Source organism: Coffea eugenioides, chromosome 4 (assembly GCF_003713205.1).
Source record: "Coffea eugenioides isolate CCC68of chromosome 4, Ceug_1.0, whole genome shotgun sequence".
In the NCBI taxonomy this organism is placed as follows: Eukaryota; Viridiplantae; Streptophyta; class Magnoliopsida; order Gentianales; family Rubiaceae; genus Coffea; species Coffea eugenioides.
This window is the reverse complement of record NC_040038.1, coordinates 5,974,276-6,116,889: the sequence shown is the minus strand read 5'-3', so window position 1 is coordinate 6,116,889 and position 142,614 is coordinate 5,974,276. Positions and strand designations below refer to the sequence as shown.

The 142,614-nt window shown below is 38.5% G+C and overlaps 14 protein-coding genes and 1 pseudogene across 15 annotated transcripts; 11 read left to right on the top strand and 4 right to left on the bottom strand.

The window, feature by feature from the left end:
* Nucleotides 1–1,066: 1,066 nt before the first annotated feature.
* On the bottom strand, nt 1,067–10,204 carry LOC113768683 (histone deacetylase 15). Its single transcript, XM_027313136.1, has 18 exons — nt 10,004–10,204; nt 8,076–8,362; nt 7,775–7,951; nt 7,512–7,626; nt 7,183–7,259; nt 6,872–6,947; nt 6,672–6,736; nt 5,787–5,842; nt 5,494–5,617; nt 5,250–5,375; nt 5,058–5,108; nt 4,749–4,817; nt 4,540–4,648; nt 3,837–3,916; nt 2,737–2,819; nt 2,603–2,648; nt 1,978–2,149; nt 1,067–1,307 (listed from the first exon to the last, which is right to left on the bottom strand). Exons 2-18 carry the CDS (start codon nt 8,358–8,360, stop codon nt 1,195–1,197), a joined length of 1,824 nt encoding a protein of 607 aa, XP_027168937.1. The 5' UTR covers nt 8,361–8,362; nt 10,004–10,204; the 3' UTR covers nt 1,067–1,194.
* An 8,300-nt stretch (nt 10,205–18,504) lies between these two features.
* Nucleotides 18,505–20,144, bottom strand: LOC113768873. Its single transcript, XM_027313381.1, has 5 exons — nt 20,085–20,144; nt 19,835–19,997; nt 19,505–19,598; nt 18,895–19,094; nt 18,505–18,611 (listed from the first exon to the last, which is right to left on the bottom strand). The coding sequence occupies exons 1-5, from the start codon at nt 20,142–20,144 to the stop codon at nt 18,505–18,507; spliced, it is 624 nt and encodes a 207-aa protein (XP_027169182.1).
* Nucleotides 20,145–35,066: 14,922 nt separating this feature from the next.
* LOC113767675 lies at nt 35,067–42,459 on the bottom strand. The gene is made up of 9 exons (XM_027311847.1): nt 42,081–42,459; nt 40,446–40,619; nt 39,223–39,619; nt 38,652–38,929; nt 37,508–37,576; nt 37,367–37,423; nt 36,731–36,783; nt 36,544–36,619; nt 35,067–36,358 (listed from the first exon to the last, which is right to left on the bottom strand). The coding sequence occupies exons 1-9, from the start codon at nt 42,125–42,127 to the stop codon at nt 35,410–35,412; spliced, it is 2,100 nt and encodes a 699-aa protein (XP_027167648.1). The 5' UTR covers nt 42,128–42,459; the 3' UTR covers nt 35,067–35,409.
* A 1,507-nt stretch (nt 42,460–43,966) lies between these two features.
* On the bottom strand, nt 43,967–48,726 carry LOC113768840 (carbon catabolite repressor protein 4 homolog 3-like). The gene is made up of 13 exons (XM_027313347.1): nt 48,380–48,726; nt 48,106–48,269; nt 47,937–48,002; nt 47,773–47,825; nt 47,584–47,665; nt 46,314–46,400; nt 46,004–46,096; nt 45,885–45,917; nt 45,682–45,794; nt 44,816–44,927; nt 44,647–44,732; nt 44,484–44,568; nt 43,967–44,301 (listed from the first exon to the last, which is right to left on the bottom strand). Exons 1-13 carry the CDS (start codon nt 48,573–48,575, stop codon nt 44,206–44,208), a joined length of 1,266 nt encoding a protein of 421 aa, XP_027169148.1. The 5' UTR covers nt 48,576–48,726; the 3' UTR covers nt 43,967–44,205.
* Nucleotides 48,727–54,246: 5,520 nt separating this feature from the next.
* On the top strand, nt 54,247–57,248 carry LOC113768568 (ATP-dependent Clp protease adapter protein CLPS1, chloroplastic). Its single transcript, XM_027312978.1, has 3 exons — nt 54,247–54,453; nt 55,373–55,520; nt 56,661–57,248. Exons 1-3 carry the CDS (start codon nt 54,390–54,392, stop codon nt 56,920–56,922), a joined length of 474 nt encoding a protein of 157 aa, XP_027168779.1. The 5' UTR covers nt 54,247–54,389; the 3' UTR covers nt 56,923–57,248.
* Nucleotides 57,249–57,873: 625 nt separating this feature from the next.
* Nucleotides 57,874–62,931, top strand: LOC113768872 (actin-related protein 4). The gene is made up of 13 exons (XM_027313380.1): nt 57,874–57,886; nt 58,030–58,121; nt 59,009–59,155; nt 59,244–59,317; nt 59,902–59,982; nt 60,378–60,396; nt 60,910–60,972; nt 61,071–61,133; nt 61,725–61,787; nt 62,092–62,156; nt 62,316–62,443; nt 62,616–62,684; nt 62,775–62,931. Exons 1-11 carry the CDS (start codon nt 57,874–57,876, stop codon nt 62,395–62,397), a joined length of 762 nt encoding a protein of 253 aa, XP_027169181.1. The 3' UTR covers nt 62,398–62,443; nt 62,616–62,684; nt 62,775–62,931.
* Nucleotides 62,932–68,854: 5,923 nt separating this feature from the next.
* LOC113768110 lies at nt 68,855–70,738 on the top strand (annotated as a pseudogene).
* Nucleotides 70,739–77,472: 6,734 nt separating this feature from the next.
* LOC113768460 (protein ASPARTIC PROTEASE IN GUARD CELL 1-like) lies at nt 77,473–82,615 on the top strand. Its single transcript, XM_027312822.1, has 2 exons — nt 77,473–79,027; nt 82,344–82,615. The coding sequence occupies exons 1-2, from the start codon at nt 77,584–77,586 to the stop codon at nt 82,355–82,357; spliced, it is 1,458 nt and encodes a 485-aa protein (XP_027168623.1). The 5' UTR covers nt 77,473–77,583; the 3' UTR covers nt 82,358–82,615.
* Nucleotides 82,616–83,308: 693 nt separating this feature from the next.
* LOC113768871 (protein ASPARTIC PROTEASE IN GUARD CELL 1-like) lies at nt 83,309–84,720 on the top strand. The gene is made up of 2 exons (XM_027313379.1): nt 83,309–83,548; nt 83,878–84,720. The coding sequence occupies exons 1-2, from the start codon at nt 83,309–83,311 to the stop codon at nt 84,718–84,720; spliced, it is 1,083 nt and encodes a 360-aa protein (XP_027169180.1).
* Nucleotides 84,721–87,591: 2,871 nt separating this feature from the next.
* Nucleotides 87,592–89,208, top strand: LOC113769545 (protein ASPARTIC PROTEASE IN GUARD CELL 1-like). Its single transcript, XM_027314022.1, has one exon. The coding sequence runs from the start codon at nt 87,671–87,673 to the stop codon at nt 89,096–89,098; it is 1,428 nt and encodes a 475-aa protein (XP_027169823.1). The 5' UTR covers nt 87,592–87,670; the 3' UTR covers nt 89,099–89,208.
* Nucleotides 89,209–105,354: 16,146 nt separating this feature from the next.
* LOC113768001 (F-box/FBD/LRR-repeat protein At1g13570-like) lies at nt 105,355–108,257 on the top strand. Its single transcript, XM_027312211.1, has 2 exons — nt 105,355–105,364; nt 107,443–108,257. The coding sequence occupies exons 1-2, from the start codon at nt 105,355–105,357 to the stop codon at nt 108,255–108,257; spliced, it is 825 nt and encodes a 274-aa protein (XP_027168012.1).
* Nucleotides 108,258–113,563: 5,306 nt separating this feature from the next.
* Nucleotides 113,564–115,171, top strand: LOC113767358 (protein ASPARTIC PROTEASE IN GUARD CELL 1-like). Its single transcript, XM_027311418.1, has one exon. The coding sequence runs from the start codon at nt 114,243–114,245 to the stop codon at nt 115,035–115,037; it is 795 nt and encodes a 264-aa protein (XP_027167219.1). The 5' UTR covers nt 113,564–114,242; the 3' UTR covers nt 115,038–115,171.
* Nucleotides 115,172–117,630: 2,459 nt separating this feature from the next.
* On the top strand, nt 117,631–121,833 carry LOC113767998. The gene has a single exon (XM_027312206.1). The coding sequence runs from the start codon at nt 117,631–117,633 to the stop codon at nt 121,831–121,833; it is 4,203 nt and encodes a 1,400-aa protein (XP_027168007.1).
* A 6,386-nt stretch (nt 121,834–128,219) lies between these two features.
* On the top strand, nt 128,220–129,834 carry LOC113767356 (protein ASPARTIC PROTEASE IN GUARD CELL 1-like). The gene has a single exon (XM_027311415.1). The coding sequence runs from the start codon at nt 128,295–128,297 to the stop codon at nt 129,720–129,722; it is 1,428 nt and encodes a 475-aa protein (XP_027167216.1). The 5' UTR covers nt 128,220–128,294; the 3' UTR covers nt 129,723–129,834.
* A 2,268-nt stretch (nt 129,835–132,102) lies between these two features.
* LOC113767357 lies at nt 132,103–134,972 on the top strand. Of its 2 annotated transcripts, none has more exons than XM_027311417.1 (5): nt 132,103–132,191; nt 132,338–132,388; nt 132,793–134,031; nt 134,271–134,447; nt 134,588–134,972. In XM_027311417.1, the coding sequence occupies exons 3-5, from the start codon at nt 133,147–133,149 to the stop codon at nt 134,786–134,788; spliced, it is 1,263 nt and encodes a 420-aa protein (XP_027167218.1). In that variant the 5' UTR covers nt 132,103–132,191; nt 132,338–132,388; nt 132,793–133,146; the 3' UTR covers nt 134,789–134,972. The 2 variants fall into 2 exon arrangements, with proteins under 2 accessions (XP_027167218.1, XP_027167217.1); XM_027311416.1 differs by having other exon boundaries at nt 134,576–134,972.
* The last annotated feature ends 7,642 nt before the right edge of the window (nt 134,973–142,614 follow it).

The window sequence follows — 142,614 nt, the reverse complement described above, 5'->3', positions numbered from 1 at the left end:
AGACTTCGACCTCGGCTGCACGCTGATGATGTCAAGCCACCTGACATCATCAGGGACCAGTGCTTTATCTGAAAAGCACTGATACTCTTAATGGCTACTACGTAGGACTCCCCGTCACCCTGCCCAAGCGGCTACAGTGTCAGAGTCAGACCTCCTGACAAGGAGCAGAGCCGTAATGGCAGAACATGGGTCCCACTAGCATGAGCCCTCTGTCCTGCCATCCACTCCCGCTCTATAAATGCCCCTCATGTACACCTAACAAGTAAGCATACTGTTCATTCACATATACAATTGCTTTTCTCTCGTTCTCATACTAACTTGATCGTCGGAGTGATCCCAGGGGAGAAGCCCCGCCATCCACTTCGGAGAAGTAAAGTCACCTCACCTCATTCGAGAGAGGACTGATTCAGGTCGGTCTAGTTACCCACCAAAAATCACCTCCTCAGTCACCGACACACTCCCCTTCCTCTCAAACAGCTTTTAAATTTTCTCTTCGAAATACTATAGAAGTTTGTTAGTTGACCCGAGGATCCAGGTGTAGCAAAATCCTAAGACGTGAAATAAAACTTCCCAAACCCAAGAAAATGCACATCGACACCATGCTGGCCTATGCCCATTTGCATCTTCCAACAAGAAGCCAGAAATCTTCTACCCAAAAATCTAATGCAGCTTTTTCTTACACCTAATTCATAAATTAGAGGGGAAAAAAGCCTCAAAATACTAATGTCCCACAGAAGAAAGATAAAGAAAATGAGTGGCATAATGAGCGATACCAGTTCTGCAATTCACGAAGATCTTTGACAACTGAGCTTTCATTCTCGATAGCTAGTAACCATAAAGCTAGCAATAAATTTCATTCACTCGCTTTACATTGTTACAACACTGACTTCTTTTGCTATCAAAATATTTGAGATGAATTATTTGAACATAAGCAGTACGAATTTGCCTGCATTAGTAGAAAGAAATAGAAGTGTGCTGATCTTATAATCTACCAAATGGCATTGTCATAAAGGTTGATATATGAGACGGATTAGAGCAAGCACGTATGTAGGAGGGAGCGAGAGAGAGAGCGGTAAAATTCAACATAATTTGCATTACTAGGAATCCATTTCCACAAAACTGCACAACCCTAATTTAGGTACTGAAGAAGTTACAAAGACAGGTCAGACTACGAAACACATGTACACTTGGCACCTATTTCACTTTAAATTGAAGCTGCTTGGACAGCACACGATAGAATAACCTCTTTCGCCCCCATCTCCACCAAACAGGCACCACTGCCTTTCGTCTCCTTTTTACCTGCTTCCCTGTGAAAAATGCCAAGGACAAGCCATTGAAATGACGGACCAAACATCCACACAAAACACGAGATTGAATACCAGCAAGTCACCGTCTTAGATACACAAATCTGATTCACAACTAGACCTTGTTTCAAAATATATCCCTGCACCAATCTCTGTCATTTAATTATTTCACTGGAGAAAAGAACAGGTATTTTTGCATTAGCAGCATCTCTCTCCCTTTCTCAGTTTTTACTGTTGATCATCTACTAAACGTCTTTTCTTTTGGGTACAAATAGTTTAGCAGAATTAGACGTGTCATCTCTCTATTACTGCTTTTATGCACGTGCACCTTGGATCATTTGGTAGAAGTGTCTTTGTAGCAGGACCAATGGTACCACTATAATATGTAGAAGAGAACCAGGGGGACAACAGATACATTGATATTGATCAAAAAGAAATTGATCAAAAAGAAGACTTCACCCTGTGAAGAGGACACATTGCAAGCCACTGAGATCCTAATTCCCTATTCCATGCCCGAATGCTCTAATTATCCACCTTCTCTTATATTGGTTTTAAATTACTTAACATTAGAACCAATGTATCCCAAAAGAAAAGTGCAAGAATACAACCACACATGAAAACAGATCTAAAACCGGAAGGCTGTTCCAAGATCTCAGGCAACAAACACACTAACCTGTGTCCTGAAAAGCATAAATTCCCCATCGTAACTGCAATTTCGAAAAGGTTGACTCTAGTGCAGGCCAATATTTTGTCTGAATTTTTAAAACTTCAAAAATGGTTCGCAACCCAGACTTGGAAGGAACAATATCATCCAAGTTGCACGCTGGACTTTCACCAAGCAAGACCTGCAACGTTTGAAGAAACTAAAGACACTCAAAACAGGAAGCAAGTAACGTATTAGAAAATTTAAGAAAAATATCTGGGAAGAATATTTCCGCAGCTGAAGCTGAAAGCTCAATGGTCCAACCATCTTGTTCACCACTATCAGACAAATGAGCTCGCATATAAAATTAAACAAATACAAGCATGAACTACATCTTTTTCTTAGTGTCATTAATAACCTAGATGATAATGATAAATTATTTGCCTGAAAACTGTACATTCAATGCTATTCCAGCATGATGTACCTAGGTGTTAATTTCTCCAACCTGACATGTATCTACAAAGACAACTCCAAACACCCAGTTAAGGTGTAGATGGATTATACCAAAAGTAGAATGTGGGATCATATCCAGCGGCAAAGTTAAAAGCATAACGATTAACTTAGTTGAACCAGTACCAACAATAAGATAATTTACCTTAATAACTGCAGTAGCAGAGCATGATATTGAACGAAGATTATAGCTGTAAAAGTTACAAGTGTTCAAGATCAATCATGACATTCAAATACGTGAAAAAAAAGACACGAACCCATGAACGTATAAAAACCAACCCGCCCTCAAGGATAACAAGTAACTTTCCACCAGAAAGAGCAGTCAGCATTTCTGTCATCTGTGCAAAGCCAGCAGGAGTCACCTAAGAAGATGAAACAATACAATCCAGTGAAATGATGAATCTTAGCCTACAGAAGCAATATCCTATCCTTTCTTGGATTCCTCGACTATAATTGCAGCATGTATTATAGTAGCATATGCAAAACCAAAAAGGCAATCAAGCAGCCAAGCTTTTGCAACACCACTCTCAATTAGAGTATTTGGCATAAAAATATTAAACATAAATAAATTATGAATTCTTTCCTTTTCCAGAAATGGTAAAATAAAACTTATGTGGAAGGAGGATTTAGTGAAGTATCATAACACAGCAGGAATCTCCATTGAGCTTAGTATAAAGAAAGTGAGAGACAGAAGAACCTTCATCTTTTTGTCTCAATGAAAAAACTTTGCAGCAACATCATATGCCAAATTTCAGCAACTTTTAGCAGGTCAACTAGTACAAGATGTTGAACAACAAACAAAATAAATCCTGATTAAGATGAATGATTCTGAAGCCACCTATTTTTAGGAGAAATGAAACACAGGGGAAGATGGGAAAATGATTAACAAGTTTGAGCTGTCCCAAAAATAGGGGAGGCAATGTAGAGTAGTTTCAGCAAAAGAGTGAAGGTCTCCTATACAACTTGCCTTATTCAACAAAATTTGTCTACAGAGAAAAGCAACCAGTTCAACTAAACTTCAATATCTAAAATATGATACAAAGATCAAAGCTATCAGCTTGAAGCTAATGCACAGAAAGATGATCTCAATTGAAACACTATCACTGTGAGACACTTTTTTTCTTATTTTAAACACCGCCAGTTTCTTATATTCTCAGAGTTTGACTGGCCAGCTTAAATGCATGCTAATTTAGCATATTGGAGTATCCCTGCTATTTTGATGATTCTGAACAGATAAGATTCGGTAGAGAATGGACTAATAGCAAATTTTAATGTGGCCCACCAATCAGCAAATATCTATTGTTGCAGTAGCCAAAAAAAGTAATTGATTATGAAGGGTAAAACAAAACAGATAATTTTGCCAAGAGAATATTTCTTACATCACAACATCCAAGGGGATCACCCCTTGCAGCATCAAATCCTGCAGAAATGATAGTAAAATCTGGGGCAAACTCAGACGCTGCAATAAAGTGTATTTCACGGAATATTAGACGATTTAAGGAAGTTAATAATGGCAAAAAAAATGAATAAAATGTACAACAAGATAAATGTGTGCAAACTGATAAGAAGAGGAAAAGGCACAATTACATCCCAATTGCATAATGTGGCAACAATGAGCCAAACCAAAGAGAAGCCAAGGAAAGAAGTGGAGGCAAAAACAAGTTCAGAAAAACTTTGATTCACAATTCAACATAATCCTAATTGGTATTAGACATCCAAAAACATGGTACAATATATTAACTTCTCTGGACATTTTACTTTTGTACGAGTGTGGTTAATGAAAATAACATATAAACAGATGCTAACTAAAGTGAAATGGTTCCTTGAACCCTTATCAAATCTAAAGAGAAGCTTACTCGAACAAATATCCACCTAATTTATGCTGTAATGGTAAGAACATAGAGACAACTGTCTCAGAAAAGCTGCTAGGCAGTATAATTTCAAGTTTTAATCATCTTGATCAAGAATACCTAGTCCACTAACCAATTGATAAAAAATGCAAACAAAAACTTCTTAAGAGTTACATTAATATGCCATATACGGTCTATTTTAAGGTGAGAGACAAAGAATCAGGTTATCAACCTATAGGAATCACAATATGTTGAAATGCATAAATATAGTCTTTATCGCCAACTCCCCGGCGACTCCAAGGAATATTGACACAATATCCTTCTGCACCCATGGTACCAACCTACAAAAGAGGGTATTTATTTCATACAATTACTGGCAATTCAACAATTACTGCAAATGGAGAATGAGAGACAAAACCAAACACACAGGGAATCAAATACCTCATCAGCAGCTCCAGTGCCAGGATAGAACTTTCCACCCTCGTGTCTATGCAGGGACACATACAAAACCTACATAGAGAGTAAAAGCCTTAGGACCTCAAACACCCATCAAATAAGAAACGAGTAAGCTTCCTTTTAGGCCTCGAACCCATGAAAACCAATTATCAAAACCCAATAAAATAAGGCAACAAGTACAAAATGGAGTAAGATGCCAGATGGAGTCCATAAATGATAATTTTGAAACTTTATCTGGCCTCAACATGAAGCATAAAAAAGTGTAGAATCTCATGTAATCCAAGGAGGACTGACCGATTTGCTCTGATCAAATATCTCTTGAGTGCCATTTCCGTGATGTACATCCTGTGTGATACAAAAGAGAATGAGGGTTCAGTAAATCATAGCAATTGTATTTCCAATTTATGACAGAACTGCAGTAATGACCATTCAAGGCTTATTAATAGTTCAACAGTGCAGTATGAATTCAAATACAACTGCCCTTACCCAGTCAACAATTAAGACCTTCTTAGCTCCTGCAGCTTGGGCTGCTGATGCAGCAATTGCTGCATTATTGTGAAGGCAGAACCCCATTGCCTGTTTCACACCAGCATGATGACCAGGAGGCCGAACCTGCGATCATGAGAGAGATTGAGAGAGACACAGAGAGAGAGAGTGTGTGCTCATAATATTTTCCTGTCAGATTTGTTAAGTTCATAAAACATTCCCAATAAATGCTAGATGTCCTTACCAGAGCAAAACCATTTTTTGCACGCCCTGAGAATATAGTAGAAGCCAGATCAGCACATAAACCTGCTGCTAGTCTGGCAGCACGAGCTGAATGTTCGTTTGCATATGTATCAGGAGTGAAGTAACTGCAAGGTCCAACCCAGTAAAAAGAAAGTAAAAATGCAACACCTTCATAAACCCACTTAGGCTTAATATAGACGTGAACCAGCCCATGGTTGAATGCATACAAGAAAGAAGAGAGAAGTAGATCTGGGAAAGAAGAGAAGAACTTAAAAAAAAAAAAAATCAACAAACCTGGCAAGCATACGGCTTGTGAGCTCCACAGCCTCAATGTTCTCTGGAGAGTGGATCTAAAACCTCCAAAAGGGACAAAATTAGCAACTATAATACCGTTAAAGAAAATTTTAAAACAATTAAATGAAAAAAGTTATTATTTCCCTCGCTTTTAATGTTCAAGATTATGCAACTACAGACACAGGCAACTGCTGTTATCAGAATGCCAGTTCATAGGTAACCTTCCACAAAGATTTTAACCAAAGTTCATGGATTGGCCATGACCATCAAATTCCAAATACTTGGCTTGATTCTTCCATGGGCCAAAAAAGAAAAAAAGGGGGGTAAATTCCACATACACCCCCTGTAGTTAACCGATTTTTAAGATACACTCTTGTGGTTTAAAAATGTCCACTTACACCCCATGTCCTTTGGATTTAAGTCGAAAACAAAATGAAATGGACTCTACTAGTTAAAACTTAACCATACACAATCCTATATTGCAAATGATTACTTGTTTCTAGTAATATCAAACCTCAGTAAGATTTTTCTTTTGAAAATGCACCAAGTGAACATTTCCAATAGTGATAATTTAAAGTTTTTTTTAGATTGCAAACGTTGATTTGGAGGTATTTGTTGCAGAAAAATATTATTAAGTCCTCACATAATCAGAATCAAGTAACCGGTTGCACTATTGGAGTGCGTATGTGAAATTTCCATTAGTGAACTCCATTTCTATAAGTTTTCACCTAAATTCAAAGCACAAGGGTTGTAATTGGACATTTTTGAACCACAAGGGGTGTATCTTATAAACCTTAACCACAGGGGATGTATGAGGAATTTGCCCCAAAGAAAAACCCATGTAATAGCAAAAATGACACAGGGAGTTTTGTCTAAATGTATTACCATTAGAAGTTCCTCTCGTGTAATCTCTCTAGCTAAAATTGGATGACATCTTCCAGGAAATATACCTAAAATAATGGAACTTTATTGAGAGAACTAACATGAATTGTAAAATTCAGTACTCCAAATCAGTGAAGATTTGAGCAAATTCCACATTTTCAACAATAAAACATTCAATAATTTGTATTACAAAATTTATGAACCTGCAGTAGCAAGGCTGGCAGCAATAGCCCGAAGACGATCTGGTCTTTCTGGATGCGGATGAGGCTTCATTTCAACCTTTCAAATAAAGAAAGAAAGAAACAAACATATATGTCAGACACCGCAAAAAGAGCATACAGTTGGGAGAGAAACTTTACGTCACATCCACTGACATGATCCTTAGACTGGAGAATAAACAAGTTCTTGAAGATTACAAGGTAAGAGGAAAAGGAATGAAAAGGCATAAAGTTATTTTTCAAATTAAAAAAAAAGGCATAAAAATCAAAATGATTGCAAGGTAAATGAACTGTACTTCTGCATGCAGCAGCATCCTCTCATCAAATCCTACTACAGTGGAGTTGTTTGGAGCAACATTCTGTGAACATGATCCTATATTGACAAGAAATTTGTGAAATTAATGTAACTCTTATGCTAAAACAAGACAATCATCAAATCCTATTAACAAAGTAGGAATGCTATTGCAAGTATTAGTATATGTAGTGAGATAACAAAAACAAGGTCACAAAACCCATATTTGACTCACAAGAACACAAATTATCAAGACAAGGTAATAGAAAATCCTAAACTACTCAGGAGGTTAAGGATAGAAATAAACATCAAGCAGAAGATCCAGAGAATAACCTTTGGAACTTTCAATTAATTCTGATCCGTTTGGATCAAGACTTTGCTCAGGCAAAAACGGAGAGGCATGAAACCCATGCCTAAGAATTCCAGATTCTCTATGTTCTCCACATACCTGCACAGAAAATGCCACGTTGAATCAAAAGCAGAAGCTACTTTGAACCCCAACTTGAGAAAACATTAACACATATACATTTCTCAAAGAAATAGAAATGGGAATAAGGATGAAAACATGTTTAACAATGTTAGCAGCTGAAGCATACATCACAGTGTACGACATCATCAAAGTTAACCATTGTACAGTTGACACAAAACCATTTTAAAACTTCGATGTTCTTCTCCAACGGATCCCAGTCACTATCATCATCATCATCGTCAAAATTATACTCTTTATTATAAATGTCTTCCAAAGTCATATCATTCTGCCTTTTTCCAGTTTTCTGCAGTAGATCACATAAAGAAAAAATTATCAGAAAAACCAGATGAGTTGATTAAGCAAGCAATGAGAACATAAATCGACTTTGAAGAGAACTTGTGAAGGTAGAGTCCCACTGTTTCACATACAGCTATTACATCTAGATGGGAGTTGGAATTGGAAGTAGCTGCTGAATCTCTTGTAGTGACTTCCAAGATGTCCACAGATTCTTCATCTGTATGGGTACGATTAGCACCAAATCCCAAAGAACTAACCTCTCCTAAACTTCCATTCAGGGGTTGACATAAAGTCTTTTCGCTTTGTCTGTGAAGGTTGTTCTCAGCTTCTCCATTTGTTAGATGATGATTAATTTGCAGAGTATCCGAGACCATCTTGTGTTCAGAGTTTATATGGCACTTATCCACCAATAACATTTCTTCACGAGAAGATAGCCATCAGTTAGAGAGATCCAAAAGGCTAAATAAAAAGGCACATAACTAAAAACAATACAAATAAAATGAAGATTGATAAGGGGAAGAGGAAACATCCATATGATCCAATTGAAGCAACCAACTATTGCATACACAAAACAAAAACAAGTGTCTTCTTTTTTTTTCTCCTACGAAACACCCAGATAATACAGAACAAGCCATGTTGAGTAGAGTCCAGAACAAGGTTCCCTCAGTGCTGGGGCTTAGAAAGGTCTAAATTCACATAGCCATAATGTCGACAAAAGAATCTCCTGTCTACATTCCCATGAATCCAAAATCCCCATTAAACACCTTTCTGCTGAACTAAACGACATTGATAACAAGTTCCACAAAGAAAATTAGTCAACATAAAAAAGCTCTTGAAACTGTACAAGTTGAACCAAATAGAAAGAAATTAACCCCAATTGCATACATTTCAACACTGTAAAAGTTGAAGTTTTCTGGGGAACAATCAACCAAATTTAACCAAAAAAACTGACATCAAAGAGAAAAAACCACCAGTATGTGTACATCATCAAATGTGAAGGATATCAAGATAGAAGTTCTACACTAATTAAATACTAAAATTCAACCCAACTGAATTAAAGCCAATACTTCACAATTTGCTGGCATCAACTCAACGAATCCTTTAGCTGTATGTAATACTTTTGCAACCACACACCCATAAACAGGCTGTTTAGAGTAAAATCACACAGACTAAAAGCAATAATAAAAGACAAGAAGAAGTACACCAACAGAAACAAGGGAAACCAGGACGAAAAAGGATGTCTTTGCAGTTAATAGTATAGTAAAATTTTAGAATATGAAGTTCATTTTCCCAATAATTTCAAAATGCTGTTCTTAGATGACTATTTCTACGCCTGCAAATCTTCAATTTGAAACTGTGGTACCATCCTGTTGATGACAACAGCAATTACAATGTGAATTATCAACCAGTATGGGGTGACCATTGCAATGTGATTGACCTCCATCTGGTCCTGGTCTACAAAGAACCAGGATAAACTTAGAGGAAAAAGTTGGTCTTTCAATTTTACAGCATATGCTATTGGACAAAGAACAAGTCACAAGTTATCATATTCAAAAACTAGACAATAAAGCCTACATGTCCAAAAATCTACTTCATCAAATCCATGAATATACATTGTCCAGAAAAGATCTGTTCTTGACCTTGATTGGGAAGATAAAATCACTGCATCGGAAAGATATTCTATGCTCAACCAAAAGGAGTACTATTTCAAAACTAAGCTTGTGTACATTTCTCCTCCTTGCAACGTGAACTTTTAATCCTTATACCAATTTTACTCCATTGTTTCTACAGATTTACTAGCAATTTTTAAGGCATAAAAATCGAACCTTTAAAAATTAAAAGCTAGATACTTTGACAATCTCAATCCCACTCCTAAAGTAACACCAATAACCAAAGAAAAAAACCGAAATAGACCACAATAACAATCCAAATATCCAATTTAATACCTAAAAATAACGTCCCGACTGTGTGATAAAAAATGTAGATACATATACAAATATGTACGAATAGTAAAAGAAATAAGTAAAAAAATTAAATTTTAAAGGCAAAGAAAAGTTACCTCAGATAGCGAACTGCATGGTTTTGATGGAAGGCAGAGAGCTGAATGAGCTTCTTTAAGTTCTCCTGTCAATGTTAAAATCGCGTCGGCCGGAAGGAGAAGAGCCACGGCGGTGGATGGTGGTCGGGGGGCCGAGCGACGGCCTTGGATTGCAGCGATAGAGGTCGGGTGTGAAAGGTTTTAGGGCTCCTGGGCTCGGGCTACGGGAAAGCCTCATAAAAATGGTAAAAAAAGAAAATTAACTAACTAAATTAACTTTCGAAAAAAAAATTAAGGGGGCGTTTGGTAAGAGGGTATCGGAATGGGGTTATGGAATAAACCCCATAACTCATGTTTGGTTTACTGGTATTGGAATTGAAATATTGGAATGATATCTAAAAATATGTCATTTCTCCATTCCTGACTAAGTTCGTGGGTTTTGTCCAAAACCCAAATCTTATTCCCGGTCCCTCTTCTTCCTCTCTTTTTCATTATTTCCGTCGCCTTTCTCTCCCCAATTCTCTGCCCTAATTACCCCTTAAAAACACGACAAGCTGGAGCTTTTGCCGTGGGAAGAAGAAAAAAAACGAATGAAAACCACATCTGTGCTACTAGAGAGGTACGCAAGTTTTCTTCTGTTTGTTTTCTTGTTCCAAGTTCTCTATTCTCCAAGTCCATAAACAAGAATAATTTGTGCAATAGTGGATCTTCTTCTGCTGATTCTCAATCTTCCATTTCCCTTGTAGATTGCTCCTTAAAAGGTTTGTATCTCTAGTTTCTTTAGATTTTTTGCTCTTGGGAGCAGTACGTACTATGCTTTCTGTACGGTCCGGCAAATCTGCACACTTTTCTTATTTTGTTTTCTCTTCTGATATTAGCAGTTAGCAGATCTTCATGATTCTTGAGCTTTAGTGCTTCTTTTTTGTGGGTTCTGGCTCTTTTTTGTTTTGTCTTCCGCTATTGACTTTGTGGGGTCAAAATGAAAATCATAGTTTATTCCATCATCTTCTTGAATGCTGATCTCAAATGCAACCCAAAAAATGCAAAAGAATCCAAAACCAATAAGCATCAGATTTGTATCAATAGGATGAAGTACGGATCTGCATCATATCACCAAAGGTTCCCCACTCGCAAATCGAATTGGAATTTAGGCGTTACTCAAACCATTGATTTTGTGAGTTGAGTTATCACTTGAAACCCACCTACTTCATATTGGTGCAAGATTAGAAGTGCAGACCGTGGAATATTATAAATTTGTTAAATAGCCTGAAACCCGCTTGCGGGTTTCCCCCTTATGTAAAATGACTAAAAGCTGCGTTTCTGTTCTATTTATATCAAACACATACTCTCAAACCCTCACCTGAAGGGTGAGGATGAGAGGGGAGGTTTGCTGGGCATCCTAGGGCCCTCCGATGGGCATGTGCAACTCAACGCAGCTTGCATGTAAAATTTTTTTTTTTTTAAGTAATTTGTTAAATAGCCTGCCTGAAACCCGCTTGCGGGTTTCCCCCTTATTTTCGTCTATTCACTCAGCTCCGTCTGTTTTGACGATTTTCGTCCACTTTTCAGGTTAATTCAAACCACGGGGTATCGACTGGTATGATATGAAACCACAGGGGGTTTTTATGTATGATTGCTTAACCACAGGGGGATTTTTTGTTGTTTACCCTTAAAAATACAAAAACCTGCATAACTCTCCCCAACATATGACAAGATTATTAATAAGATTTATGTAATTTTTCTTTTGAAACTCTAAGACAAGGTTTATTGTCAATTTTACAGGTAAGGTTAAAATTGGAAATTTATTAGATTCCATTCCGAAAGAACCAACGAACCAAACATCAAGTATAGTAATGATACCCATTTCAGATACTTGAACCAAACAGATGTATTGGAATGAAAGGTCTCATTCCAAACCCAGGATATCCGATTCCAAATCCGAATCCGATTCCAAGCTGCGAACCAAACGCCCCCTAACTCTTTTGGAGAATGGACTCGCATACTCAAATTACTATGTACATTTTTTTTTACCAATAAATTACTATGTACTTTATCTTACTTAAAATTTCTCACACAAAAGTAAAATTTAAGCTCCAATTGCACCTAATAAAAATTCGTCTAAAACAAATGAAATTGATTTTGAAATGAAGTTCAAATCTTTATCACATGATTAGAATGTTGGGCTTTATGGCAAGCCTCTAAAAAAAGAACAAAAAAATGAAAAATAAATAGAATTTGGGTGCCAATTCTACCACTATCGGCGCCCCTTAGTCTCCCAATTTTCCTATACTTTGTAATTTTACCCACAGGTTGTAGGACTTTCGAGATTTATCCCCTTGTCTTTGCTTTAGGCAATTTCAATTAGGTCCTCAGGATTAGATTAGGTGACTATTAGTTAATAAATTAATACTTCAATTTGTCAAATTAAGTTATAATTTATTTCATTTTCCATTTTTAGAATTGATGTAACTCATATGGAGCATGAGTGCATTTAATTATTCCTTCTTAGAATTGGTGTAACTCATATGGAGTATAGGTGCATTTAATTATCGTAAATTTTTCTTATTTTTCTTTCTTTTCTTGTATTTTTACCTTAATTACTTTTTATTATTATGGAGTGTGACCGATAGGTGAAGAGTGTGTTATTCCTTAGCTTTTCCAAACGAAAGTTTTGGAACTAATCATTTTGTTTTATTTTATTTTCATACGTGATGCTTGTTTTTTATGCATTTAGATTTTACTTAAATGCACGTCATGTATCTAGAAATAAGTTAACTCATTTTTGTCATTAAAATTAGAAGATCAAAATTAAACTCGCAATTAGTTTTATCGGGTGTAAGAAATGCTTGAGGGTAAAATCTTGATCTTTCCTTCCTCACAAATGTAGATTCCAATCTCATTTATTTGATTTCGAAGAATTTGGCGTTGTGATTCTAATTTGTATTTCAAAAATAAAAAATTACTCTTTTTAAGTAACTTGATACACCTAACTGAATACCGAGTGGCAATTCTAAATTTTTTAAAAACCTTTTTTTTAAGATTCTAGTGGATCTAAATTCATCGCCTTTGTCAAGTCCTATTGTAGGCTCTTTGACTTTTCTTTTTAAGGCTGTTTGTCAAGTCCCACAAAGTTCTAATTGATAGTTTTTCAACCCCAACCCCTACCCCCATCCGTGACCCCGACCCCCGCGACCCAAACCCTAGCCTCAGCCCTACCTCCACCCCCAGGCATGACCAATGAACCACTTCCAAAATCACTATCTAGTGACCTTGGCCGTGTAGCTTCAACAACGGTCGTCTCGGGAGTAATCTCCACATTTTTTTGCAGTGCAAAGAAAATTGGAACGGCAACTTGATAAGGCAGATGCCCCTGTCACGGCAGGTAAAACCTTCGAACTTGCTGATTTGACTGCAAAATAAACGGACCTGGAGTTTGAACTTGTAAGGTTGGAGGAGAAGGTCGAGTATTGCAACCGCCGATTTGAAGACATCTAGGGCTTGCTTTTTGTAGCCGCCGTCTTCGCTATAGGTGCGTTCATGAACAGCAGCCGACGGCGACCAGATTAGGTACATTCTAAATTGCTTTCACTTGAAACAGTGTTAAGTTTTGAAATGTTAGAAGGACTTGGGTCTTTCTTGGTAGGTAAGTGAGGATTGTAATAGATGAACTGAATGCATCGTGTGGTTGGTTAAGGCTGCAGGTGGGGTGGTTTGGTGGCAAGGAGACCACTGAGGGAGTTTGTGGCGAGGTGGTTATGGAGTCTACTTTTTTTGATGCCTCTGTTCTCCGGTTTGTTTGTTTTTTGATGCCATATTCTCTGGTTTTGTAGGCTTGGAGGCGATCACCTGGGGTGTAGTGTACCATATATTTCAGGTGTAGTTGTGCATATTGCTTTGTTCAATTGTTGTAGATGGCAATGAGTAGTCCTCTTCCTCTGGTCCCCTCTTTCTGATTGGAATATAAGATCTAAATTGTGGGTTTTATTCATTATCCCTTGGCTTTTTCATTTTTCTTGAAGGAACTGATGTTTGATGTCTGCTCATTCTTACTGTAGTGCTAAGTGTCAAAGCTGTTTTGAGGTAGTTGTTTGGTTTGAAAAATCATCTTCTGACCTTTTTTTTTTGTTGATTATCCGTCATTCCTTGAAGTCTCTTTCTGTGTGAAGCTTAAATTTCACATAAATTTTAGTTTTCGTGGAATGACAACTGATTTTGCAAAAGACCATTGGTTTTTGCTTTTCTTATGTTGTTCACCTGGAACCAAAAAAAAAATATGCAAAAAAAATTTAGACAATAACAATATATTATTACCAACCACTAGTTCTTATCTATTTTGGTGTCTATTCTCAAATATCTCTTTAAATAGTTTATTTGCACCCATTTTTGTTTTCAATTTTTAATAGGTATTAACAAATAGAAATTGTTAAATGACGAGTAATGATTTCATTATCAAACTAGATGGAAATGAAGACAATGATAGTGATAAAAATTAAAAAAATTAAGGATAAGAAGTGGAATAGGGATTAAATAAATATTATACTATTATGGTTGTTATGAAAAAAAGGTGTTCCTGATATATTTTTAACTGCATTTTGTTTTTTTATTTGCAATTATTAGTGATGTTATTCTTATAGAAAGAATTTGATTGATTTTGAACTTTGTGCTGATGAAGTATAGTGGATATTGATATTAGTAGTGATGGATTAGACTATTTTGTATTTAAAAGGTGGCAGGCATGGATTGAAATTTAGAAATATTGATGAATATTGCTTTGTATTAAACAAAATTTGAGATTGTAGGTAAACTTTTAGGTATTTGATGCGGTGTTTGTAATTGATACAGTGGTTTGCACCGAAAAGTTTTAGACAAAAAAGGGACATTAGAACAAATGTAAGTATTTATTTAGTGGTGATTTGGATGTTAATAAGTAAGCAATGGTGATGACAAATAAAAATGAATAAAATGGAGACAATGAACCATTTTTTTCATGCTTAATTTTGTTGTGAATTATAACTCAAGGGCATTATAGGATTTTTGAGAAAAGTCTAGCCTCTTGGGTCTGGAATATTACTTATACAATGAAAATAGGAGAGGTAGGTGTAATTTTTAGAACTTGAGAGGAGTTTTCTACAATTGTCAAAAACCTCAGGAGAGGTATGTGAAATTATCCCTTTGATAATTAAATTTGGTTTATCTTGATAAGATATGCAATGTCTAATATACTTTTTTGTTGTAACAATAACAGTTATATAACTATTATACTCTAACCTAATTAGGAGGAGGAGGAGCATGGGAAACCGTGGAGAAAACCACTTGAAAGTGACAGTCACAATTAAGTGACAAGTGTATGGTTGGAGGCAAGAGTTGAACCTACCAAGACTTTAGACCAATAGCCTAACAAGCTGCTAGCCCAGTGTCTAGTATACTTGTGTTTGTAAAATTGCAACAATTACGGCCCATAAAATGAAACTAGGATGGCTAGCACGATTGAATTGCATTGAATTAAAGGCTAGAGAAGTAAAGCCGCCAAGATTTTTTTATGTTTAAGTTTTAAATCAGCTGTTCATATTGTTCAAATAGGCTATTAGAAGCAAAATGAAATTAATAGCTTGCAGCTAAAGACTGATGAGCGAGTAAATTTTTTGAGTCATTTCATTTTGGTTCTCTCCAATAACACGAAAAGTGCTTGTGTTTTATTCTGAAAGCCATTCACTGCTCATTTAAGATTCCTTCACTGCTCATTTAAGATTCCTTTACATTGAGAATTTCATTGATCAGCAACGACGGTGCATTCAAAGGAATGTACTCGTTCCAATTACATCAGCAGCTAGCATTAGTGTTGTTACACAATATGTTACCAACAAAATCACCAGCAAGCAAGGAACTCATCCACCGAAATCCCAATTTTGCCTAGTTAAAGGTATCCTTCTCCAGTTTGCAACTACGTCCTTCCAACAGGCAAGAACAGCAGAAACAGGAATGTGCTGAAGTATTACTTTGGCTCTGTATGAATTAAGTGTTTTTTAGCGTATTTTAATATTCTAGTTCATTCTTTCCCTTTTTATCTTAGAAACCATTCCAAAATTAATTTGTTCCATAAACAAGTAAGGTTTAATAGAACAAACTCGATTTAAGAGAGGGGGGGGGGGGGAAGCGAATCAGGCATTCATCTTCTGCAGATGAAACAAGAATTGATGGCATAATGAGATTAACTATTACTTCACTAATAATGAGCATCAGGTACTGAAAGGATCGTGAGTCGAAAAGAATAGTGAACACTAAAAATAAATAAATAAATAAATCAATTCTTGTTGGATTGTCAGATGAATAAATATCAAGAAAGATTCAAAATAGCACCAGAAATGGAGGAGCGGAGTTGCAAGCAGCCACTCCAACTAATCCTGCCAGAAGAGAAGCAACACAATACATCTTCCCATTATGATAAGCCTACTTCTTTGCTCTTTGAGATACTCTCCTACAACTTTACATCGACATCTTTTCTTACAAGAACTTCCATTGACTGAAGCACTGTTCATCTTCATATACTTTTCACCCGCAAAGTTCTTCCTCTAGGCACTATATATAAATATAATAGAGCAATGCTGCACTTTATAATTGAAATTCTAAAGAAGAAAAGATGGAGGGCGTCAACCCACAATTGAACATCAAGGAAGATCACAATCCTCCTCTTATAGAGGATAAATTCACTTTGGGCCCAACATCCACTCGTTTACTGGACGCACATTTTTTTTTTCAAGTTCTTCCCCCTTCTTCATTGATTGAAAGTCGCAAAGCTGATCCTGTATAGACTAATAATACATAGATTCAATCTGCCTGACCAAATTTACATACACATGTACTGAACATTTTATGAAACAACTTGGTAAATAAAGCGGCAAGAGTTACTCTGAAACAATTGAACAAGTGACTTGCCCTCAAAAGCCCACCTACAATTTTCCTTTTGAATTTTATTTTTTGCAATTTTTTACTCTGGGAAAGGTACTTACAACGGTATGCTGATGCATAAATTGAGCTTGGCACCTCAAATGCTTAATTACTGATCCAATCACTTACCAGTTACGAAGCTTAAACATTCTGCAGGGCAGTGCTAAATTTTCATTTTTTACCAGCTACATGATGGAAGTACAGGTCCCATGCTGAGTTTGCACTTCCCTACATGCAATTATCCGGGAATACCAAAAGCGCACAGCCCCAAAGGATCGAAAAGCACGTGATTATTGCAAGACAATACATGGTTCCTGTCTTTAATATGGCAGACAATCTTCCTTCATTATGTGCTTATACAACACCCCGTTGATTTCACCTACGAACCTAACCATTTCCTCCTCTTATCAAACTTCAAGCCATGGTTGATGAGTGAACAATTTTTAATGGATGAAAGGCAAATTAAAATGCTCAGTTCCAAGGAGACAAAACACAATACACGCGGAGCTGTTGCGTCTTTTCTTTTTCCCTCTTGCCAGAAAAAGGAATTGTGTCAGTTTACCTTGGCTGCTAACTAAAAGTTGAGCTGAGCACCAAATTTCACAAAACTAGAATTCCTCTCAGCATGCACTGTTTCAGCATGGGGCTTGTACGTGCAACCATAAAATTTGTGCCCTCATACAACAGGTTCATGATCAGGAGGACAAGATTCAAGCATGTAAAAGTCAGCTCCTCCACATTCACTTTTTGCAGCTGCAGCATGTAGAGGGGGACAACAGAAGTGAAATTATAAGGTTTGTAAAACCTTGTGGAATAAGCAATTACAACTAAGGAGAGCTTTGAAATATTCCAGATCGTAGCCAAGGATTTTAGAACTGATAAAAAAAACGTGCAAGCAATTACAACTAAAAAGAGCTTTGAAATATTTCAGATCGTAGCCAAGGATTTTAGAACTGATGAAAAAACGTGCAATTTCGAACTTATGTGTAAACTGATCAAAGTTTAGCATTCAGATTGTGCATGTACTGTATTTTTCTTTAAGTTAGCAAACGGAAAAGATAGTGAGTAGACAATTTAACATAAGCAAAAATACCACAGCTTAATTCAAGTTAGAATAAGCACCATAGCTGTTAATAAAGCAAAGTGCATATCCAACCAAAAAGAATGAAAACTCTACAGCATTTCCACCTTGTACAGATTAAGAAGATGGCCTATATTTGTGCTCAAAATCTAAATAAAGTTTAACCCTCAACTTTCCAAATGACAGTTAAGATTATTTTACCCCGAAATACTTTAAGAACTAAACACATTTTCTTCCCTCTTCCTAGTATATACTGAAAATCTACTGATAGATGGTCAAACAGATATATACATCTCATGGTTTTGATAAACAACTTTCAATTCAGGAAAATTCAGCTGATAAGGAGTTGAGCCATCATGGTACATGATAAGGATTTTACCTTTTTACTGATGAAGTAGAGGAAAGACATAGGGCAGAGGTGAAGAAATGGAGCCAAACCAATAATGTCAATGAAAGATCAACTGTCTCCACATATCATGAAGAAAATTACCATAGATCAAGACCCAAAAGAAATTGCTGATAGCAGAGTTGCTTTTAACTCCTCAATATCCTTGAGCATTTTGTCATTCTCAAAGTTTCTAGCCTGAATCTCAACTTGTAAAGCTGCATCTCACCACAAATTGCAACACAAGAATAAGTGTGAGGTGACGAACAAGCCTAAACAGCACCAATGATAGTTACAGAATTTATAGAAGATTCACCAGCTTCATTGTGGAAGCAGAATTTGGCAATTAACAAGTTTAAAGAAGGCCATATCACACAAGGGTTTGTAAACCTTACTTCCAGCTTATTGTGTTTAAGAAAAACTATCAACAGATTAAAAAAAGAAAGAAAAAGGAATAAAAATGTGTAGCACAAAGAGAAAGAAAGAAAAAACTAGCATTACCAGATATAGAACCCTGAAGATCTTCAACTATATCTTCCATGAATGCCATCATTGAGTTTTTCAGAGCGTTATTCTTCTTATTCAAATCATCAATTTCATTTTCTAGCACTTGTTTCTCCTCCAGCAATACCAAAGCTCTATCATTTTCTCGCTTGCTGATTTCTTCCTGAAAATCTAGGCATACAACCATGAATTGTTCCCTGTACACAAACAGAAAAAGTCTTGACAGGGCAGTCCGCAACTTGGTGTTAGAAAGATAGACCATTAGAACTGCAGCAAGCAAACAAAATTGCACTTTGACAGACAACGGAATTCTACATAGGATTCAAATAGCCATTTCACACAACTTGACAACCCATAGAAATCGAAACAGCGAATCAGATACCTGCTATCAGAAAAATGATTTCCTACAGAAAAAGGAATAAGGGGGCAAAAGTAAAAAGAAGTTTGGACTTGTTTTTGGCAACATAGCTATACAAAATCAGGATATGCGACTATTTTGAAAGTTCCAGATTAGTTAAAAAAAACACAGTAAAGCAAACAAAGAACCTAATTTCTGATGTACGCCAACTTCTACTTGTTTTCCTGGCAGACACTTTCAGAGTATTACCGCTTGCTGTTCATTCTTCTCTTTATCTCGTTTTTCTTCATTCTGAGACAGCATATCTCATTTTCCAATACTTTCACTGAGCTTGTCGAATCATCTGGGAAACACAACACGGATGAAACAGTGCATCATTCTCCTAAAAACTATAGGTGTCAAAAAAAGAATTTTTTTCCCAATTATCTATAATATTGGAGTTAATTCGGGCAATATAAGTCTACTATTTGATCAGAAAAGTAAGCAAAATACTTAAATTTAATGTTTCCATATGCCGAAAAACAATTAATATAAGCTACTCTACCCTACTGATTTTTTTTTTGGTTAAGTAATTTGCACCTGTGACAATCTTCAGGCTGTGGATTTCGAGCTGTAACATGTACGCCGTTCTCATCAATTCGAGCTCTCGAGCAATTAAAGCGGTCTCGATTTCTCCGCACTTGACGATCTCCGATTCGATGTCTCTGGTGATCTGAATATTCTTCTCGATTTCTTCGTTCACCTAAAATTTGAAGACCAAATTAGAACAAATAATAATAAATACTAAATAACTTGTGGACATATATACATGCATGTATAAATGGCGTACATGATCAAGCATATCCTTGAGAGAGGAGATCTGACAGAGAATTGCACCTGAATCCTCCATTGCTCTCTTCCCGCGCTTTTTTTTGGTGTTTTCACTTCTCAAATGTGCCTAACACACAATTATTCGATTCGATTGGATTCGGGCGGGTCACATATAGAAATCATTTTCTGTTTGAATATTCGAATTAGTACATATTTTCTCTCACAGTTCTTGTCTATTAGCCATTGTCGGTTGTGTGTACCAACCCATTTAACTAAATTTAGTCATACTCATCCATGAATAGATGGGTACGGGTATTTTAAATTTTTATATATAGGTATAAATGGATTATCTAATAATACCCATTTATTTGTTGGTTTTGTCTTATCATTTTATTTTCTCTTAGTTTGTTAACTTGCTCATTTTTCAGTATTACCAATTTATGATAAGTTTTAGCTTTTTTTCTTATCTTTTCAAAATGAAATTTTAAATTTATATATAAAAAAAATGTTAGGGGTTCAAAATTTTTGGATTAAGTTTTTATATTAACTTTTATAGTATTTCGTTCAAATTTTTATATTCTTATTATTCAATTATTAAATAATATGTAATTTTGCGACATAGAGTATGGATGGGAAAAAAATTGGTAATTAGGCTTATTGAGCATTATAAGTAAATATTTAAAACTAATAATATGTGCAAAGAACGGTATAAATTGATAATTTAGTTTGCAAAAATGAATTTAAATGAGTTTACAAAAAAGTTAAAATAAATGGGTTATAAATGGATAATTGGGTTACCCAATTCATTTTTTGACTTATCCATTTATACCCATCTAATTAAATAGGTATAAATGGGTTGAATCACTTATACCCATTACCCATTTTATCGAACCCAAACCCGCCCAAGTCACCCATTTTGACACCTCTAATTGTGTGGCTTGATAGGTTAGGACTTAGGAGTTTGCTCAATTGCTCTACATAAGTTGAACTCCTAATTTGAGGAACCGTTTGGATCGAAGGGAAAGATACTACAGTGATTAAAAAAAAAATAGACTATTTGCTTAATTTATTGTTAAAATATTCCACATGTCTTTTGTATCAATGTCTTTACTGTGTCCAGTGATGCCAAAAAAAAAAAAAAAAAGAATGAACTTGTAAATGTTATGGTTTAGATAAAATAGACTAATTGATTATTTAATTGTCAAAATACGTGCATGTTGTGATCTAAAGAAAAAAGTAAACTCAAACACGTTTGATTGTCAATTTACACTTTGAATTGCAGTAAATGGAAAAGCATGGATTGTAAATTATTTGAGATATTTTTACTGTAGCACTTTTTGTGATGTGATGTATGTGAGATAAAAAGGTAATTGGAAAGATAAAAAGCTGTATTGGAAATTGTAATGGTGATGTAAGCAAATATATTTAGGGAAATAACCCACTATCCAAACAAACTCATTGTTATTTTGGTAGCATAAAGTTTTGGGGGTTAAATAAATTTATAAAATGTTAATCTTTTTTTCCCAAATAATTTTTTTTTTTTTTTTTTGTAAAATATACTAGTGAAAGCTTATGGTGAATACATATAATGCAGCAATGACAAGGATACAGGGCAAAAGATCTAGAAAGAAGATGTTAGAAAACAAAGATGAAAAACGGATATCTTATGTGCATCGACCTTCCATTTCGAAGGAAGGATTTATGCACTAGTATATTTAATACTACAAAGTTGCTTTTTACATATGACTGATTACCATAGTGTTGTGTTTCTTTGAAACTAAATTATTGATTAAAGGATTAAAATAGTCAAAGATTCATTAGGTGAACTACCCTTTTGTGATCTTTGAAACTATTGAAACTTTTTTTTTTTTTCGAATAATCATGTACACAAACTTAATACTACATACTTTTTTTAAATTTTGTTTTTTTCTAAATGGGGAGGGAAAAGATGAGAGCCCAATACTTTTAAATTCTAAATGCTCAATTTTAGCCACTAGATCGACCAAGTCCTCCTAGACAAACTTAACATACCTTAATATATACTAATGTATATGAAAAACTTTTACTGTAGATTTTTTTGGATTATTTTTAGAGGTATTTTTTAAACATATTTTTGAGTATTTTTAGAATATTATAATTTTTATATTTTTATATAAATATACATTTATGCATTTATAATACATTTATAGATATTTATAAATAAATATATTTATATATTCATATAAAAATATATAAATGTATTATATTATGTATAATACATAATATAAATATATTTATAAATGTATAAGTGTATATTATTATAAATGTATAAATTATAAATGAATATTATAAATATATTATAAATTATAAGTGTATATTATTATAAATGTATGAATTAGTATATTATAAATATATAGTAATATTATGTAGAAATGTATTTATATAATTAATATAAATGTATATATGTATTGATATTATGTATAAATGTAAAATTAATATTATGTATATTAATATAAATGTATTATATTATATATAATACATAATATAAATGTATATTTAAATGTATAAGTGTATATTATTAAAAATGTATAAATTATAAATGAATATTATATAAAGGTATAAATTATTAAATTATAAATATATATTAATATTATGTAGAAATGTATTAATATAATTAATATAAATATATACATGTATTAATATTATGTATAAATGTAAAATTAATATTATGTATATTAATATAAATATATAAATGTATTATATTATATATTATACATAATATAAATGTATATTATAAATATACATAAATATTTATATATTATGTATAAATGTACATTTATATAAAAGTATAATATATTATATATTATATTATATATAATTTATATAACATATAATATTTATGTAAATATATTATAAATATATAAAAATATATTATAAATAAAATAAAATATTTATAATATGTATGTATAAATATATAATATTAGAAATGTATAATATATATAATATACATTATTATTAATATAATTTATGTATAATATACATAATTGAAATATACATATTAATATATATTATAAAACAAAATTGAATAAATATATTTATAAATTTATATATAAATAAATGTATTTATATAAATATATAATATTTATTTCAATTGATATAATATATATAATATTATACATAATTGAAATAAATATATTTATATTAATATAATATATATAATATACATAATTGAAATATACATATTAAAATACATAATTGAAATATACATATTAAAATATATTAAAATATAATTGAAATATACATATTAAAATATATTAAAATATAATTGAAATATACATATTAAAATACATAATTAAAATATACAAATTGAAATATACTTATTAAAATATACAAATTAAATATACATAATTGAAATATATTTGGAGTTGTTTTTGATATATTGTTTGGATATGGTGTTTTTGAAGTTGTTTTTGAAATACACATTACTGTAGCATTTGGAATGTGAAAAACAGTTTTTCAAAAACAGGTGCAAAAACACCCAATCCAAACGCAGCCATAGTTTTTGAAAAACAACCCAAAAAACAACTAATCCAAACGGACTTGTTTTTCAGATTCAAAATGCTACAGTGGTGTTTTTGAAAAACAAACCCAAAAACAGCTAATCCAAACGGAGCCGACAGCAGTTAGTGGACTGCTCAGTGAAGTTGGAAAACAACTTCACGAGTATTTCAGTTGCAGAAATTTTTGCTTTTCACTGATCGATGTAAAACAACTTGTATGGGAAATGATTTTCCAAAGCTATAACGTAACAAAACACCAAAAATCATGAAAATATTTTTGTTGTGTCTAAGTTATATTCATTTTTATTAATCATGTTTGGCTTCTTTTCGAAGAAATTAGGTTGTGTTTGGATTGCATTTTTCATGAAAAAATTACTATAGCGATTTGATGTATGTGAGGAAAAAAGGTAATAGGGAAATGTAATCACGGAAAACGACGTAATTTTCCGACGAAAAACCGCAATTCAATCAAGCCGTCATCTTTTCAATGAAGACAGAGATATTAATCAATGGAGACAGGAGGATCTTCATGAATTTAAAGAATGGCCTCAACAATACATCAGCAAAGGGTTGGTAAATGGAGATAAAATCTGCGAGTGGCAAAATAAATTAAGTTGGGCTATGCATTACAGCCCCAGTGTACGAGGACTTCAGCTCCTCACTTCTGACTAACTCAACAGAAATATACTCCCTGCATGCACATTAATAACAGAAATAAGCTATAGCAATGTATCCAGAAATATGAGAAATATTAATTAATCAAGAACAGGAAAAACAAAAATTCATGCCATATAACAATCAAGGGACCTCATTTTGGTTAGAGAACATGAATGTGGATGGAACCTTGGCTTCTTCCCTGGTGAATGGAGAACAGGGATGATTTCAGAAACCTCCCCTGATCCAGGCTTACAAATAGCATCAAGATCTACACCAGACGAGGGTAAAATTGCGAGTGAGGGTTGCTTTTAGAACATGAACCAAGTTTCAGATAAAAAGAAATCACAATCCACAACTGCCCAGCTACAGAGCAATCATTTCCAGGAAGAAGGCAAAGATGTCTTTCTACAATGAGAAGCATAATACGAGGCTTTCGCCAAACGGGAACAGGACTCCCAACATCTGCAAAGTTTTAACAAATGCAAATAAGGAGTTAGAAGCATACATGAGGGGTAATTTGAAAGATTAAGAATCTTGATAGTGTATTGTCATATTGTGTTGTAAATACTGTCGGATTTTCATCATATGCCATCCAGCTTCGAACTTTGCTTCTGAAGACTTGTCCAGACACATTGAATTTGATTTCTCATCTGGGACAGCTTTTCTCCTGCCCAGTTTTGAACTTGTCGCTGGCTCCTGTAAATGAAACTTGGGAGATAAATGAGCAGATAGAAAATGGAGGCTACCTTGACAACAAACCACAATTTACTTGCTTCAATTCCTTGTCAAAACCTGGGCTCGTCAGATGCAATGTTTACAGTTCACCAACTTCTTCAGTCAAACAGAATGAACGGAATAACAGAAGTTTTTAATGCTTCAACAACATAAATGCAGCATTAAATAGATATTGATTGGACCTCATTTGAAGCGTTTCACTTGTTTGAGCAGGCACCCTCATCTTTTTCTGGCTTTTCAATTTCCTTCAAGTGCAACATCTCTGAAACCAAAGAGAACCAACTGGCCTTTGCGGTGGGAAGAGGTACCCCAGTAGGCCTGCTACCTCTCTGCTTCCTAAAAATGCAACTTCCCATCCAACGACTCCCCTCTCCAGCCTTGCCCCCAACCCCCACACAAGAAAAAAAAAAAAAACACTCCCTTTATTCTTCTTTTCTGCACAATTTGAGCTTGGAATTTGTTGCTATCTACTAAACCCCAGAAAATTTTGTTACTGATGAGGAAACCTCTCCGTAGAAGGACTACCATGAATGCATCTATGCCATTTTGATCACTTGTTGCGAAGTTTGTTGTAGTACAATGCCATATTATATCAAAGACAGAGTAATACTTTAAGGTTATTATGGTCCGCTTTCAAAGAATGAAATATTTTCTCGTCAAAGTAATGAGATTTAACAATAAAGGGGAAAGCTGGAATAAAACATGTTTTAGACCAAATTCACGTTTGATTTCTATGCCACAGTAGTACGTAGCACTGATGATCGATTATACCTATGCCATTATATGAGCATTTTTTTTAAAATTATTTTCAAAGAAGCTAAATTCTAACACTCTGCAATAGACTGGTACTGATCTAACCTGGCTATGTTAAATTCATCACGATGAACATAACTTACTAGTGTATAAATCTAAGTATAACTTGTATATGTAGTGTACTTGGGAAAAGAAGAATTATTGGACGGATTCAACAGTTATAAAGATATTATCAATAGCTGTCTAGAAAAAAAGGATAAATGAGTAGAACTGGCAAGAGTCTATTTTTTCAGTATAAACCAATCGCTCTGCCTTCATCTTTCTTTTCCACACAACCCTTTAAAACATTTCTTCATCAGTTCCCAAATATTGAAGCCCCCTCGTATTTGCATTGCTGTTGGGGATATATGAGCTTCACTATAGTGCTGCTGCTGCTGGGGAAATGACGAGACCAGCTTGAATTGGAGGCTGCATTCGTCAAAATCCCTTTTTTCTGTATTAAAATTAAGCAAAGTTTTAACTCGAAAAAGAAACAAAATCATCCCGCTCGAGCCAGTAGAAAAAGTTGAAGTTGCCAGGGTGCACATTTGAACATGAACATGCAGCTTCAGTCTTCCCCTAAAAGGTAAAGGGGGTATGAAACATATGAATAATGATCTTCAGATTAATGATCCTCTGTGAATTCAAGAGACACTTGACCATTTAATCAACAAATGACACTGCTATTTGAAACGTGATTGAAGACTAATTAATTCATTTTTATCAGCAAACTAAGATCCCAAGTAAGTCATTGCTATGAGCTTCGTAATGAGAACTTGTTCATGAAATGAGCAATAAATATCCTCTCTAGAAGCCGATATTAAGCCCTATGTAATAAAATTTCAGATGGACTACAGGCCAACTTTCGTCTATAACAAGCAGTATAAAGAGAATACGCAAGTAACATAACCTTTAAATTCCACCAGTAAAGCAACATAGAAACAGAAACATCGAATCAAGAAGTACTTGTTTCTTCGGCAAAAGGAGCAACTGTGTTCAAAAATACCATCAAGATATGAACTTGAAGTACATATAACTGTGGCCACCCAGGCTTACAAATGGCATCAAGGTTTACACCAGACAAGGGTAAAATTGCGAGTGAGGGTTGCTTTCAAAACATCAACCAAGTTTCAGATAAAAAGAAATCACAATCTACAACTGACCAGCTACAGAGAAATCATTTCTAGAAAGAAGGCAAAAATGTCTTTCTACAATGAGAAGCATAATACGAGGCTTTCACCAAACGGGAACAGGACTCCAACATCTGCAAAGTTTTAACAAATGCAAATTAGAAGTTAAAAGTATACATGAAGAAATACAAGGATTCTTAAAGCAAAATGATTCCTCAACAAATTAACCGAATATATTTGAACTGAAAAATATTGTTATCCTATCACTTTCCAATGAGGCCGTGAGCAGAGAAGTTCTATCAGGTCATTGATACAGTGTTAAGTGTAATTCTACATGCACTGACTTGTGTTGCACAAAACTTCCTTCCACCTGTGCTGTAAGCAATAGGAGCGTGAATACTCAGACCTCCCAAGTTTAAGTCAACACATAGATAGCGACTTGATAAAAAAGTCATTAGCTGTATAATCTTAAGTTGAGGTACAAATTTAGCATGAAGAACACTATCCAATGAACTCCATAGCTTGTCAATATCATAGACAGATGAGCTAAAGGTAGTTTCTAAGCCTTCAAGAGAAATGCATCAAAAGGCTATAAAGGTCACCTCTAAAATGATGTGCCCAAGGTAACATATCAAGCAGCAATAAGAACAGAAATTAAAAGGATGCACCATCCATCAATTGTGTGAAACTTCAAATTGTTTACGAGAACATCAACCGATGACAATGAGATAACAATTCAAAAGCAGAAACTTCGTTCCCAACACATGGTCAGCCGAATTATAAAATCACTATTATATAATTGAACCATTTGAATTCCCCAACCTTACTTTCAAGATCCCATGTAATTACAGATGTCTTACTATCAATTTTACACTAATAAAAGCACCTATAGCCGTGCTACTGCAAATGTAAAGAATTCACTTCTTTATTTGCCAAAGAACACGAGTGTCAAAAAGAACGTTCTGATCTTTATATGCTAAGCACAATTCACGAATCCCGACATGCTTTATTACTGGTACTTGAATAGCCCTCAGAAAAATTCTTGACCCCAATCAAGAACGGGCCAAAACAAGGATAAGATCAGAACCGAGAAAACATACACCAAAAGCTTTGTCATTCAGAAAAACTTCCATGAAATAACGCAGATAACAAAAGTGAGAAACTACACATATCAAACATGTCTTCCAAACTAGCTAATTTAGAGCTGGTGAAAATACTCTTCCACAGGACAACATCAAAACCATCTTTTTGTGTTCCAAAAGGAAAAGGATAAAACAAAGACAAAAGAAAACTAAAAGATCTTTTTTTAATTACATCCAGCAGAACAATGCTATAGGGATTCTTGAAATTCATTGGATTGCTCTGCAATTTTCTTCCTATTCATCTCTTCCTCATACTTCTTCAGTCTTTCATTCCACATCTCCTGATTAACCCAAAAGAGAGAGAGTAAACAAAGAACAGAATTGACATTGTTCAACATGACTTAAAAAACTTCAAATAACATAAACAATTAAAAAAAAAAAAGAAGGTTTGGGAGGTTCAACAAAACCTTGTACTTGAGTTCAGCAAGGTGCATAACATAGAAGCCAAAAATGCCACCAATAATGGTGCCTGTGATGATTCTAAAATAGCCCCATCTCGCTGATCTCATGACTCCTCTTTTTTCTCTGTTTTTCTCGTATATTCTCACTGCTGGCTTTCTCGTTGCTGATTGTTGAAATGTGAAAACCCGAAGGCCGGGCCTCTTGGCAGTGGTAGGAGTGGTAAATTTGGGCCGGTTTCGGTTGTTAACTTACAAGATGATATAAAGAAGGATAGGAAATTTTGCGCTGTATTTAGGCCCAAAGTACACGAGCCAAAAATAAAATAAAAATTTTACAGTTGGGGCATTATTTGAAAAAAAAAAAACTCTACTGTAGATTTATTTATGAAAAAACTTGGATAATGTGGTATGTTTTTTCAGGGTCTCTTTAAACTTCAAAGTTTTAAACATCACCTATCGACCAGATCTGGTAGTGGCCCGCAACTAGGTTGCTACTAGTAAATCTATAGTAACGAATAGAGGGTGCGAAGAAGGGGAAAGGGAGGGGAGGGAAAAGGAGATGAGGGGAGAGAGAGGAGGAGGAAAGTTAGAAGAAAAAGAAAAGAACGAACAAGGAAGAGGGAAGGAAGAGAGAGAAGGAGGGAAAAAAGGAAGGGTGGCAGGTGGTGGTGAGTAGAAATCTGAAGATTTGGGTTGATTAATCATTAGTTTTGATGATAACGCAACAAAATGATGATTTGAACTAATATTTTTATATAAAAAATGATTAAGGACAAGTATCTTGCAAGATGAAAAAAAGGAGAAAAATAAATAAAAAATTAAAAAGCAATATTGCCTGTCGGACGCAAGGATCAGATGCTCAACACAGTATTAGACGTCCGACAATCAACGCATATACATCGGATATTTCGATTGAGCACTTATCCCTCATATCGGACATCCGATACAAAAACGATTGAAACTTGAACCTTCTATTTACTATCGGATGTAGAGCAATTGGATCGAACGTTCGACACGTAGAATTGAGCGCCCAACAACTCCAATGGCTAGTTTTTCAACAACTAGTTTCTTGATCGTTGAAGAGACTTTTGGGATAAAATTTCCCCGCATATAAATACCTCAAGCATGAGAAGAAAATAGATTTTTACCTACACAAAATATAAACTTTCTAGAGTGATTTTTGGATAGAAAAATATTTTGATTATTGTATATGTTTGTAGAAAGTTGGATTTGTTATATTTCTTAAGAAGAGAACTAAAACTTTGTGAAAGTAAGTCTCACTTGTATAGTAGCTCTTGGTTAGGTGGTAATAATTATAATATAGTGAGAGTTAACTAGGAAAGTTATAGAACTCTTTAGGGTAAAATACAAGAAACCTCTTTGTGATTTCGCGAAAAGACACCTTACCCCCTATTGTTTAGAAACCTCCACATAAACACTCTAAACTTCATAATTAAAATGGAAATTACCTTCTGAACCGGCTGACTTACCGGTAGCAGGTTGAATACCCAAAATACCCTCATTTATAATACAAAAGGAGAGAGAATCCCCACAATCTTGTCTAGTAAGCACTGCCCAATTTGCTTATAACATCTAGAGGAGCGAGGCTACAGGAAAGAGTCCCTTTGAACTTGCCACTAGAAGGCAGCCCTTAACCTCAAATGCCATTGCCAGTGGATATACGGGGGGATGATACAAATTTGCGAAAGGAATGCAAGAGGAGATTGAATTGGCAAAAGCTACCTTGAACAAAGCCGCAAACAAAGAAGTTCCCGGTCAAAGGAGTGTCATCGTAAGGGTTGATAGTGATCCAAACCCAAAAGAAGTTGTCACCAAAGTAAGCACGGTGGCATTTATAAGCAGGTCGAATAGGTGGGGATTCTGTGGAGTCGATCCCTATCAACCGAATGAGGTAATAGGTGGGGATTTTGTGGAGTCGATCCAATGCCGTCTTTTGGCCAAACACTACTTGCCCCGCTTGACTTGCGCTATTTTCCAAACCCCCCTGGTGCTATAGTTACAGCCTACAAACCACACCCTGGTCCGCACTTCGTTTCCCAGGTGTTCTATCAAAGCAGACTCTTGAATTCCAGGTCTTGCATTTCTTGCCATTAGTTTTCCCCGTAACTATACAGCAAGTTCAGGACCGATCTCCTGCTCCTAATCGAATCGTACCATAAAAATCATGTCTTTCGTCTTCACACTGGCTAGCCAATTCTTCCAGCTGCCCGGGATTTTTTCAACAAAAACCATGATCCATCTACGTGCTAGTCTTTGAAAAACCTACTCGCTGCCTCATTCGCAAGACGGCTCGTAGTGCCTGGTATTGATTCCAAGGGGAGAAAGAGGTTGTGATAGGAAGCTTTTTCTTCTAGGAGGGCGAGTCAAGAAATTCTTGAAGAAATGTTACAGACCAAGGGCGTAGCGTGTGTACGTGAAGTGAAAAAAATTACATGAATGCTATACGTAGAAGAGCAGCCTACTGCTTTATCATCTTCTAGTAACGACCAGTTGCCTATGGATTCTTTTTCATCCTCAATCGCAGCAGAGCCATCTCTGCGCTTGAATGGTTCTCCCTAGCCCGATTTAGAGAAATAACTTTTCCTTTGCTTGCGAAAAAACTTTAAGTGGCTGGATGGTTGGTTGACAGGTGTCTAGCTAACAAAGAACTCGACAAAAACTAGTACAGTAGTGCCCTAGGCTATTTCAAAGGAACATCGCATACCGATCGTCACTAGGTCGCACACCCAGTTACAGGTCAATTTCCACTTTAGTTATGAAGTTTAGGGTGTTTATATGGAGGTTTCTAAACGATAGGAGAGTAAGGTGTCTTTTCACGAAACCACAAGGGGGTTCCTTGTATTTTACCCTTTTTATTTTAGAATATTTTCTCATTTGCATGATATTTTCTATTATATTATCCCCTACCCTCTATATGTGTTAATCATATCATTTAGAATTGCATCTCATTTAAGAAATCGCAAAATAAGTTAGTTCATTTGCTTGTCTAGATTAGAAGAATTACTCTTTAAATATGGGAAATGGGTAATTATAACTTTTTAGTTTAAATATCCGGTTAATCCCTGTATAAGAAAATTATGTCACGAGTTTTTGTCTCCCATACCCATCATATTGCATCCCTTCTTCCTTGGTCACTTATATCTATATATACTTTAATTTTCTTTTCTTTTGAATTTCATTTTTGCATACTCGTGACCCTTTCATGAGATTATTTTGGCCTTCGCAATTAATACGGTTGATATCAATTAAATCTTGAATGGATATTTTATCCCTTTTGACATTTTCTTTAAATCTAGGTTTGCATCCATATAGCAAATATTGATAAATTTAAGGGTTAGATTAAAGAAATTTTAATTAAACCACACAACTAACTTAGACTAGGTTGAAAAGGTGGTTTAGATATGAGTCGATCGAACCTTTGCCTTTTCTTTTTTCAATCGTGACTCCCAAACTCATTTTCTCTTATTTTTCAAGATTTAGAGTTGTCTAAAAGGGTTTTATTTTATTTATTTACTTTTTATTTTAATTTTGTTAGAAAAATATTTTTTTTTGGTGACTTGGTACACCCAAACTCAATACCAAGTGGCGACTCCTATTTTTCTTAAAAATCCTTTTAGACTAAATTTTGGACCCAAACTGTCGCATTCTTTAAAGTTCCACTCTAGGTCATTTTTTACTTATTTTTAAATAAAAATCACATCTTTTGTAAATACTTATTTTCATCATGAAAAAATTGGGCGCGACAATCTCCACATTTTTCTTTGCAATGCAAAAGAAACTGAAACGATAGCTTGATAAGGCGGAGGCCCCTGTTGCAGTAGGTAAAACCTCTGAACTCGCTGATTTGATCGCAAAACAGATGGACCTGAAGTTTGAACTTGTAAGGTTGGAGGAGAAGGTCGAGTATTGCAACCGCCGATTTATGGAGGTAAAAAGGCGATTTTCTACCGTCAAATCCCAATCTGCCCCCAACTCATCCCCAGACGAATGCCCATGTCAACCCAATTCCACCCCCATCTCTGCCGCTAACCCAACTCCAAACCAACCCCAATCCTATCCCCATCCCAATCCCCAACCGCGACCTTAATTCATTATTGTATAGGTTTGCAGAAAGTTGGATTCATTATATTTCTTAAGAAGAGAACTAAAACTTTGTGAAAGTGAGTCTCAATTGTATAGTAGTTCTTGGTTAGTTGGTAATAATTATAATATAGTGAGAGTTAACTAGGAAAGTTATAGAACTCTTTAATTCAACTAAAGAGTGTTTAGGGTGAACAAAAAATGATCATTCTTGTGTACAAGGTGGTTAACAACACCATCAATTGAAGAGGATATTAGATTGGAGTTGACTTCAAGTTTGGAAGAAATATGAAAGTTTTGATTTGAATTTCTATCTCTTTCTTTTATTTTTGTTACTTAATTGTGCAATTTTTATTATTCTACATTTGTTTTATAATTGTGAATTTGTGCAATTAGTTGGAGTGCTCTTATTGAGTGAAAACTTGTTTTAATTTTTGTGATAAACCTTATTCACCCTTTCTTTTACATTGCACTTGAACCTTACAAAATCTTTAACAAATTTTTAAAAATACTCCAACAAATTTAAAAATTTAAAACATATCAAATTACATCTATAGTATCAAGTTTTTGATAAATAATACTATAGTAGACTATTTAAACAACATTTTCAAAAAAACCTAATCCATTCAGGCCCGAAATTTTCAACATAAATAAAATCCAGTACTTCCATACATACTCAGACAATACCTTATAAAAAATGAGGACCTAGTAATGTTTAATTATTATCAAGTTAGCTTGCCAACTTCTAGGTTGACCCAACCCGATTCATTTACATTTGTGTCGTTAGTAGATCGACTGAATAATGATTCATTTTTGTTCAAATTATATTAAACCTATCAATTTCAAATCGTATTTGAGTCGGATTATCATGTCATACCAAAACTTTTCACCTTTAAAGATGGAAAGATAAGAAATGCACTTTCCAACTTAACGTGTTGAAGAAAGACAATTAACAATGAGGCAAATCGACTATCACAACCACTTGTTATCTTTTATAATTTCTAGAGATTTTGATTTCTCTTCTTAAAACAAATTATGAGTTAAACAAATATTGCTGTGTGTTGAGGACATAGAAAAGATTTTGGGTAGGGGAGGGTTTTTTAGCTCGAAATCAAAACAACATAACAGAACTTTCTAAATCTCAACTTGGCAATTTCTGATATACACGACAACATGACTCAAATACAACCCAAAATTAATAGATTTTAACACAATCTAAATTTTAATAGGTCATTATTAGATCAACCTATTGGTGACATAAATGTTAGTAAGATAGGTTGGGTCAACCCACGGGTTGATCTAGTAGCCCGATAAAGTGCTTACTTTATAATAATAATTAAACACTATAGAGGCCATTTTGAATATTTAGTAAAAACTAACAACAATCAAATTCGGTTTGAAGATTTCAATTAGATGTTTTAAAAACTGACAGGTTTTATATCTTATATATGGAACTATGTGACTATATTTCTAAAAGATTAATTGGATTGCATTTTTCTAGAGAGTTTTTGGAGAAAAAGTACTTTAGTACTTTTTTAGGATGTGATATATGTGAGATAAAAGATGATTAAAAATGTGTAGAAGAAATATTCACAAAAAATGATGAATTTTTCAAAAAAAAAAAAAGGTTATTCAAATGGGGCTGAATTTGTAACTTAAATTATGTCTATAAAGTTTCATTATTTATTTTTTTTTAATGTTTTGAAAATTTTAAAGTTTGTGTTGACTATATATTTCAAAAAAATTATCATATATTTTAACAAGTGCAATGTTGAATCGATTGTATGATCAAATGAGTTAAAATAAGTGATTAAAATACTAGACTATTTCTAGCATAGATTACTAGGTTGATTTGACAAAATAATACATCATATGCAAACTATTTTAATCATATAAAACATTTGATGAATTACACGGGTTAAGTTGGATCAACCTGTTAATAGCACAAGTTATGACATAACATGAAAATCTAATGAATGAGATTTTCTAACATCGAATACAATAATTGCATGACCTGACCATTACTACTAAGGGTCCTATCGAACTGAGTCAAGTTCGAATAGCATCATGCTCGAACTCGAAGTCGAACTCAAATGAGTACATGACATTAAACTCGAACTCGGCATAATGGAAATTAAACTCAAGGTCGACTCATTTGAATTCAAGTAAATTGCAAGCCCTTGTCGAACTTGAGCTATTTGAGCTCGAGTTTTATTGAGTATTGTTTCATATAAATTTATTAAAATATGAATCCATAATAGTCATTTCATAATTAAAATATATAATATATAAATAATAAATATTAATGTTCAAACTCAACTCATTATACTCCGTGTGAGTATCTCGAACTCGATCTTAAATTTAGTTCGAGTGTTTGGCCAAGCTACTTGCAAATTAATGTGAGCAATTTGGCTCACCAAAACCCCTTATTGCTACCCCTACTTTTACGATTCTTCCAACTCAAGCGGATGGTTTAAGAGAACAACTATGTCAAGCACTGACCAAATCAATAAAAACCTACTGCTCCAATCACTAAATATGTGACAATTACAAAATTCAAAATTAACACGGAAAATATCTTCCCTATGGCATTACAATCGTTTAATTTCTTCCATCTAAGTACGTTGCATTAACTTTTAATACTCGTTCAATACAACAAACAGTTCCACTCCCCCACCAACAAAATAGACATGAGAGAGATTTCAACTGGTATGCACGGCGTCCTACTATCATTAATTCCAGTCTTCCGAGGATCTTCTCTAGGCAAAACAAAACTCATGATACAACATACAAGATGCCCTGACGCTCAGACACCAAAATGTCAGCATCAGGCTGGTACTGCAATTTTTAATTAACTTGCAATTCCTTCATTCCATCTTTCTTCTTCGGTTTCAAAGATTTTTGCCCATTTAACTGCTTGGAAGAAGGTCCAACTAACAACAGTCGAGACATTACATAGGCTAAGAGCTCTTCACGGTGAGAAAATGTGAAATCCAAATGGGCATACTCAAACTCACTGTATGATACCTCCACTTCTGAATCTTTCATCAACCTATAATGCATTTTTATCATTGAAGGCCGAATTACTCTGTCCTTCCGGCCAGCAACTAGGTCAACGGGAACATCGATTAAGCTGTAATACTCCCCCAAATCCAATGGTTCAGGGGAACCATATACCTCCATGTTGGCAGCAGCACTCCCATAATCAAACATTTTAAATTTCTTTGCCCGCTTCATCTGTGCCAAATGAAGTGCCACTCGGAATGAGACACCTGGCATGTCATTCATATTGTAGTGTGGTAAGCCCAGTACTCCCACCCAATTTGAACTGTCCCCGCCCACCACATAACTTATGAGTGTTTGAACCAATCCACCAACTGCAGGTAAATTATGAAAATCCCTAGCCAACTTGTTCAGAAGCATGCGGAAAAACCAAGTAGGTATGTAAAAGGCTGGAACTAGGGGGGCCAGTATCGGGGCCAACACGAGGAATAGGTATTCCATCAATGTGAACACCACGGTGGAATCATGATGGAAGCCAGCTGGTGATAATAGGATCAACCTTGAAAGTCTGTGGGGCTTCTCTTTAATCCTTTGTGTTATTATGTACGTCAATATGGCAGCTCCTCCCAGGCTGTGACAAATTGCACATAGTTTGTAAGGCTGAATGTTATTTGTCCCTCCCTCCTGATCCGATTGGATACACTTCAGTTCAGAAACTTTAATCTCATTAATTTTCTCTATGATCGCAGGTATATCTTCTGTACCATGCTCATTGATGGAGAAAGTCCAGTACCTGCAAATGTTTAGTAATTCAAATAATGAAAGGGCAGTCTCTGATTCAAGTACCATATATCTGCTTGAAATTTTGCACGAAGTGGAAAAGATTCAACACTAGCTCTTTCTTTGTTAATTTAATTGTAATTTTAATGCACATCAGGGGTCCCAGATGAATGAATATAATCTAAATGAGCCACTTACTGTCGTGAAGAGATACTTCTGTTTTCATGCCCTCTGGAAACCAATCCACGAAGGTTCCCTAGGAAAACATCATATCCTGACAAGTGATGATATCAATATTATTGCCACAATAAATGAGCTAAATTAATCAATATTGACGGGAGATTTGGAAGATACAAGTCCATAAGTAAAAGTAAACAGGGCAAACCTTGATCAAAGGCTGCAAAAGCTGGAGAACCAACAACACCATTGGACACCCAACTGCAAAGGGAAATAGTGGTTTAAAGACCAAGTCGAACAAAAGAACTACAAACTGCTCAACCAGAGAGAGAGAGAGAGAGCATGTGCCACTTGGAGTGGGAGGATTCACCAAGCATCTTTCATCCATATCTCTTAAAAACATGACTTAGGCACTTCCTTAAAATCCTATGTCAACAACTTCCCTACTTCATACAACCTCGTCTAACTAACAAGAGTTTGGCAAATTAGTCATTGCTTCACAAACTCATTCAAAATACATCTTTTGCAATTTTGAGCAGAAGGTCTAATTTTGACAAAGCAAGACAAGAAAAACTTTTTTCCAATTGAAACCGCAAGGAAGATATTATACAACTTTGTTTACATGAAAGTACAGGGAAGCATTTATAATTAGATTTGAGACATTTCTATCATACACTCCTCAATTAATAACACATACAATCATGGATAAAACTCAAACTACCAAAACTCATCTAGATGTTTGTACGTGAACAAAACTGATTGCTAAATTAAACTAGTACAGAGAGATTTTTCATCAGCACGAAAACTCTTCAACAACATGAACCTGACTATATATAAGACTCACCCCATTGAAGAATCAAATATGCCATGCTGCAGATAAACAACCTTGCGAGCATCTCGTCTGCACCAAATGATTGCAAACATGAGTCCATAAACCAGAATCTAAGAAAAAAAAATCTAGTGCTGAAGAGAGAAAAATCAGAACCTTGGAATTCTTTCCAGAAGAAGAACATATCCATCAGCAGTGACCACATGAATAGCCTCATAAGGATAGCTGTCACAGAAAAGAAGCAAATGACAATCAGAAGAAGAATGGAAAGCAAACACGACATGAGAGTTGGCTTCTAGAGAGCTCAATTCTAGTAAATTAACGCATCACTCTTAAGGCATTCCTGACCCCTCTCAGGTCTCAGTTCACTTAAAGAGTATTATAGGCTTCTTGGGTGGCACGTCATACTTTTAAAAACAAAGATAATGAAGAGGATTTAATCTTCACTATGACAATAAGTAATATGTTCTCAATAAAAGCAAAAGACAAAAAAAGATAAAATAACTTTTTGGTTCCTGAAACTCTAAACTAATGACAGAGCTACTAAGTATTGGATATACCAATAAGCATATAAGAAATCAGATCACTTGCACATTCTCATAAAGAGCAATCCAAAAACTTAGTGCCGTTATAGCCTCATAACAAGATGCACCATGCTTATCTACTATTAACAATCTCAGCTTTACTTCCTTGCCATAAAGCCATAACCAAGACAGATGTCCAAGAAAGAAACTCACAACATATGAAAGCAGTACAAGAAGCACCAATAAAGATAAGGAGGAACAAGTGCAATCGATTATGTGATGATAATAACAACAGAGTTTGATGTTTGAGTGCACAAATTTTGCAACACTTTAGATCATGGCTTCAGTTACTAATAATTTTTAATCTTATAAGAGAGAAAAAATTCTTAAGTTTAATTTTTGGCACCAGGAGCGGGCTCATAAATCATTCAACATGAAGTAATGCATGCACACAATCAAAGCACAATCTTCATAAAAAAGTTCAAGCTTTTTACAGGATAATAGAGAGGAGAAGTTTACAGAGCTTTATCTACAAATACAAGCAGAAGAGAGTTTCTTTTATTGGTTATAACAACAGAAGCAATGATTTTCTTTAATGCAACTTTTTTTTTTCAATACAACTTTTAAACTCTGCATTTCCCTAAGAAGAGAAACAAACAGACACATATGGCTATAAGGTATACATGATCACGAGGATAGTACATTGAGCAGTTAATTTTCATACAAATGCAGATTAAAAAAAAGCACCAGAATGGAGTAATCTGTATTATTCTTACCCAAGCTCAGTGATTACATCTTGACATGTCCGAGCATCTGTATTAAGGGAATGATCAAAAGTTGTCTTCCTTTCTGTCGGAGTAGGATCATTGTCTGCGAGAGTTGCAGTTTGAACTGAGCCACCTTGAGAAACACAATCTCCAGAACCAGTATTTTGAAAATAAAACCATCCGATAACTCCTCTAAGAGTGTCAAATGGTGCAAGAAGACAACGTGCTGCCTTGTGGAAAATATCGAATATAGCCTCTATGGAGATTTCAAATGCAAGATGGAGATCCTATAAGAACATGTTGGCATATCAATAGCTATGTCCATAAAGGTTAATCAAGAAGGAGAAGAATAACATGCTCAAACTATCTCATGGCAGATTTAAGCTGTTTTTCTTTGTAGTCATTCTTACAAATTTTGATGAGAAGCATTAGGAAAATGTTTTTATGAGTTGATATTGAAGAACTATAGATCTCCCTGACCAAGGTAAATAAACATAGTCCTGTAATTGCTGACAACACTAATTTCCCATTTTCACAAAGTAAAGAATAGGGAGAAATAGCAAAGCTAGTAGGATTGAACCTCAACAACTCCACGCCTTCGATCAGTTGCACGTTGAATAAAATGGTCCTTGAGTGTCTGGAGTCTCCTAGGAGAATGCAAATGAGAGGGTCGATGATTTCTTGGGGTACTTGGTGCACTATTGCTCCCATGAGAAGACAGACTAAAGAGCCAAAATGGTCCCCCAAAAAAAAATTTCAAAGGGAGCAGAAAATACATGAATAGGCACCTGATCCAAGTCATCTGATGCCTATCATGCTTTCTGAAACTGCTTGCTCTAGAGGTACGAGAACTTTGAGATAGTGGAGATCCTGGAATGTCTTCATAATATTCTTCATCTGACGAATTATCTAAGCTTGAAGTTGTATCAGAATCCATAGAAAGATTGTGGATGAACTGATTAAAAGATGACGCACCCCTGAATCATCAAGAAGATAAAAAAAAAATCAAAAAAATTAGAGCAGTTCAGGAATACAGAGTTCCCAATGCTTAAATGATTTTCTAAAAAACATGACAACTAAGCATTTTAATCATCAAATCTTTATCCTCCAATACTTGCTACATCCAAACTGCAAGAGCAGTTCAGGAATAAAAAATTAGAAACGTGTAAATGCAGCAGAAAGACAAGCAGCAAGATTTTTTTATTTTTATTTTGGGCAAGCTAAGTGGCAGGACATTTAGAACTTACAAAAGTGACAATTAGATTCAAAAGTACTCATTGAAAGAATAACCATGGATAAAGTTTAGCAATACCACTATACTACCCAAACGAGAATTTCTTAGTACGCAAGAAGCAGATATGACAAAAACAATAGCACTGTAAGTAAATTATTGCCTGATTTCCACTATAATAGTACGGTTCCAAAGCTTATACATTCCAGCACTATCACTAACATGTAAAGTATAAGAAGTACTAAATATTTGTCCAACTTTTTCTTTTTCAGTGCCTCAAGGTCCTCCTTCCAGTCATGCTATTGCCAGTTCATAGAAGTTTTCAAGTTCAGAATGAAGATGGGCCCTATGAAAAATAATAGAAATGAAGAGAAAAAATATCTTTCAACCTAAAAGCAAAAGAATCCTCTGAACAAAAAAAAGAAAAAAAATTCCATCTTAATTTGTTAACAGGTCTATGTAGGAGCATGATATAAAGTACACAGCTAACTTTTGCAAGGCATATCACATATGAAATAACAAAGCGAAAAAACAAGAGACTTAAGAAACTAGTCTGACGGATCAGAACTTACTCTTCCATCCAACGTGGGAGCTTAGGCGCACGAAAAGTTGGCCTGAGTTCCCAACCATGAATACCTTCCAGAATAGAAGCCTGCCCAGGTAGAATAGCCAGCAGAAGTGCTGACACTTCATTTATCAGCCTCACTATATTGTTCACTGACTCATAAGTAAAGGTCTTCACTGACCTGACCAAATAAAAATACCAACAGAAAAAATGTAAATGCGCTGTTGTTTACACAAGATCATAATGCTCAATTAAGTAACCAAAGGATCTTTATAAGCCACATATAAAGATCATGGCAGACATGTGTTATAGAGCTGCCCAAAACAAAGTCATCCTTGCGAAACACAAGTAAAAGAGGTTATTGGGGAAAAAATTATCAAATGAAACTAGTTTCACTAGAAAAGGTCCTGCACTAGCTGGATCCCTAGCAACTAGTAGAGGCAGATGGAAGAGCATCTGATGCTGGATTAAAAAGTACAGGGAACTTTCAGGTTTCAGCTTTTCATACATACTTAAGGGCTTTATGTTAATGTTTCCCTGCTCAAGACGATGTACACTATACCTATTCGAGGTCAGCAAAAGCACTAGATCATTTTTCAAAGTTCAAAGCTCGCCCCCTCTAACTAAATTTTCTTGTTCCTTCTATGACGATGATATACAAAAGAGAAGTCAGAAGCGTTTTCACGCGTCAACCTGAAACCAGAAAAAAAAAACCCATATGAGCCCACTTCTTCTGCTCTTCCTTTTTACATGTCATCTGAGTCACATGGTAACTAGTAACTACAATCTAAATCATACATACTGTTTGTTACCTTTAACTGACCTTTTTTCTCCAACTTTACTTTCAACTATCTAACCTAGCCCTCACCTGAGCCAAGGCATCATGCACTTTGCTGCATAAGAAACTCAACCTTTCTCCTTGCTTATACCACCATAAGCCAGCAACAGAATTCTCATATCTCTTTGCCACTGGATACATCAGTTCATAGTTCCCAATAACTCTGTCACTACATCGCATACTCATGGTAATCCTACAAAACCTTCGCCGCCAATTTTTGATAGCATTAAATTCATCACATAAAATCCCTAAACCCTCACCCCTCGCCCAAATTCTAAATACATCCAACAGGGATACAACATATCCAATCTTACATAATCAATGTGTAAAGACCTTTCCTTTCTTCCTACTTACACAAAATCGAGCTCAAGAGACTTGCTTCTAATTTTTTTCCGGAACAATCCACACACCAAAAATATATATATACTTACCATTTTCCAAGTAATCCACAATCAAATAAGCTAAAAGCATACAGAAACAGTACAAATCATTTTTTCCACTTCACTAATCACATCTTCAGGCAGGAAAAATACTGAAAAACACAAAAATCAATACTTAAAATATCAAAATTAATGCAGGTAAAATAATCACGGCACCATTAACGACAGATATCAACCAATAGTCAAAATCAAGCCGAAATACGGTGGCTAATAAACTCTTCCAGTAATAACTCAATCAAGAAAACAAAAAAAACATTAGCTCAAAAATAAAAAAAAAAAGAGTAAACGAAACAGAAATATAACTAAGTATACATGTCTACCTATTAGAAGTAAAGAGCGAAAGAAAGAAATGGGCAGCACTCACTCTTTGGTAACAGCGAGGACGTTGTCAACCAATCGTTGAATCGGCATCGTCTCTTAAATCTTCACCTAACTATTATCAATTAATTCCCAATCTTGAATTAGGTTTAATTAACCTCGACAAGATTCAAAAAACTCGCATCGAAATCCAAGGGGAAATAAATCACAACAACCGCATCCAATTTTTTTTTCTCAAAAAAGGAATAAGCAATTCCTATATTTCTTCGTGAATATTTTTGAAACGTGGTGCAGAAGCAATTCCTGTCGGGAGTCGGACGAAATACACACATGCGCGGCAACCGCTGCCGTTTCTTGTCAGTGTCATAAAGTCATAATTAGCAGTTCTTTTTTTTAAAAATATTTTGGAAGTCCACGTGGGGATTAGTTATGGGTGAAGGTGTTGCGCTGTGGATGATGGTGTGGTGGTGAGGTGGCGATGATTCACAAGTATTCGATTATATCTGTCTGCCCGGCTTGTTCTTCACCCCTTTGGAAAAACGTATCGGCCTTTAAATTGGAATCTTCCGTCGGTGGCTGTTGGATTTCTTTTTGGATCTTTTAGCCACTGCTCATTTGGGTGCGTCAAATCATCTGTCCCAAATGTTCCGTCCGTCCCCACCGTAACAGTTAAATAAAGACGAAACGGAATGGGACAGACACGAAAATGGAGAGAGACGATTTTTCAAGCGTAATTTGGGATATTAAGATTATGTTTGAATTGTAATTTTTTGAAATTTTTATAGAAAATTTATTGTAACGATTTGATTTAATATATGTAAAATAAAAAAATAATTAAAAAATATACTCACATAAAATATAGAAATATTTTTGATAAAAAATTTTTTTTTAAACAAGATCGTAACACGTGAAAAGTTGAGGGCTTTTTTTTTGGCCGGACTAGGAAATAAAAATTAAATATGGAATTAAAAATAGTTTGTAGAAGAAATGATAGCAGCCGTTAAAAAAATCGAGCCTGGAACACCTTAAATGATTTCGCCAGGGGTAGCATGTAATCATGATAATAATGATAATCATGTAAGATTTAAATTTAAAATTTGATTTTTACGCATCTATCTATATTATATTATATATAAAGTTTGAGAGAGGGATTTGAGATTAACATTAGTATTAACATTTATCATCATTTTATGAATTTTCATTTTTACCCTTATAAAAATTATTTTTATTTTAACTACCTATAACTATTTTTTATTTTAACTATTTAAGTATATATTTTTAACAAAACTATTCCTAAACATTTATAACTAACGATATAAAATTATTTTATGAAAAATATTTAAAAGATTAAAATTTGCCTCAGTAGTGTATTATAAATTAAACGCTGATAATATACATACACATTTAATGTAGATTTTACTCTAACTTTAATATATCTTTTTTAGAAATAATTCTTCAAATCTTTTTCCTTGACCTGATTGTGGATTGAAGAGTTTGCAGTCAAATTCAAGCGGCCCAAATCCGGCAGAATCTTCTACATACGTGGCACTTAGGCTACATTCTGCCGAGGATAAAAAAACACGAAGTTGTCTACTTTTATGGTCGGTATTTTCCCTCGTGGTGGTTCCTCGCAGTCGGTGACAAAATGACATTGACCAAATAGGATAGAGACTAGAGATTTTTTTTTAATTTCTTTTTCTTCTTTCTAATAATAATAAAAAAAAAAGAACAAGAAGAAGAGAGAGCACGGACCAAGGACGAAGCAATTGTTGAATTAAGAGTTACTTCAAAACACGGCGCATGCGCCGTCGTTGGTCAGAAAAAAGTGCAGACTTTTCTTTTTCTTCCATCTAGAAGGAGCATCCACACATTTTTACTTTAGTACTTGGTTGAATTGCTACTACATGAACGGATGAACAGCACCCCACCGAATAAAGGGACATATTTGGGTTCTTCTTTGCATATATATAATGTTCTCTTTGCATGTTTAGGACTGCCCAGTTTACCTGAATGTCTCCTAAAATTGATATACTCAAAGATGAAAATTCCGGAACTGAGGATGTAGCAGCTGGCTGCAAACTAAAATTGATACACTCAAAGATGAAAATTCCTGAACTGAGGATGTAGCAGCTGGCTGCAAATGATACGTTGGCTGGCTGTGGCTGGACAACTTATGATATCAGAAAATTGCTGGTCTCATTTTCATCTTTCGAACCTTGAATGAAAGCGAATTCAGAAACCAAGGGCAGGTGATCACTACCAAATTTCTGCAGAATACATAAAAATTATCGTCAAGTACCAAATTTCTGCCATGTCTTGGTAAACAATGCCCAATTCTACCATATTTTTATTGGACAAGAAGTAAAACCCATTGACTCGGGTTGATTTCTGAAGATTAGACGTACTTCATTCTCAAGGTTCTTATATAGAGCTGAAGAGTTCTCTTTACCTGGCATGGAAGCCCACCTATCTTCTTGAGGACATTGATTGGTAAAGTATCCATGACTTTGGTGGGTACAATACCATCAGAGAACCTACATAAACCAATAGAAAGATGTTCGACAAATTATTGCTAAACAGAATCACAGGTAAAAGTAAAGACCTTTACATACCACAAATAGTCAACTGTTCCAAGAAATTTTGAGTGGTATGATGTGGCCAAAGGTTCACCATTGGAGCTTCGTGTTTCTGCAGAACCCTATAAAGTAGCAGACTCGTGCATAGGTGGAGTGATCCAAAGCAAAGGTGGAAAAACTCTCTTCATGCAATAGAAACTCGTACCTTCACCATGGCATAGGAGCTCCTGAGCTTCAACGGATTTCTAACAACACGGCTATCAGTGCCTCCAGTTGCACTTTTGATCTCTTCATTTGTCCAGCTACTGTGCAAGAATCTGAGATGATTGGCATTTAAGGATAAACACAGATATCTGGAAAGTTAGAGAGCTGTAACGTGACATTCTTCCTTTCTCTTCATATAGGTTCCAAATGTATCACCAAACAAAACAAGATGTAAGCATTTATCAAACTACAACCACAAAAGAAGCCTTAGACCTCCGTGAACATAAAGAAACAAGAGTTACTGAGACATGGAGAACTGCTGTCGCCTAAACAGTCCAAATTCGGGTATCTTATCTATGATTATGTTGACACAGGAAAGTGACAGCATGAATATGCTTCCACAAATTCATCTTCCTCCCCTCTTTCCTTCCTTCATAGGTAACTTATACAAAGGCATCAAATAGCCATTTTCAAGAGATGAAAAAGAGATATTTCAGTAGTCCTATTCTGTCCTAGACATGATGAATCCTTTCCTTTTGTTCAAGCTTTTTTCTAGGATTCCAGTACATATTTGATAAAATTTCTCCCTCTGCTCTCCAGCTAACTAGTGTTGCTTTGCATAATTGTCAGCTTGATCAGTTATGACAAATAAATAAAAAAGAAAAATATATAAAAGATTATCTTAGACTATTATCAAGAGGTGCAAAAGAAAGGCTGTTTCTTTAAGTGTCAGATCATAATGACTCTGCAACTCCATAATATGCCAAGGCAGGTTCAAGTAGCTTGTTGAAACTTAAGTAATGGAATAGAAATCATGAAATTTTATGTACCATTACGTGAGATAACCGAAAAAAAAAATTGAATTACCTGTCCATCCATACAAAGAGAGAACCCTGTTCTCGTCTAATACCAAGAGCTTGAGTTGGACGGCAATTTTTCTGACCAGACAAGTCTCCTCTGTCATGTAGCATGATGTTCAACTGCAGCAGGAAATAAACACTACTTATAAAGCAACTATCCAGTACATAAGTTCTGTATTGAAACGCAGAAATTGGACTCCACAATTTTACCTCAGATGACGAGAAGAATGTGTAGATTGCACTCTGTCAAGAAGTACAAGTCAAAATCATCAGTTAGTGGCTCCAAAGAGATGATACAAAACATGCATGATGGATTTTGTGCTCCAAACCTGGGGAGTGCTATTATAATCACCAGCGAGCACAACTGGTGTGTTTCCCCACTTCTTGGAGAGGATGGATGCCCTTGATAAAAGAAAACGAATCTGAAGAACAGGATAATACAGGAAAAAAGCACATCTAGGCATCAAAACAACTTTACAAGAAGCCATAGGTATAAAAGAAATAGCGAATTATTGCTCACAACAATTAAGTGATGTTTGATTACTTTTTAACTGTTTTCTAACTCAAGAGATGCACATAAAAGGATCAAGGATAATGGAGTAATTATGAACTCTCAGTATGCTATAAGGCTAAACTCACTTGACCAAGTTTTACATCCCCTCGCCTTGGATTGTAGAGCACATGAATGTTCCCAACAAGTATTCTCCTTGATTTAGCTTTGCGCATCTACCTGTATTAGAAGAAGTAAGACCAGGAAATTGACAGGCTAGTTGAGAATGAAAAATAATTGCAACTAGACAATTGCATATGCTGTATAACTTTTCAGGAACCTTGTCAACTTGCATAATAGTAACAGCAATCAAGTTCTACAGCACTCCTTCATCCAATGCCTTACATAGTAGGACTTCAATAAACAAGCTAAAATCTACAAAACACCCATTTCTTCCATGCAAACTAGAAACACAAGTGGAATCTTAAATAACTGAAGTGGGGCAAATCAAAGGGAAATAACTCTTTCTACTGTAATCATCATTTGAAAGACCAAACGTTGGGTTTCCAACTTCATGATAAAAGAGATTTTTTGCCGTTGTATAAAAAGAGTCTACCTTTTTTCCTACTCTAATTACCAACAGCAGGCTGCACTAGTGAAATATCTAGCAAAACTTAGAAGAAAAAACAAAAAGAAGAAACTGATCTGGTTGTGCTGTTACAAGCACAAAATTCATCATCTAGCATCTGTAGGAAAGAAAAGTTCATTTAGTTGAGCTTTAGCCTTTGCTTGACACGAGTTTTGATATGAACAGTCTCGTTCTATTCATTAACTTAACGTATTCCTCTTGATAAGCAATTTTGAATTCTTTCTACTTATTGAAAAAGAGATAAAAACTTCAAAATGCACCCTAAGATTACCATAACATATAGTTTTGCTCAGTACGGAACCCCAGTATTAGCAAAAACATTGAATCAAATCACAGACAGGAGGAGACCATTGGGACAACATGGGTGACAAACACAAGTCAATGTACATATTTGATTATGTACAAGAAACCAAATCAAAATTACTCTTCTAGAATCAGGAATCAGAAGTTGCAGTACCAAGGGCCTAATATACCAGCCTTTTTGGAGATCTTCCTACATTTGCCCCTACCGTTTAGGACATTATCAACTGTGTGCTTGTGTTGGCAAGATTTATCCTTTAGACTACATAAATATAGAATTCGTTAGAAACAAGGATATTTATCATCTCCAGCTCACAATGTTCATCTCATCCACATGACAACTGAGTTTTTAAATCAGCTATTGAAAACTGAACCAACTAACGCAGAACTACAAGTCACTACATAGGAACGCATATATGCTCTAGATAAAAGCTGTAAAACCATCAAATATCTCGATGTTAGTGCGTTACCTCAAATACAGAGACTTGAGCAACATTATCTCGGAGCCCATACTGCTTAAACTCAATGCTCTCTCCCTCTATCAATTGGAACCTAAAAAAGCATCGAACAAACCAAACTAGAGCATCACTATCAATTATACAAATTTGCGAATCATCTTAGCATACGTAACAAACAAGACAAATAGCATAAATATTTACTTATCCGCTTTCCAAAACATTGCGCAACCATCAGCATAATCTCCAGTCCGCCTCTATGCAAAAAGAAAAAAAGGACATAAAAAATCATCCAACCAATATCAAATTCCCAATGAAAATATTCAATAAAAGAAGAAGAATTCAGGAAAGAAAAAAGGAGCTTTCACCTTATAAGAACCAAGGTACCCAGCTTTCTCCATGATGTTTAAGACATCAAAATATTTGTCCACCTCCTAAATTTTTACACCAATTGCAACAAATAAGTTTCAGTTTGAGCTTTAGTTATCCCTTGTTTGTTCCAAATATAAAAACAAAAAGGAAAGCGCAAAACTTTACTTGTAAACAAATGATATCAGGGTTCAAACCAATGAGCTCTTCGCATATAACCCTTTTGCGATAGTCCCATTTCAGGTAAATTGACGGAACATTTCTGTACAAATCCCAATGCTTGAAGGCATTTCTATCACCCAATATATTATACGACACAACGGTAAATCTCTCTGCAGCAAAAATTTAAAAACTTCATTCAGTTCCAAGAAAATATCAACCATCAAGAATTGATTTTCTAGTTAACTTCACAACCCCATATGAAACAAAAAGGAAAATGAACCTTCAGATAGAAGATGAGTTCTATTATTGTCTGCTGTAACCCACTGGCGGTCAGTATCAGGGATCAGCAGGGATGACTTTCGGCGGACGGGGTTGTACCATCTCCGGCTGTAGGATGATGACTTGGAGTTTGCTGGGCCCTTGACGCAAGTCAGTAAGAAGGAGGAAGATGGCGCCGCTCTAAGGCAGCAGCCCATTGATTGAAAGTAGTAGGGGTAGAAGCCCAGGTGCAGGAGGTAACTTTGGACTTTGGAGAGCGAGCAGTAGAGATAGGTACTATATTGTACAGTAACGTAGTAGGATTGAGTTCGTGTGGAGGTGGTGAATCTGAGCGCCAAAGTTAGTTGAAGGCGTTGCTTGGAGCTGGGGATTAGGGGCCAAAGTGCAACACCCTTGTAGACTTAGTCTAATCCTAAGCCATGCATGTACGCATTTGAGCAATCCGTTACACAAATATCAACAAAAACCTTAGCATGGCCCTGTCCCGAAAGTAAACCTTTGTGTGGCCTTCCTAAACCGAACCAAATGTCTCACTTGATTGGTACTGGAATTTTTTTTAAAAAAAAATGATAGAAGCTTTTATTAATATATCAAAACTTTATAGTAGAGTTCAATTATCTTTACATAAGTGTACCTCAACACTAAAATAGTAAAAAAAATCATTTTCTCATCTATTAATATGCCCTACTGCATATTCTCTAATGCTTTTATATAGATCCATACTATCGATATTTCTCACACAAAAGGAGTACAATTGAAACAAACTAGCAAAGTTATTTGTATCTTCCATCAATGTAGACATTCTAATGTCTTTCACCGTCCTTGCTCTAATCATGAAGATGAGCTGTTTGTTTCCAGAACTAACTCTAATTTTCCGCCATTGCTGCTCTTTTGCCTTGATTAATGCTAGTCTTACTGCTTCAGCTTCATCTTGCAGTTTCTTGACTGGTACTAGCAGTGGTAGTACCATTTTAAGATTTTCTTGTGCCTTTTGTGCCCGTCATTAGTAGTGTCATAACTCATAAGCAGCAGTGTTCTATGTTTGGTTGAACCTTCCATTACTTTGTTAACAATGATCGATATATTATAATCTAGGGATAATTTCAGAAACCTCCGTTGAGGTTTTTAACAATTTCATTTAGCTCCTTCGAGGTTTTTAAAATTACATGTACCTCCCTTGTCATTTAAAATGATAATACTACCCTTAAATATTTTAATGAACCTTTGTTTGGTATGCTTATATTTAGAATGACTTTTAAAATTATTTTTTTCATTCTTTTTCCTTCTTATTCCTTTTTATTTTAATTTTTTGCCAATAAAATTGTAGAACTACTACTATTATCTTTTAGTTTCTATTATAACAAAATGTCGAACTAGTGATTTTTTTTTATGAGTTAACTTTATACGTAATCCAATGTTTTTTTGCTAATTTTTGTTTTCTATTTTCTGATATTAAAATTAACAATAAATCAAACAGAAATGACCCAAAATCACTACTAAATTATGATAATCCCACTACTCAAAAAATTCAACTCTAAATCCATTATTTTGACATTTTCTTTTCTATCGTATAAATCCAAATCTATAATAAAATACCATCAAAAGTATCCTATCATATAGATAAAATTATTATTATAGTTGTTTATCAAGTAGTAGGTATGGATATGAAAATTTTGACACATTTTCCTTATAATTATACTAGATAATCTTATAATTGTATAGGAAAATAAATTAAAACTCACTACACAAGGGCATTTTTGGATATTCATTTAAAAATTTGACCAAATCAATATTTTTTTAAAATTTTGTTACTAAAACTATCAAATCAAGGGAGATAGGTGTAATTTTTCAAATTTCAGGGAAGTTCAATGAAATTGTCAGAAACCTCAGGGAAGGTTTATGAAATTATCCCTATAATCTATCTTAGTATAAATGACGCAACGTTTGTACATGATCTCAATATTGGTAAAGTTTCTCTCTTTTTCTGTTCTTGTAATACTAATTTATTCCTCTTTCCTCTCTATTTCTCCATCTTGTTCTTTCTTAATTTGATAATTCCTTATTCAATTCCATTACAACGGAATTGAGAGATTGGCACTAACTGCAAGATAGAGTTGAAACAATCTTTTATATAATTGAAAAAATATATATGTAATTGAGCATAAGACAACAAATAATAAAGGATTACCATTTTATGCACAGATAGTATAATAATTTTTTTTATACCAGCAACTTTAGTGTATGCTACATATGCATGATTTAAATTTCAAATTTAAATTTATGTTATGTAACATAATCTAAATCTATTAATATAAACAATATTATACACTGACAGTATATGAAAAAAGTTATTCAATAATAAATTTATATTCATTAATCAAATTTACAAAATCAAGATTTTAAACTGAATCTTTTACTATACACAACGAATCAACATCAAATCAAACCAGCTTGAGTGGGTTACGGTGTTCATCATTATATCTATTTTTATACATAAAGCATGAGCACGGTTTAGCGTTAACAAAATATGTTATTATTTTGAATTATCAAATTTACTTAAATTTACCATTATCATTAAGAGCAAAATGATAACAATTGCTTTGTTATCACATTGTCCTCTTCTCACATCAATAGTTGCTTTGACATAAAGTCGTTTCATTATTTATCTTTTTCATAAAGTATGCATACACATATAGCGTGTTTTACCCGTAGTGAAAAAAATTTAAAAGAGATGTTATAACACTTCTCTCTTCTAGTCAGATCTATATACCTGTTTATCCTTTGCACAATTTCTTTAGGCTCCTTGCTCTGTAAAATATGATAGATTAGATTATAAAAATATTATCATTGTGAAAAAAAAAACATAAAGTGTGCCTCACCCATTTTAATTGCTAATAATGGATAGTACTAATTGGGGGAGTACATGCACTTTAGAGCAAAAAACCTCAGTGGCCATTAAACTATTGGCGGGATCATATTTTGGCCATCAAATTATTTTTTATTAATAATTGGCTATTAAACAATTTAATCCGTTAAGCCATAACCATTTCATTGTTAATTGCTCTTAAGTTCTAAAATTAGCATAACACGAGGTAATGTCCAGGACAAATTTGTGCAGCAATTTACTGACCCTAAAAGTCCGATACGGCTAATTTCAGAACAATAGAGGAGTTGCTGGACCTTCAGCATCTTCCACCGAGTCGCCAGCCAAACCCCAAGTCGCATCCCTCAGCGTTCCTCGCACCGCTGCCAGAGGAACCGCCACCACCCACCGGAAGGCCACCGTGACGGTCCAAGAAGATGAATTCGAAACTACTTCACATCCTTCCACCAGGACTCGCCGTTCAACCAGAGGACTGCCGGTTGCTGCAGCTGAAGCAGACGTCCCCCAAACTCCACTCCCGCCTAGCAACATAGCCAAGGCTGCTTCGGCGTGCCACAAAATCGAGCCCCACTTTAATCAAATTGAACGGGAGGGACACCCGGAGGATAATAATAACATTGGCAAGGAAAGGGAGCATCTTTCTGAAAATCGCGGCTATTGTGCCAGCTACCTGGCAACGAGGTCTCAAGCATACACACAGTTGTTATTTACGAACAAACAGAGGAGTTGAGTTTAGGGATGGCAATGGGGCGGGTCCCCGGCGGGCACCCGCCCCGCGGGGGACTACCGGGGCGGGGGATGGGGCGGGGCTTGGGGCGGGGGCGGGGGGAAAAAATTCCCCCCCATTTAGAAACGGGGCGGGGGACGGGGGTATATTCCCCCGCCCCGTCCCCCGTTTAAAATTTAAAAAATATATATATACATAATTATATATATAATGATATTATCAATGATATTACTAATTATACATGTTTATTAATAAAAATTATTAACTATTTATACTAAATTTATTAATAAATTTATATTAAATTTCTAACTACACTTAATACAATAACATTTTTTTCCAAAAATGCATAATAACAATTTAGTGAATGTATTTGTATCAAAAGTGAAAATTTGATTATTTTAGTTATACTTTTTTATCATATTAGATTGTATTCAAATAACTTTTGTTTAATTATTTTTATGAGTTTCAATTGTAAAGTTACGATGAATAATAATTTGATGATATGTTGATATTTTAGTACTTGATTATTTGTTCAAATTTAATTATAATAAATTATATAATAAATTTTTTTTAACCCCCGCGGGGGATGCGGGGCGGGGCGGGGGATGGGGGTAACTAATAGGCAATGGGGCGGGGGACGGGGGAAGGATCCCCCGCCCCACCCCCGCCCCATTGCCATCCCTAGTTGAGTTGTAGGGTCAGTAAATTGCTGGACAATGAGCAACTGTTCACGCACTTTTCATAAGCCCACCTGCTCAATTTAGAAACTCTTTTGCCTGCCTCTATTTCTCTTCTCTGCTCTTGTTTTTCAAGAAATGGGGAGCTTTGAGCATAAAGTGAAGGCCTTGAAGATCCTTTTCCAGGAAGGGGGGAAGATTGTTGGAGATTCATGCAAGAAGGGATGGTACAAGGTCCAGGACATTAGGAAGTAGTGATTTCAGGGATTTTGTTCTGTTTCAGCAAAAAATTGTTCACGTTTTCTTTTTCTGCTTCTGACAATTTTTTGCGTTAATTTACCAGTTGAGTTTTGTTTAGTTGTGGTAAGTGGTTTTGTTTAGGGATGGCAACGGGGCGGGGGACCCCTCCCCCATCCCCCGCCCCATCCCCCGTCCTCCACTCCCCCCGCCCCGCCCCGTTTCTCCCGCGGGGTTAATAAAAAATTGTTATATAATTTTATTATGGTTAAATTTTAGCAAATAATCAAGTACTAAAATATCAAAACATCATCAAATTATTATTCATTGTAATTTTACAATTGAAACTTATAAAAACAATCAAATAAAAATTATTTGAATACAATCCAATATGATGAAATGAATATAATCAAGTAGTCAAGTTTTCATTTTTGGCACAAATACAATCACTAATTTATTATTGTACTTGTGCTTTTTTTAAGAAAAAAATGTATTGTATTAAGTGTAATTATGAATTTAGTATAAATGTATTAATAAATTTATATTAGTAAATTTAGTATAACCAATTAATAATTTGTATTAGTACACATATATAATTATTAGTATAATTAATAATATCAATTATATTATATATACTAATAGACATTATATAATACATATAACTAATAATATCATTATCATAAGTTTGTAACTAATTAAATTATATATTATATATATAATTATATACATATATATTTTATATATTTATTTTTTTAAAGCGGGTGGCGGGGCGGGGGTACACTCCCCCGCCCCCCGCCCCCCGCCCCGTTTCTAAGCGGGGGGAAAAAAATTCCCCCCGTCCCCATTAGCCCCCGCGGGGCGGTTGACCGAGGGCACCCGCCCCCATTGCCATCCTTAGTTTTGTTACATGTAAAGGGAGTTTGGGTAATTCTTGTGGTTTTTTTTTTTACACGTGGCTTCTTGTGATAACTACTCTCAATCCTTGACCAAAAAAAATTACTGGACAAAATTATCCTCGGACATTGCCACGTGTAATGCTAATTTTAGAACTTAAAAGTAATTAACGACGAAATGGTCACGGGTTAATGGATTAAATTGTTTAGTTGCCAATTATTGATAAAAAATAGTTTGATGGCCAAAATATGATTCCGCCGATAGTTTAATAACTGCTGGGATTTTTTGCCTTGAACTTTATAGGTTACTGAAGGGGCTTCCAGTAATTTTACCTTCCTCCTAGAATTTCACACATTGCGACATCGTTTACCCCTAGCATTTATCCCTTGTAAATAGATAAAACCAAAGGAAAATCAGGAAATAATTGTGTCCAAAATTAACACGAGCCCGGAGCCACCAAATATTTTAGAAGTGGAGCAGAAATTTTGTTGGCACCTGACTGAAGAACAATAATACACTGCGACTGCGTGTGTGTGTGTGTGTGTGTGTGTGTGTGGTGTAGGACGACGAGGCTACAGACAGAGGCCCATTAATGGAGACCACCATCTGCAGTCGAGTTGCTCTCTCCCCCAACCCGTTACTCCAGCCCAAACCGGGTATCCGAGCTCCATCTTCTTTCTTCTTCGTTTTATTCATCCTGTTATTGGGGTTACAACCCATAAGAAATAAATTGCTGGCTGAACTGAAATTTCTTTTGATTTTAGAACATGTAGCAACAGGGATGTGATGTTGGTTTGTGACAATTCTTGGTAAATGGGAACTAATAGTGTCAAACGAATTAAGCTGTAGAAGCCCGGTAATTTGCATGATGAATGTGGAATTTGCTTTGTTTTGTTAGGTAAGTGCTATTGGAGAAGGATTTTTCAGATGATAACTTCAATACTTAGATTTGGGATATAGGTTTATTGGAGATAAACTAATATAATCTGTACTGCTAATGTTATTGAATTTGCTGATTAAAAAGAAATTACTTGAGCATGCAATTGTTTAGTGATTTTATTGTATCACAATTCAGATGTTATAAGTTGAAATAGTAGTTTGTGTAGGTATAGTGAGATAGTAATTTTTTCCGTGTGGTTGCAAATATGGGAATTGGAAAGAATCAGACCGAATCTATGTCAAGCTGAAGCTTTGAATCTCGATCAGAGCCGCTATGGTTACTCGTGAGAATATAGATATCTCACTGAATCTAGGCCATGGAAAGGAGAAAAGTTATCTGTTGCATGACTTCTGAACATCTGTTAAAATAGGCCTTTCTTTTGTGAATACTTGCACTTGTTTCGTTTGTAGTGTTCTTTGTGGCTTGCAAACCTTTGGATACCCTGCTATGTTTTAGGATAATATTCTGGCCCCCTGTCCCCATTCCATCTTGTAATTTTGGTTCAAATATTTTTTCTTTTCTCTAGCTAATAAACAACCTCAGCAGCATCCCTATGATCAGTTTCCAATCACTGGGCATTTATGCTATTGGTGATTAATTTTTTATATGCATGCTGATAGTATTATGGTCCACAGGAGATAAATATTCTCTTCAAAAACAATGGAGAAGCAGGAGCAACTTTATGACAATGCCAATTGCAGGAGCTGGGAAAGGCGCTGGGGTGTTGGATAAGCCTGTCATAGAGAGAACAGCTCCTGGTCGTGAATCAGAATTTGACTTGAGGTCTGGTAGTTTAAACTTGTAACTTTTTTCCATGGTTCGGCAATGTTGTGGCTCTTTTTTTCTTTTGCAGAAGAACATAATTTTTGTTTCTCTCTTTATTCCATACTACTACTTTGACTTTTCCACAACAAAGTTGTATCTTGTGTTTCCGAGGTCCTCTTTAGCTCTCTCTCTCTCTCTCTTTAATGTTTTATATTAACTTGGATAATATATATATATACACACACACACAGTGAGTTGAACAGTTGTATACTATATGGGATAGGACTAAAGAACAAGACGTCTGACACTTACATAGAGCTGAGGGTTTTTAACAGTGTGGTGGAGCTTTCAGACCTGAGTAGTTTGGAATTTTTATTGGGCTTATATAATTTGGCATTCTTCTTGCTATTCATACCATACAGTGCACATCTGGTAGCACTTTCAGCTGTTTAGAGCTGGACTAAAAGAACTACAGCATAAAAAATCAAAGATGTGGTGGTGAGACTTGCTTGCTCTTCATTGACTGAACAACTTGGGGGGAGATGACGCTCTAAGCTGTAGTGGCTTATTTGCTTTAGTGAAAGTTCATTATAGTTTTTGTTGGTCCAAATCTATTTTGAGGTGTTCTCTTTTGCTTTCTATTCTCTACAACTAGCTTCAAGCTGAAAGAAACTGATCTGAAATGGTACTTTTAAAGATTTTTTTCCGAGATGACTGGCTTTTAAAAATATTCAGCATTGGCAACTTTTAAGCAAGGCATATTGTCAACAAGAAATTGTCGAAATTTTATGTATGATTGACAGAGTAAGAGCTAACCAGTGATATATTTATTTTTCTGCTGAAGAGTAACCATAAAATGTCTAGAAAGAAGAGAACAGCTTGAAGAACCTCTTATCATTTCCTGCCATGCGATGTTCATTGTTGTTTTCATTCTTGTGGATACCTATTGCTAAAATTTCCCTCCCACCTCCCCCTTCTCCCATCAAACAGAGACAGAAAAAGAACAAATAAAAGGGACGGAAAAGTAAAGCCACCAAAAACCTGAATGAATTGGATGATGCCTTTCATTTTGAAAGTGGTGCATGATAGTTGAAATTGGTAGATTCTATAAACAATTAGGGATATGTTGCATGAAGATTACTCCACTTTGTTTTGCAGGAAATCAAGGAAAACGTCTCCGCCTTACCGGGTGCTACTGCACAATGACAATTACAACAAGAGGGAGTATGTTGTGCAAGTGCTGATGAAAGTCATACCTGGGATGACTCTGGACAATGCCGTGAATATCATGCAAGAGGCACATTACAATGGCTTGTCGGTGGTGATAATCTGTGGTCAAGTAGACGCAGAAGACCACTGCATGCAGCTGAGAGGCAACGGCCTCCTGAGCTCAATTGAACCTGCCAGTGGAGGTTGTTGAACATATCAGATTTCATTACTTTGGGGAGTTGTAATGGATCTGCATTACTAGGACTTGCACATGTATATAGAAGCTTGAAAGCTAGCATCTCAATCAGTCGACATGCACTAGGACTTTGAATCTGTAGACCAAGATGAGGGTATCAGTGCCAATATACCAGCTACCCTATCTTAATCTCCTCTCTATATGAATAATCTATGATCACCTCCCTTATTGGCCATTTGCTGGGGTTTATATGTGAGTAGTTGGTTCTGAATGAGGCATGCACATGAATATATATATATATTATGATTATGTATTTTCTAAATTCATCGTTGGCTGGCTCATTTGGTCCGTCTACAAAGTTTCTTTTTTTTGGGTCAGCAAACGTACTTTAGTGGAGACGTGAAAATTAAAGCCCAATTCTCTATATGGCAGTTTTTTCCAACTTGTTATTCTTGGATCTCAAAGATTTACTCCTAAAATTTAATTTTAGCCCAGCCCAAAAGGAGAGAGAAAAGTATGGCTTGGTTTGGGAGTTTAGGAGAGAAGGAAAAGAAGACACTATGTAAGAAGAATGAGGTCATTCTACCAATACCATATTAATGGGGTCGTACTCATATAATTGTTATTTTGTTGCTTATAGTTAAAATTCTAAAATAGGTAACCCAAAAACATTTTTACTTTTGGAAAAAAAAAATTCTCTTTATGGGTAAAAAAAAAAAAAAAAAAGGAATTCATCACCCAATTCCTTGCCACTAAAAAAAATCCTCAAAATTAAACACACCTGACCCGACCCGTTACTGACCCGACCGGCCGAAAGAAGACTCGCTATTGTTCTACGGCCCGATTATTTTTAAAACCCCAACCAAAGCCCCCCCTCGCAGCAGAGTACGAAGCTCGGAAAGCAAAGAAACCAAAGACCAAACTCCCCAATCAAATCGGAACTCCGCCCAATTTAGCCCTGCAACCATGTATGACGGAGGTAGTATCGTTCTATCTTTCTCACTCACGTAGAACACACACTTACAGGCTCAGGCACTCGCTAGCACTGACTTCACTATGTACCAGTTTAAATTTGTTTTATTTATGTGCATTTTTCTCTACTATGTATGAAAAAAAAAAAAGATGAGGTATCAGCTATAGTGGTGGACTTAGGCTCACACACTTGCAAAGCTGGTTATGCCGGCGAAGATGCTCCGAAAGCCGTCTTTCCTTCGGTAAGCCATTGCTAGTAGTCTATTTCAGCTCAATATATTCGCGAATTTACTGCATTTATTATCATGATTTTGCAATGTGGCTAGAATTTTACTGTTCTGGAGCTGAATTTTTCTCCAAGTTCGAATTTTTTGTTTTACCTTCTTTTGCACCTGATTTATGTTAATCTCATTCGAGTTTCTTCTTAATGTAACCATTAAAGTTTGATTTTGATAGTCATCGTTCTTCTTTTTCTTTTGGTCCTCGTTTGTTGGATGTGAACTTCTTACACTGGGAGATTTTAAAGGTTGGAACGTCGAATCATGGTTACAAGGAACTGAACCTACAGTTTAAGAAAAAAGAACTAACCATAGGACAGACCAACCTAAGAAGTTGATTGTGAACATATACAGGGGGATTAAGGTGTTGTGTTGTTTTACTTTTGCCATTGTGGATAGTGCTAATTTTTCTTCAATTTACTTTCTTTTGGCTCTTTAAGGAGAATTTTTTTGACAAGGCAGTTGAATAAAATGGATTTTATGCATGGAAGGAAAATTGAAGTGCCAACTTGTTATAGATTGCAAGGGGATCTATACTAAAGATTGAAGGTTTAAATGTCGAACATAGGGCAGAATTATGGACTTCACTTTTCTGATATTCACCATATTGCTACACGAGGGGTCTTTGAAGGAAAAGGGTCTTGTTTTGGTAAAATGGTGCATCAACTATTTGATCATTTATCAGGTTGTTACATTGGTTCTAGAATCTTAAAGAAGACTTATCTTTATCGTGAACGTGAAGCTTGATGGAGATTAAATACAGGATAACTGATGCTTCTAAAACATACTGGTGAATGTAGCGTCTAATGGGTGCACAGTAAACAGCTGACATAAGATTTGTATTGTATAAGGTTATTGGATCAATTGATCAAATGGAAGTTGATGAGCCGGATAATCCAGACAAGAATTCTGGATCTGTTCCAGATTCTAAATCCAAGGCTAAGCGAAAGTTATACGTAGGATCCCAGGCCTTGGGATTCCGCCGGGATCACGTGGAGGTCAGTCAGAAGAACATCTTTTAGATAGGTTTTGGCTTGCACGTTCAACCTCTTTTCTTATTGAGCTTGTGATATTCTATTTTCTCAGGTCCTATCTCCAATTAAGGATGGGATAGTTGCTGATTGGGAAATTGTTGAAAGCATATGGGATCATGCCTTCAAGTAATCAAATTTGCATATTCATCTTGGTTCAAATTGTATTCTAAGCATATGGAATCTCTGTGCTGCATCACCTGCTTAGTAGTTACAAGGGATGCAACAATGGTTTGCTTACTAAATGGATCAGACCTTAGCAATAGGGAAAATTTATGAATAGCATATTGGCGGGGAGTAATAGCCAATTCAACTTAAATAATTTCAACACATCCAGCTCTGTTCAAATCTTTAATATTTTGATTCTCATCTTGGAGGTCCTAGATAACATATGTAACTAATCTTGTACTTCTTCTCATCGTCAGACTGATACCACTTTAGTGGAATAATTGTTTTCCTATTCTAGAATTCATTTAGATTTACTAGAAGACAGGAGAAAAGGGGAGCTTTTATGTGCTGGTGTATAGTCTTCAGCGATGGATAAATACATCCCATCCTTTCCATTGTCATGCACTGCTTGTGGAAAAATGTGTTTTTCCCTTTTTCTCTTAGTTGTGCATCTCCGCATTGTTTTTGAATGGTACAGCCATCTCTACCATTCAATGAATATTATAATTCATAATTCATACTATCACTTGCTTTGTCATTTGTAGGGAATGCCTCTTGATTGATCCTAAGGAGCATCCCATGCTGCTTGCTGAGCCATGTGCTAATTCTCAACAACAGAGAGAAAAGTGAGATGATAATAAAAAATTCAGAATCCCGCAATGGATCCTTCTTTAGTCCTTTATATGCCTATATGTTTTATTACTTGCATGACATCTCTCATACATGTGACCTGGAAGGTCCTTTTGCTTCTTGCTCCAAAAGATTAGTGTTACTAATTTTCTAATATAGTGGTGATGCTTGATTTATAAGTTAAATTTTTCTCATATAATTTTGGGGGGTATGGGTGGATAAGTCTGTCTTTGCAAGGTAAGCTCTGGTTATTTTTGTCTCTCTTCTTTTGAGATTTCAGTCATTTGAGATGTAAGTACTTTTCTTCCATTTCCCATTATTTTGAGAGACATAAGAAAGGAGATGGTGGTATTCCATGTGGCTGTCTAAACAACAATTCTTAAGTATGCAGATCTCTTAAACCATGCACGGTTTGGAGAATCATAGCTCAAATTTTTTGGCTCAACATGGATATCCTTTTCTTCGCCAGGCATTTAGGACCTTATTAATTGCCATTGGAAAATAAAGATGGTCTGAAAATGCACATCTAGCAAAGTATAAGTAAGTGCTTGTGGCAGTTTCCTGCTCTAGCCTTTAGGAGGTCTTTCTCATCATTTGTTGGAACATTCATTGTCCAATAAATCTTGCTTATAAAGACAAGAAGCGATGAGGTTTGCTGCTATATTAGACTTGTTTAGTACTGACTGGAATTGCCTAAACATATGCCTCATTGCATGGGCTACTTTTAGAGACCTTTATGCTGATGAGTTTAGATTAACTAATCTACTGTCTTGGTTCAAATTATCAAATAACTAGAGAAACAAATGATGCATTTTGACAAATGATGCTGATGAGTTTTTTTGACAAATGATCCATTTTGAATTCTCTTGATTGCTTTTGGTTTGATTTGAAATTCCATTTACTGACATGATCTAATCTGTCAGACTATTCCTGGTATGGAGAATTTTGCCGAGACTGCTCCTTCTGTTCGTGGACTGCCACAAATGGTAAATCCTGTCATTTTGCACTTTTATCCATGAGCTGGGGATCTAGCTACCATTATTCTCTTTTTACTTTTACAATATATCCTTCTAAAATTCTTCAGGTCTTGGAGAGCATAAATAAGTGTGATGTGGATATTAGGAGAGAACTCTTCAGCAGTATACTGGTAAATTTTCAACCCTTCAATGTGAATAAGTACCTTAATTACACCAAAATGTATAAGGCTGTTATCTAGACTTTTTTTTTTCTGTCGACAATAAATTATTTTTTCCCCTGTTGGTTATCAAAAATCTCTGCAATTTTAGTGAGGTAAACCTTGTATGTAGTGCTTCATCTTGCAGCTGTTCCCCTTTTTCCTTGGATTTCCAGCTTCCCATATATTCTCTTCATAGTATTTATGCATAATTGGCTGTGTCCCAATAAATTTGCCTCTCTCCACGAACTCAGACATCTTACTTAATTCCTACTTTTTCACTCTGATGATATTCCTATAGTAGTTGGATATTATTTTTTGTCCTTTTTTCAGTGCAGATGCACATCAAGGATTCCTGCTGTTATATTTAGGTTTTGCTAACTTCTTTTTAAGCTTGTTTTAGCTCAATGACTCTTAAAAGATGATGTCTTCCACTCAAGTTTCTGTTCTGTCCCCCAGATCATTGTATTTGCATAGTTACCTTTTGTGTTGTCTTTAGGAAACATATCTTGTACTTAGAAGAGTGGATCATATAGTATCTGATTTGATTTCAACCTTACACAGCTTGCTGGTGGCACTGCATCCATGCAACAGTTAAAGGAACGTCTGGAGAAAGACTTGCTAGAGGTAGGTTTTTTTCAGTCAAATTTCTGTATTTAAAAGAAAAAGAAGTCCTTGTTCTGGTACTCTCCCCAAAAGAGGAGAGGGAAAATAAAAAGGAAACTCAGAAGCCCAAAGTTGTGTGATGAAGGAAAAGATGAAAGAAAGGGAAGGAAGAAAAGATCAGATATGTGGCTATCTAGTTATTTCTGACATCAAATGCTTAATGTTGAGAGAATGCACAGCTTATTGCAACGTGATGATTCAAGTTTGTCCAGTGGTTTTAGTTAATGCTTGACATTTTTCTTATGTCTGGGTCTACCGTTTGCAGGAATCTCCTCAAGCTGCTAGAGTGAAAGTTTTGGCAAGTGGAAATGCAACAGAAAGGAGATTCATGTAGACTAACTTGCTTGATGGGAAAAATTTTTTTTAAAAAAAAATGAAAAATGGAAATCAATGTGTTCTATCTTCTGCATGTGTAGATGGGTGGATGTAGATTGCTGTTGTCCTTTCCTTCCCATGTTATTTTCATTTCTTCAAGAACCAAATTTTCAGGTTGAACATTGTGAACTGTTATATAAATCGGCATCTCTTTGGGAGGCGGCTCAATAGAAAAGCCATTAGGTTACAGCATTGATGTTACGTGTCACTTAGGAATTCGCCATATGGAGAGGGTAAATCATGTTGGTAACTGGCAGATATGCTTTTGTTTCATTCCTGTATTCCTTGCCTCAGTGCTTCCTCCAAAGCTGCATGTTTAGACCAAATTGCTTCTGTTTTATGATTGAACTTGAAGAGGATATTTCTTTGCATTCATGTTAGCATCCTACGCGTTGACTAACTCGTCGCATTCAGTGTTTGGATAGGTGGGAGTATATTGGTGTCGCTTGGATCCTTTCAGCAAATGTGGTTTTCAAAGTCTGAGTAGGCTTTTACATCCACTCCACCTTTCAATATTCAACTTTTCTCCTTTTTTCTCCCCATATTCAGTCCGTTTTGTCTCTTGATTAACAGGTTCGAGGAACATGGAGCTTCTTATGTTCAAAGAAAATGCCCGTAAAAGTACTTGACTGGTGCGGACAATTATCACATTAGACAGAAATTCATGGAGCTGACTTCACTTTGATTAGTTTGCTGACGGTATGGGTTGCTTGGTTTTAATATCCTGCTCTATAGGTGCCCAAACAATGTAATATATATATATACTGTACCGCTCACGGACGTTGCGAATGTTGTACAATTACGTTGCCTAGTGGGTAGGCCTGTTAACGGTCCGGGTTCGGATCCGTGAAATTATTGCGGGTATGGGTAGGGATTTAATTCCGTTACTCGGATCCGGATCAGGATCCGTTTTGTTAAACAAAAAAAATGGATCGGATACGGAATATAGTATTCCGACCCGTATTAGACTCGGATCCGAATATAAATGGATTAATAATTTAAAATAGGGATAATTGCATAAACCTCCCATGAGATTTCTGACATTTGCACTAACATCCCATGTGGTTTGAAAAATTACACTGATCTCCCCTGAGGTTACTAATCTTTTGCAAATTTAGTCCAAACGATTAAAATATTACTTTAGGGAGTGAAATTAGAATTTTGTACCAGATTTGTCCTTTGTGCTACATGTCCAATGAATGATAAAGTACTATAAATCAATTAACAATTAATAAACTTTAAGGAGTATAATTTATGAGTAAACACGCATTACTCATTTAAAGTACCGGCTCTTTACGGGTATTTTATTTTCAAACATTAAATTTATGATAAATATATCAATATTTGTAAGTAAAATTCAAAAAGTGTTACAGTAATATTCTTGCTAAAAGGAAATCGGTAGGTTATTTATTTAATATAAATTAATTTTTTTTTTTAAAAAAACAATGGTCCATAAAGTATTAATTTTTTATGGCTTTCATCCATTACATGAGTAAAGTATTCGCTCTTTATGTGCATTTTATTTTGAATCATTTAATTTATGTTAAATACATAAATGTTTGTAACTAAAATTGAAAAAGTGTTATATTAATATTTTTACGGAAGAGAGATTAGTAGGTTTTGTATTTAACAAAAATTAAATATTTGAAAGTAAATACAAATCTGTATTTGAGCACAAATATTTGTATTAAATTAAATGTTTGAAAGTAAAATACCGTAAAGAACTGGTACTTTAAATAGTTACCGACTCTTTATGGGCAAACACGCATTACTCATTTAAAGTACCGGCTTTTTACGGGTATTTTACTTTCAAATATTTAATTTATGATAAATATATCAATGTTTGTAAGTAAAATTCAAAAAGTGTTACAGTAATATTCTTGCAAAAAGGAAATCGGTAGGTTATTTATTTAATATAAATTAAATATTTTTTTAAAAAAAAATGGCCCATAAAGTATTAATTCTTTATGGCTTTCATCCATTACATGAGTAAAGTATTGGCTCTTTATGGGTATTTTATTCTGAATCATTTAATTTATGTTAAATACATAAATGTTTGTAACTAAAATTGAAAAAGTGTTATATTAATATTTTTACGGAAGAGAGATTGGTAGTTTTTGTATTTAACAAAAATGAAATATTTGAAAGTAAATACAAATCTGTAATTGAGTGTAAGTATTTGTATTAAATTAAATGTTTGAAATAAAATACCCATAAAGAGCCGGTACTTTAAATAGGCAATGCGTATTTGCCTATAAACTATACTCCTTAAAGTTTATTAATTGTTAATTGATTTGTAGTACTTTGCCATTCATTGGACATGTAGTACAAAGGACAAATTTGGTACAAAATTCTAATTTCACTCCCTAAAACAATATTTTAATCGTTTGGACTGAATTTGCAAAGGATTAGTAACCTCAGGGGAGGTCAGTGTAATTTTTCAAACTACAGGGGACGTCAGTGTAAATGTCAGAAACCTCAGGGGAGGTTTCTGCAATTATCCCTTTAAAATATGTATATTCATCAATATAATTTGATTAGGGTGATGTATTTGAGTAAAGTCAATTTGATTTCTTTTCTTATTTGGTTTTTTTTTTGTATTAGTTAGAAATTAATGTATAAATATATTTTTTTTCTCATTTTTATTAGAAATTGTAAAATTTGATAAATTTTTTTCGGGTAGATCCGACCCGAATCAGAGACCCGTGGGATCCGGATCCGGAATATGGAGTAAAAGACCCGTTGGATAAACGGGTCGGATTCGGGTTCGATTTTGTATGCCGGATCCGGGTTCGGGATAATGAATTTCGACCCGGACCCGACCCGTTGACAGGCCAACTAGTGGGGATTATAATATCCTCCGTACGGGGGTCGTGTAGCAACATTACGGTCGCAGACATTTTAAAACTTGGGGTGATTTGTTGCTGTCTTCCAGGAGTACTTAGTGAAAGAGGGATTGAATTTCTGCGTGTTAAATTTAATAAAAGTCTGAAATGATTTGGTGCAAGTGCAGCCTTGGAAAGCTAAAAGCTATTTCCCCCAACAACTAAAAATGCACTAATGGTCATGCTCTGATTCCAACATCTAAGCAACTTCATTTTCTTTCCAATGCAAGTCAATATTCTTAATAGTTAAAAACCCTTCCGTCTTCTTCTGCTTTAAAATTGGTTTTGAGCATTCTTGGCTCTGGTCAAAGCTGGACAAACAAGAACACGTGGCTCTTCCTTAGATTGGCAAGTGTGGTAAAGTGGAACAGAAAAAATGCAACACACACACATATATATATATATATATATATAATGCAAGGACATGGTTGGATAATAAAAGAAAAAAAGAACTAACTTTTTTTTGTTTTTTCTTTTTCGGATTATATGGGAGTGTTTGGATAGCAAAAATATCTCAAATTGCTTGCATCATAAACACATTTTTCAACCCACATTTTTATATTTTCAATCATCTTTTTATCTCACATACATCACATCACAAAAAATGCTATAGTAATAATATATCAAATAATATAATCCCTTTCTTGGCTATGGTCGAAGTTGGACAAATAAGAACATGTGGCTCTTCCTTTAGATAGGTAAGTGTTGTAAGAGGAACATAAAAAATGCAACATCTTCCCAAAAAAATATATACACACACGCACACGAGGACATAGCTTGATAATAATATGTTAGGTTAATATTTTTTTGAAGAAAAATATAAAGAGAATTAACTCTTTTTCATTTTTTTTTAGATTCTATTGTTGATATGAATAATCACTTTCTTGATTATGATGGGAGCATGACATATAAGAATACGTGGCTCTTCCTTAGATAGGCAAGTGTTGCAAGAGAAACAGGAAAAATGCAACATCTTCCCCAAAATATACATATATATATATATATGTGATGACTTGACAATAATCTCTTAGGTTAATATTTTTTCTGGAGAAAAAATATAAAATGGATTAACTCTTTTTTGCTTTTTCTTTTTTGGATTATATTGTTCATACGGATAATGACTTTCTTGCCTGCGTTACTGCGTATAAGGTTTTCCCTTCGTTTCAATTTACTTCGCAGCAATGCTCTGAACACAGCCAACTGCCCTGCCATACTGCATTATTTGCCGATTGCCAATGATAGTCCATCCTTCAGGCAACTTGAGATCTCACTAAATTCAGTACTTACTGGTCTCCGCAAATGCAAGGTTAACCTTACCCAGACGTAATTTTTTTACAGGAATAATTTCAGAAATCTCCCTTGAGGTTTGTGGCAATTTCACTTAGCACCTTTAAACTTTAAAAAATCACTTGCCTTCCTTATTTTTAACTTTTTTGTAACATTGCCAACCCATTTCAAATATATTATTAAAAAAAACTCATTTGTAGGTAGATAATATAATTTCATTTCAGTATTGCCCTCCTCTTGTGAACCATTTTGTTGACATAACAAAACCAGTTAATCTCTTAACTTTTGAACACTTGGGCGATGTGATTTTTTAATTAGGAATTGCAAAGTGTTAACAAGGTTGAAAGACCTATTAATAATTTTCGTGTTAACAAGAAATATACTAAAAATTTAAAAATCTAAGTAATTTGGAAAATTCACAAAAGTTGCCTAAGAATTGTACAATGAAAATAATAGCAATTTTCACCTTGAAAACACCTCAAATATGTTTTTAAATTTATAGTTAAGAATTTTATCTTATTCAAGTTTTCAAGCCATTGATCTGGTCAAAGAATTATAAAATTCAAAAAAAATTGTACACAATTCTTAAATCCTTAATTTCATCCATAAACACTTTTGAATTAAAAACAATAATTTGTGATCTCTGAGAAAACCTCAAATGAGTTTGTGAACATAAATATTTTGCCTTTTTTATGATTTACAAGTCATCAATCTGGACAAGGAATTTAGAAAATTTTAAAAAAATTTAAAATTTTGAAAAGCTCCTCAAATTAACCAAAAGCACTTTATAATAAAGGAATAGTCCTTTTTGACTTGAATACACTTTGAATATAATATTAAAATAAATTTTTGGTACATTAAAATATCTAAGATTATACTGTATCAATCAACATTTACACATTTGTACCGTTTGTTTTATTTTTAGCTTTTTATTACATGCTTTCAATTTTGAAAAAAAAAAAAGAGTAAGCCAACAAAGGGCACATTTGGAATGAAAATATCTCCGCTATCCAAAAGATGAGTTTTTAAATATTATGTTTCATAATAGGTTGTCACTGTTACAAAAAGTTAAAAATAGGGAAGACAAATGATTTTTTTGAATTAAAGGGTGCCAAGTGAAAATTTTAGAAACATCAAGGGAGGTTTGTGCAATTATCCCTTTTCTAATGCATAAAAAAACTACGAAGATAAGGTAGCACTTTGATTCTCATCCGATGCCATTAAAAGGGGATGATCTATCAGAACATAAATTGGAAAACTTATGAACATGATTGTCTTTTTCTTCAGAGTTTGATTGCACATGAGTTTCCAAGTAAACTTGGAACGTGAACGATAAGAACATTGATCTATTAGGTACCATAACTTATCATCGAATTATCCATTTGGTATGTGAGGTCTCAAGTCTTCACCTGCGTGTGCTGCAATTGTGCATCACTAATCAAACAAATCGGCATCATTACTCGCAGTTCATGGGGTGCCCTGATGAGAGTTCTTACAGCACAAAAGAGTCAGCAACATTAACTACATTAACTGCAGTACAGCAATTCACTTCCAAAACTACCAATCTTGCAGGCCCTATACAGGTGGATCCATCTACCTCAAATATATAATGAAACAAAAGTAGTTAGAGAGTCAGTTTCCTTCCTCCAAAACTAAATGAACCATTGCTCTAGGGGCAAATTGCACATTCACTAAAATCTCTCGTGGCTTCAGAGAACTCACCACCACCACCACGCAAAGAGCCGTCAAGCATCACCATCATTTATAACAAGAAGAAGATAAATTAAAGATAGACAGAGGGAAGAGAGATCACTTGCACCAACCATCTTTGCACTCAACCGACAAGAAAAAAGATAAGAGCATCAAGTAGAAAGACTGTGAATAGCTCAAAAAGATGGAATGTAAATAAAACAGGAGTTTCGACTCTGGAGTTTCTCTGCAGCACAAATAAAAAACCAGGCAAACAAAAAGAAGGGATTGCCAAGAAATCACGAAAGAACAAGAAGACAAGCTTTGCACGAGGCTTCATTAACAAATGGTTTGTCTAGATAGTGAAATTATTTCAAATAATATTTCGCTTGCATCATAAACATATTTTTTTACATATTTTTTTATATTTTCAACCACTTTTTTATCTCACATACATCACATCACAAAAAATATTAGAGTAATTATTTCAAATAATACCCTATTCAAACAGTTAGATCTCGTACTAGCCACACTTTAAATCAACAAGTTGATTTCCTAATCAAACATCCAAACTCGAAAGCTAAAATACTATTATAATCAAGGTCGAAAAATGAATGAAAATTAATCCATTGCGTTAACCAATCCCAATTCATGCATTACCACCAATACCCAAACTCCTGAAAAAGAAAAGAAAAAGGAAAATGTCAAGAGGATTAACTTTAGAGAGCGGTTTCATGCTTCTTTCAAACTTTAAATGCTCCTCTTGTTCTCATCCTCAACAGGAAACAACCCTGACCTGAGGACCCCCCAACCCTCCCCCCTCCTTTCCCTACCCCTCCTTTGCCTTACGTCCTTTACTTAAGCCCCATTCCCAGCTCTCACTTTAACTCACTCCTCTGAACCTATCAAGAACACAACAACGACGACTACATGGCTCAAACTCCAAGCCCCATTCTCTCCTTCTTCTTAGTTCTCGCTTTCTTGCTTTCCTTTACCTCTGTATCGAATTCCATTCGTGATCATCAACACAACAGCTACCAAATTTTTGATGTTTCAGCCGTTATCCAAAAAACCCATCAAGTTTTCACTCAACAAGCCCAGCAGGAAGAAGAAGCTAAGCCTACCATCACTGCCACCGCACAACATAACTCTTCGGTTCTCTCATTTTCACTGCACCCAAGGGCTTCCGTGAAAAATCCGCAGCACAAAGATTATTCTTCCCTCACGCGCGCCCGTATCGCCCGTGACTCGGCCCAAGTTAACTCTCTCAACTCCAAGCTCGAGTTCGCTCTCTCCGGCTACACCCAAGCGGACCTCAAACCGGTTCCGACCGCCATCCAACCGGAGGACCTGGAGACGCCGTTAACTTCCGGGGTAAGTCAGGGAAGCGGAGAGTACTTTGCCCGTATGGGCGTGGGTCGACCCGGTAGATCATACTACATGGTTATCGACACCGGAAGCGACCTCAGCTGGCTCCAATGCCAGCCCTGCGCCGACTGCTACCAACAAACCGACCCAATATTCGACCCGAGTTCGTCATCGACTTACCGAACCGTTTCTTGCTCTGCCCAGGAATGCTCGGAGCTCCAGATTTCAGGGTGTAGTGGTGGGAAGTGTATTTATCAGATTAATTACGGGGATGGGTCCTACACGATGGGGGATTTAGCTACTGATACGGTGTCGTTTGGGAACACGGGTTCGGTCAGCGACGTACCCATCGGATGCGGGCATGATAATGTGGGCTTGTTTGTCGGCGCGGCTGGCTTAGTTGGACTGGCTCGAGCCCCTTTATCATTGCCTGGCCGACTGAGAGCGACGTCGTTTTCTTACTGTTTAGTGAACCGCGACTCCAGCTCGTCTTCGACTCTGGATTTTAACTCAGCCCCACCCGGTGACTCAGTCTTTGCTTCGATGGTTAGAAACCCGAAACTTGATCTATTTTATTACGTGGACATGGTCGGAATAAATGTCGGCGGCGAGACCCTATCTATTCCGGCGTCGGTTTTCCAGGTGGACGGAAATGGGCGCGGAGGAATTATAGTTGACTCGGGAACGGCTGTGACTCGGTTGAATACACAGGCGTATAACGCGCTGCGCGATGCGTTTAAGAAGTACGCATCAGATTTGCCTTCGTCCAGTGGGTTCTCTTTGTTCGACACGTGTTATGATTTTTCATGTCGGCGGTTCGGTAAGGGTTCCAACGGTGTCGTTTTTGCTTGCCAGTGGGAAGAGGCTGTTATTGAAGCCGAGTAATTACTTGGTGCCGGTTGATGGGCGGGGGAAATTTTGTTTGGCATTTGCTCCGACGACTTCACTGTCTATTATCGGTAATGTGCAGCAGCAAGGGACACGTGTCAGTTTCGACCTGGCTAACAGGCAGTTTGGTTTTAGCCCCAATAAATGTTAGTAGCACATTTGGTGCAAATATTTAGTGTTTAAATTTCAATCGTAATTATAAGCTGGTAATTGCAGATTTAAGGTTTACCCAAAAAAAAAAAGAAAAAGCTTTCCAGAATTAAAGTTGGAAACTGTGAGGAGTGGGGAGGAGTATACATACTTTAATTGTTAGTATGGGTGGACATTAATTGTGTGTAAATGTTGATGGACCAGTGGTGGATGGAAATGGTCCCACCATTTCCACCTATGAAATTAATACTGCAAGTTATAAATTTTGTAGTTCCTCGCCTCAGTAGTAGTTGCTTGATTTGCAAATGCACAAAAGATCTAAAATTTGATTGCAGAAGAGAAATTGCTTTTGTTGTTCAAATTAGAGAAAGAATACACATGAGAATAGATTCCCAACATTTACACCATTCACTTGTTTTGGCCTAAGCTTACCGTAATCTTCATGCTACTTGAAAAATCTCTTTTCCCTCGTGCTCATAAAAATTACTAATGCACTGTTGAGATTTCGGACCTCTTAAGCAAAAGAATCAAAATGGAAGAAAAAATAATAATAAAGCTTTCCCTCAACTTTGAGATTGTGCCATTATTATTATTATTATAATTCTCCATCCTTGTAATAGATTCTGTGACACATCAAAGACTAGTGCGATTATGCCATTTTTTATTTTTTTTTTCCAATGGTAGAATTCTTATAACCTAATTTAACCTAATCTAGAAGAAAGGGAGGGGGACTCAATGTGAGTAAGAAAGCTAATTAAGTCTGCCACATAAAGTGGCAGTTAGTGGGAGGTCAAGGGTCTCTACCAAAACTACTGGTGGTGACTCTGGTGACCACCAGGCCTACAACTTCTGCTTTGCTAATCTCTAATATGGACACAGGACAGTGATGGAAAAAGAAGACAAGGACTTCTGATAACCATATATATATATATATATATATATATATATAGATTTTTGTACACAATATTGTATTATTGTGAACGCCACAGCAACTTGGTACAATGAATTGCATTCATGCATTTAGCTTTTCTTTCGAGATGTTTGTATTAGTGTTTGTGAGGGAGAGTTCACATGAATTGATAGCGATGCATTACCTAAAAACAAACATTCCTATGATGTTCAAAATCTGTAGCAAGATTGGTGAGTATGTGGATGTCGTTATTATTCCCCAATACTCCCACCATACACTATAATCATTGATCAAAGGTACCTGTTCAGTACTATAGCTTTGTAGTGGAAGGCAAATGATTCAATGTACTCTTTTTGTCTGTGTCACCTTTCTGTTTTGATCATATCCCATAACTTTTGATCGCCCAGAATGGCGCCAAGAAAACAATAATCTTTCCACCTCAATTGCCACGTGCACAAGATTCAAACTCTGAACCGGAGAGACAGCAGGAAAAACTCTAATAGCCCTTTTCTTTTCTGACCATTGGACAAACTCCATTGATTAGTTGGTATGGTTATTTCACTTTAAAGCAGGGAAAAGAAAGAAAAGGAAAGAACGAAATGACTTGAAAAAGTGATGCGAACTTGGTACCGGAGGCCTCGTATGCTTGGTTGCAGAATTTGTCTGCAACAGAATCTAGTGAGCTGTGATTAACAGAACAGAAAAGGAGAACAGCATATTTTCTTTACTGACTGGCAAATCTTGATTGGTTATTAATCTGCAGAGCATTTCTCAGTATATGAAAAATCATTGAATCTATCAAATTACACATAGAGACAGGATAAAGGGAGTGACTGATTAAGAATAAGAATTTGCGGGTTATGAAAATGTTTTCTTGGCTGAGAGAGAGAGAGAGAGAAGCTATTGTCATATTGCTTATTTTTCAACCTGCAAACCTGTGCATGTGAGGGTTACGCAAGTGTTGTTATCACCGAAGGTGGATGGCTGCCCATTTATTTACGTCCTATTTCTGTTCTGTTCATATATGACATGACTCGTCTAATGTCTGTCCCTTTCTTCGTTGCTTTCACTACTACTGTATTTTTAGTGAACTAATGGGACCTAAAATTTAGAGATTGAATTATTGGGGATGCATCCCCTAAATCCCACTCCACTATTTAAAACCAATAAAATGATTTTGAAGCATTAACCAATTAAATGATGCACAGTACTAGTAGGACCTGCTTTCTTTGTTGTTCTGGGAGTGCATTATTTTGATGTAAGAGCTTGATTCCTTGATCACTCCTTTTCTTCTCTCTCTCTTTTTTTTTTTCACAGATTCGAATCACATAAATTCCTATGCTTCCCTTAAAAGAATGAAACTATTTATGTAGACTTGATGGGGTCGATAGAGACTAAATTTGAAAAGAATAAAGTAAATGTTTATGGCTTTATGGGTAGTAATAATCTCACTAGAGCTTCTTAAGCAGATCGAGAAAGGAAGAATGAGAAAATTAAAGACTTGTTTTATGACAAAAAAACTCTAAGCTAGGTTGTATTATATAGTCTTTTGCTTCCGAACCCAAAAAAGAAAAAGAAAAGAAAAGATTGTCAGTTTCAAATCTGAGCCACCAGCCATTTCCAAAGGGGGAAATCAAAAAAATTAAATAGGTCACATACTTCTTTGTTCCTCTTAGCTTAATTTAGTGGATCAGGAAGAGTGGCAAGATGGTCGCATGTTCCTCTGAAATTAATGAAAGTAGTCAAAGTACACTTAGTACTGATACGTAAAAAAACTCCTTGTACTAGGCGTTAGCTTCCCTAAATGGAATTGACAAAGAACGTTGAGATTTTTCAGCTATTTTCCTCTGATTGATTATCATTTTCTGAGCATTCCATCTAACTTAACACAAAGATAGAGAGAGAGAGAGAGAGAAGATTCCGCTGTCAATTTTCTTTCTTCCGGATTGGGGTGCTTGGGTGATTTGCTGCCCACCACTCATGCAACTGGGTCCAACTTGATTGTGAAACCTAAAAAATTTAATATTTGGGTTAATTACAATTAATCCCCTTAAGGTTTATCTCGCTTTTCATTCTGTCCCTAAACTTTTATTTTTATCATTTAACCCTCTAATGGACAAAATCAACCTTTTGTTATTTTGATTTTCCTTTTTTTCCCCTCCTTTATTTGTTTTTCTGTTTTTTCTTTCTTTTCTCCTCCCTCCTTCTCAACTGAAAAGTTCATTTTATCTAAGGAGCACAAACCCGTCACATAGTTACCTCATCTTATTGGTTACCATTTATTGCCATTTGAATGAGTAGATAACTTCTCCACCATTCTACTGCCTAATTCCCTTCTCCCCAAAATCCACATTTCGATCTTTTCGTATGATGCCATGAGTTGTAAATTGCAATTAATGATCATTAATTAGGTCATAAATTTATCTTGTGATGGTTTCTTGAGAATAAAATGAAAAGCTAGGATAGGGAGTAAAAAAAGCAAAAGAATTGAAGGTTCAAAAAATAGAGTCTTGAGGAAGGGGTATGAATATTTTGTGATCATTCAAAGAGGAGATAAATCTCTACAATTTCTCTTTTTTAGCTTCAATCACTGAGATGAGACTTCTTGTGGAAAAGCGAAAGAAGTAAAGAAAGAAGAAAGAGATAGAGAAAACAAAGGATGGAAAAGGGGAAAGAAAAAATACAAAAGAGAGAAAAAAAATAAGAATTTAGAATAATAGAAAGGTTATTTTGTCCAATAGAAGTTAAAGTGAAACAGGAAAAATGTTAGAGAGCAAAGTGAAAAATATCCATGTTGTCGTGCATGAATAAGTAAGTATATTTGATTGTCTTTGTTTAACTTCCGTAAATATCTGATTAGTAAAGGAAATCAAGATTATCACCCATCAAGATGACGATTGACAAATGCATGCACGTTATATCGAGGATAAATCATGTAGTGCTTTTGTTCTTCTACTACACAAGTATTGGAAAAAGAGAAAGTGCAATTGAAAGTCGGAAGTCAAAGTTTCACACGTTAAAATCTAAAATGTGAGATGCACATCATGGAAGTTGTTTTATATGAAAATGCAAGCTTGCTTTTTGTGATGCACATCATGTAAGCTTGTCTTTCATGATTCTGAATTTTGTACTTGATGCGACTGCCAAAAATCGCGATCCGAGCTGAGCTGCTACGAGCCGATTTGACTGAGAACGGCCGAGCTGATAGAAGGTGAACGAACTGACCGGCCTGCAAAGGGAGAAATGACGGGGCTTGGTTCCTCGGAATAACTCCGACGATCAAGTCAACAAGAGCCGGAGAATAAAACTGCAATGCAGAATACCGTAGATAGCCTACCTTGTGTCGTCTTGTGGTGCTATATTTATAGACTTTAGGGTGATAGTTTCCTTATAGGACTAGAGTCATAGTCAAGGGGGAGTCTTTCTAGGGTTTCGCCCGCTAACTCCTAAAGGCTCGGGGGTTGCGGCCCACTAAGCCCATCTGGCTAACTGGCGGCGGCCACAGCTAAGCTGATGCCCCTAACGTCCGAACTGACTTGCCCAAGCTGCCATGCTGACACATCCAAACTGACACGTGGCGTTCATAGATTGGCCCCCTACAGTACTTATTTTATTTCTTTCACTTTATCATAATTCTTATCGATGGAGAAAAAATTGTACTTACAAAAACTTTGAAAGAAAAAAGTTTGTTTCTCCTTTTTTTTTATTTGTCTATAAAACAATCAACATATATATATATATCAAAGAAAATCTTCCGATCAAGTTGACAGGTTTTTCGATATAAGACGTGGAGACACTGTATTGAAAAAAATTTATGAACAACAAATTAACCTGTCCAATTATACTGTTAGCTTACCAACTTCTTACAACCCTTTGCGCGATCATTCTTGCTGCAGAAATTATCTTCAATCTGCGGAGTTTGCATTCACCAAATTAGGACACTCTGGTCCATAACACGCAAAAAAAAAAAGTATTGTGGTAGAATGATATTAAATTTATCGTAATCTTGGGAAATTTTCAAAGATAATAAACTCCCTTGGATTATTATGGCATTCCAAATTGTACATTTGCCAATCGAAATATCCACCACTAAGGAAAGATGACAAATGTTGGGGCACCAGGGATCATGGCGGACCAACGCTTTTGGTTTGGACATCGCGTCAGTTCGTTATCCCCTTCAGATTACTTGGCCCGAAGTTCACATTACTTTTTCAAGTCCACTTGTCGGAATGTCAAGAAGTACCAGTACAAAGTTAGTGCAAGCACGGTCATATCATTCTTTTCTGATTTGATGATGAATGTTGCTCTCTGATTATTGATGGATAGATGCTACAGTACCGTTATCGTGTTCATAATGCTTTTCTTATTAAAAGTTACATCAATTGAGTTCTTTTTATCAGTTTACTTTGGCCTTTCCTTCAAAATAATAAAAAAAAAACTTTGGCCTTGTTTGGATTCCAACTTTTCTCTAAAATATTTCTTGTGAACACAGTTTTTGATACTTTTTTTATTTTATTTACATCAAATCGTTACAATATTTTTTTTTTCTATTTTATATAAACTAGAGAAAATTGCATTTGAAACAGACTCTTAGTCACGACAACTTGAAGAAATTTTATGAAAGATTTTATAGTTGGGCTCGTTGTTTCGGCCCCCAAATAATTGCTAGCAAAACACTACTTTCATGAAACATAACAAGGCTGATTGGTTTCAGCCCAAACAAAATTTTTTAGGCATTGCTAATTTGCTATTTGGCAAAGTTTTTTAGGCATTGGTATGTGGCGATGTTTATGGTCACATGGTCTACAACCCTGTTAGTAGATTGGATCTATCCAAATATTTTCCTTGGCATTTTGTAGGACTCCATGTTCCTAAACATTGTTGATAGCTCGAGAGCTTGCTGTCTTCATTTTAATTTAAAGTAAATTGGCAAAGACTTGTATAGATCCTATCCACCACTTGAAAATAGACCTTGTAGACATAAATAAATCACATCACTCTTTTGCTTTACAATCTTCCACAAAGAATAAATCACGTTACCCTTTAACTTTACAATCTTTTCACAAAAAAAGTGATGTAGCGATGTTTTTGGTCACATGATTTATAACCTTGTTGGTGGACCAAGTCTATCCAAATATTTATCGAGTTATGTTAAGTCTTGATAGTTTTTGTTGATTTAATCATATCGCACGCACTTTTTATTGTGTATATAGTTTTTCTTGAAAAATCAAGTCATTAACCAAATTTTCTTTGCAGAAAGCATAAACGATCCTCGGGCAAGAAGTTCCCACGAAGATTACAACTCTACAAACAGCGTTTTTTCGTTTCTTTTTCTCAAACTTTTTTTTTTAATTTCAAAACTTTTATGAATAACAATCTTTTGGTCAAAAACTCTATAAACAGCCAGAGCTTGTATACAAAAGGAAAAAAAAATGAAATTCCAAATTCCTTACATATAAAAGGAAAAGTTTGGTTATGTTATACAAAAGCCTCCCGAATATTGCACAGGAAACTTTTTACATGGACCTGGTCCATATGGCTGAACTTGTGAGCTTAAAGAGCCACATCCTTGTGTCCCGCACCTCTTTAGGGAAAGAATTTGCATTTAAAGCCCTTAAAGAATGCTTTATGAAAAATTATTAGCAATCATATTTAACTTTAGATAACAAAGCCGTGATTACAGGAAAAAGAAGTGACAGTGACCCTGGAGTCATATTGAGTTGGCCACCACATTAATCGTGCGGTGGGAGGTTAAGGTTTCAAATCTTATCTTCCATCAATGTGCTTTTATATAAGGTTTGTTCTAGATTCGTACGACTGCATGGTGTACCCGTCTAGTCTGATGACAGTTCAGTCCTTGTTAGATTTTCCCAATTCAATTGGGCTATTCTATGATGATGGTTCAGTCCCATTTGGCCCATCTATCTTGAAAAACATTTGTATGTGTTAGTGGTTATTTGAACGTGAGAAAATAAAAAAGAATTAAAATATGATTTTTGTGAAGAAAAAAATAATAATACAATAAAAAATGAAATAGGGGTAGAACAGAGTCATACTGGAAACAAAAAATATATAATAAAGAAAGACCAAAGTTTCTACTGTGATCGAACATTTGAACTTATCCGGATCCGTTAGTTGTATCCTAAACCAAAGCAATGTGGACGCAACTTCATCTCCCAAACTTCTCATCACCAAAACCACAAACATGTACATGGCTCGAAAAGCTCAAAGGCCATTTCCTTCCGTTAACATCTTCATCATCGTCCTCTCCTTCTTCTCTTTCACCCTCAGTCCTTTTTCACCTCAAGTTGTCTCTGCTTCAGCTTTCAAGAGGCTTCAACTCTTCTCAACCGAAGAAGCTCAGCCTAGCTCAACCTCCTCCGTCTTGTCACTCTCCCTACATCCTCATTCCTCCATCATAAAGCTGCCATACGACAACTACTCTGACCTGGTACTCTCCCGACTCGCGAGTGACCGAGCCCGAGCCAAGCTCATCAACTCCAACATCGAACGAGCTGTCTCCACCTTCAACCGCCGTCATGCTGTTAAACCGGATGTACAAGTCCAGCCGGAGGACCTCAAAACTCCACTGACTCATTCTGAGGGAGGGTACTTAGCTCGGATCGGAGTGGGCCGACCCGTGAAAGAATTCCACCTGATAGCAGATACGGGTAGCCAAATCACCTGGCTCCAATGCCTGCCCTGCGATCCATGCTACGAACAATCCGACCCGATCTTTGACCCATCCGGGTCTTCATCTTTTAGTTCTTTATCCTGTGCATCGCAGGAGTGTACCTCCCTGGGAAAAAACCAAAATTGCAAAGCTGACCCGTGTACGTATAAAGCGTCGTACGGAGATAACTTCAGTAGCATGGGCGAATTCGCCACCGAAACGGTATCGTTTGGAAGTTCGGGCTCGGTTGACAAAGTAGCCATCGGGTGCGGGCATACGAACCAGGGCGGGTTTGGCGGGGCAGCTGGGATACTTGGTCTTGGGGGCACTCCTGTAGGCTTCCCTTCTCAAATTACAGCGACGTCGTTCTCCTACTGCCTTGTGGATATGGACTCGAACTCGTTCTCGAGTCTTGAGTTTAACTCTGCTCCACCTGGTGACTCAGTCGTCGTTCCCTTGATAATTAACCCAAGAATTGAGGCTTATTACTACGTGGAACTCACGGGGGTCACTATTAATGGAGAAAAAGTATCCATCCCGGCATCAGATTACCAAATAGGCGAAGATGGACGCGGGGGAATCTTAGTTGACTCGGGCACCACGATAACTGAGTTCCCAACTCAGGTTTATTACTCTGTCCGCGATACGTTTGTTAAGTACGCTCGAGCCTTGCCTCCCGCGAGCGGGTTCGACTATGGTCCAGTTAAACTTGACACTTGCTATGATCTATCATCTGAACCCACAGATGGCTATCCAACGATGTCGTTTGAATTCTATGGGGGCAAAACGCTGTCGCTGAGGCCTGCAAATTATTTGATTCGTGTTGATGCCAGTGGCAAGCACTGTTTGGCTTTCACCGGCAGTTCGGAACGGGTGTCTTCGGAACGGGTGTCAATAATTGGGAACATACAGCAGCAAGGGATGCGGGTCACTTACGACCTTACCAATAAGGTGATTGGTTTTAGTCCGAATCAATGTTAAGACCACTCTCTCATATTGCTAGTACGAGAGTATATTTGATTTGAACCAAAATATTGTCCCTTCCTTCGAGAAGACATCCGAAGAAATTGGAACCAAAATATTTGTAAATTCATACTAATACTGCTTGGTTTCAGATTTTACAAAATCAGATTAAGATTAAAAAAATGACTATAGAGAATAATGAGAATTAGTAAAATTTAATTTTTTGATGGATTATGAATTTCAGTTTTTTTAATATTAAAAATAAAAAAAATGTATAATTAAAATAAATAAAAATATCAAAGAAACTGATTATCTAACATTAGAATCCATAATTAGCTAAAGTAATCAATCAAGAATAAGTCTTTGATGACCTAGGACAACTCATTATGGGACGAATTTACGCTAAATGTAATAAGAGTCGTATAAACTACGTAATTTGTAACTAACAAAACTCAACTTTCGGATGCCTGGTCTCCGAAATTGTTGGGGCGACAAGGATAATACTCCCACCGTCCCATTCATTTGGTTATGTTCGGGGAATCTAACTTTTTAAGAATAGTAGTTTGATTGTGATGTTTATGCTTCTTTTTTCAATTTTACCCCTCAAATTAAAATTTTATATTTGAATGTATGATTGAAAAGAAGGGTTATATTGAAAAGAAAGTGTAAAAGTTGTTTTGACTTTTCTAACATGACAATTGTTTTGAAACATCTCAAAAATGAGTCATTGAAACATATCAAAATGAAAAGTATAACCAAATGAATGGGAGGGAGGAGGAGGAAATAGTACTGTAATAGAGGTCCAGTGCTTTTGGCAGGTTTGGATGTCGCATCAGTTTGTTATCCCCACCAAATTATTGGATTTGGGGCAGGGAAGGTCATCAGTATGACCGTCCCTGCACGGTTAAGGGCCAAGATTGGCCCTCAAAATTTTGTGCGGCTGAGATTACATCATATAACTCGATTTTCGCGTCAAATGTGGGGCCCACCACTATCTGTTGTGAAAATACATCCTGTGAAAAAAAAGTTACACGATGTACAAAGAAAGTTACGCGCAGTTAATAATGACTAAAATTGACAGGGACGGTTGCACCTGCAACCGTCCGTGCCCCGAGTCCCAAATTATTTGGCTCGACGTTCACATTCTTTTCCATGTCCACTCGTCGGAATGTCAAGCCGTACCGGTACAAAGTTAGTGTAAACACGACTCATATAATTCGTTTTCTGATATGATCGATGAAGATTCCTCCATTGAGAGCTTTAATGTCCATATCGTTGATTTCTGCCTTACATGTTCATAATACTTTTCTTATTAAAATTTCCATCAATTGAGTGCCTTTTTTCATCAGTTAACTTAATCATGAAAACATGATAATGAACTCGTGAAATTTATAGAAACATTTTGTTTTAATAAATTTTTTTTATACTGACGCCGTATGCATATATTAATGAATTTAAATACATGTTATAAATGTAAAACTTAAAACGTACATGAGTCATGCATCTATATGTGATCAGATATACATTATATAGGAAAAATAATCCCTCTTTCGATTAGTAAATATGATGTACTTTGTTGATATATAGTCCACATCGTTTGGGGGAACTATCAGGAAATCAATTACTTGGCAAGGAGGGAATTGTACAACCATTCCATTGGCTGCTTCATTATCCACATAAATGCATGCAAAATATTACTTGTGTGGAACATAACAAGGCTCATTGGTTTCAGCCCTGCTGTCTTCATTTTAATTTAAAAGCAAGTTATGTGGAGTCTTTCATTGTTTTTGCTGGATTAATCCTTGAGCTAGCTTTTCTAACAAAACGAACCACACATATTCGGTCATGTCAATTGAGGTATATCTACAAGAAAAATCCTCTCCATTTTCACTGTAATGATTTATCGATTGCGCTCGTTGCACGATCGAGCTGGAACTCGTAAGGTCTTCCGATCTGATGACCTGCAACCAGGAGTAGGAGAATCAGGGTTAAGTCCCTTGATTTGTCTCCACAATCAAGTTAGAGTTGGTGTACACATATCGGAGTTAAGTTGTGAAGAAGTAATGGAAGAAACGTTTTCCTTCTTCTAGTCCTACTCCAGGCTTGACCTAATAAAACTATAAAAGGGAACTTTTTCTTTTTTCTTTTCCATCTTTAATGCTTTGTTTTGCTGTTAATTGGCCTTAAAAATTTAAAATTGGCAAGAAAAAAGACCTGGTCTTTGTAGGCTTTGATGACCTAGGACAACTCATTATGGGACAAATTTACGCTAAATGTAATAAGAGTAGTATAAACTACGTAATTTGTAACAGACAAAACTCAACTTTCGGATGCCTGGTCTCGGATAATAGAGGTCCAATGCTTTTTTGGCAGGTTTGGACATTGAAGAAGCACGGAACTTCCCCTGACCGAGCTGACCTGATGAGCTCGGAGTGCTGATGGAAGAGCTCGTCCCAAGCCTGCAAGACAGAGAGGAGTGATCTCACAAAAGGGGCCCCGAGGTGGTCCCCGAGGGCACTCCGACGGTCAAGTTAGTTTTCCGGTGAGTAGGGTTCACGGGGGTAGTGTAGTCAGAGTGCGTAGTGTATGTCAGAGTGGTGAAAGTTACCATTTATACTTGTCAAGAGAGTCCCACCTCCGCACGGTGCGAGACTTCCCCGGAATAGCTCCCGATCCCGACCTATGGGGGATCTCCTCCGGTCTTTCCGGGGTCCTCTCCCAGAGCCCTTTGGAGCCCTAGCGGCGAGGCGGCCCAAGGCGGTCGTGGAAGGGCTGGAGGCCGCGGCCCAGCTCGGCCGTAGCCGGGCTGCCACGTGGTTTGGCCCTGGACAGGGCCTCTGCACTAGCCCCCTAGATTAGGTAGGACTGTCAGGCAGACCTAATCTGACCCTGTCACGTGGGAGGCCGGCGCCGCGCACTACTCCGCCAACGTCACCTCTGGTACAGTGCTGTCACAGGAACGCCGCGCCCGCGTCCTTTCGGTTGTCACACCTCTTCGATTTCCGTACCAGCATTAAATGGGACGGTTCGATTTCAAGCAACCGTTTTCCCCCCATTCTTCCCCCTATAAATAGGGGTCACTAGAATTCCGTACCCTGAAATTGAATTGATTGAAAATGTAATCAATTTATAAGACTTGCATTAATCTACTCGAGAATCACATTTTGGAGTTTCAAAGAAATTTCTCCCATCTATTATATCTATTTCACGTTTTGATGTATTTACTGTCATTAGTTTATTTTTTTTTTTGGGAAAAAAAAAGATGGCACTTTGTTCCCACTTTAAGGTTTTGATTTAAATTCTAATTTTGATGTTAGACATTTGAACAGACAAGCAAAGTTAACGACTGAGCTTTCTCTAGAGGTTCAGTGGAGAAGTAGATGAAATGGAAACTGAAGAAAATAAATCAAGACCGGAGTAGTCTGATTGGTTGCCTAGTACTGGTGGGCCAAATGCGCAACTGTTTTGATGTTGCCTTGTGTTGACCGCTTAGTCGCCCCAATGCCTAATGGCGCACTATGCACGTCAAATGTGAAGGAGAACCTCTAGAGATCCAAGTTAGTCCATGCATGAAGGTGCTCCCTCCAAGTTAGTCCATGCATGGCGGATAGCAATTTTCTGTGGGTTTTTTTTTATATTAACCCTAATTATTTCTAATTAGGCATAACCCTGCAGTCGAGCCAATATATATTTGCTCATCATCAAAGATCAAACTGAGTTGTCTGTTGCCGTTTTCCCATCTACCTTGCAAGCCTTCTTGTTCCCTAGCTACTGCAATTCCAATTTGCCATCATATTCAATGCCATTAATATGCATGTGTAGAGGAAAGTTATTCCACATTACAAAGAATAAAACATTTCTAGATAATTATTGTGACCAATGCCCACCAGAAGGACCAACTGTCGTGGACGCTCCTCTAAGTCTTCGCTCTTAAAAAGTTGAGAGGATGGTTAATATGGTGATATTTGTGAGGGGCCATTTTTCAGACTGCTTCTCCATATATACGCAGCATCTGAATTACTATACGTGCTATCTTTAAGCAACTGCTAGTTTAATTTTCTCTTCATTTCTTCAGGAAAGAAGCGTGTGGTTGTGTCTGATCAACGTTTTCTACCGTAATTGAATTTGAACTTATCCTAAACAAAAAACTAAATAAATAAATAAAATGTGAGTGCAGCCATGTCTTAATTAACCACATGCCCTCCATGCAGATCGACGTCTATATAAACCCTTGCTCCTTCCAAACTTCTCATCCCTTCTCTCCTGTCTTCTCTTCTGCTCCAAAACCACAAACATGGCTCGAGAAGCTCAAAGGCCATTTCCTTCCATTAACATCCTCATCATCCTCTTCTTCTTCTTCTCCTTCACCCTCAGTCCATTTTCACCTCAAGCAGTCTCTGCTTCAGTTTTCAAAAGACTTCAGCTCTTCTCAACAGAAAAAGCTCAGCCCACCTCGACCTCCTCCGTTTTGTCCCTCTCCCTACACCCTTATTCATCCATCATAAAGCCGCCAAACAACAACTACTCCGACCTCGTACGCTCCCGACTGGCGAGTGACCGAGCCCGAGCCAAGCTCATCAACTCCAAAATTGAGCGGGCTCTCTCCACCTTCAACCGCCCTCACGACGTTAAACCGGACGCCCAAGTCCAACCGGAGGACCTGGAAACTACGCTGACTCCATTTGGAGGAGGTACTTAGCTCAGGTCGGCCAACCAGTAAAAGAATTCTTCCTGCTAGCGGATACGGGCAGCCAAATCAACTGGCTCCAATGCCTACCCTGCGATGGATGTTCTAGCGTGTCCGGTTCGGTCTTTGACCCATCTGGGTCTTCATCTTACAGTCTTTTATCCTGTGCATCCCAGGAATGTGCCTCACTGGGCGAAAACCAAAATTGCCAAGCTGACCCGTGTATGTTTATAACGAGCTACGGAGATAGATCCACTGTTGAGGGAGAATTCGCCACTGAAACGGTGTCGTTTGGAAGTTCAGGTTCGGTTGATAAAGTAGCCATCGGGTGCGGCCATAATCAACGAGGGGGGGCGTCTGGGATACTTGGTCTTGGGGGCACTCCTGTAAGCTTTCCTTCTCAAATTCAAGCGACGTCCTTCTCCTACTGTCTCGTGGATAGAGACTCGGGCAAGTCCTCGACTCTTGAGTTTAACTCAGCTCCACCTGGTGACTCAGTCCTCGTTCCCTTGATAATCAATCGAAGAATTGAGGTTTTTTACTACGTGGAGCTCACGGGGATTACCATTAATGGAGAACAAGTACCCATTCCCGCATCAGCTTACCAAATAGGCCAAGATGGAAGTGGGGGAATTGTAGTTGACTCGGGCACCACCATAACGGCGTTGCCAGATGAGGTTTATAACTCGGTCCGTGATACGTTTGTTAAGTACGCTAAAGCCTTGACTCGCACGAGCGGCTACGATGGTGGTCTAGTTAAATTTGACACTTGCTATGATCTATCGTCAAACCCCACAGATGGCTATCCAACGATGTCGCTTGATTTCTCTGGGGGCAAAACGCTGCCGTTGAGGCCTGCAAATTACTGGTTTCGTGTTGGTGATAGTGCCAAGAATTGTTTGGCTTTTACTGTCACTACGCAATCTGTCTCAATACTTGGGAATATACAGCAGCAAGGGATGAGGGTTAATTACGACCTTGCCAATAAGATGATTGGTTTTAGTCCGAATCAATGTTAGAGCACTCCCTCCCTCCAGTGCTACTACTAGAATATATACAGTTGATTTCAACCTAAATAAATGTTGTTCTTCATATATATAAATATATGCTAAATGTTTTCATAGTTATGATATTTTGAGGATCTCATCGTCTACCTTTGCTCTAAAGTATTTGGTTTTCTTAACCAAACTAACTTTTGTGATTCTTATTCTTTAGGGTCCTTTTCTTTCTATAGTATGCTAATGACTTCTTTGAATGAAGAAGTGGTTGTACCGTGAAAACCAGGGCAGGGCTATACTTGGGCATATTGCATGTTTACCCTGAAATTGAATTGATTGAAAATGTAATCAATTTATAAGACTTGCATTAATCTAGTCGAGAATCACATTTTTGGAGTTTCAAATTAGGAGGAAATTTCTCCCATCTATTAGATCTGTTTTACGTTTTGATGTATTTACTGTCATTAGTTTATTTTGTTTTTTTGAAAAACAAAAGATGACACTTTGTTTCCACTTTAATGTTTTGATTAAAATTCTAACTTTGATGTTAGACATTTGAACAGACAAGAAAATTTAACGACTGAGCTTTCTCTAGAGGTTCAGTGGAGAAGTAGATGAAATGGAAACTGAAGAAAATAAATCAAGACCGGAGTAGTCTGATTGGTTGCCTAGTACTACTGGTGGGCCAAATGCGCAACTGTTTTGATGTTGCCTTGTGTTGACCGCTTAGTCGCCCCAATGCCTAATGGCGCACTATGCACGTCAAATGTGAAGGAGAACCTCTAGAGATCCAAGTTAGTCCATGCATGAAGGTGCTCCCTCCAAAAAAAAAAAAAAAAAGTATTAATATAGATTATAGAGAATTGAATTGATTTTGGTCATTGTATTTCATTTTTCTTTTCTTCAGTGAACATAAATGAAGAAAAAACATAAAAAATAGTACTCCTATAAATTAAGGAGTGTGTTTGGATTGTAAATAATTACACTTTATTTATAACTTATTTACACATACTGAATTATTTGCATTATTAATACATTTTTCAATCACATACATCATATAAAAAAAGTGCTACAATACTTTTTTTCATAAAATTATCTCAAATAATTTACAATCCAAACTCACTAGCATCCCGTTTGTTTGCAGGGAGTAGAATAATTTTGGCAAATGAAAGGGCAATTAATTACGCGCACTACTTGTTTTGTAAATAGTAGTGTTTTTCTTGAAAAATCAATTCATTACCCAAAACATCTTTGCGGCAAGCGCAAGTTGGAAGGTCTAGTCCAGAAATCCTTGCGCAAGAGACGTTCCCACCAGGATTAATACCACCTCACAAACAGCAACTTGTTCCTTGATGTTTCAGTACGTGTCTTTAGAATGTCTGGAGGAAAGTTATTCCACATTACGAAGAATAAAAAACATCTCGAAATAATTATTGTGACCAAAAGACCAACTATCAATATCATGGACTCCTTGTAAGTCTACTTACACTCGTCTACATTTGAAGGGGTACTAGTAATTATATATCTACGTACCCTTGGAATCCAAAGGTACCAATTTCTTAATTTTTTTTAATTTATGGAAATTGAGTTAATCCGGGCATTTAGTTATATCCCACTATAATGGAAAGGCCAAAATTTTGTTTCCAAAACTCAGCTCAATTGGCACCGATGCTTTTAGGTGACCGACCGTAAGGTCTTGACCCTTAAAACTCTCTTATTTTTCCTTCTCCTTGTAAAAGTTGGAACCTCTATGAACCAAATATTCCAAAAAAAAAAAAAAAATGAAAGAAAGAACCAAGGAAGACCAAACTTTCCTACCGTAATAAAAAAGAGAAAAGAAGAAGAAGAAGAAGAAAAAGATAGATGCAGTAAAGTAATAACTCTAAGTTTCTTCCTTTTGTTGGTAGATTGCGATTTTCTGTTCGATTTTTTTTCTTACTAACCATGATTGTGTTTATAAACTAGGCGATTTACCGCAGCAGTCAAGCCGTATATGATGCAAACGAAATTACAGTCATTGCTGGCCCCTCTGCCTTGACACAGCCTTTGTCTGGAGAAAAATATATTCCACATTACAAAGAATCAAACATCGCGAACCACGTTCGAGAAGACCGACTCGGCAACTATCGTGGAATAGAAGTCTTCTCTCCTCAAGTCTTTCCTCACAAAAGATCAATATTTGTGAATGGCCAAATCTGCATGTGAGACGGAAAGGAATGATGCCCTATGAGTAACGATTATTTGCATGTTACATGCCAGTGTTTGGATAGCTTAAATCAATAATTGATAGGTCAAGATTTATTTTGATTTAAAGTTTTTTTTTTATTTTTTAAATTTGCATTGTATATATAACATCAAGCCTACTATATATCCAATGGCATGGATGCTCCAAAATTTCCCCAGTCTGCATCATTGAAAATGAAACACCAGCTGCCGTTGGCGCATCTACCTTGTTCCCACCGTAAATTCCAATTTGATTCCTTTTTGATATGCCTGTATCAGAAAGACCAACTATCGCGATGTGGCGGACGCCTGCAAGACTCTAAAAAGTCTTCCCTCCCAGAACTCAAAATTTCCATTAAGAAGCCTACTAAAGGTTGTTAAAATCTTCTCGTTCTTTCCTTTTCTTTCATACGGTAACGATACTCGTAGAGTAGACTAGGAATATCAGTTTTACATTAATCTCACTTACACATTGAACATATCTTGATTTGAAGGACTGGTGATTAATTGTGTATGTACTCTCTTTCTTGTATGTTAAGGTACCAAACTTTTACTTTTCTATGGAATTTAAATTGATATGGATCTTTGTGATATGTACCTTCAATAAATAATAGTAATACGCTACTGATGCCCTGCATGCAGATCGACGTACGTGTAAGTGTATATAAACCCAAGCTCATCTCCCAAACTTCTCATCACTTGTCTTCTTTGTTTGTTGTCTGCTGCGGCAAAAACCACAAACATTTACATGGCTCGAAAAGCTCCAAGCCCATTTCCGTCCATTAACATCTTCATCATCCTCTTCTTCTTCTTCTTCTCCTTCACCCTCAGTCCTTTTTCACCTCAAGTGGTGTCTGCTTCAGTTTTCAAGAGACTTCGACTCTTGTCAACAGAAGAAACTCAGCCCACCTCCACCTCCTCCGTTTTGTCCCTCTCCCTGCATCCGCATTCATCCGTCATAAAGCCGCCATACGACAGCTACTCCGACCTCGTACTCTCCCGGCTCGCAAGTGACCGGGCCCGAGCCGAGGTCATCAACTCCAACATTGAGCGGGCTCTCTCCGCCTTCAACCGCCCTCATGGCGTCAAACCCGACGTCCAAGTCCAACCGGAGGACCTCGAAGCTCCGCTAACTCCATCTGGCGGAGGGTACGTAGCTCGCGTCGGAGTGGGCCAACCCGTGAAAGAATACTACCTGATAGCGGATACGGGTAGCCAAATCAACTGGCTCCAATGCCTGCCCTGCGGCCAGTGCTACCCCCAAACCGACCCGATCTTCGACCCATCCGGATCCTCATCTTATAGCCCTTTGTCCTGCACATCGCAGCAGTGCACCGCCTTGAGCCGCCAGAATTACAAGTGCGGCCGAAACAACACTTGCATCTACGGAGTGTTGTACGGGGATAATTCCGTCAGTATTGGAGAATTTGCCACTGAAACGGTGTCGTTCGGGAATTCGGGTTCGGTTCAGAAAGTGGCTATCGGGTGCGGACACGAGAATCAAGGCCGATTTGGCAAGGCAGCTGGCATACTTGGCCTTGGGGGCACTGCTGTAGGCTTTCCTTCTCAAATTCAGGCGAAGTCTTTCTCCTACTGCCTCGTGGATTTGGACTCCAGCTCGTCCTCGACTCTCGAGTTTAACTCAGCTCCACCCGGTGACTCAATCCTCGTTCCCTTGATTATGAACCCAAAATTTGAGATTTATTACTACGTGGAACTCACTGGGATCACTATTAATGGAGAACAAGTGCCCATTCCTGCATCGGATTATCAAATAGGCGAAGATGGGCGTGGGGGAATCATCGTCGACTCGGGTACCACCATCACGGCGTTGCCAGCTCAGGTATATAACTCGGTCCGCGACACCTTTGTTAAGTACGCTAAAAACTTGCCTCCCGCCGCTGGAATCGGTGATCTCGACACTTGTTATGATCTATCCTCTACGCCCACCAGAGATGGCTTCCCAATGATGTCGTTTCAGTTCTCCGGGGGCAAGACGCTGCCGCTGAAACCTCAAAATTACCTGTTTCGTGCTGGTTCCGACGGCACGTTCTGTTTGGCTTTTAAGACCACTTCTCAAAGTGTCTCGATAATCGGCAACACGCAGCAGCAGGGGTTTCGGGTTACTTACGACCTTGCCAACAAGATGTTTGGTTTCAGCCCAAATAAATGTTAAAAAGCATATAGGTGTTGATTTGATTTCAACCCAAATAAAATGCTGTTTATGAAAACATGCTTCTAATATTGCTTAAACAATAACATGGGTACTTGGTAATCTCTTTATTAGACGTCTTTGAAGAAATTTTGTTGCTTGGATATCACATTTGCTGAAAGAGTTGGAATTCAAAAACTTAACATATAGTCTGATCTGATGATGACAACAATATATCGTTAATATAACACATAGACCCCGTTATATTGGAAATACACGATTAAATCTTTTGGCTGCTAATTCAACGTAAAAATGACTTGAGTTATTTCCAAGGGATTAAATCAAGTCACTTATTGATGTTAAAGATTGAATTGAGATTTTTTTTTTGAAGTATAACGAGGCAACTTGACTGGTTTAGCCAAAATAATCATGGCAGTTGTCAAACAATTAAGGCCTTCACAATCAAAAGTTTAAAATGCTGACAGTCATGATTTAATTCACTTCAAGCTAATTGAGTACATATTTTCCTATAAAATACTAGAATAAAGTCAGTTCTACATGTGATGATTGTTCAAGTTGCATAGCCAAGCGTCCGGATACCTGATTGATAATGTGCATTTGAAGCGTACAAGTGAAACGCCAAATTGCACTAGCCTATCAAACGAGTACTTTAGACTAGGGGTGCAAACGAGCCGAGCTCGAGTCGAGCTTTGGCTAATCGAGCCGAGCTCGAGTTAATTTTGTGAAGCTCGAACTCGAGCTCGAGCTCGACGAGCTCAAAATATCAAGCTCGAGCTCGAGCTCGAGCTCGAGCTCGAGCTTAAAAAATAAAAAAAAATAATTATTATTATTTTAAAAAATAAAAAATAATTTTTTTAAATGAATAAAATAATAAAAATAAATAATATTAGGGATATATATGTAATTTTACTATTAAAATAAAAATAAAAAATAAAAAAAATATATAATTGAGCTCGCGAGCCGCTCGCGAGCCAACGAGCTTAATGTTTTTGAGCTCGAGCTCGAGCTCGAGATCGATTTAATTAGCTCGAGCTCGACTCGAGCTCGATATTGACGAGCTCGAGTCGAGCTCGTATTCGAGCGGCTCGCGATCGGCTCGATTCGCGAAACACCCCTACTTTAGACTATAATCTTTGTTACCTTCTCATTTTACAATTTCATTACGTATTGCTTTTCTTAAACCAAAATTATGGTTTTTATGAGTAAATAAAATTCTTAACATCATATATTCATATGAAAAGAAGTTATCAATTTTATTGCTTTTTGGCTTTCGAACAACTCCTTCCACTTTTTCCTTTTCTAAAAACAAAAGGAAAAAAATTAGGATTTTGGATTTTTTTTCTTGAAAAATGATAGGTGTTAATTGTTGGTAATTTTATTGTTAATTTTCCTCTTTGTCCTTGCCAAATATTGTTTAAATTGTTAATATATACTTATATTTGTTATTTGGACCTATCTACAGGGAAGTTGAATTGAAACATGCTAAAAAGGGGGATCTGTTGAAGAAAATTACTCCACACGTGGGAGACTCCAAAGAGCTTCACAAACCCTGGCCCACAGGGTGCCACAGACGGATTGCATTTCTTTTGCTGATTAGAAAAGTTGCTGACTAGGAGTTTTCCTATGAAGAGGAAACTAAAAACAAGGACTTCGGCAGAGCTTCAATTCTTTGGCCCTTTGACTCTCAATTCGGTGGGGACCACGGAGATAAGAAGGAGGAGTCAATTGTTTTAGAAAAAAAAACGTACAGAGGCTAGGATAGCTTAGGAGCAATAGTTTTAGTTTTCTTTTTTTGGTCTTTAACGCATTCCAGGTGTTCGACAACATTTCCCAACGGGAAGAATATCTTTTACTTCTTACTTTCTAGTGAAAAACGTGATACCTTTGCAATCAATTAATTTGCGTGGAGATTTATTTATGCGGTGTGGCTAAGCCTTTCATCTAGTCAAGGATCAACTCGACGGCGCAATTCCAAATATCTGTGAGATCTAATTAGTTTTCACGCGTTCCTTAATTTATTAATATTTGCACGTTGTCTATTTGAATTGTCGTGGGATTATTTTGTTAAGTGGATGTCAAGGGTCCGATGTTCAATGCAACTTATTAATCTCTTGCCAAATTGGTCAATTAAATCCGTAATTGTTTGATTGATTAATATTAGTGGCAACTGGCGTATTTACACACTAGGGGAACGTGCAATCTAATTTAAATAACTCTCGTAGCGTGTTATTGATTGGGATTAGGATTTTCTAGTTCTTAATGCAATTGAAAAATTAATTCCTACGGTCGTACTTAGGAGTATTTTCTGGTTAGGGATAATCAATGGTCGCACCTTGGTTATCAATAAATTAAGGAAAAATTGGTTGTTAGAGTTTGTCGGCGACTATAACTAGCCTATTAATAAATTAAGTGAACCTCCCTTGCATCAATGATCGGGTAAGTGGACTGTGTCTGAATAGTTGTATCCTTGGTTAGAATTTATCTATCCTTGATTTAATTCATGCATGTATTCGTGCTAGTTAATTATTTATTTTTAGTTGAATTGCTTAATTATTTTTAGTTGCATTCTGATAAAATTCCCCTTTTACCAATTGGAATCTCAAAGAGACAAATATCCTCAGTCCCTGAGGAGACGACCCTACTTGCCACTGTCTACTATTTAGTAAATTTTGTCAATTAATTAATTCTGATATATTGGATTAAGCAAACTCTTCGGGAACAAAGTGAATTAAGTAACCCATTGCACACCTAGAGTCCCTACTCAAATACTTAGGATTAATTATTAACTGCTTTTAGTGGTAGTTAGATTATTATTATTATTATTATTGCAGAGGTTTGCCACCTGTTAATTTTTAGCGCCGTTGCCGGGGACTGGCATTAATTATTTGTTTCTTTTTAATTTCAATTTTGTTCTAATTTTTTGATATTTTTCTAATTTATGCATTGTTCTTCTCGTACAGGCGAATTAATTTTCGACTCTGAAGTAGAGAAGACTGCGCGTAGAACGAGAAAAGAAACCAGACAGATCAGAGAGGAGCAGTCCAGTGTTGCATCTCAAGAACTTGATCCAGAGGTTGAGTTGACAAATTTGCGTGTTGATAACTCAAGTAATTCTGACCAAGAGGAAGTCACCATGGCGTGCACAAACACTAAGGGAGTTGGCTGCTCCTAATTTAAATCAACAACCTTTATGGATTACTTTCCCAAGTTTGAGTGATAACACTGCCTTTGAACTAAAATCTGGTCTAATTTATCTCTTGTCATCTTTTCATGGTCTACCAGGTGAGGAACCTTATAAGCATTTGCAGGAGTTTGATATCGTGTGCAACAGTATGAAACCCTTGGAAATTACAGAAGAGCAGATAAAAATGAGGGTCTTTCCCTTCTCTTTGAAGGACTCCGTGAAAGACTGGTTGTACTACCTACCACCAGGTAGTATCACCACGTGGGACTAGTTGAAGAAAAAATTCTTGGACAAGTACTTTCCAGCGTCTCTAGCTGCCAGCCTAAGGAAAGAGATATGCGGTATCAAACAACACCCAAGCGAGTCTCTCTATGAGTACTGGGAGAGGTTTAAGAAGCTGTCCATTAAATGCTCTTAGCATCAGATAACTGAGCAACTGCTCATCTAATATTTCTATGAGGGGCTACTCTTCAGGGACAGGAGTATAATCGATACTGCAAGTGGAGGGGCGTTAGTGAACAAGACTCCTCGGGCATCATGGGAGTTGATTGAAGGGATGGCTGAAAATTCACAGCAGTCTGGTTCAAGAGAGGATATCCCGACCCGTAAGGTGAATGAGGAAGAAACATCCTCTATCCAATAGCAACTCTCCGAATTGACGTCTTTCGTGCTACAACTAGCTGTGGGAAGTGCCTCACAAGCCAAAGTTGTGGGGTATGCACTGCCGTGGGTCATTCTACGGAGATGTGTCCACTGGTTCAGGAAGAAACTGCAGAACAGGTGAATATGGCTAGCCACACGCCCGCGCCAAGAAAGCAGTACTACCCTTACTCAAGCACCTACAATCCTGGCTGGAGAGATCATCCCAACTTCAGCTATGGAGGGAACAGGCAGTCCAACTTCGCACCAAATAGGCAGCAAAGGTACCAGCAGCAGTACCAACCTCACCCACCACCACCCCCTTCGAACTTAAGTCCGTCCATGGAAGAGATGATGAAGCAATTACTTGCGAATCAACAGAAGACGAATTCAGACCTGCAAAGCATGAGGAATCAATTGGGACAATTGCAATCATTACAAACTCAAGTAAATCAAATGGCCATCACGATCAACCGTTTGGAGTCCCAGGTTCAAGGGAAGCTGCCATCTCAACTTGAGTTGAACTCGAAGAATGTGAGTGCAATGACCTTGAGGAGTGGCAAAAAAGTCCAAGAACCTGAACCGGTGATTTCTAAGAACAAGGTCGAGAAACGAATCGAAAAAGAGTTGGAAGAGGAGGGCAGAGACAATAAAGATCAAAAGATACTCCCGGACCTGATTACTAGAGTGAAAACTAATCCACCTCCATTTCCTAGCAGGCTAGAAAAATCTAAGAAGCAGAAAAAGGAGAAAAAGGTCCTGGAGATATTTCGCAAGGTGGAGATCAACATTCCCCTATTGGACGCGATTAAACAAGTGTCCAGAAACGCCAAGTTTTTGAGGGACTTATGCGTCAATCGAAGGCGGTTGAAAGGAGGTGAATGAGTTTTAGTGGGGGAGAATATGTCAGCAATTCTACAACGGAAGGTTCCACCCAAATGTGGGGACTCGGGTATGTTCACTATTCCTTGTAGGATATGTAATATCTTGATTGGAAAGACTATATTAGATCTAAGAGTCTCAATTAATGTCATGCTAAAGTCTATATATTCTTCTTTGAATTTAGGATCTCTGAAAGAAACTGGAATAATAATCCAATTAGCTGACTGAACCAATGCATACCCTGACGGGTTGGTTGAAGATATTTTAGTAAAAATTAATGAATTGGTTTTCCAATCCGATTTTTATGTGCTTGACATGGAGGATGAACACTCTCATAACCCATCACCTTTATTGTTAGGTAGACCCTTCTTGAGTACAGCTAGAACTAAAATAGATGTTAACAAGGGTATCTTGTCCATGAAATTTGATGACGATATTGTTCATTTTAACATTTTTGAAACCATGAAGTATCCTTCAGATTCGAATATCAACTCTGTTTTCTCTATAAATATTATTGACCCTGCGTTACAGGAAGTTTTTGAAATTGAAGGCAAGGATTAACTTGAAATCGCCCTGACCAGACACTTCGAATCGGAGATGACCTCTGAGGTAGAATTGAGTGAGGAGCTCAAATGTGTGATTGGAACATTGCAGTCATTGCTGATCACGAAAACAAGGTATGGTCTTGTACCTATTTTTACACCCGAACCTCACCAAAGGTTAATTTCATCTGTGGTGCAGGCGGCCGTCTTGGAGTTGAAACCCCTGCCGACACATCTGAAATGCATACTTGGGTGAAGGAAAGACACTCTCAGTGATCATCTCCGCGGGTTTATCAACGGTTTAGGAAGACAAATTACTTCGAGTCCTCAGGGAACATAAGTAGGCTATAGGATAGACCAACGCTGATATCAAGGGAATTAGCCCCGCCGTATGTATGCTCCGAATTCGACTCGAGGAGGGTGCTAAGCCTGTACGGCAGTCTCAGAGGAGACTAAATCCTCTCATGATGGAGGTAGTGAAGAAAGAGATCCTGAAATTGCTAGACGTTGGAATTATATTTGCCATATCAGACAGCCCCTGGGTGAGTCCAGTACAGGTGGTCACGAAGAAAACAGAGGTAACGGTGGAGTCAAACCAAAACGGTGAGCTCGTACCAGTTCGAAAGCCCACCGGGTGGCGGCAGTGTATAGACTATAGGAAGGTAAACGCCGTAACGAAAAAGGATCATTTTCCTCTTCCTTTCATTGATCAGATGGTAGAGCGATTAGCAGGTCGATCTTACTATTGGTTTTTGGATGGATTTTCTGGTTGTTTTCAGATTGCTATCGCACCCGAGAACCAGGAGAAGACCACCTTCATGTGCCCGTTTGGAATATTTGCTTACCAAAGGATGTCGTTTGGGTTGTGCAATGCACCTGCTACCTTCCAAAGGTGCATAATAAGTATTTTCTCGGAATATGTTGAGAAAATTATTGAGATTTTTATGGACGATTTCAGTGCTTATGGTGAAAGTTTTGATAACTGTCTGGACAACCTAAAATTAATTTTGGTAAGGTGTATAGAAGCTAATCTCGTGCTTAATTGGAAAAAATGTCACTTTATGGTCGAATACGGGATAGTTTTGGGTCATGTAGCGTCATCTAGGGGTATTTAGTTAATAAAGTAAAAATAGACGTTATATCTACTTTATCTTACCCCGCGAGTGTGCGAAAAGTGCGTTTCTTCTTAGATCACGCAGGTTTCTATAGAAGGTTCATCAAAGATTTCTCGAAAATTGGAGCACCCTTGTTCCAACTTCTGCAAAAGGAGATGCCCTTCGAGTTCGTTGAAACATGTAAGGAGGCGTTTAATAGGTTAAAGGAGTTATTGACGTCCTCACCTATTATCCAACCTCCGGATTGGAACCTATCATTCGTAATCATGTGCGATACCAACGATTATGCCGTGGGCGCGGTGCTGGGTCAAAGTGTAGGAAAGACAGCCCATGCTATATACTACGCATCTCGAGCCTTGAACGGAGCTCAATTAAACTATTCCACTACTGAAAAGGAGCTTTTGGCGGTAGTTTTTGCTTTAGAAAAATTCATGTCTTATTTATTAGGTGTTAAAGTTATTATTTTTTCTGATCATGCAGCATTGCGGTATCTGTTGACCAAGAAAGAGGCAAAATCGTGACTTATAAGGTGGATACTATTGCTACAAGAGTTTGACATGGAGATCAGAGACAAAAAATGGGCGAAAAATCTGGTAACAGATCACTTGAGTCGAGTACAAGTTGCCGAAAATGACCTCCCGTTGAGGGAAACTTTCTCCGATGAGCATTTATTTTCTGTTAATTTATTCTTGCCTTGGTATACAGATATTGTTAATTTTCTAGTCACTGACAAGTTTTCTGCAGGATGGCCTAAGATAAAGAGGGATAAGTTAAAGAGTGATGCAAAGTCATATATTTGGGATGATCCTTATCTCTAGAAGCAGGGTGCCGACCAAGTCATCCGTAGATATGTAAGTGAAATTGAATTCCAATCTATTTTAACTTATTGTCACTTTTTTGCGTGTGGAGGTCACCTTGGACCAAAGAGAACGGCGCGTAAGGTGCTAGAGAGCGGGTTCTATTGGCCGACCCTCTTCAAAGATGCCTACTCATTTTGTAAGTTCTGTGATAAATGTCAACGAGTAGGTAATATTTCTGGTAGGGATCAAATGACCCAAACCCCAATGATTTTTGTTGAAATTTTTGACGTTTGGGGTATTGATTTTATGGGTTCTTTTCCTTCATCTTATGATTTTTTGTATATATTACTTGCCGTGGATTATGTCTCAAAATGGGTGGAAGCAAAGGCCACTCGTATTAATGATTCCAAAGTGGTTGCAGAATTCGTAAGGTCTAATATTTTTGTCCGCTTTGGGATGCCACGAGCGATTGTAAGTGATCGAGGTAGCCATTTCTGTAACAAGACGATTGCTGCACTTTTTAGGAGGTACGGCGTCTTACATAAGGTATCCACGTCCTACCATTCTCAAACAAACGGTCAGGCGGAAGCATCGAACCGAGAGATCAAGTCGATTCTAGAGAAGATGGTCCGACTCGATAGGAAAGATTGGCATATAGGACGACGTACAAGACACTCATTGAAATGTCCCCTTACCGGTTGGTATTTGGGAAACCATGCCACCTCCCGGGTCGAGTTCGAACATAGAACATTTTGGACGGTCAAGCAATGCAATATGGATATCGAGGAGGGCGGAGTTCAAAGAAAGTTGCAATTACAAGAATTGGAGGATATCAGAAATAAAGCATACGATAATGAGGTGATTTATAAGAAGAAAAATAAGATTTTTCATGACCAGCAGATCTTAGAATGACGTTCGACTGCGGGCAAAAAAGTCTGCTGTACCACTCCAAATTGAAGTTATTTCCAGGTAAACTACGTTCTCGTTGGATCGATCCTTTTGTTGTGACTAATGTCTTTCATTATAGTGCAGTAGAGATCCAAAATTTGAAAACGGAGAAGAAATTTGTAGTGAATGGTCACCGTCTCAAGCCGTATTATGAAGGATTTCCAGTTGAACGAGTGGAGATGATGCAACTGGAAGACCCGATTTGCTTAGTTTAAACAAATTCTGAATTGTGTCTAACCAAACACATTAAAAAAAGGCGCTATTTGGGAGGCAACCCAAATATTAGTTTTATTGCTTTTCATTGTTCAATTCTTTCGTTTTGTTGTTTCCTATTTGAGTAATAGTCGGTCTTGATATTTTCCTTCACTATGATCAGAATGTGCAATCTTGGTGTGCCTACGCCGTGTTAATGTCTCCCGAAATCAGTGGACGTTTTATAATTTTGACGTGTCCTTACGGTGTTGGACGACTCAAAACTGACGTTAAAAAAAAAATTTTAAAAATTTTAATTAAAAAAATAAAAAAATAAAAAAAAGAAGAAAATTTTTTTATATTCGAATAATTTTGAAAAAATAAATTAAATAAAAACCCAAAAAAAAAAACTATTTTTTTTCTCTTTTCTCTTTTCTTCTTTCTTTCTTCTTTTCTTCTCTTTCTTTCTTTCTTTCTTTCTTTTATTCTTTCGATCGAACCTCCTTACACCGTCGCCAAGTCACGCTTCTCTCTATCTCACTCACTCTCCGTCACTGGTCTGCGCCGCTTCTCAAGCCGCACGCCACCCACCTCGCGCGATTCCAACCGCGCCTACCTCTATCATCTCCAAGCCGCCGCCACCAGCTCCATTATCTTCCTCGCGCCGCCTGGCCACGCTCCCGCCAGTCCGCGTTTGCCGTTGCTGCTGTTCGCCATCGCCACTGCGGCGCGCGAGCTGCCACCGCTCGTCTCTTACTCTCCGCCACCACCTCGTGCCACCCACGCTTCTCCATCACGCGCCTCACCTTGCGCTACCACTACGTGCGACGTTTCTCTCTCTCCACGGCTGCAGTGCGACTCCAGGCCAAGCAAGCAGCACGCGCCACCCCGTCTTCCTCTCGCCTGTGACCGGGCGCCGTTGCTCAGTCCTACCACTACCTCTGCGGTCATCGAGGTTTAAATCATCTGAGGTCCAATTTCTTTTTAAGATTGCAGTAAATTGCAATGCTTTGTTGGGAATTTGGTGTGTTTAGACTACCTGAACTTTTTATTGCTCCTATAATTGGGTATTTCTGTGATTCTTTATTCAATTGGGAGGCTACTGTGCCACTTGCTTTGCTTATTGAGGGTGGGTACGTCTGGGGCACCTGCCAATTGATTCTCATTTTGATTTCTTCTAGTTTTCGGTACTGTTTGGTGGGGGTTGAGATATCTCAGTGGTTTGGGTTGCCTGTGCGAATTGTTTCTTACTTGTGCGTACGCCAGTGGTCCTGGTTATGGTAGATTGCATACAATTTATTAATTCGATGTGATTGGGCTTCTGTGACTGAGTTGTTAGAACTTTTGGTTGGTAGAGTTGTGTATTCGACTGTCCAATTGGTGACAGTTGTTGAGCTTTTGGGGAGAGCAAAATTTTGTTATTCTCTGTGATTGTTGGAGATCATCGCTGTGATTTTCTTGTTGGTTCAATTTACTTGCTTTGCCGGGGTTCCTTGCATTGTTGACATTAGCTATATTTATTGGGCATTTGCTTGTTGCTTGGGGGCTGTTGTTCACTCATCTGGAGTGTTGTTTCTGCATCTGTTGGTCGCTTTAGTTTCTTGTCGTTTGGAGTGATAACTGCCACCCATGGTAAAGCCATGAGCCTCCTCTAGGTCTAGGACACCTAGAACTTCTCAGCCTCCTCCACCCAAACACTCTATTCCCGCCTCTGACCCCTCGCACGACCCTTCTTCCTTTGGGAGGAGGGCTCGCCTTGGGAGGCAAAGAGGCGTCCATGTTTCTGACCCTGCACATTTTGGGTGTAATTTAAACTTCACCAGGGCCACCGATAAGCAGCGATATGCTGCTTGTTGTGAACGACGGATTATTCCCTGTCGATATCGGGACGCCGCCATCTTGGGCCTTCTAAATATTAGGGTTGACTTTGATCGTTTGATCCAAGCCATTGGGTGGTGTCCTTATATTTATATTGTTGACCTTCCAGCTTTTGTCGAGTTGGTTAGGGAGTTCTATGCCACATTCGAGTTCGACCTCCCCACGGGTTACACAGTTTCTACTCCCAATATCATCCGTTTTAGACTAATAGGTCAAGAGTTCCACCACTCCATTACTGATTTCAATCTAGCCTTAGGTTTTATTGATCAAACCTATGCCGAATCTCGTGAGTATGCCGAGGGTGCATGTGACTATGTACAGCCTTTTTTCTCCCGCTATCGACATCTTTGGGAGGAGATATCCGTAGACCGTGATAATTATGACCCTCGTCTATCTAAGGGTTCTTATCTGAAGGACCCGGCGTCTCGCTATTTTTACCGTTTCTTGGCCTATAGTTTCTCGGTAGGCGTGATAGCTCGGATGTATTGTCTAAGCCGAAAATTTTCTTTATTTGGTGCATGCATAATAACATTAAAGTTAACTTGGGGTGCTGGCTCACTTCTTAGTTCAAATCTGTTTTACCTAAAAAGAAGCGCCCCCCGATTGTTGGGTCATATATTACTCATTTGACTGTTAATTTGCATGTGCTTGATCTTTATAATCATGATTTGCATGTTACCTGTCAAATTGAGACCTTTGATATTCCTTGTCTAGAGAAAATGGGCTTGGTTCGGGAAGGTGACAATGGGTGGGAGGTTGTTCCGCCGGGACCGCTTCGTGCTCCCCCTCAGTCATCTTTTGCCCGCTTCCCCGCTGATGGCGGTGATCCCGGCCCGTCTACCTCCGATCCTACCCCAGGGGCTGACGACTGGCTCCAACTCCGGATGATGGTTGAGCAACTGGAGACTCGAGTGACCCACATTGACGTCAACTTACATAACATGGCGCAGAATTTGGCAGCATTTATGCACCATGCAGGCCTTGCTCCTCAGTTTCCACCTGACCCTCCACTGTTTTGACGACTTCAGGGAAGTACCGTTGCCCTTCTCTTTACTTTTGCTGTTGGCTTATCCCATTTAGGGCAATGTGTCATTTAGGTGTGGGAGGGAGGTCAGTTGTGTGCTAGTTTTTCCAGTTTTTAGTTTCTAGAGGTTTTCCTTTATTTTTAGTTTGTTTTTGCCTATCTTTCTTTTATTCTATTTTCTTCTTTTCTTTTTGTGATCAATTCTTATATGAATACCAAGTTTTGATATTGGGTTGTTGTCTCTAATTCTGCTATTGTCGAGTTTTAGTAACAAAAGTGTATCTAGCTAATATGATTAAGTTCAGGAGCATCTCTTTGGTGAATATCAGTAATTGCTTGACTCTTCTACTTTTCGGTTAACTTTTCTAGGTATAGGGAATGATTGTTGGCATTTTTCATGTGATTGGGTCCAATTATTAATTTTAGTTCTCCACGTTTGAAAATTTGAGGCTGGTTGCTGTTACTTTTGTGTTATTTTTAGTTATTGTGTTGTTTGGCTGTGAATAAAATTGACTGTGCTCCGCTAGATATTACTACTGAGTAATCAGGGATCATTATCAAAAGTGTCGATTCTCGCGTCAAAAAGTAGTAATTGCTATGAGTACGTAGTCGTATAGCGACAGCAGCTGAGTAACCGGGTTCCTTCATCTGACAAATGTTGGAATTCGCGTCAAATGCTCCAATGGCTAGAGACTAAGCATTTTGTTACGATTGAAAAAAAAAGTAGAAAAGAAAAGAAAAGCGTGAAAAAGTGAAGGCTGTGTTAGTAAGTGATAAAAGTCAGCTTGCCGATTTGTGGAGTTAATGTTGAGATTTTAGTTAATAGTTGGACCATTTGCCGATAAATCTTGATCGACCATTCCTTTTTCTTAGATTAGTTTGCCTTAAATTGGTTGAGTCGGTGGTTTAGAAGCTAACCGGGGTGATTTTTCTTGGATCTTGACCTGTGATGCTTGATATATATTTTTCTTGGTATCTTGGCAATACGGTAGTTGGAGCAATAGCCATTGTCAAATTTTGGTGTTCAATTGCTGTTCTCATGCTTGAGGGCAAGCATGATTCAGGTGTGGGGGGATAGGGGTGTTAATTGTTAGTAATTTTATTTTAATTTTCCCCCTTTGTCCTTGCCAAATATTGTTTAAATTGTTAATATATACTTATATTTGGTATTTGGACCTATCTACAGGGAAGTTGAACTGAAACATGCTAAAAAGAGGGACCTGTTGTAGAAAATTACTCCACACGTGGGAGACTCCAAAGAGCTTCACAAATCCTGACCCACAGGGTGCCACAGACGGATTACATTTCTTTTACTGATTAGAAAAGTTGCTAACTAGGAGTTTTCCTATGAAGAGGAAACTAAAAACAAGGACTTCTGCAGAGCTCCAATTCTTTGGGCCTTTGACTCTTAATTCGGCGGAGACCACGGAGATAAGAAGGAGGAGTCAATTGTTTTAGAACAAAAAACGTACAGAGGCTAGGACAGCTTAGGAGCAATAGTTTTAGTTTTCTTTTTTTGGTCTTTAACGTATTCCAGGTGTTCGACAATATTTTCCAACGGGAAGAATATCTTTTACTTCTTGCTTTCTAGTGAAAAACGTGATGCCTTTGCAATCAATTAATTTGCGTGGAGATTTATTTATGCGGCGTGGCTAAACCTTTCATCTAGTAAAGGATTAACTCGATGGCGCAGTCCCGAATATCTGTGAGATCTAATTAGTTTTCACGCGTTCCTTAATTTGTTAATATTTGCACGTTGTCTATTTGAATTATCGTGGGATTATTTTGTTAATTGGATGCCAAGAGCCCGATGTTCAATGCAACTTATTAATTTCTTGCCAAATTAGTCAATTAAATCCGTAATTATTTGATTGATTAATATTAGTGACAACTGGTATGTTTACACATTAGGGAAACGTGCAATCTAATTTCAGTAACCCTCGTAGCATGTTATTGATTGGGGTTAGGTTTTTCTAGTTCTTAATGCAATTGAAAAATTAATTCCTACGGTTGTACTTAGGAGTATTTTCTGGTTAGGGGTAATCAATGGTCGTACCTTGGTTATCAATAAATTAAGGAAAAATTGGTAGTTAGAGTTCGTCTGCGACTATAACTTACCTATTAATAAATTAAGTGAACCTCCTTGCATCAATGATCGGGTAAGTGGACTGTGTTTGAATAGTTGTATCCTTGGTTAGAATTTATCTATCCTTGATTTAATTCCTGCCTGTATTCGTGCTAGTCAATTTTTTATTTTTAGTTGAATTGTTGAATTGTTTTTAGTTGCATTCTGATAAAATCCCCCTTTTACCAATTGGAATCTCAAAAGACAAATATCCCTAATCCCTGAGGAGACGACCCTACTTGCCACTGTCTACTATTTAGTAAATTTTATCAATTAATTAATTCTGGTATATATCGGATTAAGCAAACTCTTCTGGAATAAGGTGAATCAAGTAACCCATTGCACACTAGAGTCCCAACTCCAGTACCAAAGATTAAACTTTTAGTGGTAGTTAGGTTTTTATTATTGCACAGGTTCGGCACCAGTCAAAAAATTCCTTGAAGTTTTTCTGCAGAAATTTTTTTAAATATATTTTTCATGATCATATTTTTCAAACACTTATTTTGATCTCACGTACATCAAATTGATATAGTATATTTTTCTACTAAAAATCCAAAAATCTATTTTTCTAAAACAAAAGGAAAATTTGGTAAATTGATCCCTAACATTTACACAAAAAAACTTTTTTAGTCCCTAACATTTAAAATTAGCCAGAATAGTCCTTAACATATAAATTATTATCCATTTTGATCTTAATATTCGTATTTATTCATTTCTCCGACTAAAAATAGCACGCCTCTCTCACGTGGGCCTATTTTCAAGGGCAAAATTGAAAAACACTATTATTTTCAGTGTAAATGTGAAATTGAAGCTTATGTTGCTGCTGCTTCAGTATATTCTCCTCAAACTGAAAAGCACCCAGTATGGCTGCTGCTATTGATCCCCCAAGGAACAACCACCATTAAACCCGGCGAACTTGATTCCGTCACCTTTCCGTTAAAGCTGTGTGATTCGACCGTCAAGGAACCACCACCACCTTCTTTCTAGCAGATTATGTAGGAGGCGAAGCCCAGGCATTAAGATTGTGGGTTTTGGTGGGCTGCGGAAGAGAAGAGAAAAGAGATGACGTGGAAGATGATTTGGGTTGAGGAACCGAAGCAAACAAAGATGATGATGGTTTTGGAAGCGATGCCAAAAGTCTCGAACTTTCCTGATTTTTTTAGCAATTGTTGCCCATCCCTCTCTTCTTGAAGTTCATTAGATTTATGTGGATTTAGGGTTGAGGAAGGCAACGAAACGGGGGGGTTTTGAATGGTGGGATTGGGGTGGGGGAAGTGGAAAGGAGATGGGTGAGAAAGAAATGATGATGAAGATTTTGGGGTGGCAGTGAGGGGAGGAATCCAGTGAATTTGGGATTTGAGAGCTGTGGTTTATCTTCTTGTTCTTGATCTTGTTCTTCATTGGAAGAGGCGTAGCTCGCTAGCAAAGAGTCTATGACCAGAAGCAAAAAGGGAGAAAAGCCCTAATTTCAGAACAGGAAAACAAATATGCGAAAATGTTGTCCTTGAAAAGGGGAGAAAAGCTTGTGTTTTTCAGTTTTGCCCTTGAAAATATGCCCACGTGAGAGAGGCGTGCTATTTTTAGTCGGAAAAATGAGCAAATACGAGCATTAGGACAAAAATGGAACATAATTTATATGTTAAGGACTATTCTGGATATTTTAAATATTAGAGACTAAAAATTTTTTTATGTAAATGTTAGGGACTAATTTGGTAAATTTTCCAAAACAAAAATTTCAAATATAATGCAAGAATAATACACAAATAAAAATAACTCAAAAACATTTCATCTGTACAATATATCAAAAATAATTCACAAATATAAACAAAAAAATTTTTACAAATAAATTATATAACATTTTTCACTTATCACCACCACTACCCGTCACCACCACCCACCACTACTACCCCCTCCCTTTTCTTCCTCCCTCAATTTGTCAGGACCAGATCAAGGCCTCTGGTTGCGACTAGAGGCCGCAATCTAGCCGCTGCCTAGCAACTTTCTGGCTGCGACCAGATTGCAGCCTTTGGTTGTGGCCAGATTGAGGGGGACGGAGGGAGGGAAAGGGAAGAGAGAGGAGGAAGAGAAAGGATGAAGGAGGGGGTGGTGGAGGTGGTATTGGTGGTTATTTGTGGTTGTGGGTGATAGTATTAATTTTTCAGAAATATCTTTAAAATATTTTAATTTTAAAAGGTACCCCAAAATATATTTCAAAACTTTCTTCAAAAACATCACAAAAAAATTTACAATAAAAGTTTTTCATATACGCTGTTACATTAAAATATTTCAAAAATATTTCAAAAACAGTTAATTCAAACGGAGTCACAAATATTTTATCAAGAAAAACTAATGGAAGAAACTAATAGTCTACTACCTAACTGCGTATATTCACAGTTTCACGCTATCTAGTATCTCTGGATGAGGGGCAGGAGCGGTCATCAGATGGACCACTCCTGAGCTGTTCACAGCCAAGATTTGGCCAAAAAAATTGTACGGTCCAGATTTTATCTTGTATCTCGAATTTAACAACATGTGTGGGACCCAAAAAATTTTGTTTTAAAGTTACACGTTGTTGAAAGTAAGTTACACCATCTACAAATAAAATTACGCGCTGTGCAAAATGCACATAATTGCCAGGAACGATTGCACGTGCTTGTGGTCCAGTATCTCTATTCTCTCACTCGCCCCCGTCGTCTACATGTTCCGGGAATTGGGGCTAAATTACAGAGGCTATTAATTATTTTCAGGTACTTTTGTTTATCCTTATGATCATGCTTTATTTTCTGCTCAACATTTTAATTCACAAAGTCAGCTGGAATTTGCAGTCTTCTTCTGGCCTGCGTAATTTAAATTGATTTCCTCGGTAACTTTTTAACATTTACTGATATAATCTGGTTCGCCTTTTCAAAGTCTTTGCCGGCTTGCCCTTCATGGAGTCAGGTACTCTTTGTAAACTTTCTTTCTGTAAATGCTTCAGTTGCTTAATTGTCATAATCCTGCACTATTTAGTCTGATTACTTTATGATAGAGCGGTTATTTGGCACATTTTGCACTGTTATTTTGTCCTAATTTTGGCTACTTACTGTGCTAAGTATTGAGGTTTTGTTCATATTTCATATTTGTATGAATTATAGGTGATTGGCGTTAAAAGTAATCTCTTGAGGCAAATTTCCAGAAGACCCTTCATCTCAGGGCGTGGCCACGCCAGAAAAGATAGATGTTGCCGAAAAGCCGAATCCGCGGGACCAATAGCAGGAGACCCAATTAAGAAAACCGGTCTACGTGGACCAGATGCATAAGATCAGAGCCCTTGGACAAAAAGCCTTGTTCCTAATGCTTTTCTCCTACGGCGGCTATAAAAGAATAGAAAAAGCCAGATTCAGGGGGAATCAATACCTTAGCTTTAGTTTACTTTCTGCAAGATCTGTCAGACGCTTTTGGTCTTTTTCTCTTTAGCCGCAATTAGGAAAAAAGTGAGATTGACGTCTAATCAATTAGCTAAGCGTCAATTTCCCTTTGCCCATCGGTCAGAAGAGGAAGATTTCTCTAGTGCTTTTTGGGCTTTGTATGAACGAGACTCCTTTCGCTCGACTTTGGCTCTAAACAATTTCCATTAGTTTTTGTTCTTGCACTCGCGGCTCCAAAACAAAAGCGAAGGTAGGGCCTTCTCTGTCGTTACTGCAATTAATTCCCTTTCCCCAATTCTTCGGCAAATAATTGAATGAATTCAATTAAATCACGCGGGATTGACACGATGAGGAGCGGCTAATTTTCTCCTCTACCCAAAAGTTGACGCGAAAGCGCGGTCCATAATATCTGTGAGATCTAATCGAATCTTCATTATTTCTTCCAATTTGTTGCTATTCGTGCGTTTCCTGAATTAATTGTTTTTGGGTAATTTATTAATTAAATATCAACGGTCGGGTATTTGATTTAATTTAATAGACTACTGTCACATTAACTAAATTGAATCCGTAATTGTTCGTTTAGTTGATACCTAGTGACAACCACCATAATTGGCTTTATATTGGGAAAACGTAAGATCTAACTTAAATAAACCCTCTTAGCGTGTTTATTAGTTAAGGTTGGGTTCTTCTAGCGTTAATGCAATTGGATAATTAAATTCCTACGGTCGTACCTAGGGTTGTTATCTGGTTAGGGAAACGTACCTTGACTGTCGAAAAAGTAAGGAAGAACTGGTTATCAGAGCTTGTTGATAGCTATAACCAACCTAGTGATGAATGGACGAAATATCTTTGCATCGATGATCATTTAGTTGGACCGTACCTAAGCAGTTGATCCTTTGGATAGAATTTTATTAATTGCTACTTTTAGTAACTTGTGCTTTGTGAATTAGTTTTGAATTTAGTTTGCTTTATTTTTATTCTTATTTTTTTTATTTGCCTCCCATTAAAAATCCCCCAATTTTATTCTATTGACTTGAAAAGAAATAATTTCCTACCCGCTCCCAGTGGAATCGACCCTACTTGCCATTGTACGCAAAGTTAATATTTGTATAGACAAACCTGGTATATCGGATCAAGCAAATTCTTCGTGAACAGGGTGAATCAAGTAACCCATTGCACACCTAAGATCCCTGCTCCAGTACTTGGATTTGTTCTATAATTAATTGTGATGGTAATTAGGACTTTTTAGTAATTATTATTGCTCCAGGGCTTTTTATACACTAATTATTATTTTATAATCATGAATGGATGAAGACTTTTGATTTTGATTAGCATATAATTGTAGTGAATCAGCACGTTGGAGTTCGAATTTGCGTATGATCGTCAATAAATAAGGAACTGTTTGAGTTTCAAATTAGCGCATAACTTTGATAATCCAGCACGTTTCAGTTCATATTAGTGTATAATTATGAATGAATGATGAACGTTTGAGTTCTAATTGGTTCTGTTTTGATTATCAAGCATATTTGAGTTGGAATTAGTTTGTAAATGAGTGAATGATGAAATTTGAGTTCTAACTGGTCAATGACCGCTTTTGTTGGTTAATAATAGAGGACTGTGAGCAGGAGAGGTCTGGTTTGGAGATTGCCCCTTTGGACTTCATCTCGCGGCTGCCTGATTTCGTGATTCATCACATTTTATCTTGTCTGCATGCCAGAGATTTTACCTCTACTGCAATATTGTCAAAGACTTGGAATCGCACCTGGTCCACTTATCCTTGTCTTGTATTCCACTTTTTCTATGATAATTCAGTCACAGAACGAGAGCAAGTTGTTGGTGACGTTCATATAAAAAAGCGAAAACATGATTTCTTGATTCTTGCTGGAAATTCCATCTGTCGGCGCTTGCAACTAGATTTTGGCGTACAAAGATTTCAATTGTATATTGACTTCCCTGATATGGAGTTGTTGATGCCTAATATGGACCAATGGATTGGTATAGCAGTAGACAGGACTGCTCCAGAACTTGCTGTTTGTATTGATAGTTTGTCGGGCTCAGATAGATATTTTTATAGCGTTCCGCAATCGATTTTGCTCGCTAGCTCGCTAAAAGTTTTAAGCTTATGTGGCTGTAGATTTGAGAGTGGATTGGATATCAAACTTCCACATCTACAGAAGCTTTCTTTATCTCATTCTTGTTTCACCGACAAGTTTTTATTTCACCAAATTCTCTCTGGGTGCCCCGTGATTGAGTATGTGAAAGTGTCATTTTGTATATGGATGGACACACTTCTCTCAGTTTCAAGTTTATCTCACTTGAAGTATTTTGAGTTCCTGTACTGTGATGGGATTGATAATGTTCAGAATAGAAGTAGCAAAATAAATAAATGGTTGATAAATGGTTTTTGTTTAATGGATAATGGATAAATTTAATCCAATCCAATTACAATCATTTAAAAATGGATATAAATGGATAGGGTTTAAATGGATAATGGAAAACCATAATCCATCCATTTAAGCAGCTAGTAGAGTAGACTAGTACTGTATTTTTTTTTTTTTTGGGTATGCGTACGGATTCTCGTTGTCTATATTATTACGTGGAACTCACGGGGTCACTATTAATGGAGAAAAAGTATCCATCCCAGCATGAGATTACTAAATAGGCGAAGATGGACGCGGGGAATCGTAGTTGACTCGGGCACCACGATAACTCCAACTCAGGTTTATAACTCGGTCCGCGATACGTTTGTTAAGTACGCTCGAGCCTTGCCTCCCGTGAGCGGGTTCGACTATGGTCCAGTTAAATTTGACACTTGCTATGATCTATCATCTGAGCCCACAGATGGCTATCCAACGATGTCGCTTGAATTCCATGGGGGCAAAACGCTGTCGCTGAGGCCTGCAAATTATTTGATTTGTGTTGATACCTCTGTTTTTAAACTCGGATCGGATCGCCGGTCGAACCGGGAGCCGACCAGTTGGCTGGTCCGAGTTAATCCTAAAAATCGAAAAATCAAAAATTCGGTCAAATCAGATCAAAACCCGGGTTTGGCCGGAAAAATGAACTCGGTCTCTTTTTTTTTTCTTTTTACTTTTTTTGAAAGGTCAAAATATTTTTTAATATGATGTTTTGATCCTTAAGTTGTTAAAAATTATTAACATATCTCAAATATTTCATACTTTATAAATGTTGTCTTAAAGTTTGGTGTTATTTTTCAATTAAGTCCATAATTTAATTCTAAACTTGTTAATGCTTATTATATAATATAAATTGCTACTTGATTGCTCTAATTTATTTGTATTTTCTTATTAAATATATTTGAAATATCAAATATATATGAATATACCTTTATTAATATTAACATGTTATTAAGTATTTTACATATAATATTTTAATTTTTAAATAAATTTTATTTATGACGTCATCCGGTTCAACCCCTATCGAATCCGGTTGAACCCATTGACCCCTGACCCTTGAACTCGATCGAGTCGATATTCGGTCCGGTTCTGAAAACATAGGTTGATACCAGTGGCAAGCACTGTTTGGCTTTTACCGGCACTTCGGAACTGGTGTCAATAATTGGGAACATACAGCAGCAAGGGATGCGGGTCACTTACGACCTTACCAATAAGGTGATTGGTTTTAGTCCGAATCAATGTTAAGACCACTCTCTCATATTGCTAGTACGAGAGTATATTTGATTTGAACCAAAATATTGTCCCTTCCTTCGAGAGGACATCCGAAGAAATTGGAACCAAAATATTTGTAAATTCATACTAATACTGCTTGGTTTCAGATTTTACAAAATCAGATTAAGATTAAAAAAAATGACTATAGAGAATAATGAGAATTAGTAAAATTTAATTTTTTGATTGATTATGAATTTCAGTTTTTTTAATATTAAAAATAAAAAAATTGTATAATTAAAATAAATAAAAATATCAAAGAAACTGATTATCTAACATTAGAATCCATAATTAGCTAAAGTAATCAATCAAGAATAAGTCTTTGATGACCTAGGACAACTCATTATGGGACGAATTTACGTTAAATGTAATAAGAGTCGTATAAACTACGTAATTTGTAACAGACAAAACTCAACTTTCGGATGCCTGGTCTCCGAAATTGTTGGGGCGACAAGGATAATACTCCCTCCGTCCCATTCATTTGGTTATGTTAGGAGAATCCAACTTTTTAAGAATAGTAGTTTGATTGTGATGTTTATGCTTCTTTTTTCAATTTTACCCCTCAAATTAAAATTTTAGATTTGAATGTATGATTGAAAAGAATGGTTATATTAGAAAGAAAGTGTAAAAGTTGTTTTGACTTTTCTAACATAACAATTGTTTTGAAACATCTCAAAATGAGTCATTGAAACATATCAAAATGAAAAGTATAACCAAATGAATGGGAGGGAGGAGGAGGAAATAGTACTGTAATAGAGGTCCAGTGCTTTTGGCAGGTTTGGACGTCGCATCAGTTTGTTATCCCCACCAAATTATTTGGCTCGACGTTCACATTCTTTTCCATGTCCACTCGTCGGAATGTCAAGCAGTACCGGTACAAAGTTAAATGTGAAACTTAAAACGTACATGAGTCATGCATCTATGTGTGATCAGATATACATTATATAGGAAAAATAATCCCTCTTTCGATTAGTAAATATGGTATATATGATGTACTTTGTTGATATATAGTCCACATCGTTTGGGGGGAACTATCAGGAAATCAATTACTTGGCAAGGAGGGAATTGTACAACCATTCCATTGCCCGTTTCATTATCCACATAAATGCATGCAAAATATTACTTGTGTGGAACATAACAAGGCTGATTGGTTTCAGCCCTGCTGTCTTCATTTTAATTTAAAAGCAAGTTATGTGAAGTCTTTCATTGTTTTTGCTGGATTAATCCTTGAGCTAGCTTTTCTAACAAAACGAACCACACATATTCGATCATGTCAATTAAGGTATATCTACAAGAAAAATCCTCTCCGTTTTCGGTGTAATGATTTATCAATTGCTCGTTGCACGATCGAGCTGGAACTCGTAAGGTCTTCCGATCTGATGACCTGCAACCAGGAGTAGGAGAATCAGGGTTAAGTCCCTTGATTTGTCTCCGACAATCAAGTTACACATATCGGAGTTAAGTTGTGAAGCAGTAATGGAAGAAACGTTTTCCTTCTTCTAGTCCTACTCCTGGCTTGACCTAATAAAACTATAAAAGGGAAATTTTTCTTTTTCTTTTCCATCTTTAATGCTTTGTTTTGCTGCTGGACGTTTGGCCTTAAAAATTTAATATTGGCAAGAAAAAAGACCTGGTCTTTGTAGGCTCTAATTAATGGATATCAAAGAAGGTTAACTTCTTTGGTTGCCTAATTGATGACTAGTAGCCATTGACTCGGTTGGCTTTACTTGCAGAATGATTCAACACATAAAACAAATCGTTAGATCGACAGCCTGATTGATATTGTCTTTGCCATCGCCACTTTGATTATAATCTGCCAATAGAAATAACGGAAGCGCACAACGTTAGTTTATGAAACTTGATAATATTTGATAATATCAACGGAAATTTACAACTTTAAGGGTCCGTTTGTTTCGGGTGAAAATATTTTCCAGGAAAATATTTTCCCAATTTCCCGTGTTTGGTTGCACAAAAGTTACTGAAAACATTTTCCTATGTAAAATATTTTCATTCATCTTATGGAAAACAACTTCCCTTCCAAACTTACTGAAATTGTTTTCCGAAATGCATGCATTCCGCCTGTAGTATGTTCCAAACTTACTGAAAACATCTTGTAGTATGTTCTTTTTTTTTTAATGTAAACAGGAGGACTCGAACCCAAGACCTCTTCCTTACACTCCCTCCCCCGTACCACCCAACCCTCCCCATAGTATATTCAAAAAAAAAAAAAAAAAAACCTCATCCTGCTCATCCTATGCTAGTAATTGATTATGTATAATAAGGACATTTTTTCTAGAGAAACTTTCAGCAGTGAGAGTGCAAGATATATGTCACAATAAGCATTGCATGTGATTGATATTTGACACTAAATGACCAGCAATTTGTTTATTGCTTAAGGAGATATTTTTTATTCATATATACATTTCTCCAAGATTTTTTAAAGTTAAACAATGAGATAAATTTTCTTATTTTGTATGGGAAAAAGTATGTAGTTATAATGTGTAGAAAATAAAGATAGAGATAAAAGTGAAAATATTTCAAAAGTTAAACAAACACCAGAAAAATGAAGTAAGAAAATATTTTCAATAAGCTAACCAAACACCTGAAAATGATGAAAGGAAAATGATTTTCATGGAAAATTACTTCCACGAAAAATATTTTCCCAAGGAAAACATTTTACTTCCAACCAAACAGACCCTAATTTGATAATAATTTTCTAGTTGACCTTTTGTTCTTTCTCTTCTATTGCTTTGGTCTAGGTGCTTTTTTGTTTTTTGTTTTACTAGCAAATAGAGCTAATAATTCAAAATGCTAACTAATTAGTTTATGAAACTTGCATTAGTCTACTTGAGAATAACAATTTGGATTCTCTTAATTCTTCGAAACAGAAGAAAATTCCTTCTGTCTGTTGCATTCCTTGCACATTTTGATGTTATTTACTGCTATTAGTGCAATTTTCATTGAATGAAATTATCCCCAAATTAAAAAAAAAAAAAAGCAAAAGGTACAATTTCTTTTCATTTTAGGTTTAATTCAATCCTGTTAGACATTTTTGATCTAGAAAGAGCATTAACGAATGACGAAATGGTCTCATTGGTTGACGAGTGGACTAAATAAAAATGTGCAACTGTTTTGAATGTTGCGTACCGTTGACCGCTAATTAATCGCCTAATGGCCTAATCTGCAATGCATGCGATACCGAAAGAGAGTTTCTGCATGAAAAACGATTACCTGAATTTTACACTCCACTCCCTTGATTTTTTTTTTTTACGTAAACCCTTAAACATTTCTTTACGAAAAATTGTTACTTGAATCTATTAATCCATAGCACCCACCATTTAACTATAGATAACGAAGGCATGACTATCGGAAACAAGGAAGTCACAGTAATCAGTGTGATTGGCAGATAGCAATTTTCTGTGGGTTTTTTTTTTTTTTTTTTATATTAACCCTAATTATTTCTAATTAGGCATAACCCTGCAGTCGAGCCAATATATATTTGCTCATCATGAAAGATCAAACCGAGTTGTCTGTTGCCGTTTTCCCATCTACCTTGAAAGCCTTCTTGTTCCCTAGCTACTGCAATTCCAATTTGCCATCATATTCAATGCCATTAATATGCATGTGTAGAGGAAAGTTATTCCACATTACAAAGAATAAAACATTTCTAGATAATTATTGTGACCAATGCCCACCAGAAGGACCAACTGTCGTGGACGCTCCTCTAAGTCTTCGCTCTTAAAAAGTTGAGAGGATGGTTAATATGGTGATATTTGTGAGGGGCCATTTTTCAGACTGCTTCTCCATATATACGCAGCATCTGAATTACTATACGTGCTATCTTTAAGCAACTGCTAGTTTAATTTTCTCTTCATTTCTTCAGGAAAGAAGCGCGTGGTTGTGTCTGATCAACGTTTTCTACCGTAATTGAATTTGAACTTATCCTAAACAAAAAACTAAATAAATAAATAAAATGTGAGTGCAGCCATGTCTTAATTAACCACATGCCCTCCATGCAGATCGACGTCTATATAAACCCTTGCTCCTTCCAAACTTCTCATCCCTTCTCTCCTGTCTTCTCTTCTGCTCCAAAACCACAAACATGGCTCGAGAAGCTCAAAGGCCATTTCCTTCCATTAACATCCTCATCATCCTCTTCTTCTTCTTCTCCTTCACCCTCAGTCCATTTTCACCTCAAGCAGTCTCTGCTTCAGTTTTCAAAAGACTTCAGCTCTTCTCAACAGAAAAAGCTCAGCCCACCTCGACCTCCTCCGTTTTGTCCCTCTCCCTACACCCTTATTCATCCATCATAAAGCCGCCAAACAACAACTACTCCGACCTCGTACGCTCCCGACTGGCGAGTGACCGAGCCCGAGCCAAGCTCATCAACTCCAAAATTGAGCGGGCTCTCTCCACCTTCAACCGCCCTCATGACGTTAAACCGGACGCCAAGTCCAACCGGAGGACCTGGAAACTACGCTGACTCAAGTTGGAGGAGGGTACTTAGCTCAGGTCGGAGTGGGCCAACCAGTAAAAGAATTCCTCCTGCTAGCGGATACGGGTAGCCAAATCAACTGGCTCCAATGCCTACCCTGCGATGGGTGTTCCAGCGTGTCCGGTTCGGTCTTTGACCCATCTGGGTCTTCATCTTACAGTCTTTTATCCTGCACATCCCAGGAATGTGCCTCCCTGGGCAGAAACAAAAATTGCCAAGCTGACCCGTGTATGTTTATAACGAGCTACGGAGATAGATCCACTGTTGAGGGAGAATTCGCCACTGAAACGGTGTCGTTTGGAAGTTCAGGTTCGGTTGATAAAGTAGCCATCGGGTGCGGCCATAATCAACGAGGGGGGGCGTCTGGGATACTTGGTCTTGGGGGCACTCCTGTAAGCTTTCCTTCTCAAATTCAAGCGACGTCCTTCTCCTACTGTCTCGTGGATAGAGACTCGGGCAAGTCCTCGACTCTTGAGTTTAACTCAGCTCCACCTGGTGACTCAGTCCTCGTTCCCTTGATAATCAATCGAAGAATTGAGGTTTTTTACTACGTGGAGCTCACGGGGATTACCATTAATGGAGAACAAGTACCCATTCCCGCATCAGCTTACCAAATAGGCCAAGATGGAAGTGGGGGAATTGTAGTTGACTCGGGCACCACCATAACGGCGTTGCCAGATGAGGTTTATAACTCGGTCCGTGATACGTTTGTTAAGTACGCTAAAGCCTTGACTCGCACGAGCGGCTACGATGGTGGTCTAGTTAAATTTGACACTTGCTATGATCTATCGTCAAACCCCACAGATGGCTATCCAACGATGTCGCTTGATTTCTCTGGGGGCAAAACGCTGCCGTTGAGGCCTGCAAATTACTGGTTTCGTGTTGGTGATAGTGCCAAGAATTGTTTGGCTTTTACTGTCACTACGCAATCTGTCTCAATACTTGGGAATATACAGCAGCAAGGGATGAGGGTTAATTACGACCTTGCCAATAAGATGATTGGTTTTAGTCCGAATCAATGTTAGAGCACTCCCTCCCTCCAGTGCTACTACTAGAATATATACAGTTGATTTCAACCTAAATAAATGTTGTTCTTCATATATATAAATATATGCTAAATGTTTTCATAGTTATGATATTTTGAGGATCTCATCGTCTACCTTTGCTCTAAAGTATTTGGTTTTCTTAACCAAACTAACTTTTGTGATTCTTATTCTTTAGGGTCCTTTTCTTTCTATAGTATGCTAATGACTTCTTTGAATGAAGAAGTGGTTGTACCGTGAAAACCAGGGCAGGGCTATACTTGGGCATATTGCATGTTTACCCTGAAATTGAATTGATTGAAAATGTAATCAATTTATAAGACTTGCATTAATCTAGTCGAGAATCACATTTTTGGAGTTTCAAATTAGGAGGAAATTTCTCCCATCTATTAGATCTGTTTTACGTTTTGATGTATTTACTGTCATTAGTTTATTTTGTTTTTTTGAAAAACAAAAGATGACACTTTGTTTCCACTTTAATGTTTTGATTAAAATTCTAACTTTGATGTTAGACATTTGAACAGACAAGAAAATTTAACGACTGAGCTTTCTCTAGAGGTTCAGTGGAGAAGTAGATGAAATGGAAACTGAAGAAAATAAATCAAGACCGGAGTAGTCTGATTGGTTGCCTAGTACTACTGGTGGGCCAAATGCGCAACTGTTTTGATGTTGCCTTGTGTTGACCGCTTAGTCGCCCCAATGCCTAATGGCGCACTATGCACGTCAAATGTGAAGGAGAACCTCTAGAGATCCAAGTTAGTCCATGCATGAAGGTGCTCCCTCCAAAAAAAAAAAAAAAGGTACTGCAGAGGCCCTTCTTGGGCCCGGGCACGTGGCAGCCCTGGGTGATTCGAGCTGGGCTTGGACCCCGAGCCCACGGGGGGCCAGCTTGGGCCGCATGGCGGCTAGGGCTCCCCGGGGAGGCGAAGGTCCGCCCCGAAGAGATCGGGAGTAATCCCCCTGAGTGCGGGATACCGATTATCCGGGGTAAGTCCCGAATCGTACGGAGGTCGGGTTCCCTCACAGGTATAAATGACAGAACACATCAACTGTACAAGGTACGCTGACAATTGGGCCAATACACTCTGACCAGGTTAATCACCGGAAAACTAACTTGACCGTCGGAGTGCCCTCGGGGACCACCTCAGGGCCCCCTTGCAAGTCCACTCCTTTCTGTTTTGCAGGTCTGGGGCGAGCTCTCCCATCGACACGCCGAGCTCATCAGGTCAGCTCGGTCAGAGGAAGTTCCGTGCTTCTTCAGTTGGCGCCGTCTGTGGGAACCGAAAGATAATTGTTAGTGTCGATGGCGAGGACACGGTCCAAGCGAACCGTTGAAAGCACCGGAGCCGGGGCCAGGGAGGGGTCTCGTCGAGAGGAGAACGAAGCGGCCGGGGGCGCTGGGGGCTCGGCCCTCTCAGGGGACCGGAGACGGCAGATGCTCCAGTTCGTAACAGAGAATCTTCCCATGCTGGAGGATATAATCCGGCAGGCAAAAGGAGGAGAAGAGGCGCGGGGCGCACCAACTTCCAAAGCCCCGGGGAAGGAGAAGGAGTCGATCCCTGACCCCTCGGAGGATGGGTCACAGGACCAGCCCCCTAGGAGGAAACGGCCGAGGACTCCCCCTCGTCACCGAGCTTCGGTTGTCGGGGATAGCGAGAGGTACTCCCACGACCGGTCCGTGGGGAGCCGACCAAGGGACCCCTCCCCACGGAAACCTACGCGAAATGGGCTCGCACGCTCCCCCGCCCGATCTGTCAAGAGTCGCCCGCGCGACCCACCCCAGTGGCAGCCCGTCCGGGATGAGCTCGAGCAGATCCTGCGACCACAACCGTACGGGGACAACTACGCAGCCTCGCCCTTCACCCAGGAGATCGAGGACTACCCGTTACCCCGGAGGTTTAAAATCCCGAACATCGAGCTGTACGATGGTTCGGCCGACCCGGAAGACCACCTCTCGGTCTTCCTGACGCACATGCGTCTGCAAAACGCCGCGGATGCCCTCCGCTGCAAGACCTTCCCCATGTTTCTCAAGGGTAAGGCGCGGCTCTGGTTTCAGGGCCTAGCACCGGGGTCTATTCAGAGTTTCACCGAGCTGGCCAGACAGTTCGCCGCCCAGTTCGTTTCCTCGAAGACCTACTCGAAGAACGCGGCCCACCTGATGGCCGTTAAGCAGAAGCCGGATGAGTCCCTAAAGAACTTCATGACGCGCTTCAACACAGAGAGCCTGCAGATCAGGGATAAGGACGAAAAGGTGGTCATGGCCGCCTTCATGAACGGGTTGAGGGTAGAGGATCTCTACTACAAGCTCGTCGAACAACCTCCCAAGAACCTGGGAGAGCTCTTGACCCGGGCTCACGCCGCCGCCAATGCAGAGGAGGCCGGCCGCCTGAAACGGGAATCAGATCGGGAGTTCGGGGACAGGAAAGGACGGGCAAACCCTCCTGAATCCAAAGACGGCCAAGTCAGGAAGAACGTCTTCGACCGTCTCTCCAAGGACAGGGCACCAGCTCCGCCGCCCCTCCCAGAGAAGACCTACACCCCTCTAACACGGCCCAGAGCCTAGATCTTGGCCGTCATGGAGGCGGAAGGGCTGGGAGATCGGCCGCCTAAGATGGGGACGCCCCGGAACAAAAGGAACCAGGACCGGTACTGCGCCTTCCACCGCGACGTCGGGCACGACACGGAGGGGTGCTGGGCCCTGCGCAAGGAGATCGAGGACCTGATCCAGCGCGGTTTTCTAGGGGGGTTCGTGCGCCGACCAGGTCAGGGGCTTGGACGCAACCACTACGGAGATAGGCACGAGGGGCGGAGCCGCGACCGCCCGGAGCGGCGTGACGCCCCTCGGGACTGCTCTCCCGACCGGGACACCCAGAACCTGGCGGGGGTGATAAACACCATCGCCGGAGGCCCCACGGGGGGGGACAGTCATGCGGCTCGGAAGAACAAGCGACCTCCCCCCGAGGGGGACGACTCCTTGAAGCGCTTGCGCATGGACGAGGAAATTACCTTTGGACCCAGGGATGCAGTCCCCCTGGCCGCAGGGAACCACGAAGCCATCGTGATAGACATCGTCACCAACAACTACCGGGTGAGGAAGGTGTACGTCGACCAGGGTAGCGCGGTTGACATTATGTTCTATAGGGTGTTCAAGGAGCTCGGACTAAGGGACGACCAGCTGACCCCGGTCCGGACGCCTCTGGTGGGTTTCACCGGACCACCCATCAGCTCGGAGGGGATGATCACCCTGATGGTCACAGTAGGACAGGCCCCCAGGTGCCGGGCCATTCTCGTTGATTTTGTGGTAGTCAAGCAGTCGTCCCCGTACAATGTGTTCTTGGGGAGACCCGCTTTGAACGCCCTCCGGGCTATCTCCTCTACTTTCCACCCCAGCATCAAGTTCCCCACCCCTGGGGGAATAGCCGAGGTGCGAGGCGACCCAGCGGTAGCCAGAGCATGTTACCTGGCCACGCTTCGGGGGCAGGAGAAGGTGGTCGCCCAGACAACCTGTTTGGAACCCTACATCCCAGGGGATGAGGCCCTGCAGCTGGGTGCCCAGGATGAGGTGGAGGAGTTCCCCTTAAGGGAGGATCGGCCCGATCAGGTTCTCCGCATTGGAGCCCTGTTACCCGCCAAGGAGAAGGAGGGTTTGAAAGCTCTATTGAGGGAATACTCCCAGGTCTTCGCCTGGTCGGTGGACGACATGCCTGGGATTCCAACGGACCTGGCAGTCCACCACCTTGGCGTGGATCCTCACTTCAAGCCGGTAAAGCAGAAGAAAAGGAGCTTCGCTCCCGAGAGAAATGAGGTGATCAGGGCGGAGGTCGGCAAGTTATTGGAGTCCAAGATCATCCTGGAGGTCTACTACCCGACCTGGCTGGCCAACCCCGTCCTGGTCAAGAAGGAGGACCTGACCTGGAGAATGTGTGTAGACTTCACAGACCTTAACAAAGCCTGCCCAAAGGACTGCTTTCCCCTACCTCGAATTGACAGGTTAGTAGACTCTACTGTGGGCTTTGACGTTTTGTGCTTTCTGGATGCCTTTAAGGGATATCACCAGATAGAGATGGCCGAGGAGGACCGGGACAAGACCTCCTTCATCACCGAGGAGGGAACCTACTGCTACAGGACCATGCCCTTCGGATTGAAGAACGCGGGAGCAACTTACCAGCGCCTGGTGAACAAGTTATTCCAGAACCAGGTCGGCAGGAGCATGGAGGTTTATGTGGACGACATGATCGTCAAAAGTCGAACTGACCAGCGCCTCATACCCGACCTGCGGGAGGTCCTGGACATCCTACTGAAGAGCCGGATGCGCCTAAATCCGAAGAAGTGCACTTTTGGGGTCAGATCGGGAAGGTTCCTCGGTTTCCTGGTGTCCCGAGACGGAATCCGGGCCAACCCGGATAAGCTCCAGGCCATCATGGACATGGCCCCTCCGAGGAGCGTGAAGGAGGTCCAACGGCTAACAGGAAGGATGGCCGCCCTGAATAGGTTTCTCTCGCGCTCCGCCGTCCGGGGGCTGCCCTTCTTCCGAGTACTGAAAGCGCCGAAGGACTTCCACTGGACAGAGGAGTGCCAGAAGGCCTTCATCGACCTAAAAACCTACCTCGCCGAGCTACCATCTCTAACAGCCCCAGAGCCGGGGGAGACCTTATTCCTATACCTATCCACCTGCAACGAGGCCGTCAGCGCGGTCCTGGTGCGGGAGGATGGGGGGGCCCAGAGGCCGGTGTATTATGTAAGCCGAGCTCTACAGGGGCCAGAGACACGATACTTGCCAGCCGAGAAGTTGGTCCTTGCCTTGGTACATGCGGCACGCAAGCTCCGCCCTTACTTTCAGGCTCACGGCATTGTAGTCCTGACTGACCAGCCCTTGCGTCAGATACTCACCCGGCCAGAGGTCTCGGGCAGAATGACCAAATGGGCTGTCGAGCTAGCCGAGCACGACATCGGCTATCAACCCCGCAAAGCCATCAAGGCCCAGGCCTTAGCGGATTTCCTTGCTGAGGGGGCTAGCTTGAATCTAACCGAGCTAAGCCCCCAACACGAGGAGCGGCTGCCGAAGGAGCCCTGGGTGTTGTTCGTGGACGGGGCCTCCAGCAAGGAAGGAAGCGGGGCGGGCCTGCTACTCATTTCACCTACCGGGGAAGAACTGACCTACGCCCTCCGGTTGGATTTCCCCGCGTCCAACAACGAGGCCGAGTACGAGGCCCTGCTCACAGGATTGCGGATAGCCCACCAGATGGGAATAACCGCGATCCAGGTCAGGAGCGACTCACAGCTCGTCGTCCTTCAGGTCCTTGGGGAGTACGAAGCCAAGGACGAGGTTATGAAGAAGTACCTGGCCAAAGTACGGGAGGCGGTGGCCTTGTTCGAAACGTTCGAAATCGAGCGGGTGCCAAGGTCCCAGAACAAGCGGGCAGACGCCCTTTCAAAGTTGGCATCCTCCTCATTTGCCCACCTGAGCAAGGAGGTATTGGTGGAGGTGCTAAAGCAGAAAAGTATCGATCAGGTCCAGGTCCTGGCTGTAGACAGCCCGGCCACCTGGATGACGCCCCTCGTTGACTTCCTCAGCTCGGGTGGCCTCCCCGAAAACAAAGCCGAGGCCCGACGCATCCAGCTCCGAGCTGCCAAGTACGCCTACGCCGGGGGAACCCTCTACAGGAGGTCGTACCTGTCCCCCTGGCTAAAGTGCGTAACGCCCGAAGAAGGTGATTACGTCCTGCGCGAAGTCCATGAAGGAATATGTGCGGCCCATGTGGGGTCCCGAGTGCTGGCTAAGAAGTGCCTCCTTTTGGGCTACTATTGGCCCTCCGTCTTCCGAGACGCAGCGGATCTGGTCCAGAAATACCGAGCCTGCCAGGTGCACGCGTCGCTGCGCCATCAGCCAGCTCGGGAGATGGTCCCCATCCACAGTCCTTGGCCCTTCGCTCAATGGGGGATAGACCTCCTGGGTCCCTTCCCCCGAGCCCCGGGAAGATATGAGCACCTCGTGGTAGCAATAGACTACTTCACAAAGTGGGTGGAAGCGGAGCCCCTGGTCTCTATCTCGGGGAAGGCGATCCAGAAATTCTTTTGGAGGAGCATAGTTTGCCGGTTTGGGATTCCGCATGTCCTGATATCTGACAACGGCCGCCAGTTTGCCGAGAACCCTTTCCGGAGCTGGTGCGCCGGGCTCGGAATCGACCAGCACTTCACGTCGGTTGGCCACCCCCAGGCCAATGGCCAGGTGGAGAACGCTAACCGAACTGTTCTGCAAGGATTGAAGACTAGGTTGGAGTCCGCCCAATCGAGCTGGCTGGATGAGCTCCCCAGTGTCCTTTGGGCTTACCGCACTACGCCCAGGACGGCTACTCACGAGACCCCGTTCTCCCTCACTTACGGGGTAGAGGCTGTGGTGCCCGCAGAGGTGGGTCTTCCCTCACCCAGAACACAGAACTTTGTGGCAACCTCCAACGAGGAAGAGCTTAGGTGCAACTTGGACATGCTCGAAGTCAGGCGCGAGGAAGCTGCTATTCGAATGGCTAAGTATAAGAGCCAGATCGCTCGCTATTACAACGCCAAAGTAAAGACTATACAGTACCAGCCAGGAGACCTGGTCTTGCGAAAGAACTCCATCAGCAGAGCTTATAGTTCCAACAAGCTCGACCCAAACTGGGAAGGTCCGTACAAGGTCCTCGAGGTGAGCCGAGCTGGCTACTGCAGGCTCGCTAAGATGAATGGATCTGAGGTACCCCGCACTTGGCACTTTTCCAACCTGCGACTGTTTGTAGCATAGGTTAGACCAGGGCGGTCGTTTGTTCTGCGGAATTCGAGTTTCAGTTTTGTGATTCAATAAAGGCTTGACTTTCAAGTTTCTTGTTTCATTTGTACTTTTTTGCCTTCTGAGCTATGATTTCGCACTAGCACACTTAGCGTCCCTATCTAGGTGTCCTAGTGGGGGGCTAGGGGAATAGCAGTGGGATGTCTTGGGACGGCACAATCTCAGACGTGATCGACCCAGGAGGTCGGCGCGATGGGGATTTTGGAGGGTTTGATGCCCGATCCAGGAGGTCGGCACGACCTTAACGCTTGGTGTTCGGCCCAGGAGGCCGGCACAATCTTAACGTGCTCGACCCCGGAGGTCGGCACAATCTTGTCCCAGGAGGTCGGCGCGATGGGGATTTTGGAGGGTTTGATGCCCGATCCAGGAGGTCGGCACGACCTTAACGCTTGGTGTTCGGCCCAGGAGGCCGGCACAATCTTAACGTGCTCGACCCCGGAGGTCGGCACAATCTTGTTCTGGTTCTTGGAAGGTTTGGTGTTCGACCCGGGAGATCGGCATCTGTCTGTCGTTATCGTAAGTAAAGTGCGGGAAAGAATTGTAAGAAAGTATTCTCCGGACTTCTTATATACATTCAGAGCCTATCTATTACAGAACTTCCAGCCTATCTATTACAGAACTTCCAGCCTATCTATTACAGAGCTTCCCGCCTACCTAGTACCGGATGAGAGGCCTAGCTACGCTTTTCTTCTTGCTGACGACCTACTTGGGGCGGGAGTTGAAGGTACACCTCAAACATGTTGAGAGGTAGGAGCTGGAGGTGCACCTTAAGCATGTTGGAGGTCGGGTGGAGAAGGCTATTAAAAAGGATGGACCCTCAAGGGCATTCTCAACTGGAGCATGGTCACATCCTTACAAGGCTTTCCGTCTCAGATGGACCCTCAAGGGCATTCTCAACTGGAGCATGGTCACATCCTTATAGGGAGACGGAAAGGGTTTCTGGAGTGGCCAGCCTCAGGCCACAGGCTCCTTCCCCGAAGCCCTACCAGGAGTCTCCTCCTCCTCTGGGGGGAGCTCCGCCAGCTCGGCCCCCACATCGCTCCTCCCCACCAGATCCTTCAGGGCGTGCCCCTTGCGGTACCCATCGAAGAGCCAATCCAGCTTCTCCTCGGCCGCAGGATTATAGTCCTTGAAATCCGCCAAGTTGAAGCCAGGTGGGTTAAGGCCCTTCACTTTGTCCAGGGCCCGCGTGACGCCGATCTGGAGGATGGGTAGGTTGAGGCAGGCCACATCGTCGGCGAACTGGTCGGAGCAGAGGAAGTCCCGGACGGCCTTCTTGCGCTCCCGGCTAAGGGCGCCCGAGAGCTCGAAGGCGTGCTCCTCCCTCAGCTTCTCCACGCCCCTCTTCTCCTGGTCCAACTCGGAACGAACGGAGGCGAGCTGGATCTGGGAGTCCTCCAGCCCCTTCTCAGCCTTGCCCAGCTTGGCCTTAAGGGAGTCCACCTCCTTAAGGGCCTGGGCGAGCTTCTGCTCGGTCTCCCGATTCAGCTTCTGCATCTTCTCCAAGTCGGGAGACAGTTCGGAGAAGCGGGTCAGCAGCGCGGCGCCGGCAGCATGGGCCTGGGAGGAAGAGAGCAGGCGTTAGCATTTCATTGAAGGAAGGGAGGAAGTTTCAAGGGGCGCAGGTCGGAAAGGGGGGCTTACCTGGGCCTGGCCGGTGCAGTACGCGTCCTGGAGCTCGGACGGGCTAGCCAGCTCCATCCACTTTCTGTCCCGTGGAAGGACTGACCCCGTGACCCACTCCCGAGCCACCTCGGGGAATTGGGCTCGGTCGTTGATGGAGAGCTCCCAGGACGGGCAGAAGCGCCGGGGATCATGCATCGTGGGGGCCTGCCCCGATTTTGTGGGAGCCACATGGCGGAGTGCCACAGGCTCGGGGGGGCACTCTCCTGGGCGTGCTCCTCTGGGGAGCCTACCCCCAGGTGGACGGGGCCCCCAGATGTTAGCAGTAGGGGTCGCTGAGCCGGGCCTTGCGCGGCTTTCTTCCCGGGCTGGGAAGGCTCGTCCTCTCGCCCCCTCTTCTGCCCCGTGGCCTTCTTCTTGGCGAGGGCTGGCTTGGAGGGGGACTGAGCTTGGGAGGCCTCCTTCTGAGGGGCCGAGCTGCCCCTGGGAGTCGCGGAGGCCTCAGCGGCCTTCTTCGCCGCCTCAGGCTGTTCGGCGGAGGCGGCCTCTTCAGTTGGAGCGCCCAGCAGCCTGGAGAGTCTCTTCACTGCACAAAACAGCACCAGATTAGTGCTACAGGTCAAAAAACACAGGAGGGGAAGGCAGTAGGTAACGAGGAAACAGGAGCAGTATTACAGGAGTCCTGGTCGGCGGGGGAGAACTCCACCCCTCCGGGGGACCCGGACAACCTCCCCAACAGCCCGGCTGCGGAAATCTGCTCGGTGGAAAACTTGGCTGCGTACAGCTTCGTTGCAGAGCCCAGCAGTTGGCCGAAGGCCTCGGGGTCCAGGTCCTCCGGGTAGGGGTCGTCTCCGACCCCCCCGACCTTCCACGCTGTGCGGGGAAAGTGGGTGTGCCTAACATAAAAGAAGTCCCCATTCCAGCTCTTCACGGAAGAGGGGACCCCGTACAGCAGGTCCTGGGCCCCCTTTCCGCCGCGAGTGCTGGGGGAGCGGCGGCAGAAGTAGTACCACCCAGGGAGAGAAGCCTTGAGGGCATAATGGGAACGGAAGAGGGAGAGAGAATAGGGGATGCAGCAGATCTGGCAATAGACCAGGAACCCGACGATGATCCTGATCGAGTTGGGGTGGACCTGGGTTATCCTAAGCCCCCAGTAGCTCAGGATCTCGGCCAGGGCCGCAGGAATAGGAAGCCGGAGCCCCGCGACCAGCTGGTCTTTGTAGATAGCTACAAAGCCTGGGGGAGGTCGGCAAGCTCGGTCGGTGGGCCCGGCAGCTCGTGGCTCGAATGCCGGCGGAATGGAGAATGAGGCGGCCAGCTCGGCCACCGCCCCGGGCGAGAGGGTGGTCTCCTCCCGGTCGGGGTGGCCGTAGTCAAACTCAGGGCCACCCCCCTGCTCTGCAGAGGGGGTCCCTTCTGAGGAGTCCCTGTCCTCCCCGACCCCCTCCTGGGCTCCGCCAGGAGAGTTATGCGGGGATTGGGGAGAGGGGATACGAGTGGCTTGCCGCTCGATGAAGGCATCGAGCTCGGCTGCCTCCAATCGGAGTTGGGCAGAAGGAGAGTGGGCGGACGGTGAACTCATGATGTCAACGGGCTTGAGCAAATCAGGAATGGGGGAGTTGAGGTTGGAAGCAGATGATGAAGAAGGAGGGGGAGAGGAAGATGATGAAGATGGGGATGAAGAGGAGATGAAGATTCTGGTGACTCTACGGCGGGTTGGAGTCTGGGAGGCGGAGGAAGTGACGTCGGAGAGGCCCGACATATAATGCAAAGGGTGGCAAAAGGAAGAAAGAGAATGCGAGGAAAGAGGGGAAGAGACTTACTGATGACAGGAGTGAAGAGGGGGATGAAGGGGTCGCCGGAATCTGGGGGCTGGTGGCCGGAGGTACACTACTGGAGTTGGAGACGCGCGAAAAAAGGAAAATGGCAAATAGAGTTTGCCGGATTTTGGCAGCCACTACTTATAGGGGGCGAAATGGGGGGGAAACGGTTTGCTTGAATTTAAACCGTCCCATGTGAATGCATTTAGTAGGGGTACGAAAACCGAGGGGACGCGACAACTGAAGGGACGCGGACGCCACTTCCCAGTGTCAGCACTGTCTCGGAAGTGACCGCGGCAGAGCAGTGTGATGGTGGGCTCCCACGTGGCTAGGTGGTAGATCAGGTCTGCCCGGGAGCCTGACCTAATCTAGGGGGCTAGTGCAGAGGCCCTTCTTGGGCCCGGGCACGTGGCAGCCCTGGGTGATTCGAGCTGGGCTTGGACCCCGAGCCCACAGGGGGCCAGCTTGGGCCGCATGGCGGCTAGGGCTCCCCGGGGAGGCGAAGGTCCGCCCCGAAGAGATCGGGAGTAATCCCCCTGAGTGCGGGATACCGATTATCCGGGGTAAGTCCCGAATCGTACGGAGGTCGTGTTCCCTCACAGGTATAAATGACAGAACACATCAACTGTACAAGGTACGCTGACAATTGGGCCAATACACTCTGACCAGGTTAATCACCGGAAAACTAACTTGACCGTCGGAGTGCCCTCGGGGACCACCTCAGGGCCCCCTTGCAAGTCCACTCCTTTCTGTTTTGCAGGTCTGGGGCGAGCTCTCCCATCGACACGCCGAGCTCATCAGGTCAGCTCGGTCAGAGGAAGTTCCGTGCTTCTTCAGGTACTAATATAGGTTATAGAGAATTGAATTGATTTTGGTCATTGTATTTCATTTTTCTTTTCTTTAGTGAACATAAATGAAGAAAAAACATAAAAAATAGTACTCCTATAAATTAAGGAGTGTGTTTGGATTGTAAATAATTACACTTTATTTATAACTTATTTACACGTACTGAATGATTTGCATCATTAATACATTTTTCAATCACATGCATCATATCAAAAAAGTGCTACAATACTTTTTTCATAAAATTATTTCAAATAATTTACAATCCAAACTCACCAGCATCCCGTTTGTTTGCAGGGAGTAGAATAATTTTGGCAAATGAAAGTGCAATTAATTACGCGCACTACTTGTTTTGCAAATAGTACTAGTGTTTTTCTTGAAAAATCAATTCATTACCCAAAACATCTTTGCGGCAAGCGCAAGTTGGAAGGTCTAGTCCAGAAATCCTTGCGCAAGAGACGTTCCCACCAGGATTAATACCACTGACCTCACAAACAGCAACTTGGTCCATCAGTTTCAGTACGTGTCTTTGGAATGTCTGGAGGAAAGTTATTCCGCATTACGAAGAATCAAACATCTCGAAATAATTATTGTGACCAAAAGACCAACTATCAATATCATGGACTCCTTTTAAGTCTATTTATTATACACTCGTCTACAGTTGAAGGAGTACTAGTAATTATTTATCTACCCTTGGAATTCAAAGGTACCAATTTCTTAATTTTTTTTTTAATTTATGAAAACTGAGTTAATCCGGGCATTTAGTTATATCCTACTCTAATGGTAAGGCCAAGATTTTGTTTCCAAAACTCAGCTCAATTGGCACCGATGCTTTTAGGTGACCGACCGTAAGGTCTTGACCCTTAAAACTCTCTTATTTTTCCTTCTCCTTGTAAAAGTTGGAACCTCTATGAACCAAATATTCCAAAAAAAAAAAAAAATGAAAGAAAGAACCAAGGAAGACCAAACTTTCCTACCGTAATAAAAAAGAGAAAAGAAGAAGAAGAAGAAGAAAAAGATAGATGCAGTAAAGTAATAACTCTAAGTTTCTTCCTTTTGTTGGTAGATTGCGATTTTCTGTTCGATTTTTTTTCTTACTAACCATGATTGTGTTTATAAACTAGGCGATTTACCGCAGCAGTCAAGCCGTATATGATGCAAACGAAATTACAGTCATTGCTGGCCCCTCTGCCTTGACACAGCCTTTGTCTGGAGAAAAATATATTCCACATTACAAAGAATCAAACATCGCGAACCACGTTCGAGAAGACCGACTCGGCAACTATCGTGGAATAGAAGTCTTCTCTCCTCAAGTCTTTCCTCACAAAAGATCAATATTTGTGAATGGCCAAATCTGCATGTGAGACGGAAAGGAATGATGCCCTATGAGTAACGATTATTTGCATGTTACATGCCAGTGTTTGGATAGCTTAAATCAATAATTGATAGGTCAAGATTTATTTTGATTTAAAGTTTTTTTTTTATTTTTTAAATTTGCATTGTATATATAACATCAAGCCTACTATATATCCAATGGCATGGATGCTCCAAAATTTCCCCAGTCTGCATCATTGAAAATGAAACACCAGCTGCCGTTGGCGCATCTACCTTGTTCCCACCGTAAATTCCAATTTGATTCCTTTTTGATATGCCTGTATCAGAAAGACCAACTATCGCGATGTGGCGGACGCCTGCAAGACTCTAAAAAGTCTTCCCTCCCAGAACTCAAAATTTCCATTAAGAAGCCTACTAAAGGTTGTTAAAATCTTCTCGTTCTTTCCTTTTCTTTCATACGGTAACGATACTCGTAGAGTAGACTAGGAATATCAGTTTTACATTAATCTCACTTACACATTGAACATATCTTGATTTGAAGGACTGGTGATTAATTGTGTATGTACTCTCTTTCTTGTATGTTAAGGTACCAAACTTTTACTTTTCTATGGAATTTAAATTGATATGGATCTTTGTGATATGTACCTTCAATAAATAATAGTAATACGCTACTGATGCCCTGCATGCAGATCGACGTACGTGTAAGTGTATATAAACCCAAGCTCATCTCCCAAACTTCTCATCACTTGTCTTCTTTGTTTGTTGTCTGCTGCGGCAAAAACCACAAACATTTACATGGCTCGAAAAGCTCCAAGCCCATTTCCGTCCATTAACATCTTCATCATCCTCTTCTTCTTCTTCTTCTCCTTCACCCTCAGTCCTTTTTCACCTCAAGTGGTGTCTGCTTCAGTTTTCAAGAGACTTCGACTCTTGTCAACAGAAGAAACTCAGCCCACCTCCACCTCCTCCGTTTTGTCCCTCTCCCTGCATCCGCATTCATCCGTCATAAAGCCGCCATACGACAGCTACTCCGACCTCGTACTCTCCCGGCTCGCAAGTGACCGGGCCCGAGCCGAGGTCATCAACTCCAACATTGAGCGGGCTCTCTCCGCCTTCAACCGCCCTCATGGCGTCAAACCCGACGTCCAAGTCCAACCGGAGGACCTCGAAGCTCCGCTAACTCCATCTGGCGGAGGGTACGTAGCTCGCGTCGGAGTGGGCCAACCCGTGAAAGAATACTACCTGATAGCGGATACGGGTAGCCAAATCAACTGGCTCCAATGCCTGCCCTGCGGCCAGTGCTACCCCCAAACCGACCCGATCTTCGACCCATCCGGATCCTCATCTTATAGCCCTTTGTCCTGCACATCGCAGCAGTGCACCGCCTTGAGCCGCCAGAATTACAAGTGCGGCCGAAACAACACTTGCATCTACGGAGTGTTGTACGGGGATAATTCCGTCAGTATTGGAGAATTTGCCACTGAAACGGTGTCGTTCGGGAATTCGGGTTCGGTTCAGAAAGTGGCTATCGGGTGCGGACACGAGAATCAAGGCCGATTTGGCAAGGCAGCTGGCATACTTGGCCTTGGGGGCACTGCTGTAGGCTTTCCTTCTCAAATTCAGGCGAAGTCTTTCTCCTACTGCCTCGTGGATTTGGACTCCAGCTCGTCCTCGACTCTCGAGTTTAACTCAGCTCCACCCGGTGACTCAATCCTCGTTCCCTTGATTATGAACCCAAAATTTGAGATTTATTACTACGTGGAACTCACTGGGATCACTATTAATGGAGAACAAGTGCCCATTCCTGCATCGGATTATCAAATAGGCGAAGATGGGCGTGGGGGAATCATCGTCGACTCGGGTACCACCATCACGGCGTTGCCAGCTCAGGTATATAACTCGGTCCGCGACACCTTTGTTAAGTACGCTAAAAACTTGCCTCCCGCCGCTGGAATCGGTGATCTCGACACTTGTTATGATCTATCCTCTACGCCCACCAGAGATGGCTTCCCAATGATGTCGTTTCAGTTCTCCGGGGGCAAGACGCTGCCGCTGAAACCTCAAAATTACCTGTTTCGTGCTGGTTCCGACGGCACGTTCTGTTTGGCTTTTAAGACCACTTCTCAAAGTGTCTCAATAATCGGCAACACGCAGCAGCAGGGGTTTCGGGTTACTTACGACCTTGCCAACAAGATGTTTGGTTTCAGCCCAAATAAATGTTAAAAAGCATATAGGTGTTGATTTGATTTCAACCCAAATAAAATGCTGTTTATGAAAACATACTTCTAATATTGCTTAAACAATAACATGGGTACTTGGTAATCTCTTTATTAGACGTCTTTGAAGAAATTTTGTTGCTTGGATATCACCTTTGCTGAAAGAGTTGGAATTCAAAAACTTAACATATAGTCTGATCTGATGATAACAACAATATATCGTTAATATAACACATAGACCCCGTTATATTGAAAATACACGATTAAATCTTTTGGCTGCTAATTCAACGTAAAAATGACATGAGTTATTTCCAAGGGCCGGATTAAATCAAGTCACTTCTTAGTGTTAAAGATTGAATTGAGATTTTTTTTTTTTTTTTTGGAAGTATAACGAGGCAACTTGACTGGTTTAGCCAAAATAATCATGGGAGCTGTCAAACAATTAAGGCCTTCACAATCAAAAGTTTAAAATGCTGACAATCATGATTTAATTCACTTCAGGCTAATTGAGTACATATTTTCCTATAGAATACTAGAATAAAGTCAGTTCTACATGTGATGATTGTTCAAGTTGCATAGCCAAGCGTCCGGATACCTGATTGATAATGTGCATTTGAAGCGTACAAGTGAAACGCCAAATTGCACTAGCCTATCAAACGAGTACTTTAGAGTATAATCTTTGTTACCGTTCTCATTTTACCATTTCATTAGGTATTGCTTTTCTTAAACCAAAATATGGGTTTTATGAGTAAATAAAGTACTTAACATCATATATTCATATGCAAAGAAGTTATCCATTTTATTGCTTTTTGGCTTTCACTTTTCACTCCTTTTCTAAAAAAAAAAGTAAAAAAAAAAAAAAAAGGATTTTGGATTTCTTGTTTTACAGAAATTCCTTGAAGTTTTTCTGCAGAATTTTTTTTTAAAATATTTTTCATGATCATATTTTTCAAATACTTATTTTTATCTCACATACATCAAATTAATATAGTATATTTTTTCTACTAAAAATCCAAAAATCTATTTTTCAAAAGAGGTTATTAAATATAATGCCAGAATAATATAAAAATAAAAATAATTCAAAAATATTTCATCCATATAATATATCAAAAATAACTCACAAATATACACAAAAAAATTTTAAAAATAAATTATATAACATTTTCCACCTATCACCACTACCCACCACCGCCACCATCCCTACCCACCACTACTACCCCTATTCCCTCCCTCTCCCTCTTCCTCCTCCCCTTCCTCCTTCCCACTTCCTCTTCCCCTCTCCTTTCCCGCAACCCCCCTCCCATTTCTTCCTCCCTCAATTTCTCGAGACCAGACCAAGGTATCTGGTTGCGAGTGCCTATGTGTTTAAAACTCGGATCGGATCGCCCGGTTCGACCGATCGAATCGGGAACAGGCCAAGTGTCCGGTCCGAGTTATGCTTAAAAACTGAGTAAGTAAAAACCCGATCAAATTCGGTTAAAAATCGAGTTTGACCGGAAAAAAATCGAATTTTTCGGTTCAATCAGCATTTAAAAAAAAAAACTAAAACTTTTTCAATATTATGTTTTGACCCTTAGATTGTTAAAAATTATTAATATATCTCAAATATTTCATACTTTATCAATATTTTCTTAAAGTTTGGTATTATTTTTCAATTAAATCCATAATTTTAATTCTAAACTTGTTAATGCTCATTAAATAATATAAATTGTTACTTGATTGTTCTAATTTCTTTGTATTTTCTTGTTAAATATATTTAAAACATCAAATATATATGAATATACTTTTATTAATATTAACATGTTATTAGGTATTTTACATATAATATTTTAATTTTTAAATAATTTTTATTTATAACGTCATCCAGTTCAACCCCTATCGAACCCGGTTGAACCCATTGACCCCTGACCCCTGAGCTTGACCGAGTCGATACCCCGGTTCGGTTTTGAAAACATAGGTTGCGACTAGAGGCTGCAATCTAGTCGCTGCTAGAAGGTCACAACTTTCTGGCTGCAACCAGATCACAGCCTTTGGTCACGACTAGATTGGAGGGGGGGGGGGGGGGGGAAGGGGGAAGAGGGAAAGAGGAGAGAAAGGAGGAAGGAGTGGGTGGTGGAGGTGGTGTTGGTGATTGCGAGTGATAATATTAATTTTTAAAAGATACCTTAAAATATTTGAATTTTAAAAGGTACCTTAGAATATATTTCAAAACTCCCTCAAAAACATTACAAAAAAAAATTTATCGTAACAATTTTTTATATACACTGTTGTAGTAAAATATTTCAAAAATATTCTCAAAATAGTAAATCCAAACAGAGCCAAAAATATTTTGTTAAGGAAAACTAATGAAAGAAACTAGTAGCCTACTACTTAACTGCGTATATTCACGCTATCTACTATCTCTATTCTCTCGCTGCCGTCGTCTACATGTTCCGGGAATTGGGGCTAAATTACAGAGGCTATTAATTATTTTCAGGTACTTTTGGTCATCCTTATGATCATGCTTTATTTTCTGCTCAACATTTTAATTCAGAAAGTCAGCTGGAATTTGCAATCTTCTGATGGCCTGCTTATTTAAATTGATTTCCTCGCTAACTTTATAACATTTACTGATATAATCAGGTTCGCCTTCGGGATTCAAAGTCTTTGCCGGCTTGCCCTTCATGGAATCAGGTACTCTTTGTAAACTTTCTTTCTGTAAATGCTTCAGTTGCTTAATTGTTATAATCCTGCACCATTTAGTCTGATTACTTTATAATCATGAATGGATGAAGACTTTTGATTTTGATTAGCATATAATTGTAGTGAATCAGCACGTTGGAGTTCGAATTTGTGTATGATCGTCAATAAATAAGGAACTGTTTGAGTTTCAAATTAGCGCATAACTTTGATAATCCAGCACGTTTGGGTTCATATTAGTGTATAATCATGAATGAATGATGAACGCTTGAGTTCTAATTAGTTCTGTTTTGATTATCAAGCATATTTGAGTTGGAATTAGTTTGTAATTTTGAATGAGTGAATGATGCAATTTGGGTTCTAACTGGTCAATGAACGCTTTTGTTGGTTAATAATAGAGGAATGTGAGCAGGAGAGACCTGGTTTGGAGATTGCCCCTTTGGAGTTTGGACTTCATCTCACGGTTGCCTGATTCCGTGATTCATCACATTTTATCTTATCTGAGTGCCAGAGATGTTACCTCTACTGCAATATTGTCAAAGACTTGGAATCGCACCTGGTCCACTTATCCTTATCTTGTATTCCACTTTTTCTATGATAATTCAGTCACAGAACAAGAGCAAGTTCTTGGTGACGCGCCTATAAAAAAGCGAAAACATGATTTCTTGATTCTTGCTGGAAATTCCATCTGTCGGCGCTTGCAACTAGATTTTTGCGTACAAAGATTTCAATTGTATATTGACTTCCCTGATATGGAGTTGTTGACGCCTAATATGGACCAATGGATTGGTATAGCAGTTGACAGGACTGCTTCAGAACTTGCTGTTTGTATTGATAGTTTGTCGGGCTCAGATAGATATTTTTATAGCGTTCCGCAATCGGTTTTGCTTGCTAGCTCGCTAAAAGTTTTAAGCTTATGTGGCTGTAGATTTGAGAGTGGATTGGATATCAAACTTCCACATCTACAGAAGCTTTCTTTATCTCATTCTTGTTTCACCGACAAGTTTTCATTTCACCAAATTCTCTCTGGGTGCCCCGTGATTGAGTATGTGAAAGTGTCATTTTGTATATGGATGGACACACTTCTCTCAGTTTCAAGTTTATCTAACTTGAAGTATTTTGAGTTCCTGTACTGTGATGGGATTGATAATGTTCAGATAGATGTGTCTGATCTTCATACTTTTTCGTTTGCACCATCCTTGGGAAACTGGCCCAGAAGTATTAACCTGGCTACTTGCAAAGCACTGAAGGAGTTGAAACTCAGTGGGGTACGTGACACAGCTAACTTTTGGCACCAGGCGCTGACATTTCAAATCCAGGCCCTTGAAGTCTTAGAGTTTCGAAGTTGCCATGGGTTGGGGAGTATCAGAATTTCAAGCCAAAGGCTTAAGAGACTGGCCTTTAGAGGTTGTCGTCACTTTTCAGGTGCTGAAATTGACACTCCAAATTTAGAGTTTTTTGAATGCTGCAACTGTGACAATCCTTTCATTCCCATCAAAGCCTCAGATGATATCAAGATACACTTAAGATTTTCCCTTAGTGGAAAAACGGTTGATTGGGTGGTTAAACTGAATCAATTTTTGTTGAAGTTAAGATTTTTTCAGGATCTCAAGTTTATTGTCTATCATCATTCTAAGGTACACTCTTTTCTATTCCTATTCAGCTTTTGTGATCTTTAGTAGTTTTATCCTCTTCTTTCCTTAGAATGCTATTGACTTCTTGAGAATGAAGAAGTGCATGTGCACAGCTATGAAAATCGAGGAGGAGCTTATTCTATGATGCATATGATACCCTATTTGTTATCCAATTTATGCATTTTTTCTGGATTGTTTCTCTTATTTATTCTTGACATGTTTAACTCTTAATGCTTCTGCAGAACATGATTATTCACGAAAAACTGAGTGAGATCCGCTTTTCTTCTCTCTGCCATTTAATGCGTCCGAAATGTATATGCATATCATCAAAGAGCTACAAAGATCTTTTGGATGAATTATTTCCATCAGTGTTCCCTAAATCGTTATTTGCCATGTACTGTAGCACAAAAATGATTGAGGTTCGTCAGCTTGCATTACCCTTTGGTGCTGCTTATATGCAAATTTGCCAATTGCTTTTGCATCAGTTTGGTAATATATTTGAACCAGTATTTCATGTTTGCGGATTATTGTCTTACGTGCATCTCAGATATTGTCACAGAAGATGAAGGATCTTGGAAAGGACTCAACTTTGCTCCACAAATTAGTTGGTTTTGAGGTGATTTTGTCTAAAGATGCAAAGCATCCAAGTGATCCTGCCACAGAATACTTCATACAAGCACACTCAACTGCTCGTTTCGAGATTGCCACAATTATATTAAATTGGAAGTATAATGTCTACAAACACAGTGTGACATTATAGGCTTGAGTAGTATTGCATGATTTACAGCATTGGTGTGCGTTGTACTATTAAATGTATGTTCTGCAATACACTGATGATTTAACTTTTCTTTTTACTTTTGTAAAAGATTAATCTATAAAGTTGTACTACTGATAACTTGATGACTGATGATGATTAAAGAGGGACTATCTTTAGGTGCTTGGAAGCGCTTATAAGATTGGTGGTAACCATTCCTGTTTATAGTAAAACGGGAGTGACTTCTCTGATAATGATATCCTCCTCTTTAGCTTCCCTTATGATCTCTCTGCCTTAGATCCTGTTTGATAATCTAGTTTAACACTTAAATTTAATATATTCAGATTTTAATATACTCAGACCGTTTGATAATAAAAAATTGAACATCTAAATTAATTCAGTGACACTGAATTTTGTAGGCAAAATTTGTTCCCAAAATTAAGTGATAAGTTATTCACTTATCACTGAATATGATATACACTCAAATGTATTAGATTTAATATTTAACAATTCAATAATTTAATAAATTCAGACTTCAGATCTCAATTTTATCAAACATAACCATAGTGTGGAAACTAAGGAACATATGGCGCTATATGTATAAGAAGAATACCGTTTGAAAAAAAAAAGAAAAAAGGAACATATGGCGCTAGTAACTCTTAGTCATAGCATGATGAAGTCAGATCGTTCTTTGAATCTAAATCCACGCATTGCTGTCCTTGTGATGCACTTTTCAGATATGATTTCAATTGCTTCGCTGACCTTTTGAGACTCGGAGTTCTCTTCAATTTCATAAATTAATCATGAAAATAACCTCTCAAGACAGTTAAATCCAACTCTAATAGGATTTGAACGTGTTTGCATGAAAATTAAACTAACAACGACGCTAATTAATTCCGCTAAAAACTAATTAACGTCCAACAAAAATTCAATTCTAAATCCAATGCCACCAGATAAAGGCACTTGCAATTATATAATTAGTGTGTTGTTGCATCTTTTTAGACATTATGTGTTCATAATATGCACTCAGGAGGAGCATTAATAGACAAATCATATTAAGTTGAAATTAGAGTTTCAGCAACAACAAAAGCCGCAAAAAATAAACACTCTTTCTCCACACGTATAAACAAGGGATATAATTATGAACTTTGAGAAAAACTGAAACTAGAATAAGAATTAGGGATTCAAACACTATTAGATCCTCTGAGCATTCCTTCAATTCAACATGCAATTTACATGAAATTGAAAAGGCAAAAATATAAAAATTCATTCAACGGGTCAAGAATTTTTAGTTATTAACCAAAAAAGTAAAACTTTTTTTTTTTTTAAAACTCGAAAGAGCAAGAAAAATCAATTTGATAGTAGCCGTTAACGTTTCAAAATATAACTTTAAACTTTCAAAATCTAACCAGGATACTCATGAACTTGTGAGTGCCTGCAGACTATTATGCTATTACAATTTCAGTTTAATGCGAAATAATGCAGGGAAAAGGATGATTCGGCTTAATTGCATAAACCTAGGAAGAGCAGTCGAATGTAACTCAACCTGCTTTTTGTCGGATGCAGCATATACAAGCTTGAAGATTTCTTGTTACCTTCCATTATCCTTTTCTTCAAAACCCAAGTAATTTTCTTCCAGTTAGAATAAATTTCTCTAGAACTCTAAGCTGTTCAGCAATTTTGACAAAAGCAAATGAGAGACAAAGTATGAACCAAAAGGATGTCACCATTACATTTGAAGGCAGGTTCAGAACTCCAAGGGAAAGGGAACAGCCTGTAGCAAATGAGAGACAAAGTATGAACCAAAAGGATGTCACCATTACATTTGATTTGAAGGCAGGTTCAGAACTCCAAGGGAAAGGGAACAGCCTGTAAAAGGTATTTTTCTCCAGAAAAATTTTACGTTTTTCATGAACATATTTTCTAATCACATTTTTACCTCACGTATTTTCTAATCACTATAGTATATTTTTTAACAAAACTCCCAAAAATAGCAATCCAACTCATCAAATTTTCAGCTCCCCTCAACTGACCACAAGCATTTTTTTTCAATCTACAACGTATGTGCATGGAGAATGTCGCGCCCCACTTTTCGATTGAATGTGTGATGTGTGTGTAGTGTGGTGTGAACGTGTGCAAAATGAAAATAAAGGCCATGGGACTTGATAAAGCGACGGTTTGGCCATATAAGTTCAAAAAGGGTTTTTTTTTGAAAAATGGAGTCGCCACTTGGTATAGAGTTAGGGTGTACCAAGTCACCCAAAAATGATTTTTGTTTTTGAATGAAAAAAATAAATAAACCCTTTTAAAGAACTTTTGGGTCTACGTAACCAAAAAGAGGGATCGGGGGTCACATTTGACGAAGGGGAAGGCAAGGATAAAAATCCAAGGCACCCCTTCGACCTAGCCAAGGCTAGTTGCGTGACTTAAACCAATTTTCCCTAATTTTTCTACCCAAGGTATGTATCGCGTATTGGATATGTCTATATGAATGCAAAAACCTAGACCTAGGGGGATTGGGGGAAATTTCTCTTCAAAGGTTGAGTGGTGCCAATCACATTAATTGTGAAGCCCAATAATGATCCTTTTGGAGAGGTCACGCCTAAACCGAAATGACGTGAAAAATGAGTGGAATGCATGCCATGTGAAAGTGTGAGTTGTGTGAAGTGAGAAAAATGATAAAAGTAATAAGGTAAGAGTGAAGGTGTGCAAATGTAGATGAAAGTACTCATGTGCGAGTGAAGATAAAGTTGTTCGTGTGCAAGTGAAGATAAAAGGGTTCGTGTGCAAGTGGAGATAAAAAAGTGTTCGTGTGCAAGTGAAAGTGATAAAAAGGTGCATGTGTGCAAATGAGACAAAAGTGAAAGTGTAATGATAGAGTGGATTGAGAATGCATGAGTCTAGGGAATTCATGCATATTGGGTATGGGGAGACCTAAATCGTGACTTGATTTTCCCTTTGATTAGAAGGCGAAACTAGCGTGCTAAGGCTATCGAGTAGCCACACTCGCTCGTTTCCCTTATCGGAAGGGGACTCTCACGCAAATGTACCCTATAACTAGTATGAGATGCAAAAATCCTAAAATGAGGGGAAAAGGGGCTCGAGGAGCATGCCAGATGATAAAACTAAGGAAAAATGCATGATATGTAGTGAACAAGCAAATGATATGCTAATGAGGGGAAATCCCTAAGGGTCTAGCGTTGGACTAGCCCATTCTATGAATTCCGACTAGCGTTGGACTAGCGGAAGCGTACATTCATCCATTCCATTCATTCATGGCTATGAAAGCAAGTAGACATGCCAAAATACTCGTAAACACATAGCACATAGCATTTAGCATGCTCGACTAGATGCAAGAGCCTAATAAAGCAATTAAACATGTAGCAACAAAAGCAAGCAACCAAGGGGAAGGGGAAGTGGACCAGATGCTCTCCGAGCCCTATCTATTACAAGCCAAGAGGTGTACACATACCCCATAAAAGCATAAAGGGGAAGGGGAAATGGACAAGATGCTCTCCGAACCCTATCTATTACAAGCCAAGAGGTGTACACATACCCCATAATGAATAACTTAAATAAAAAGCAAAAGTAAATGAAATAAAGGAAAGGAATTAAAGAAAGGCAAGGAAAGCAACGTAGACATGCAATTCACACTTAGCACGTTGGATCACATAGGAGAAATGAAAATCAAGGAGATAGAGGTTACCTCCCTTGCAATTGAGTCCAAATGAAGTGAAATCACTTATTTATCCTCCAAAATAAAAGAAATGGTCAAGGTACCAATTTATTTGGAAAAATTAAAGAAAATAGGCAAAACATCAACTCACTTGATCATAAAGCCCCTAAAGTCATGACTTAAGTGCAATTGACAAAGCATGGTAGTTAATTGAAGCAAACAAGCAATGAAGTTGCAAAATTAAAAGCTACCAAAGACCAAATTGAGGAAATCATGTGATTGATTGGGCCATAGTAGAGTTAGATAAGAAGCAAGGGGTTAGAATGCAATTCTTCCTTTATATTCATGCATGCAATCTACGTAGGAGAAACTTCCTTTGCAGCAAATTCTATTTCCAGCCGTGGCTTCTTGCCATTATCATGCAAACACAGCCCAACAAATATCCAAACTCTACCTATCAAACGTCACTTAAGACGTGCAACTGCATTACAGGATTGAAGCAGAGAAATTGAGCTAATCATCCAAGGTAAAAGGAACATAAACAACAAAGAAAGAAGAACAGAAAAAATGCAGCAGGAGCTTTCTTCTTCATTTGCCATTAGTTTCATGCAATCTCCTTATCCAGATTAAATGCATTCATGCCGAACATCTCAAGGAAGTCCTGATTGGTTCTCTAACTAAATAAAAGGTGCAAGAAATTGGGACAAGAGAGAGGAAAAGGAGTGAAACATGACTACTATAACTGAACCTTCTTGCTGGTTTCTGGATTCCTTCATCTTTTCTTTGCATATTTCGTTCAAAGCAACTAATAATCCGGTCAGTCATCAGCTACCCAAACTATGCAGTCCATTATCACAACTAAACAACAATCACATGCGAAGATTTAGGAGGACAGAGCATACAAAATATAAGGAACAGCAAATTTCTGCAACTATGAACCAGCGGCTGCCTTTTCTCAAACTTGCGGCAGATTCCAGCAGCAATTACATCCATTTCATCATACAAACAAGTTCATTAAAACAGAAATATTGACCCAAATCAAACATGAAATCTTATTTGCAGGTTTAAGACAGAAAAACTGAATTGGTGAATACCCAAAAACAAACAAAAATAGCAGTAAAAAAAAAAAGAAACAAAGTGCAGCAAGAATTTCAGCCACCTTAGAGCTCATTAGCGGATTGGAGAGCTTGTGGTGGATTGCCGAGAACCAACCTAACGCAATGGACTAAATATGCAAACTAATAACCCATTCAAAGTTCATTTTGGGTTGCATTCATTCAAAGCTTCCTATTGCAAAAGCCCTTGGCAACTTATCAAGACATTAAAACCAGTTTTACGGGAGTGTTTCATGGAGAAAGCAAAACAGAAAAACATTGAGAACGACATACAATTTTTCATCATTCAAACAAAGATCCCAACCATCATCTTAACAACAATGCATTGTTTAAGCCTTTCATTGAATGGATTAAACACTAACACACACGAAACAGCCTAAGATAATGCATCAGGCTACACCACAAACACGTGCATCTTCCGAACGCAGGGAAATGTAAAAATGCAGCAAGATGCGACAAGAACACGACAGATTTCACACAACTTCCTCTTTGCAAATCCAGCATGTTTACAGCATTTATGTGACCCCATGAACTTGTAAATACCCTACTCAAAGCTCCCAAACATCAACCCGACTTACTTCAAATCAAACAGCAAATCATGATTTTTATTACCGCCTTCCTCCTCCCAGAAAATCTGAACACAAAAGACTCCATTTTTTTGGTATCTTCAGCAGTTTTTATCCGATGTAATGAACCCAATGAATCAACAAACCCACAAAACACTAGAGTTCAAACTCATTGCTTAGCAAAAATTGGGAGATACACGCTCCACAGGCCATATGGAAGCTGGTAGAGACAACGGCAACCCACAACAAAAACAGAAAACTAAAAGCAAGAGTCCAGAACCTCTGGTTTACTAAGTTAGAAGCTTCAGGGAAATGATATAAGACTAACTAAAGAAAAAAGATAGATTTACCTGAGGATGCTAGCGTAATCCACGAAGGTGAGGTATTTCAAGGAAATCACGAAGACTGCCAGGATGAACCCAGAAATTATGCTTCAGCGTTTTCCAGCAACGCAGATCCCGTTACTTCAAGCTTCAACCTATTGGCCTGGGAGATAATTTCAGTCACCTACTGTTGACCAAAGCTTGCCCCTTCTCTCTTTTTCCACTCTCGAAGCTTTACCTCACTCCTTCTAGTTTTCTGGTTCACTCTTTCGGTCCCCCCCTTGCCTGATGCCGCCGCCACTTTTTCTCTCGGCTCTTTTTCCTTCCTTTTCTTTTGCTTGTGTTTCTATCCCCCGTTGGTTCTCCCTTTGCGGCTGTCTTGCGGCTTTCCTTTTATATCTAGGAACCACAACCCTAAACCTTCAGCCAGCTCTTCTATATTTACAGCCCAAGGGGCTGCCCGAAGTCCTCCCTTGCAAGCTGCAAAAACGCAGCTTGCAAGTCGCGTTTCTCTTTTTTTTTTTTTTTTTTTTTTTTTTTTTTTTAATAAATACAGAAATGAATAAAATAAATAATAATAACACAAATTGCCCAAAAACCAGGTAATAATAATAATAATAATAATGAAATAATTTAAAAACTAAACAAACTAAAAACAACAAAAATGGCCATTTTTTTTCCATCTTTTTTTGTTTCATTTTCATATTTTTCATTTTTTCTTTCAAGAAAGCAATTGGAAATTTAAAATTAGCAAAACGACCTAAATCATATTTTTTTTTGAATGCTTTTTTTCTTTTTTCTTTTTTTTCTTTTTCAACAAATTCTATGATAAAACTTAAAAATAAAAATAAAACTGGAAACTAAAAACTAAAAATGAACACAACAAATAAAAAACTAAAAATGAAATTTCACCAAAAATTTGGTGTCTACAGTTTGCCCCTCTTTGTCTGAGTTTTGGAAAAACTTGAGACAAAGAAGTAGACACCAAATACTCACCTGTGTTGTTGGGCTGCAAAAGACGCTTCTGAAATGAGGACTGACCTCTTTAACAATTTTTTGAGAAATGGTATTGACCCAAACAGGAATTTAAATGGGACTGACCCGAACAGAAATTTAAACGGGACTGACCCGAACTGAAATTTTGAAATTGGGATAGACCCGGACAGAAATGTAAAATTGGGATAGACCCTCGGGATAGACCCGGACAGAAATATAAAATTGGAATTGACTAGAGATAGGAAATTCAAATCATGGGACTGGCCCGAGCAAAACTTTGAATTGTGGGACTGACCCGCATAAGCTTTGAATCGTGGGACTGACCCGAAAATGCTTTTTGATCGTGGGACTGACCCGAATGAGCTTTTTGATCGTGGGACTGACCCGAAAATGCTTTGACCGTGGGACTGACCCGAATAAGATTTTAATCGCGGGACTGACCCGAACAGGCTTTGAATCGCGGGACTGACCCGAAAATGCTCTTGATCGTGGGACTGACCCGAAAATGCTTTTGATCGTGGGACTGACCCGAATAAGATTTTGATCATGGGACTGACCCGAAAAATGCTTTTGATCGTGGGACTGACCCGAACAGGCTTTGAATCGCGGGACTGACCCGAAAATGCTTTTGCTCGTGGGACTGACCCGAAAATGCTTTGATCGTGGGACTGACCCGAAAATGCTTTTGATCGTGGGACTGACCCGAAAATGATTTTGATCATGGGACTGACCCGGAAATGCTTTTGATTGTGGGACTGACCCGAAAATGCTTTTGATCGTGGGACTGACCCGAGCCTGCCGTGATAAAATTTGTATTGATTTTTGATTGATGATTTTTCTTTTTGCTTTTCTTTTTGACTTTTGAAAATCTTTCCAAGAAATTAATTTGCCCCAGTATGATGAATTTTTGCAATGTGAGTCCAGAGTTGATTCCATATCGTCATGCTATTGCATTTTTGATGAAATTTGCTTGCGACATTTTCAATCTGCCTTTGTTCACCGAAGGACTCTTTCCGACACCGATTCCAGCGCGAGGTGTGATGACTTTCATTTGTGCATGCCGTTTTTCTGCAAAAAGAAAAGAAAACAAAGAAATTGCCACCATCATTTGATCCGTTTTCCTTTGAGAATCGTGTAAACATGAGTCTTTCGATGC

Coding starts and splice junctions, on each gene's coding strand:
- LOC113768683 (XM_027313136.1), bottom strand. CDS start 8,360: ATGTTATTGGTGGATAAGTGCCATATAAACTCTGAACACAAGATGGTC. Junction 7,952..8,075: donor CCCATCTAGATGTAATAGCT/GTATGTGAAACA, acceptor GATCTACTGCAG/AAAACTGGAAAAAGGCAGAA. Junction 5,618..5,786: donor ACAAGCCGTATGCTTGCCAG/GTTTGTTGATTT, acceptor TGGACCTTGCAG/TTACTTCACTCCTGATACAT.
- LOC113768873 (XM_027313381.1), bottom strand. CDS start 20,144: ATGGAGGATTCAGGTGCAATTCTCTGTCAGATCTCCTCTCTCAAGGAT. Junction 19,599..19,834: donor CAGCCTGAAGATTGTCACAG/GTGCAAATTACT, acceptor TGTGTTTCCCAG/ATGATTCGACAAGCTCAGTG. Junction 19,095..19,504: donor AGAAGAATGAACAGCAAGCG/GTAATACTCTGA, acceptor GTTTGTGTACAG/GGAACAATTCATGGTTGTAT.
- LOC113767675 (XM_027311847.1), bottom strand. CDS start 42,127: ATGCCGATTCAACGATTGGTTGACAACGTCCTCGCTGTTACCAAAGA. Junction 39,620..40,445: donor CTCCCACGTTGGATGGAAGA/GTAAGTTCTGAT, acceptor TTGATGATTCAG/GGGTGCGTCATCTTTTAATC. Junction 36,359..36,543: donor AGAAGTATCTCTTCACGACA/GTAAGTGGCTCA, acceptor AAACATTTGCAG/GTACTGGACTTTCTCCATCA.
- LOC113768840 (XM_027313347.1), bottom strand. CDS start 48,575: ATGGGCTGCTGCCTTAGAGCGGCGCCATCTTCCTCCTTCTTACTGACT. Junction 48,270..48,379: donor AACTCATCTTCTATCTGAAG/GTTCATTTTCCT, acceptor TTTTTGCTGCAG/AGAGATTTACCGTTGTGTCG. Junction 44,928..45,681: donor CTCTTTGTATGGATGGACAG/GTAATTCAATTT, acceptor CAATCATCTCAG/ATTCTTGCACAGTAGCTGGA.
- LOC113768568 (XM_027312978.1), top strand. CDS start 54,390: ATGGAGACCACCATCTGCAGTCGAGTTGCTCTCTCCCCCAACCCGTTA. Junction 54,454..55,372: donor GTTACTCCAGCCCAAACCGG/GTATCCGAGCTC, acceptor TATGGTCCACAG/GAGATAAATATTCTCTTCAA. Junction 55,521..56,660: donor GAATCAGAATTTGACTTGAG/GTCTGGTAGTTT, acceptor TTTGTTTTGCAG/GAAATCAAGGAAAACGTCTC.
- LOC113768872 (XM_027313380.1), top strand. Junction 59,156..59,243: donor TCCGCCGGGATCACGTGGAG/GTCAGTCAGAAG, acceptor CTATTTTCTCAG/GTCCTATCTCCAATTAAGGA. Junction 60,973..61,070: donor TTCGTGGACTGCCACAAATG/GTAAATCCTGTC, acceptor AAAATTCTTCAG/GTCTTGGAGAGCATAAATAA.
- LOC113768460 (XM_027312822.1), top strand. CDS start 77,584: ATGTACATGGCTCGAAAAGCTCAAAGGCCATTTCCTTCCGTTAACATC.
- LOC113768871 (XM_027313379.1), top strand. CDS start 83,309: ATGGCTCGAGAAGCTCAAAGGCCATTTCCTTCCATTAACATCCTCATC. Junction 83,549..83,877: donor ACAACAACTACTCCGACCTC/GTACGCTCCCGA, acceptor TGTGCATCCCAG/GAATGTGCCTCACTGGGCGA.
- LOC113769545 (XM_027314022.1), top strand. CDS start 87,671: ATGGCTCGAAAAGCTCCAAGCCCATTTCCGTCCATTAACATCTTCATC.
- LOC113767358 (XM_027311418.1), top strand. CDS start 114,243: ATGTTTATAACGAGCTACGGAGATAGATCCACTGTTGAGGGAGAATTC.
- LOC113767998 (XM_027312206.1), top strand. CDS start 117,631: ATGGAGGCGGAAGGGCTGGGAGATCGGCCGCCTAAGATGGGGACGCCC.
- LOC113767356 (XM_027311415.1), top strand. CDS start 128,295: ATGGCTCGAAAAGCTCCAAGCCCATTTCCGTCCATTAACATCTTCATC.
- LOC113767357 (XM_027311416.1), top strand. CDS start 133,147: ATGGAGTTGTTGACGCCTAATATGGACCAATGGATTGGTATAGCAGTT. Junction 134,032..134,270: donor TTGTCTATCATCATTCTAAG/GTACACTCTTTT, acceptor ATGCTTCTGCAG/AACATGATTATTCACGAAAA. Junction 134,448..134,575: donor GTAGCACAAAAATGATTGAG/GTTCGTCAGCTT, acceptor CGTGCATCTCAG/ATATTGTCACAGAAGATGAA.